Source organism: Sceloporus occidentalis, unplaced genomic scaffold (genome assembly GCF_023333645.1).
Source record: "Sceloporus occidentalis isolate IW3139 unplaced genomic scaffold, rSceOcc1.0.p SCAF_2, whole genome shotgun sequence".
NCBI lineage: Eukaryota > Metazoa > Chordata > Lepidosauria > Squamata > Phrynosomatidae > Sceloporus > Sceloporus occidentalis.
The window spans coordinates 108,637,929-108,782,107 of NW_028316982.1; the positions used below are offsets into that span (position 1 = coordinate 108,637,929).

At 39.6% G+C, this 144,179-nt stretch overlaps 1 protein-coding gene across 4 annotated transcripts; it reads left to right on the forward strand.

Moving 5' to 3' along the window:
- Nucleotides 1-22,370: 22,370 nt before the first annotated feature.
- On the forward strand, nucleotides 22,371-85,992 carry CCSER2 (coiled-coil serine rich protein 2). Of its 4 annotated transcripts, XM_089510576.1 has the most exons (14): nucleotides 23,651-23,805; nucleotides 28,647-28,712; nucleotides 38,172-39,638; nucleotides 42,905-43,104; nucleotides 49,841-49,931; nucleotides 51,528-51,687; nucleotides 54,517-54,706; nucleotides 56,161-56,244; nucleotides 57,764-57,850; nucleotides 60,187-60,285; nucleotides 66,064-66,148; nucleotides 71,493-71,532; nucleotides 71,923-71,944; nucleotides 80,413-85,992. In XM_089510576.1, exons 3-14 carry the CDS (start codon nucleotides 38,219-38,221, stop codon nucleotides 81,226-81,228), a joined length of 3,294 nt encoding a protein of 1,097 aa, XP_089366702.1. In that variant the 5' UTR covers nucleotides 23,651-23,805; nucleotides 28,647-28,712; nucleotides 38,172-38,218; the 3' UTR covers nucleotides 81,229-85,992. The 4 variants fall into 4 exon arrangements, with proteins under 4 accessions (XP_089366700.1, XP_089366701.1, XP_089366702.1 ...); XM_089510575.1 differs by lacking the exons at nucleotides 71,493-71,532; nucleotides 71,923-71,944 and having other exon boundaries at nucleotides 23,650-23,805; nucleotides 80,413-80,589; XM_089510574.1 differs by lacking the exons at nucleotides 23,651-23,805; nucleotides 66,064-66,148; nucleotides 71,493-71,532; nucleotides 71,923-71,944 and adding an exon at nucleotides 22,371-22,564.
- Nucleotides 85,993-144,179: the final 58,187 nt, after the last annotated feature.

Genomic DNA, 144,179 nt, shown 5'->3' on the forward strand with positions numbered 1-144,179 from the left:
CACACCTACCAGTCCTTCAGTTATCTCATAATATATGGTTCTATTGTATTTGGCTGACACTGTAATAACCAAGTATACACAGGTGCCACACAAGTACTAAAGACAGGGTTGGATCAATGGTTGAAATCCCCACAGAGGGCACTTAACAGGCACAGGGCATAGCTATGTGTATGCTGTAATTTTATGGAAGCACTGGAAAGTGCAAAATATAATCCTGAGCACCGAATTCAGCTTCTTGAAAACCTTCATTTTCATTTACTAGAACAGACAGAACACATTTCTAGCTCTAATGTCTGTAAAGTGCTCTGCGATGCCAGCTGAACTCCCAGTGGGAGTAAGAAAGTCTTCCAGTGATTAGATAAAAGAGTTCATCCCTTGCCATAAATCTGAGGAATCCTCCCCCCCCCCAACATGATCAGTAACAACAAAAATAAATTCTGCCAAAGTAAACATGCAGATATGAAGCATACTGATGACAAAATGTGGTTTACTTTAGAGACAATTTTCAAAACTGTTAACATGTAGAAGACATGCCAAGCGCGCTGACTATGAGTATGTCAAGTCTAATCATACTAATTGTTCAGTCAGTTCCTATATTGTGGCCAATGTGACCTTGGATTGTGCAAACCCTTGAAATAGAGCTTTGTAAATTTTTAGGACCAGGTGTGTCCAGATGATGCCTTTTGTTTTAATAAAGGATACTTTTCAAACGTTGTATGCCATACAGTAGCTAATACCATACATTCCTCCCTTCCTTCCTCTCTGAATTAGCTATTAATCAGGCGACAGCATGCCAGAATGCAAGAACAAAGGGGTGAGGGGTAGGAGCATAAGGTGAGATATACTCTTGGTCAGGACTGCTTCATGAAACAATGACTTATACAAGGTAACCGCAAGATTGGCTGTATAAATTAGGTTGGAAAATGTAATTGGCAAATTAATAAAGGAAGCTCCACTTGATAGATTAATGGGGTTTTCACTTAAAGTCTTTATATTTTAAAGCTCTTTTAGTCCCATAAAACTGGGATGAGCCACCTTTCTGGCCATGATACCATCCAGGGGCTATGTGGACTACCCAAAATTGCCCCAACCCTAAAGTGGCTAGCAGTTCTCTTAAAGTTCCTGTCTGGTTTGGAAAAATTGGTGATTTTTTAAAAAAAAAGTTAAACAAAGTTGTCCTCCCCCCACAATTTATTTAGAAGCTGGAGGCTTCCAGAAGAGGCAAATCCCCCCCCCCCCAGAATCTGGAGGAGATGGGGGTGGCAGAAATGGGCTTCAGATACTGCACATGGCCTCGGGGCCACACTTTGCAACCACAACTTTACACAGAATGGGGGGAAAAGAAAGAAAATACTTCATTTTCCAACAATGACTGGCCATTCTTGTATATACAGGTTGAGTCTCTCTTATCCAAAAGGCTTGGGACCAGAAGAGTCTTGGATTTTGGATTTTTTGGATTTTGGAATACTTGTATTTGCATATACATACATAATGGTATATCTTGGAGTCAGAACCTAAGTCTAAACACTAAATGCATTTATGTTTCATATATACATTGTACACATAGCCTGAAGGTAAAAGTATAAAACATTTTAAATATTTTTTGCATGAAACAAAGTCTGTGTACATTGAACCATCTCATACACACACACAAAAAAAGTGTTGTTATTTCTGCCACCCATGAAAGAAGGTTTGGTTTTTGGAGTATTTTGGATTTCAGAATTCCAGATAAGGCCAACTCAAGATGTACTAAATTGTAAATGTTATACTTCTGCATTTATTATCACAAAAGCATTTATTAAATATATTAGGCTTTCTAACAATGAGTGGTCATTCTTGTTTATTAAATTGTATTTCCCCCCTCTGTCAGTGTCTCAGAATTAGATAATGACATCTATGGTGGCCCACCACAAATATAGAGCTAATATGGTAATGTTCAAATTTGAATGGGATTAGTTACTTGTTTTGGTCATGGTACAATTCTATGCATAACTACTCAGTCATAAGTTCCACTTAGCTTAATGAAGCTTCCTCCTAGGCCAGATTGTATTGCAGCCATGGATCTAAATGCAATTGCTATTCTCTGGTAGAGTGGCTCAGCAAATCAATTGCTGCATGGTGAATCAACACTTATGTAAATATTATTGATTCAGTCAATCTACTCTAGTTGAGATCAGCAATTGAATTTAGGTCATGTTTAGTAAAGAGTAATCAGCCTCCTCCTCCCAATCAATTTGTGGTTCCAGGATGCAGCTTTTCTATGCATGGTAAACATTCTGCATTCTGGGTTAATTTCATCATGTGAGATAATTTCTTAGTCAAGTATAATGCAAAAAAAGATATGCTACTGGTTTTGTTTCCCTATCGTGTACTTTCCTGTAACATCTATTCTTGTTACTTCATTAACAGTTTTTAAAAATATCTATGGGGATCTTATTTGTGACTTGTAAAGTCCTATGTAGAGCCTGAATAGACAGGCCAAAATAAAGCTGCTTTGGGTCACACTGGAAAGATGCTGTTTAAATGACACATGCATCTTAATAGGCCAGAAGCTACGCCAAAGCTGCACCCCAGTCCTTAGGACTGGAGCATGGCTTTGGTGTGGCTTCCGGCCTCTTAGGACACATGCAGCATTTAAACACCATACCTCCAAAGTGACCCGAAGCAGCTTTATTTTGGCCTGTCTGTTCAGGACCATAGTTAAACACTGGCCCCATTTGCAGATAATACATATTTCTGATAGTGCCTGCTGCCTATCTCTGGACCTTTTACAGATCTTACCTATTCCTTATGGGTTGAGAAGAAAAGGAACTTGTTCTGTTGTTTTGATAGGAACTTGCCAGTTCATTGAAATATTTTACAGATGATCTGAGTCATGGGTGTGTGTGTGTGTGCTTTCACTTACATTTTTATTAGAAAGATGAAGAGAAAATGTATGGCTGCCAATTTTTTTAAATACAGGAGCAGTGAACTTTTAGCCTTTGAAATGTTTTGTATGAGTCCCACAGTTTGTTACCATGGTCCATGCTGACAGGGGGCTGATAAGCATAAAGGAGGAAAGCATCTGGAGGGTTGTAGACTCCATCACCTGCTTCAGTTAATCCATCCATGTCAACAGTTTTGTAACATGGGTCAGAAATTCTTGCACTTGTGTCCCTTCAAATCATTTCCAATTTATGGTGACTTTAAAATGACCCTGTCATGGGGTTTTCTTGGCAAGATTTGTTCAGAGGAAGTCTACCATTGCCTTCCCCTGAAGCTGAGAGCATGTGACCTGCCCAAGGTCATCCAGTAGGTTTCATGTCTGAGCGGGAATTGAACCTTGGTCAGTAATAGCATTCATATATTATAGAAGGAAGACAGAGGCTGCATCTGCACAGCAGAAATAATGCAGTTTATGCTATTTTAACTGCCATGGCTCAATGTTATGGAATCCTGTGGTTTGTAGTTCGTTGTGATACCAGAGCTCTCTGACAGAGAACATAAATATCTTACAAAACTATAAATCATAGGATTCCATAGCACTGAGCCATGGACGTTAAAGCAGTGTCAAACTGCATTATTTCTGCAGTGGAGATGCAGCCTGAAAATGAGAGTTACTTTCCTGCCTTGCGTCCTCAGTGAGTATAAGACTTATGGTAGTACAGCGGTTCCTGTAAGCCATTAGCTCTCTCTTATAAAGCCATCCCTGTATTATGGAACATTACACTTGTGGATGGCAGTTGTTTGCAAGTAATTTGAGCTTTGAAAATATAATGAAGGAAAGGCCTTTCAAAGAACATCAAAGCTTGGCTGTGCTGTCTGTCTCTTCTTCTTATCTGAGAATTGCAAAGTAATCCCATTAACCCAAAACAAAGCAAAAGCTCTATTCTGATCCCTCTGTGTGAATGCAAGAGAAAGGATCATATTTTGGCCTTGTGTTCCTTGCTTGTTTATCTAAAATAATAATAATAATAAAAATAAAAGACTAACTATCTCTTCCAATCTGAGCAAAATATTTTGCATTTAATACAAAATTGGTTCACAGGCCCAGCTCTACTTCTGTTCTCCAGAACTGCAGAATGACATATTGTGGGACTGGGAAATATATAGTGGCAACTCAGTGTGGATTAAACATTTGCTACTTACGTTGTGTTTTGCTGTAATGAGTAAGGTATTTTAGACCAGGCACTTCCACAGGATGCAGCGATGGCTGCCAATTTGGAAGGTTATATATATATATGCTTAGTTAAATTAATAGAGGGCAAGGTTATTTATACCTACTAGTAATTGTGGCTATAATTATCTTCAGTACTGAAGGTACTAACAGTATCCTCAGACAACCAGTTGCTCAGGAACATAAAGCAGAGGGTGTTACTGCCCTCATGTTTGTAGGCTTCCCAAAGGTATCTGGTTGGCCATATGGATGCTGGGCTTCAGCAGCACTAGGTCTGATTCTGTAAGGTTCTTCCTATGTTCTTAGATTCATTAAAAATTGGGTTACTTTGGGAGTGAGATTTTCTCTAAAATAAGAAAGAGTTTATTGTAGACTGATCAGGTAGAAAACAAATATGAAAATACTGAAGCAAACAATACAGGCCCCATGGGAATATCCATCCAGATACTGTTGTGGGCACCCCCTAGCCATCTACTCCAGTAACTGTACCAATTCCTCTTTCTCCTGTCCACACCAATAATGTTCATTCGGCTCCCATCCAGGGAGAAGTAGTATCTTAGAATAGCCACTGACCATTAAAGTCCACTGGCAATTAGCTCCACAATGAAGCATTAAACCATTCAGACAACTAGGAGAGGCATCATTTTACTCGAGCAGCCAAATATGATTTTCCATATTGCCGCATTTTGCTACTTTAAACAAACAAAGAAGCAAACTCAAAATTGGCAAAGAGCCAGACTCATTGTGCACACTAACAAGCATGGATATAATCTCTCCAAATGGAATCTTTTGCCTTGTTGTATTCAATATTTTGGCTTTGGAAACATGCATTCACTCTGTATGCCACTTAGCTATGCCTCGCTGCAAATAAATGCTGTAATTTCAAAGACAGTTCCAGGTGAATGCTTTTCCTCTGGCCTGTTGTTTGTCATATTGCATCTGCATCAGCTAGAGGTCAAAACGAAGAAGCTGCTAGTGCCATTAGAGCAGGCGGATGTAAAAACAAGCTCAACACACAATTGTATGGGAAACTTGACTTCTTTATCAAACTGTTCTGTTGGCAGCTGGGTGCTGGGCCACTTGCATTGATTTACTGGTAGCATATCATCCCCCCCGCCTTTATTCTTCTTTTACCTGCTAGCCTATACTTCTACATTATATAAATATAGTCAGCCCACTGTGTCCATGGATTCTTTATCAATGGGTTCAACCATCCACAGCATGAAAATATTCTATGTATCTATTCCAAAAACAAACCTTGATTTTGCTATTTTATATAAGAGGCACCACTTTCCAATCCTATTGTATTTGATAGGATTTGAGCATCTGTTGATTTGGTATCCATGGGGCTTCCTGGCACCAAATCCCAGTGGATACCAAGGGCCCACTGTATTTATTGTCTGTTATTCTTTCCTTAAGCAAGTGTAGTGTAGTGGTTTGAGCACTGGTCTAGGATTCTAGGAGACCAGGGCTTGAATCTTTGCTCAGACATGGAAACTCACTGGGTGACTTTGGACAAGTCACAGCCTTTGTGGCTCAGAAGGCAATAGTAAAGCCCCTCTGAACAAATCTTGTGAAGAAAATCCTCACCTTAAGGCCAACATGAGTCAGAATGACTTGAAGGTATAGAACACAACCTCCTCTCCCCTGTCTTCCATTCCTTTCCAGTTCTAGAGCTTACTGTCCTATATTGGGAAAGAATTTTGCCTCTGGAATCTTTGAGGACCTTACTGTTTTCTTGTGACTTCCCAAGAGGCTAACTTGTTTCTGGTTGCACTCTGAGTCCATACCATAGCTTTATACCTTCCAACGTCCCCCATACACATGTGGCCCAGCAACATCAAAATGTAGTCAAAAGGGGGTGGCCAGGAAACAAGAAGGCAAAAAGTATCAATGAAGAAAAACATAGAAAACACATATTTGAAGCAAAGTAACCATGGAATTTATGCAAAGTACAGGAAAGCCTTAAAAAAGGAAAACATTGAAATCAATAAATGCAATATTGCCTGTGTGTATTCATGCACTGCATGTTTAACAATAAATAGATCAGTATAAATTTAGGGGCAGTACAGATGGTTGGCTGGAAGCCCCAGGTTGGTGCCGCAGCAGCTACATGCAGGGCACCGACCCGTTCCCTAAAAGAAGCTGCTGTGAACAGCTTCCTGGAAGGGGTGTCACAGGGGCGCTCGCGCACCATGATGACACCATTTCCAGCCAGTGCTGTTTGGGCACTGTGCACCATGGATGTCATCATGGTGCACGCTGTGTGGATGGCAGGTCGGCATGGTAAGAGTTTCCAGTGTGTGAACACTGAACCCTACTCCGCGCCCAGGCCGACATAAAGTGCCAGTCTGTACAGCCACTTAGTTATTATAAAATCAAAATATTTTTTCAGATCTGATCAAAATCACAATTCTTGTCATATCTATGATAATTCTATGAACTCTGGGTTCACATTCACCCATTCTGTCCATTCTGCACATTAGAAATCAGGTAAAATTCCAACTTCCCCAGAATGTTACACTCATGTGGTCACCATGGTAGTGTCTGCACGGTCCAAAAAATTCTGGGAACAACCTAAAATATCCTGGCCCCAGAAGTTCCCCAATGTTACATGGGGCCTGGGTTTGGTGCTGAATGGGCCTAACATAATCTAGATTATTTGCATCAGACTCGGGGGTTGGGCCCTGTATTGTCTGGACTCCCTAGTGAGAGGACATGGAGGGAAGGAAGAGAATCTGGCTTATTTGGCCTGTGCAGACAGGGCCCATGAGTCAACTACAGCTTCTCAGCTGAATTTACTTCACAGTGTTGTAGGTTAAAAATTAGTTGGGTTGGTGGATGGGGATAGAGAAAAACTGTGTACTATCCTTTTAATGCTAAGTAATAAATGGAATGAAGTGAGATGAAATATATAGTTCAAAACCATGATTGCCATGGAGAAATACATGTACTCCAAAGCCTTTGAGAATGTCTCAGGGTACAATCCTGCACACATTTACCTAAGAGCATGTTCCATTGAATTTATTGGGATTTACTTCTAAGTAAATAGCAAAAGGACAGTGGGAGCTGGAGATTAATCTTTAGCTTCAATATAAATCAATAGTTAAAATACATGGATAATTCTAATAGCCATTTAATATATGGCTAAATTTAACATTCATCCTACCTAACTCATTAAATGAACGAGACCTTTTAGTTACAATTAATATGATTTTTAATGGAACTTAAATCAATTGTAACAAAAAGCTCTCATTCATTTAATGATTTTTAACATACATGGTAAAAACTAATTTTATCATATCAGTGTTATGCTAAAAAGTTCAGCTGCAGCACTGCTCAAAAACAGCATTCATTTTAATGTTTCATTTGTATCATCCCTCTGATTTCCATCATGATACATCACTTCTCAGAATTAGGGCTGCTTCGGAAATAATAAATTTAGTCTAATGGCCTTTTCTGGACTAATACTCATTTCCTAACAAAGGGCCTTCATGTGCCAAGATCTTCATACTGTTTTTCAAGAGATATATATGTGTGTGTGTATATACAAACACACACATATACAGCCTGCATAAATGAATTTCTTCAGGCTAGGGATCTTGTAGCACCTTTGAGGCAGAGAGAATGAAGTAGTAACATAAACTTTCATAGACATCTACTTCTTGGCAATCATCTGTATCTAAGTTGCTCAGCTTTTTAAGCAAATGTTCTGCATTGCTGTTGCCAGTTTACTTCATGAACGAATCAGCCAGTGATATGTAATTTAGAATATGACAAATGACACATTTGGGAGTATCAAAGGATTTGTTTGCTTTTATAGAGTACACACCTGCCCTTAAATGTTTTGGAATTTATTGTCAAATTAGAAGTGTACCTTCATAAGTTGGCACATATTATAATCACAATTAGTTTCACGTATTGCATACTGTAGAGATACAAAACCTGTAGCACATCAATTTTTCTGGGTTCCTCAGGTGTGGTAGAGGTAAAACAAGGTGGAAGCAATTTTCCTCATTATGTGCAGGAACATAATAATAATTGGAAGCTATTTAATTTCACGTATTGACCAAGTGAAGTGAGGTCTTTGGTTTAGCTTGCCTATTTAATTTTCAGTCAGTGAGGGTTGGGTTGTGGGGCACCCAAGAACTGAGGCAATAGCAAGGAGCTCTGAGTTCATCCATAGAGTCAGAGGTAGACAGCCAAGAGGAATCACTCAGAAAGAACTGGTCTGAGGCCACAGGACTGGAACCATAAGAATCACGAGATCAAATGAGTATCATTCACGAGAATAGGCATCAAAAACCTGCTGCCTGAAGCAACTGTCTCATTCTAATGGTAGGGCTGGCCTGCCTTGTATTCAAGCAATTCTGCCAATGTGAATCTGCTTATTTAAGGGACAGAATAAATTATTTCGCTCACTAACTTATAGTCATAACCAAGGAAGCAATTGGATGATGGGCATTATGAAGTAATGTTAAGGACGCTGATGGAGACAGCAAAAATATCTTCTCAGAAAGCTTTTAGCCAGGTTGTTTCCATTTTAAAAAAGTGGGGTTGGCATATACATAGCAAGGACCTCTCAGTCCTTTTGCTAGATGAAAATAATGGGATGACTGTCAGAAATCCTCAAGTTAGTAGTTAGATCATTATAAATTCATTTTCCAAAGTGGAAATTTCCCCAGAAAGGCATCTAATATCTTTGTCCATTTCCTTTTCCATGCATCAGAATAATAAAATATGGTATTTTAGACTAGCCAGAGTACTGGCTTCCCTGGAGGATTTCACTTTAATAAGACATGTTATATTTTAGATACGTCTACAAGTCTAAGTTGTAAAACAAAAGCATAAAATATACAGTTTATTTAAATATAATTCATTTATTCTATTTTTAAGATGCCCTGTAAATTTATTCTCCGAGACATACAAAAATTGATACAAACTATGTAACTAAAATTCTATATACGTATAATTCTGTTAGAATTGTTGCATGCAAATAACTATTACAGAAAAAGTAATAGCTATATTCAGACTTCCATGAAAAAGGTATACCAAGAGAAAGAGTTAGCAATGTTGAATTTAAGAATGGTTGTTTCTAAAGGAAATACGTTGGATTAATCATTGATCAGAATGGGGACTGCAGTCAAGAAATCTGAAAAAGACTAGGATTGGGAAGGGCAGCTATGGAAAAACTAGACAAGATCTTAAAATGCAAAGACATCAAGTTGAATGCCAAAGTTAGGATCATCCAAGCCATTGTTTCCCATCACCATGTATGGATGTGATAGTGAAGAAAGCTGGGGAATAGTGCTGGGGATACTGTGGGCATCCAAGAAGACAAATAAATGGGTTCTAGAACAGATCAAGCCCAAACTCTCCCTGGAAGCCAAGATACTAAATTGAGGTTGTCATACATAAACAACATCATGAGAAAAAAATGAATAACTAGAAAAGTCAATAATGCTAAGAAAGGCAGAGGGCACTAGAAAGAGAGGAAGATCACATAGCAGATGGATACAGCAAAGAAGCCATGGCCCTCAGACTATAGGACCTGACCTCATTCACAGGGTGGTCATATGCCAAGGCCAACTTCAGGGCAATTAACATCAACAACAGTTAGAATTAATTTAAGATGGATTAGGGCCCATATGGAGTCTGTACTAAACCATGTTTTAACAATATGAAGGTTGTGGCTTACATTACACCAGCATTCGTGTAATGTTCAAATCAGGAAATCTTGGCTCTTACCTGGGTCCCTGATTTGGATGTAATGAATAGTTAATGCAAGCTAAGGAAATGTTTATGCCAAAACCAATGTGTAATGAGAAGAAAGGCAAAAGAGAATCATATGGTTATAGCAACTGTTCATATTCACAATATGAGTATTAAGGCCGGAGCAACTGTACAGGTAGGTTCAAAAGGAAGCACTGGGAATATGCTAGCAGAATCTTACTAGACAGCAAATGATTCCAGAGAGTGTTCCATAGTCAGCGACAAGAAAGCAATCTGGGACTGAAACTAGCCCAGATCTCAAGGCATCCTGAAATAAAGCATGTCAGATGAGAGCTATCCAGCAGCAGAATCAAACCTGTTATCAGCTTCGGTTGATACGCCAGCTGCGACCCTACCTGGGCCGGGGGGACCTTGAAACAGTGGTACATGCTCTGGTGACCTCTCGGTTGGATTTCTGTAATGCGCTCTACATGGGGCAACCCTTGTACCGAACTCAAAAGCTTCAATTGGTTCAGAACATGGCAGCTAGACTGGTCACTGGATCTTCCAGGACCAGCCATATAACACCTGTCTTGAAAGATCTACACTGGCTGCCTATTCACTTCCGGGCGCAATACAAGGTGTTGGTTATTACCTATAAAGCCCTAAATGGCTTGGGCCCAGGGTACTTGGAGGACCGCCTCTCCCCATACAATCCGCCCCACGCTCTCAGGTCAGCCGGGAAGCAACTGTTGAGAGTTCCAGACACAAAATATACTGTAACAGCTCAGAGGGCCTATTCCATCTCGGCCCCACAGCTCTGGAACTCTCTTCCCGGCGAGCTCCGCTCAGCCACCTCCCTTGACCAATTTAGGAAGGGGTTAAAAACCTTCCTTTTCAAACAAGCCTTCCCCCAGACAGTGTAATTATCTGTACTCCCCCCTAACACACTGCACATGTAAGCTGAATCAGCTAGTTTGTACGTTTTTATCCTGTATTTTAACGTTGTGTATAATTGTTTTAAATTCTGCTTTTAACTGTTTTTTATTGATGCTGTTGTTGCAATTGTATATTGCACTCTGCTTGTCACCCGCTTTGATCTATTGGAAAAGCGGGTTAGAAATAAATAAATAATTATTATTATTATTATAAACCAGTTCAAATCCAGGCACCAAGAGGGACATGAATATAGGAATGTCCAAAATTGTTGGAGCCAAATACTGACATTGCTTTTAGAAGTTCTTTTGGTCTGGAAATGAGCCTTTTGTAGGTGGACTATCTGGTTACCACGTAGGACAGTGATGGTGAACCTTTTAGAGGCTGAGTGCCCAAATTGCAACCCAAAACCCACTCATTTATTGCAAAGTGCTGTGTCCCTCTGGCTTTCTAGTAGCAAACTCTGGCAAACTCGGTGCTGGGATGACGGCACATGTACCCGCAGAGAGGGCTCTGAGTGCCACCTCTGGCACATGTGCCATAGGTTCGCCATTACTGACCTAGGATGTATCTCTAGGCACATCAATGTAAGATCTCCTCAGGAGAAGGGTCCTCATCTTGAACAGAGCCACCACTCCCAGACAGGGCCCTACTCTCCGGGAGATTCTCTCTACAGATGGGTGCTTCATTGGGTCACCTCCAGCCCCATACTTGCTTTCACCTTGCACTACTTTCGTTATGCATTGGGTGGAGGCATTATCTTATTCTTTCATTCAAGAATGTGGTTCTCCTCCACCGGATATGTCACCTTACTATGTTCTTTTAAGAAGAAGGATTGAAGCTGGAAGACTCAGTCTTCAGTGAGCCGGAGGAGGAGATTATAACCATTTGTAAATGTAGCTTACAACTTCATTCTCTTGTTAGAAATTAAGGCCCATGAGTGAGGTTGGCTCGCAGTGCCACAAAATAGAAATTCAGTCAAGCAGAGTGCCCATGCTTTGCTCTTGTCTATGTTCAGATAGTAGGATTTTGTACAAACCTTAATTTGGTTGGAGTACAGCTATAAAATTGTACACAGGCTATTCTGAAACATTGGACAGTGTTTGCCACCAAACTCTATGAATGTCCTCAGTAGGTGAAAGCCCGTATTTTTGAGACTAAACACCAGATACAGACATAACACAACTATGATGTGTCCTGCTGCTACACAGTAAACACATTGAAAAGGTAGCTTTTGTTTCCTATAGGTGATAATAGATGCTATTTGTGTAATTTCATTTTAACCTTTTTTTTTTAGTTTGGACTACTTACAGGACTTTAAAACAGTGGAGAAAAAGAATTCAGTCTTTTAACAAATGATGGGACAAACTGACCAGTTTAATATTTATTTAAATAATTCAATTAGTAGAGGGGGCAATTTAGAAGAGGCTGGGGGCCATCCTTCTGCACCACACCACACCACAAACTAGTGCAACTGAAAATGTCACCACGGCATTTCCAGCTTTGAGATTTTGATGAGATATCACTCATTTGGTCTTGTAGGGGGTAACTGGGGTTATGTTGATAGTGGGGGCAAACCACTGTGTGTGTTTTTGTGGTGGATTGGGTCTTTTGTGTTTGTTTTTTGTGTGTGGCTGAAAACAACAAGGGGAAAGTCTAGAAACTTAGAGGCTACCCTGTTAGGGTTCAGGGCAGCAAAATGTGGTATCAGGGACCACACTTTCCTTACCCAGAGGTATCACTGGGAAGGGGAACCACAGTGAGTGACTCTCCAGAGGCGGGTGGCACCCAGTGGGGTGGTACACCCGGTGGGATTGGCAGGACTCCTGGGTGAATGAGAAAGGGTGCCAATGGAATAGAGGCATATTTAATTTTGAAAACAGGTGCTATCGCATTCCACCATGTCCGGGCAAATGCAATCCGTATACTGCCTGGATGCCACCTAGGCTTATCCTACAGCTTTTTAAAAACAGGATTTTCCAATTTTTGAAAAGCTACAGGATAAGCCCAGGTGGCATCTGGGCTATATATGGGTTGCATTTGCCTGGACATGGTTGAATGCGATAACACCAGTTTTGAAAATTAAACATGCCTCTATCCAATTGGGGATAAGGCACTTTAAAGCCAATGCACTAATCTTCATACTTTTGTGGTCAAGGTACATAACATGCAGGAAATCAGTATCTGGATCTGCAGAATATATTTCTGATTTTAAATCATTGAAGCTGTGAGGTAATAGACATAAATCACACTTTTTTCCTGGTTATGCAATTAAGAAATAGTGGCGAAGACAAAGGTTAATCAGGTATTAATTTCTTGATCTAGATACCCTTTCCTCAGAAGCTGCTGTTGTTCCAAGGATACAAATATACATACAGCCGTATTTATCTTGCTGGGGTAGCAGCAACCTGGAGAGAACATTCAAATGAGCACTGAATAACAGGTGAAATCTGTTCTAGTTCTATTAAAATAATATAGTTAAATGAAGATTATTACTCATTTTGCCCCACATTATTTTTTTTATAGTTCCAATAACCAATTTTCAACATTTGTTTTATGCTGCTTTTGTTTTTAGGCATCTGATTTAAATTATCCTTTCTAATATAGTTTTGTCACACTGTACCAGGTTTAGGCTGGTGGCACTGTAGCTGGGGAAGAAGCATCTATTGTAATAAGAAGTAAATGTTTTCATTTCTGAAAATGGCTCTGTCTTGTTAATATTCAAGACGCAGAGCTTCATTTGGGTTTTCGCAGCTGCACTAGCTGCTAAGTGGCTACAAAAGAGCTGTCAAATCATCTCTCCTTGTGGGCTATTAATGCAAAATGATCTCAACCAGAAAAGCCTAGCAAATCACCTACTACATTCTCCTAGCAACTTCCTACCCTTTACCGCTTGTTGCTAAGCTATATCTCTATCAGTTCAAGCTAATGATTCCTTTGAGTTCCAGCAAATTAGATAGGATAGTAATGACAGAACACATTTTTCTATCTAGAGGGGGAACTGGAAGGGATCTCAGCAAGCATTCAGTCCTAAACTATTGAGAATTGGGGCAACATGGATCTCTCCTCTCAAGAGGGACTAGGATGCGTGACAGGAATGGATTTTTAATCCTGGAAAAGGGTAGGGAAAGTTGTGTTGACTAAAATGTGTTTTCCATTTTAAAACTGCTTTCTTCTGCTGAAAGCCCTACATCAATTATATTCATCACAATTCTATTTTGCACCATAGATCTGGGAGTGGAGCCCTAAAGCAAAATCTACTTGGAGTAGTTTGATGATGTGGCCAGAACTTAGAAAGTTACTTTTTAAAAAGTAATTTAGTCTTCTTACTTGTTATAGAATATAAAAATATCATTTGTTGCCTTTATTTGCTACCACATTTTAAAAATAATTTGTTTTGTTTCTCAATGCAATGCTTATTACTTTTTTGGCCAATTTTCCTTATTTTTTTTAAAGGAATGATAAGAGAATGACATGGATTTTTTAAAATATATATATATCAGTATAGAATTAAATTATTTAAGCATGCCCTCAAAAACTAACTTTAGAAACTAGAACAAAATTACTTGTTACGATGACAAAGTGACTTTGTTCCCATTGTTACTTTTGAAATGTAATTTCATTACACTTTCGTTTAAAAAAGGAAACCCATTACAGGTAACTATATACCTTGTACCTCATTGCTTTCATGCTGTGAATATGACATACCCCAAGAAAAGCTCTAGCAGGAATGCAACCACACAGTCTGCTTTCTGTGTCTTTGGCCCAGTTAAAAGTCCAGGGATTTTTTCTTTAGATTTAGTGTTGTCCCACATCCTTTCTATTAATTATGACAACATTATGAGTAGTGGCTTCTTTGTAAATTGGTTCCTCACCTTTGCAAATGTCTTTGAGCTGAAGGAAAAGAGGCACCCTGTTAAAAACCTATTTCTTTACCCAAGCTTTTGTTGATGTTAATACCTAGCCGAGAGCCTCTGCTCACTAGTCATTATTTTATTTGTGTTTTAACCCAATTACTGTTTTAGCAAATTCTTTAAAGTTTGTTAATAAAAGGCAGTATATTGATACAAAATCCTAAAGTGTAAAGATACAACTCTGAACCCTAAAGTGGGGCTCATCCAAGCTATCGCCATGTATAGATGTGAGAGCTGGATAGTGAAGAGAGCTGGCAGAAAGAAAATCAATTTGAGACATGGTGCTGGAGAAGAGTGCTAAGGATACCGTGGATGACCAAGGAGACAAAAAAATGGATTGTAGAACAGATCAAGCCTGATTTTTCCCTGGAAGCCAGGATGACTAAATTGAGGCTCTTGTGAGTCTTTCAATGCAGCTTTGTACCCTAGATATGGAGCCCTCTGTTTACTGTCAAATAAATGCAAAACATTCTCCTTGTTGCACTGGTGGCCACAGAAATTATTTTTGTGATGCCTCCAAGCTTAAATATTTCTAAACTCTGTTGATTCTACTGAGAGAGAGAAGTATAAACTTAAATCTTTCTTGTTGTAATCAATGGAATTTAAAAGTGTCACCATGTGTGATAGTAGTCACAGATATTTCACTGACAAAAACATTTCATGGCATATATCTTTTAAAGCCTTTTTTTTGTAAAAAAGACACAAGCAGATGTTTCAAAGCATTTATTTTTCGTTTATCAAAATCTCTATCTTTTGCACTTGAGGTGATTTACACTGCAATCTGATATATGTGTACTCAAAATGAAGCTTCATTAAATTAATTAAATTGAAGGACGGTCTTGCTGTACATATTGAAGTCCTCCAAAACTACTGTCTTCCGATACCACCTTGGCCAGTTGAGACAGGCAGACTGCTGGGGTGGTACATCAGCAGCATATCTTTTCTGTCTCTTTGGTACAGAGTATAAAAAACTGGTGCCAAGACAGGTAAATATCTTTGTGACGGGCACAGAATCCTTTTTCTTCCTAGCCCTCCAGTCTCAGTTGGTGTTTCATTGAAAACCTAGGTGAACAAAGCTAGGACATGTCCAGTTAACCTGAAGCATCCACTCTCATTAATACAATCCAGGCCAGTCCTTCTTCTTGTTGTTGTTAGCTGCCTTTGAATTGACTTTGACTCATAGTGATCCTGTTCTCTACAGCTTTGCTCATTTCCTGAAGACTCGTGCCTATGTCCTCCTTAATAGAAGGCCTGAACAGACAGGTTAGAATAAAGCTGCTTTGGGTCACTTTAGAGGTATGCTGTTTAAATGACACATACATCTTAAGAGGCCAGAAGCTGCACCAAAGCTGTGCTCCAGTTCTTAGGACTGGAGTGTGGCTTTGGCACAGCTTCCGGCCTCTTAGAACACATGCATCATTTAAACACCATACCTCCAAAGTGACCCAAAGCAGCTTTATTTTGGTCTGTCAGGACCCAAACAGACAGATCATAATGTTCGGGCCTTGAGTCTAGCCATCTGGTGTGTGGTCTATCCCTCCTTCTTCTACCAACATTTCATAGCATTATTATTTTTTATCCAATGAGTCATGCTTTCTCATGATGTGGCCAAAGTATGACAGCCTCAATTTAAACATCTTGGGCTCCAGGGGTCTATCTGGCCTGATCCACTCAAGGACCCATCTGTTCGTCTTTCTGACTGCCTGTAGTATCTTGAGCATTCTTCTCCAACGTCATATCTCAATGAGTTTATTTTGTTTTTATCTGCTTTTTTTCACAGTCCAGCTGTCACATTTATACATAGTGACTGGGAATACTACGGCTTGGACCATTCTAACTTTGGTGCAGTCCCTCATTCACTGTCAAATTGTAGTAGTAGCATTCAACAGCAATACAAACAAACAAGAGGTTGTGTTGGCAGGGCAACCAGGATCTTGGAGAATGGAAGAAAGATTGAAACAGACTAGGTTTCAGGTATCTATCCTATATTTCCTGCCACCTGTTTTTTGCAAGCACTCATGCATCCAGCACTTGGAAATGTCTCCTTTTCTTCTCTTCAGTGTGGGTAAATACCATTGAACAAATATGTCCCTACTTTCCCTTGTATCATTAAGTAAATACTACAAATGATATTTTTAAAGTGGAAATAGGAAAAACATTTGCTGTTCAAGACCTAATACATCCAGCCTTCTGTATTGGTGGGCTTTGGATCCATGAATTGGAGCATCTGTGGATGACCCTGACCCATTAGTGTCAAGGGTGGCATGTGCACATGGCTGCACCATTGATCTCCACTGACGCTAATGGGATTTGAGTTCCTGCATTATTTAGTATCTGTGGGGAGGGGATCCAGAACTGAACTGCTGCAGATATGTAAGGTTCTTATGAGCAAGGCCTCAGAACTCTCCTTGCTCCTTCCCATCACTGCAAATATATTTGAGAAGAAAAAAAGGAAGAAGAAGAGGTTTAATTTGTCCCTTTCCTGTCCATACAATTATATCACACCAAATTGAAAGGAGGACATAATTATTGTCTTATACACACATAGGCTAACATTCAATGTATCTGCTAGCAATCCACCTGTGGCAGCAACTAGGAAAGGCAGAAATAGGACAGACAAATGTCCAGGCCATTTCTCCCATAGTATTTTGCCTTTCTGGATTGTCCTGGAACCCAACTGATAATAGATGGCTAGGAGATGGCATCCATTTCCTTTTGTCCCTATTACTGTCTTGTCTCTGCACAACCATTCAGAAAGTATCAGCACTTGCATAAGAAGCTGTAGTGCTGTAATCCTGGCTCTAATACTATGCCCCAGAATTTCTGGGCCAAAAAGGTGGAAAGCCAGTTACTATTCCAGTAAAACAGCAAAAGTCATGAACACAAAGAGCTAATATTGTAGAAGAACCCTAGCTGTCCTGATAAAACATAGTTTATTAGATAGCAATAATTATGACAGAATTAGTTGTAGGTCTGTTGTCTCCTATCCCACATGCCAAACAAAAGCATGATTATCATTCCTCTGCAAAACAGTATACTCTCTTTCACTTGTACACATAGATGGGCTATTGATGTGGCTCCCTTGTCTAAAAATACAATTAAGATTAAATGCAGTTATGGCATCCTTTGTATTATCATGAGTAAACGTCATATTACTGGCAAATACTGAGAACTATTAAAAATGTAATGCCTCCATGGGTGATAGTTTTAAAAATGGCTTTGATATTGCCTTCAACAAAATAATTGGAAATGCAGACATGCATTTTCGTCCCTCGCTAACCCTCCTTGCCAGTTCTTGTGTGGCACATATGTATCATAGTCAGCCAAAGCAGCTGGCCATACATAATTAAGCAGTGTTCACTTGAGACACTCAACTTCTTGTTCATCTCAGCACTTACGCTGTGTATCCACTGAAGTCCATCATCCTGGAAAAAAAGAAGGATGCTAGAGGCTATAAAAAATACAGGGCAGAACCGAACACAACTTGCAGTTACAGTCTGTGGTTCGAAATACATCTGCACAGATAACAGAAAGCAATTTAGAAATGGAAGAAGGCCAAACACGCAATCAAGAACACTCTATTGTTTTCAATGTAAGTGCTTTTTTTTACATTACATGCAATATATCTGCAATAGAAGCTTCCCCTGCTGCTTTTGATTTCAATTTTCAAGCTTTAGTTACTCAGCCTAAAATTCATTCTTTTTCATTTCCTTGATATATGATGCCATCTGAATTAGATTTTTTCCCTCATGTCTCCCATGTCTTAGTTTTGCTTATCTTTATCTTATATAATCATTTCTACAATTGTTTTCAGTCAGTAACCCATTAAAGGATGATTGGAATTCGTACCTTCGCAAAAGGTTACAAGAGGATTCAAATCTATTTTTATTCCTCATGATCTGTGCTTGTAAATATTCAGGAAACATTGGAAATGCCTTGCCCTCTAGGTGTAGAAAATCGTGATAAACTGACTGTGATCCAATGACTAAACATCGGTCCAGGGGATCATTTGCATTGTGTAGGGGGATACAGACCTCACTAGGTGACACCCAAAGGGGGGGGGCACTGCTCCCCAAACTTCTGCCTTTTGGCAAAGGGGCAGTGTTGTTCATCTGTATCCCTTTAAAAAGCTTGAGAGATGATATGGGGTGGAGCTAAATGGGAGGAGAAAGGATAGGCCCCGAGTTTTTGTTTTTGGGAAAAAAAAGTTTATATTTAACATTTTAAATATTTAAATTATTTTAAAAAAATTCTTTAACAGCATCACACCTTACCAAATGTTCACTTTAACCATATGAAACTATGTACATGTAAATACATTTAGGCTATGTGCATGATATCGCAATCTGAACGTATAATGTTAATTTTGCTGGTTGTTTATGTCACAGCTACTGCCATTACAATCGGTGACATATGATAATTACGATTTATGAGTAATGTTAGTACAAAACAACATTACTAAGGATTCTATGTGGGTGTGGAAGGCAAATGAAAGGGTGACACTATGAGGTATCACACCAAGTTACACCAACCCTAGTGACACCATTGCTAGAGTCACAGCTTGAAAAGTTACGTTAGCTCCTAGGATCCCCCAGCAAACATAGGATTGGGAACTGTAGTCCAAAAAAGTAATGTCTAGAAGTTATAAAAGAGTAGTAAGAACTTTTTCAAGATCATTTCCTTTTACAGGAAATAGTTGAATGTGTTTGTGGTTATAGTTCACTCTATCAGCTATCTACCTAAACCTAACATGCTTTTTAAAAAAGCATTTTAAGGGAGAAGACAAGATAAAAGAGAATTTTAAAAAACCCTTACATTGATATCAAACATAACTTTTAATCACACTTAAATTCCAGTGAAATCAATGGTCACATTAGTCATGACAATTTAAGTTAGCCTAGATTCCAGAATTTTGATGTGAATACTGTGAAAAGAAAGGAAATCATTATGAACACAGTAAAAACTCCACCTTCTGCATATGTTGTCATACATACGTATAAGAATTTTTTGTTATTCTGAATCTTGAAAGTTATTTCTTTGAAAGTATTTAATTATTTAATATGGGAAGCATAATAAAAATAAATGCTTATTTTGATTTATTGCTTCAGCTTTTTCCAGGACAGATTTTAAAAAAGAGATTAAGGTCAGCTATGGTCTCATTTACAAGTGAAAAATGAAACAAGATTTAAATGCTCTTTATTGCTGTCTAGCATCATCCTGAAAAACGCCTTCATCTAACACCTGTACAGCAGTCAGTTTTCAAATGTTTTCCATTAGCACCAACTGAGTCCTTTTAAAAGTCGTCCCTCTGTTTGTGCAGACTTTGAATCTGCGTCCCTCGCTTACTTGCGAGGGGCAGAGGGACTTAAAATGGGGCAATAAAGCTACCTTTTAAAATATTGTAGGTTTGAGCAAATCTCAAAAACAGACAAATATCAGAACTTGAGGCAGGAGCAAAAAATCAATGGTCTGTTTTGAGGAAATAAAGTGTGTGGTATGTGTTAATCCTTAAATCTGAGAGAAAGACTGAGAGAGGACCTGGTGCAAATTTCCAGCCATGTTGTAATTTAAAGGGAATCTGTTCAATGAAAGTCCCTCTTAACTGGCAGGATTCTCCCTACCCCTTACTTTTTACATTTAAATCTTGTTTCAGATAGCCAGTGCGCAAGATCATCAATATATAAACAGCTGAAAGCAACCATGCTGCCTGCGGGGTGCTTCATTGGCAAATGGGTTGTGCACTAAGCTGTTGTCTTATAAACAATTTGATCCAAATATGAATTTGATCAAAAACAAATCTAGCCAACTGATGACTCAGTTTTTATTGCCCATTTATACATGACAAAAACTACCGCGGTTTGTCAACTGCTTGGAGAAAAGGCAACTTTACATTCTGACAAGAGTCCTTCGAAATAGTACTATGTGGAAGTGCAGAATTAAAGTATATTAAAACATGTTTCACTTGGATGAGCCAACATGTTACACCCACTTTCTTTTATTACCATTTGTTCCCTCTTGCCTCTTTGTGTTTAACATTAAAACAGTGTTTACCCTGGGGAAAATATGGAGCAGATGATGCTGTAAGAGAAATGCAGCACAGAATAGATAAAGAATACCTGGCTACTCTAAATTAATTCAGGCCTCCAGGGCCAGATGAACTATGTGTAAGGGCATTAAAAGAACTGCCAGAAGTAATCTCAGAGTCAATAATTAATCTCAGTGTCAATAATCTTGACATTGAGAAGTAATCTCAATGTCAATAATCTTTGGGAATTGTTGGAGAACAGGAGAGGTCCCAATAGAGTGGAGGATGACAAATGTTGTCCCTCTCTTAAAAAAAAAAAAAGGGGGGGGGAAGACCCAAACAATTACCACCCATAGTTTTTTGTGGGTTTTTAAAATATCTAAATATTTGTTTAAATATTTAAATATTTGTTTAAATATTTAAAGGGATGCAATATTGAGGATGGAGCAAGCTTGTTTTCTGCTTCTCCGGAGACTAGGGCTCAGAGCAATGGATGCAAACTACAGGAAAAGAGATTCCACCTAAACGTTAGGAAGAACTTCCTGACAGTAAGGGCTGTTCGACAGTGGAACACACTCCTTTGGAGGGTGAAGGAGTATCCTTCTTTGGAGGTTTTTAAACAGAGGCTGGGTGGCCATCTGTCACAGGGAGTGCCTTGATCCTGTGTTTCTGAACGGCAGAAAGGGGTTGGACTGTATGACCCTTGTGGCTACGTCCAGCTTTCTGATTCTAACATACATTTAAGAAAGGAAAACGATAGTGACACTGACATGGATAACGGTGGTGAACTAAGCCGGTGAAGACTGGCTGATAGGCCAGAAGTTCAGTTCCAGGGAGAAAAATTGATAAGACAGTAACATTCCCTGCTGAAAGTAGAGAAGAATAGGGAAGTCTTATAGGTAAAAGGCTTTAGTCAGGCAGGAAAAGGGGGCAAAAAGCCGTTCTCCTTTGGCTCTGGGAATCTGGGATAGTTCCCACTTATGGTAGTCAGGGGGTAAAAACACAAACATGGGGAAAGTGTTTATACTCCACCTACGACCTGGAGTTCTGAAGATGGTTTATAATATAAACACTGAAACTGAAGAGTGGCTGGACAGGGGTTGTACACTTTTGTACAGTGTATTAGTTATATGACGTACAGTATGTTAGGTTTGTTTTTTGCATATCTCAGGTGTTTATCTGCTACTCTTGTTTCTGAATCTCTGGGCAGAGGTACATTGCAAAGGACATAGCAGACATGTTGGTCTTTCACAAGACTGGACTTCTTCATCTGCTACTGCTGATGTTGCTTGCTGTTTTGGTTCAAGGTGGCAGGACAAGGGGTTCATGGGTACCCTGTCGTCCCAAGATATTCTCCTCCAAGAACTAGTGTGGTGTAGTGGTTTGAGTGCTGGACTACAACTCTGGAGACCTGGATTTGAATCCCTTGCTCAGCCATGGAAACCCACTGGGTGACCTTGGGCAAGTCACACATTCTCAGCCTCACAGGAAGGCAAAGGCAAACCCCCTCTGAACAAATCTTGCTGAGGTTTGCCTTAGGATCACCATACGTCAGAAATAACAACAACAAGCTTCTTCAGAAATGTATGCATCTGATGGCCAGTGCTGTCTGTAAGCAAAAGTGCCCTCCTGTGTAGAACAACCAAAATGGTGATCACAAGCAATTTCCACACAATGCAGTGAACACTGAAGCAGTGCTAGCATCATTTTAACAATCTTCCTCCTTTGCATTATCATAATTAAGCTGATGGTGTGCCTCTTTTTAGATCTGGATGTGCTGAGTCAAGAACTCCTCTTGCTTCCAGCAATATGATGTAACAGGTAGTAAATTATTTCCACACTTCTATACAGTAATACAAAGTATAAGAGCCCCAGGGCTGGCATGGCTGTACAAGTTTCTCATACAAACCCACAAAATTCAAAAGATGTGTTCCATATATGAGGTTTCATACTACCCAGAAACCTGGCTCAAGCATGCTGTAAGAAAAGATTCATTTATGATGGGGCAGGGACATGGGAAAGCCTTGTCTGGCCATTTGCTTTGTCAAAAGTAGGCACAAGTTTGCCTTGTGTATTATATTGTATTGTAAGCTTTTCCTGTAAGCTGTTTTGAACATTGGGGGGGGAGGGAGAAAGTGGGATAAAAATCATGTTAATATGGAGAATTTAGTTTCTTCTGTGTAAACTGAGAGTATATCTTTACTGTAACACTGCTGTCCTGAATTTTACACGTTTTGCTTGCTATAATGTCTTCACAAAGCTCCTTTATTGACTCCTGATCATTACATTTCCATCACATCCATCCTCAGAACCTTTTCTTGCTTATGGATTTTCATACTGTGTAATATGTATTTATTTGCCTAAACTAACAATAAAAAAACCTAGTCCTTTTTAAAGTTGAAGTCGTAAAAAAAGCAGACTTGAATGAAGGCACACAACAAAACAATGACTATTAGACCAGTGCAGGGCAGCTGGTTTGAAATTTGAGCGGGAAAAAAAAGACGTTGGGAGAGAGAGAGAGACAAGGACCGTTTGGAACGTTGGGACTGGGCTGTGCGCGCGCGCGCTGCGGGCAGGAGAGAGACACAGAGGCAGAGCGAGCGAGGGGAGGGGGAGAGAGGGCTGCGGGCACGCGCTTCCCGTCGCCGCCCAGTAAACGCGAAGCGCGCGTGCGCAATGCCGCTCTACGTCCGCGTTGGAGGAGTCTGAGGGGGCAAGGAAAGAAGAGAGCGCAAGGAAGAGAGAGGCCAAGGGGGGGGGGGGGAGGAGGAGGGCGGTAATGATGATGATGTAGTTGACGCCTGCGCAGTGCAAAGTGGCATTACGTCATCGTCAGCTGCCAGCCGTCAACCCCGCGCCGCCCGCTAGTTGGCGCTGTTGCTATTGCTGCTCAGGAGGAGGCAGGAGGCCGGCAGCCAGTTCCGGGGCGTGTGTTTATGAGAAGGGAGGGCGGGTCCTAAGAGGATATTGTGGCCGGCTTTCAGAGAGAGAGAGAGAGAGAACCCTGCTCCATCGTTTATCTCAGCCAGAGAGAGAGAGAGAGTCCATCTTCTGCCTTTGCGGTGAGTGCCCTCCCTTTGCTTATTGGAAAAGCCCCTTTGGAAAGCAGGGAGGAACAAACAGAACAGAATGGCCCTGGAAGTGATGGAGGAGGAGGAGGAGGTCCCCAGGAAGGCAGCTCAGCCAGGTGTGTGTCCTCACCTCCAGGGAGGAGGAGGAGGAGGAGCAGGCACCACAAAATGGAGGCTATATATATATACACACACACACATATATATATGTATATATATCTATATATATATGTATATGTATATATGTATATGGAGGACATATGGCCCAATAAAAGCCTACAACAATATAGGCATAAATGGAGGCTATATATATATATATATATATATGGAGGACATATGGCTTAATAAAAGCCTACAACAACATAGCCACAAATGGAGACTATATATATGTATATGTGGAGGACCTATGGCCCAATGAAAGCCCACAACAACCTAGCCATAAATGGAGGCCAGTATATGTCTATGGAGGACACGTGGCCCAATAAAAGCCTACAACAACATAGCCATAGGTATACAAACCCAGGGTCAAAATGGAGGACAGCTTGGAAATTCTTCCTGGAGAGAAGAAGATGGGAATGGAGGACGCATCCTGGAAGAAAAGGAGGAGAGGGCCTCTGGTCACCCTGCACCCCCCAAATAAGAACAATATACAGATTGACATGGAGATAACTCCCCAGGGTCACACACACACACACACAATATATATATATATATATATATATATATATATAAATAATTTATTATTAATTACACTATTCATACCCCGCCCTTCAGCCCTAAAGGTTCTCAGAGCATCTCACAATTATTATTTTTAATTAGACGATTCCCTGCCCTCAGGCTTACAATCTAAATAGATACACACACACACACACACCACTCTCTTCCATGGCAGCATTCTCTGAAGATGCCAGCCACAGATGCTGGCGAAACGTCAGGAATAAACTCTTCTAGAACACGGCCACATAGCCCAAAACCCCCATAAAAATACTAGGAATGTGGGCCATGAAAGCCTTTGACTTCCAAATAAGTACTGTATTGGGTATAAGTATCCCAGCCCAAATAAGTAGTGTGTTGTGTATTCCTCCCCCCCCCCCATTTCTCCTCTTCTCCCTCCCCACCTTTCTCCAAATATGATGGTGTCTGGGTGGGTGTGATTGGCTGCTCTCTGCAGGCCGCGAGGAGGATGCTCTTCTTGGCTCTGATGCTGCTGCTGATGATGATGATGCAGATGCATCACCCTGCTCCTCCCTCCTCCTCCTCTCTCATGAGCAGACAGACAGCCTCATCCCAGGCCAGGGAAAAAGGGCCTGTGTCATGATTTGGAGAAAGAAAGAAGGAGGTGGAGGTGACTTCATTTCCTTGAAATGTGTGCCTTGTTTGTTTGGGTTTTTTACTATCTACTAAGGCAAACCTTATCTCCAAAGAGGGGTTTGCCATGGCCAGCCTTTGGGGTTGAGAGAGTGTGACTTGCCCAGTGACTTTCAGTGGCCCAAGCAGGGTTTCAAACACTCTCATGGGGTTTTCTTGGCAAGTTTCTTCAGAGCAAGGTTTGCCATGGCCAGCCTCTGGGGTGAGAGTGTGTGACTTGCCCAAGGTCACCCTGCTGGTTTCATGGGAATCATAGTCCAAGGCTCCAGCTCCAACCACTGCACAGCGCTGGCTTTCAACGTGTGTGTGTGTGTTTGGTGCCTTCAAGTTATTTCCAACTTATGGCAACCCAAAGTCGGACCTGTTGTGGGGTTTTCTTCCACAAGAATCGAACCCTGGTCTCCAGAGTCATGAGCCAGTGTGGTGTAGTGGTTTATAACAGACCAACTAGAGCATGTAGCTACCATGTCTTGAGCAAATGTTATCTGCCAATTTCAGTTATTCATCGTACTTTGGGTAGTGTAACTCTACCTTTTGGGTAGTGTAACTTTACCCTTTGGGTAGTGTAACTCTTGACAATGTTCTTATTTCGGTGGCTTTGGCCAGACAGAGACATTCTTCTATGAACATTAACAGGTAGTCCTCGCAGTGGTTGGTGCACTGGAGTGTGACTATGCATTGGCAAACCTCTGAACAAATCTTGCCAAGAATACCCTGTTATAGATTTGCCATAAGTCAGAAACAACTTGAAGGCACACAAAACGCACACACCTCCAGAGTCGTAGTCCAACACACAAGCCACTACTCCACACCAGCTCTCTGCTACATTTACATCAGAGATGGGGCTGCCCCACATGGAGCTATCCTCCTAGTCAGCAATTAATATCTAGAAATATAGGCGTTGGCTCCAGCCATCTCACTGTCTGAAAAATGCTTCTCATTGACCTGAAAGACTCTTGCACACTGAGTTTTGAGGAATCGGGGTATTAATGAGTTTGGGATACTTGTTTTATTTTTCTGGATTTAACTCTTGCACTGAAACATTATGTCAGGGTAAGTCCATACAAGGGGTGCATCTACCTTGTAGAAATAATGCAGTTTGACACCCCTTTAATTGCCTTGGCTCCATCCTACAGAATCCTGCAATTTGTAGTTTGGTGAGTCACCAGAACTTTTTGGCAGAGAAAGCAAAAATACTTGCAAAATGACAATTCCCAGGATGCCATAAGAGTTACAACACTTAAAGGTAGTGTCAATGTTCATCATTTCTACAGTGTAGATGTACCCTAGTTTTTTAACTCGGGGTACAATACTGGGAATGCTTAGTGGGAAGTAAATTCCACTAAAAAAAGTGGGACTTATAAGGAGACAACTGCAGTCCTTTCCTTTCCTCTCCTTCCTCCCTCCCTTTGTCTGATTATTGGCTTGTAGCAGGAGGTGGCCTTGTGTTGTTTGTGGGAGTGTCTCTGTGTCAGACACTTTCCTCTGTCTGGGTATTATGTGTGAGGTGCCCTGTGTGAGTTAACCCATTCTTTTGAGCGCAGATGGCATATTGTTTTGACCTTGAACTGACTAAAATTATGCAGAAGCTGTTCCTTCTGAATATGGGACAAGGAATAAAGTAGTGCTATTATGTGTGGGTGTATGTATAGTGGTTCATTGCAAACTTGTCTTCCTGGGAAAGGAAATACTGAGGTTTCTTTCCCCAAACTTCACAGTTCTGTGACTATAGGAAAGTTATAATTTCTGAACCCAGTTTCTCAAATAGCAAACTGCAAATGCAATAGAATTAATAATTAACGATATTGAAACGTTGTCCTCATAATTTGGAGAAAGGTTTATCATTCAGCCCATTCTGAGAACATTTATGCTTGCTATATCCACCTTCCTGATGTTCCTTTTCTTCTTTGTGGTTAACCTTTTTTTTTTAACCCATCTCGCTGATCCTTTCAGCTTCCTGCCAGCTGGTGTAGAGAGAAGAAGGGGTTGGGTTCAAACAATTTAATCCATATGTAAGAAACATGCTGCAGTCATATGAGAAGGCAAACTGATTTTTTAAAATATTGATTCACAATCTGTGCTTTGTGAGAGACAGTCGGACCATGGTTTTAAGGTGGTTTCCAAAGCAGATATTTCACAAACTGTGCTTTGCCATTAAGTATAAATTGAGAAATCACTGGCATACTGCATTTGTAGCTGTTACACAGCCTCAAGAGGTTGCTGTACATGGAGATAAGGATACATTTATGAAGCTGAGTGCTGAAGAAATGAAAATGATAATAGACCGCAGCTCTACATCACCATTATCTGTTTTAAAGTTCACATTATGATGTTGACTCTTTAAGTACAACTTATGTGTTAAATCGCTACTGGGATGCAGAGGACAATTTGATCTTCATGCTCAGTTGCCTTTGGTGGAGGGAAGGGAATTTCCCTGGGGTAATCAAATGGGGGCTCTCTTTCAGGCTTCTCATATCTGATAGGCATTTAGTGGGAGGGCTGAGTGCACATAGCAACTGTGCAACAACTTTTTGTGCACTCTTGCAGTTAGAGTTTGACTTAAACTTAATAAGACAAAGGCAAACTTTGTTCATACATTGTTTTAAATTGGGTAGATAATGTCTTGGTTGCAGAAGTGCACATTTTAAAAAACAAACAATACTTTAAAATAGTTTGCTTTAATTCTAAATTGAGAACATAAGAAATATTTTATAACGGTTAAAATAAGGAATGCTTTTGTTAAAAATATGTCAGATGTGAATAATAGGTCTGTCTTGAAATTCATGTTCCTATTTAGATTTTTAAAAAGAAATAATTTTAGTCATCTGCCAAAGGACAAGATGCTGTAGATTTTATTTTAGTTAGTAAGGAAATCAATTTTGTTAAGACTCGTGATAAATTCTCAGGGACATATTTTTAAAATTTCGTCTGCTGTGAGGATACTTGCATTCTTTTCTTTTAAGTTGACAGCTAGTAGTTCTGCAAGACTTAACAGCTTACTTGTCTACAGAATAAGGTACACCAAACCCTTAGCAAATTTAGGTGTGCTTGACTACGCAGATGAGGCTGTAATGACGCCTGGCTTCTGAGATCTCAGAGCCTGGTGTGCCTGGGTGTGGTTTATACTGCCAGACTGGTACTTTTAGCCCTACATCAGAAATGCATTAGTAGTACCTACAGAAGCCATTGCTGTGTTGATTATACTTGCTAAAAAGCAATTACAAAGCCTAGAATATTTTTTTTAAAAATATAGCAAAAGGAAAGCTGATGCTACTGCTTACAAAATAGCAGCTTATTTCAGTTACAATAATTGTTGTCCAAGTTACTTCAGCTAGAATAATAGTTTGTCCAAGAAGTGAGTATATTTTCTCACTGTGATTGTAGCTTGTGAAACATCAATGCTTGTAGAATGTGAGGGATGAACTTGGATTTTTTTAAAAATCTGTATTTTTTAATATTTATAGGAGAGTGAAGACATGTTCCTGAAATGCTGAAATTTCTTCAGAGGACTTTCTGACTTCAATCCTACTGTAAGTTAACTTAATGAAATCCACAAAAGTTTCTCATTGCCTCTGGAAGTCCAGTGGATCATTTTGATCAGGGTGCTGTGGGGTATAGCAACTGCGGGGGCGGGGTGGGAAATTGCCCAGAATCAAATTAGACTGAAGTTAACAAAGGGGTGAAGCAGATAGGGCTAAAGGAGCAGCCAGAGGCCGCAACAACCAGACACCATGGTTTGAAGGGCGCAAACTACCACAGTCCTCAAAGGGACTGTCCTGCTTCTCCTGTATTGTTGGATAAGTTTTAGTTTGTTAAGCCTGAGGATGTGGATGAAGACACAGATGTGTGACCCTAAGCCCAAACTGTGAGTTGCAGAACAAAAAAGTCTAGGGGAAAAAAGGAGCAATGATCATAAAATAGCAATAGTTTTATTGGAAGCAAACGAGAAGAGTTGGATAAAAAATGGGAGGGATAGGTAAAATAAAGTCAATCCTGCAGATAGACAAAAATGCTGTGGTCTGTGTGCAGAGCCCAAAGATAAAATCAAAAGCTTATGAGACAAATGAGTAAAAGAGCTGGTGTAACCAATATGTACTAGGCTAAGGAACTATAAATCCCAACCAATAAATCGAGTATATGGAGATGTCATACATGTCAAATACAAATACAAATGAAGTTTTCAACATCTCCAAGGAAACAGATGGGAGGGATAACATAGCAAGCCCATTACAAGTGATGAATTGATCAAATAAGACCAAATGCGTTTCGACAGAAAGTCTTCGTCAGTGGTCAGGATTGGCTAGAAAGACAAAAAATAATGTCAGTGATTTATCAAAAAAGCCTGAGGATGTGGACAGGATCCTTGGAGAAGTGAGGGCCACGACGTGCATACTGTATCCTTGCCCTTCCTGGCTTCTGAAAGCAGCCAGACTGGACTAGTGGGTAAGGGAGTGAATTGCCTCACTGCTGCAAGTCAGATTTCCATTCTGTCTAAAGGAGGCTATGGTAAGGCCGTTACTGAAAAAGACCTCCCTGGATCCCATCATAACTGTTGGCCAGTCTCTGATATTCCATTCTTGGGCAAGGCTCTGGAGCAAGTGGTGACCTCTCAGCTTCAGGGGTTTCTGGATGAAACAGGTTATCTAGATCCATTTCAATCTGGCTTCTGACCTGGTTATGAGACGGAGACAGATTTATTATTATTATTATTATTAAGATTTATTTATAAAGTGCTGTAGGTTTACACAGTGGATGACCTCCACAGGGAACTGGACAGGGGGAGTGTATCCTTGTTGGTCCTGCTGGATCTCTTGGCAGAGAGGTGTTCCTGGTGAGTTGTAAGGCAGATCAGGGATGAAGTTACACTCCCCATGAAATCCCAGGCTCTGAGCTTCGATGCCCAGGTTTCAGCAGTGGCCAGGAATGCATTTGTACAGCTAAAACTTGTGCACCAGCTGTGACCATTCCTTGAGACATCAGATCTGGCTACAGTGACACATGTCTTGATTACATCCTGTTTGGACTACTGTAACACACTTTATGTGGTGCTCCCTTTGGAAACTGTCTGGAAACTTCAGTGGGTCCAAAATTCCGCAGCCAGAATGCTGACCAGGGCCAGTTACAGAAACCATGTAATTCCCTTGTTAAAACAGTTTCACTGGTTACCAGTTCATTCTGGGCTCAATTCAAAGTGCTGGTCATGACCTATAAAGCTCAACAACAACAATAACAATAGATTTTATTTATATCTTGCCTTTCCAGAAGGATCAATGTGAGTTATAATCGAATACATACATAAATTAAAATTACATATCCCCTTATCTCTTACTTTAAAACTAAAATACCAACACTATAAATACTAATTAAAATCAGTTTAAAATAGGCAAGATTGGGGAGAGATATTTGGGCAAACGAAGGGCAGTCTACATCAGTGTAATGGGAAGGTCAGTCCAGAAAGACTTGCCAGAAGAGATCCGTTTTGATAGCTTTTTTAAAGCCTCAAGAGTGGTAATATGACGGATCTCCTCCGACAGGCCATTCCATACAAGGATTAGGTCCAGAATATTTCAGAGACTGTGGCCCCGAATCGACAGGCCAAAAGAGAAGAACCACTGGACCTCATCCCCTTCCCCCCCACCATTACCTTCTCCTTTTGTGTCGTGTCTTCTTAGATTGTAAGCCAGAGGGCAGGGAACCGTCTAATTAAAAGATTGTATGTACAGCACTGTGTAAATTTACAGCGCTATATAAATAAAGCTTAATAATAAAGCTGCTTTGGGCCACTTTGGAAGTGTACTGCTTAAATGATGCATACATCCAAAGAGGCCAGTCCTAAGGACTGGAGTGCAGCTTTGGCACAGCTTCTGGCCTTTGAATATGTGTGTGTCATTTAAACAGCATACCTCCAAAGTGACCCAAAGCAACTTTATTTTGGCCTGTCTGTTTAGGCCCTGTATCTCCCCATATGAACCTGCTACAGCCTTAAGATCCTCAGGAGAAGGCTTTTCCTTGGTTCCACCACCATCATAGGCTCACCTGGTAAGGACTCGAGAGAGAACCTTCTTGATGGTCCCCCCCCCCCCCCGTTGCCCCCGAGGAACCCCCTTCTGCGGGAAGCTAGACTAGCCCCCTCTGTGCTGGCCTTTCGCTGGCAAGTAAAAATGTTTTTATGCAGGCAGGCATTTGGTATATAATGCATAGCAGGGTGTTTTTTATGGAACAGGTGGGTTTTTAGTTTGTTTTTAACTTTTGTATATTTTTGTGTGGTTTTATATTGGTTGTAGATCTTTTTAATTGTTTTGAATTTTATTGAGTTTTTAAATGTTTTATTTGTGAGCCGCCTTGGATCCCTCCAAGGAGAAAGGTAGCATATTAAATAAATAAGTAAATACATAAAATAAGAAACCACTCTTTGTGTGACTGGTTTTGGGCTGCATTTGGCGGCCCTGGCATCTTCTCCACTCAGCCTCAGAGTAATCCGTGTGTGTGTGTCATGGTTGGCCTGATGACAGCCCTTTTGAGCCAACTGTTTGAGGCCATAGTTAACTAGCATCTAGCTAAAATAAGGAAGTTTCGAAAACGTAAGTTTCCTACTCTTTCAGCTGCCTCACAGGTCCCATCACATATTGTCCAATAGAACAGAAGATAGCCCTGATCTTGTAGCACCTTTGAGACTCACTGAAAGAAAAATTTGGCAGCATGAGCTTTCGTAGACTTCAGTCTACTTCCTCAGATAGCCCTGGTGTGTGTAGGCTTAGGATTTACTTCCTACAAATGAACTAATTGATTCTCTACTAGACTAGTTACCGATGTAATTCTTTGGTTAATACTTGTTTTGCTACAATACATAATAATTTGGATCCCCCCAAAACCTAAGGATGTCTGGGGAAACAATAAGGAAAAATTTGCAACTCCTCCTTTCATTTACATCCGTCAGTGACCCCCCCCCCCCCTTCTTCTTCTTTGGAGGATTGTATTGCAGTTAAAAAAAACAAGCAAACATAATTTCAAATTATAAATGTTATATTCTTTGCTCTTTGGATTGTACTTTCACAGTTTATAACTTTAAATCACACAGTCTTATTAATCCACCACATTTTGGGGTATAAGTATTTCTCTCTCATGATAAAGCTTGACTTCAACTACCATGTTGCAGATGCTGCTGTGGTTTATCAGTAGGGTTGATCTGCAGGATGATATGATATCTGTAGGAGCAAGCAAAAGTCTGCCTGCAGTTCTTCCTGCCCCTCTCTTTGAAAATATTAGTATCTTTGGATTCTGGAAGACAATGTAATTTGGAAACACCATTTTGTGATCTGTGTTAGTATTGAAATACTTTTGCCTTTTCTTGATTTGGTATGATGAAGGCGAAGTAAATGTCCCACTTCATAGGAATGCTCAGTGAAGTAATACTGTCCAGCGTTAAGTGAATTTAGCTGATGAGATTAGATACTAGATGGGAGAATGTTCAAATAGTGTCATGCAATCCTTTTTAACTAAGTGCTCTGAAGTAAACTATACTGCATTAATTTGGCTGGCGTGAATTTTCTTAGGATCACTAAAAGTACACACATAGTATATTAAATTGTCCATTAATATTTAAGGCACAATGTAATTTATAACAATGAAGGCTGCAGTTAGCAGACTTAAAGTAAATATATTTCACTGGATTTTGGTGGAATTTATATCCAATAAAGGTGCACAGGATTGTATTGTAAGGCTGCAAGCCCATATATACACTTAGCAGAGTAAATGCCCTTGAGCATAATGAGGCTTCCTTTTGAGAAACATGTGTGACATAACATTGTAAGGGCCTGGTCATATGATTTTCTGCAATAGCAGACCTGCTTAAGAATAGGGAATAAGTGATTACTCCAGTTCAGTGGCCTGTAGCATACTATTACTCCATGTATTAAAGTGCAATATTTATCTGCACTGAGATTGTCTGCTGGAGATAATAGCATCATTAGTAACTCTATTGCTTTGTAACATAGTGTTAATTACAGCAACCAAGGATGCCAGAATCTTCCCTTTCAACTTGCTTTTACTTCCAGTTTTGCAGTTACTTCTCCTGTGCCAATAGGTCAGCTGGTAATGACTTGAACTTGGTTCAGTAATTAGAAATGAGAAGAATCTGCAGGCATCAGGAATCTGGTGAACAGAGAGGGAAAAAATGAAGTAAATATGGTCCTTTCTGAGGACAAATCATAACATCCACAGAATTTCCCTCTGGCTACTCCTTATATTATATGAAGGGAAGTGGGCGGCACCAATAGTTATCCCTTGTGATCCAGAGTTAGCACTTGTTGATGCTGTGTACATATTTTTTATGGTATGTGGGGGGGGGGGGGGGCATGAGATAATTTCCAATTATTTTAATTTTATTTTTCTGGAGCGTGGTAAGTATTTTAGATAATGGAGATTCTCATCCACAATGGCTTCCCAACCTCATGCCAGTTAATTACAATAGATACCTGCATGGTTGACTTTGGAAATATATAAATGTTCTTCAATATTAATAAGTTGATATTGAAAAGACATTCACTGCAAAATAAGAAACAGTACTGTTCGTTGGATAATAGATAACCTGTTGATAGCAGTTCACCAGTGCTTCAAGGCAGGTTGTTCCGGTGGCATCCTTTATTAGAGTTAAGAGATGGGTGATCCAAAGTAGTCCGAAGCAGAACCAAATAACTCATAGAAGAAAACAGCTTTCTAACAGTTCTCAATTGTGTTAAATGAATGAGAGAAAAACAGGAAATATAATACTGGGAGCAAACATGGTTAACAACATACTTATTAATGTATTAAAATGGATACAATATATAATGGTAAGAATTAACTTATTCAAAGAACTAAGCATTCTGGTGATTGATAGTTGGGCAACTAACTAGAGTAGAGTCTCAGTTATCTGACATTTTCGGTTATCCAACTATCACCCGGCCCATTTATGTCAGATAATCGAAACTCTACTGTAGTTGTTTTTAAACTTACAGTGGAATTAACTTGTTCAGTTATTCAGGGTTAAATGTTCATTTTGATGCAAAACAAATAGCAATTTATTGGATTATGGGTTACTGTTATAGATATAAACCTTCATATATTCTGTTACATTTTATCTGGTGTTTCCTAAATTTGAAATGTTAATAGATATTTGGTTTGCTTATAGACTGCTAAAAATCAATTTCTGCTGCTTCTCTTGAGCAAATGATTATAGAATAGTTAGTGAAGACTTGTTTGTAAACAGTTTCATCACCACATTTCCATTCATAGCACAGGAAGGCCTGTAATATACTGTCCCATTGCCTGGAAGTATCTCATTGCCTAGAAATGTCTTCCTGTTATAAGTTTTACAATTGTCTGAAGTAGAACAGACCTGAGGCAGTGATGAAGAACTAAATGTAATGTTGAAGGGAAGCAATGAGAGTTTAATTGATGTCCTGAATATCTAATTACTGTGGAAGTGCTATCTACTGACTTCAGTAGAATTTACATTCAAGTAATGGGATGCATTGGCTCAAGTGGTTAAGACGCTGACTGTTGATTCCAAGATCGACAGGTTGGCAGTTTGAGGCCTAGGTGCTGCATGATGGGGTGAGCTCCGGTCACTAGTCCTAGCTTCTGAAAACCTAGCAGTTCGAAAGCATGCAAATGCAAGTAGATAAATAGGTACTACTTCTCAGTGGGACGATAAGAGTGCTTGGTGGAGTCATGCTGGCCACATGACCACCAGAGCAGTTCCCAGACAACATTGGCTCTTTGGCTTAGAATAAGCACCACCCCCTACAATCGGTTATGATAGACATTACCTTTATCTTTACAAGTATGTAGGACTAAAGCCTACAAAAGAGAAGTGTGGTCCATACCGAGATGAAATGGTTATTGCACATCACTGATTGCACTTCAAGTATAAGTAATTTAGTTTGATCACAGTGCCGTCTCAGACTTTTAATTTTGATTTTGTAAACATTTCTTCTTTTGACTAGCTTAAATAAATGATCCAATAGTTTAATAACCATTGTTGTCAGTATTTTAGTAATTCAAGCACTGATATTCAAATACGCATAATAGATTATAAATTCTTGAGGAACAGAAGTCAAAGTCAACCTTGATTTGAGGATTGTTTGGCTTTTTTGTTAAAACACACCTAAATATCAGGAATACTATAACTTTATGAGAACTGACTTCATAGGCTGTTAGAAAAGAGATATTTTAATTTTATGGTTAGTGTGATGGTTAACAAGCCAGCACCCTAAAGGCACCAATCCTGTCTGATCTTGGAAACTAAACAGGATTAGCTCTGGTTAGCACTTGGCTGGGAGGCTGTTAATGAGTACCAGGTGCAGAAGCCACTATTTCAGAGGAAGGAACTGGCAAAACCGTCTCTCAGTATTCCTTGTCTAAGAAATTGCTATGAAATTCATGAAGTCACTGTATGTTGACAGGCTACTTGAAAGCACTACACACAACTAGCTTGTTCGAGGTGGGTAAAAACTGTGATCAGTTTCTATTCCTTTAGGCATAGTGATGCAGACACACCCCAGTTCTGTCTGGTGTGGATTCTGGGTGTTGCCTTTGCTGCCATACAGTTCCTCTGCATAATTCTACAATGGATAAGGTAACTAGTAGAAATAAAAGAAGGAAATGCAGGTTGAAAATAGCTGAATACTGAATAACTATTCGCAAAGCTTCATCAAATTAAATGACTTTTTTCATGTGACCTATATTTTACAGGCACAGATGTAGGTCATAACCAGCTGGAAACTACAGCAAATATATTGGTTGGAGATTGATTTGACTGTTGCCATTTGTCTGTAAACTGAAAAGCTTGATCTAATTTAGTAGTTATATTTTTAATCCTTAGCATAGATAAGATATATATTAATGTAACAAGAAATTTGGTACCTTATTACCATCTCTCTTTATGAATTTGTTTCTAAAGTATGAATGTATTTTTGCAGCTGATTCTTGTATATTTGCTGTAAAAGATTATGGTGAGGATTTGTAGAGTTTCCAATGACCCATGATCAGAATATGCTTATTAATCTTAGTGACAAGAAGCAAATGATAACAATTCATTGCAATACAGAATTATTTCTAATTATTATGTAGAATAATTCTATTTTTAAAAAAGTGTCTTTATGGGTAAAAAATTTACCTTCTAGCCATAGAGCAACACAAACTAATAGCTGTATTAGTTTTATTGTAGTAGGCATGTGTATTGTTGTAATAGATACTACATCATCATCTCTTCTCAGTGTCCATTGCAGGCCATAAAAAACATGAATGCATACATTGTACAAACATAAAAATATTTTATAGAAACACAGAATTTGAGACAACAAAATTATGTAAATTATGTAATATCCAATACCAAAATATTTCTATTTTGTTGGTTATTCTCATATTTAGTATGCAATTTTAAACAGTCTTTAAGAAGTCACCAGATATGCTTGCAAAACATCAATTCTGGTTTTCTTACAGCCATGGAAATTAATTCTGCATTTTTATAGAGAGGAACTGTAATGCATAAACTGACAGTCTATCAGTCCATTTTGCCAAAATAATTTTGTTTACTTCTATATGATACAGCTGAGTCTACTTTGTGTACTGAATATCATCAGTTAATGAAACAATATCATTTTACTGGGGTTCTTAATATCTTAGAAATGGGTAGATAAGATATAGCTGTTCTCACAAAGTGCTTGAAAACATTAGAAATTTCTTTGGGAAAATAGCTGCATGTGGATTCACGATCAGAGAAGAGCACCTATTCAGCATGAACACTATAACAAGGTGCTGAGAGAATGGCAGTCAGTTATGAGCTGGAATTTAGAATGCTCAGAGCAACATTTTAATAGATGTCTTAATGTGAAACCAAGGATGTGTATTGTCTGCAGCCCATAGAGTCACTTCTGAAGATTTTAGATGTACAGTACTATTTGTTCTGATGAAACCTACACCCATTCAAGCATTAAGGGGCACAGTTTTCACCCAGATGTGAAATTTAATACCAAATTTGCCACGAAGTTATCATATAGTATATGTTAGATATTATTATCCACTTCTTGTATTACTGTCCCTCTTCCTCCTGAAAATTGTAGTAAAGTTGTTTGTATTTGAGAGTTTTAGTTGGTCTCCAGTTGAAATATTTGTTCCTTTTAAACAAATTCCAACATGAATGCGTAGACGTCTTTCTCTGATCTCTGATATTTTCTGCTAATATTATGGTGTCATCTGCATTTCTTAGATTGTTTATTTTCTTTCTTCCAATTTTCAAACTACCCTCCTCTGAGTTCCCTCCTTCATTTAGTGCGATGTTCTTAGCATACAAATTAAATAGACCGGGGATAGAATATGGCCTTGCCTGACCCCTTTCCAATCGGAAACCATTCTATTTCTCCATATTCTGTCCTGACCGTAACCTCTTGTCCTGAGTATAGAATACTCAAATGTTGTAGCACACCCATTTCTTTAAGAGTGACCCATAGTGTCTTGTGATCTATGCAATAAAATGCTTTGCTATAGTACTGGAGAAGAGTTCTGAGAATACTGATGCTGCTAAAAAGACCAATGGATGTGTCCTAGATGAGATCAGGCCCTAACTCTCGCTGGAAGCAAAGATGACTGAACTGATGTGTCATACTTTCACCACATCAAAAGAAAAAATGACTCACTAGAAAAGACTATAATGCTTGGTAAAGTGAGGGCAGTAGGAAAAGAGGAAGGTCACATTCTTGATAGATAGACTCAATAAAAGATGCCATGACCATGAATCTGCAGGAGCTGAGTAGGGCTGTTGAGGATAGGGTAACTTGGAGGTCTCTCATTCACAGGGTCATCATGGGTTGAAGTCAACTCAAAGGCAGTTAACAATAAGAAGACATTTTTGGGCATGACATTTATTATAAATAATCTACTGTGTGCTTCTATAATATCCACATGTATGCTGCTATTAATCTCTTTCTCTTTCTCTGTTCTCTCTGCAGAGTTAAAGAGTGTTAGAGCACTATATCTCATGGATGGACTATAGCTCATGGAAGATAAAAATCATATCAGAACATCCTTGGTCTCCAGGTTACCAAAGTATGGAACAAAACCTGCTGGGAATATCCTTCAGACAGTTTCAAATGGAACAGCTCTTAATTTATCAGGGAATACTCAGAGCATTGATAAAAAGTTCAGCAAGCACAATGGCACTATTAATATGTCTTCCTTCTCTTTTAACTGGCGAAAATCAAATAAGCACCAACTGGGTGAGCAGATCAGTAGTGAATCTAGCTCCTGCCAGAATTCCAACGAAAGATTGACTGATTCTGAAAAATGCTCTAAGTCTGACAGAGCAGTTGATAAAGAAGTGCTCAGGGTGGGTTCAAATAGTTCCTTTTCCAAAACAGCAAAACAAAATAGCATGCTTGTTTCATCTACAGAAGAATTAAACCAAAAGTGTTTGTCTGGGCTTTCTAGTTCAGCTACATTTACCAAAAGTACATTGTTAGGTAGAACTTCATATTCTGGACTTAATGCTCCAAAATCACACCTAAATGGAATTTGTGGAAGTCAGCCAACTGTAGGATTGCAGAAGGGTAGAGGAAATTGTACTGCCCCCAGGAGCAGCTCAGGGGAGAGTCTATCACAGTCAACAGACAATGTTAAATCTTCTTGTGAAAAAATGGTTAGGTCACAAAGCTTTTCACATTCCATTCAAAGCTCTCTTTTGACCCCTACATCCCTGACCAGGTCACATTCTTTTAATAGAGCTGTGGATCTTACAAGGCCTTATCAAAACCAACACCTAGCTATTAGAACATCTCAGAGATCAAATCTCTTGTCAAGAAGTTTACGGCAGCTGGATGTGCCCAATGGTAATGAACCTTTAAGGTATGGTTTTGTTAGAACATATGCTACTTTATTGCCTCCTGGTTTGAAGAAACAGCCACTCTCAAATGGATCTGGAGAGGCACCTTCTCTCAGATTTAGGACAGGGCGCCCTTCATTATTGAAGCCCAGCAATCCGAATTTGGGTAGAAAGATCCCTGTGGATGGCAGTAGAAGTAAAGATACCGGAAGCTGCACAGTAGAAGACTCAGTTTCAAACAATGCAGCTGGAAGTACTGACGCAAAAGGTTCACAAGATTGTGAAAGAACAAAAGATGGAGAAGCTGTACATAATAATTTTGTAGAAAGTGGCTGTAAAATATGCATGGATGGTGATGTCGATGAAATATCTATATCCTCCTTGTCCTCTTCTGAGAAAAATGATCTGAGTGAAGACTTCAGTGATGACTTCATAGATTTAGAAGATCCCAACAGAACAATAAGAATCCGAGAAGAGGAGGTTCCTGTTCAAGAGCTGGAACATGGGGATGGAGTATCATTAGATAAACATGTGTCTCTTAAAGAAATTGAAAAACCCAGCTGTAATTCTGATGAATGGCTGGATATACACGTGTCTGGTAAATATTGGTGTTTTTTCTTTTTAGATAAGAAAAAAATCTTACTGTATGATAATATATATGATATGTTATATTTATGTGGTGTCCATAAAGACGTTGCTACTATTCTTTTGTCATTTAATAGACTGCAGTCCATATACATAATTTGGTAAAGAGAGTACTGAAAACCATGTGTATATACAGCAGCAAATAGAAAGGAGACAAGCTCCACGTGCTGTTAGATGGTCCAGTGTCAATTTTACAGTTTTTAAGGAAGACAATTAATTTAGTGTTGTCCTATCTTTTTCCAATATCTATAATCTGTTTTGTTCTTAACCCTTGAAAAATGCCTGCTTCTGTATAGGCCAAAACATATAGCGTTTATTAAAAAAAATAAACAGTTGATCATTTAACACCATGTGGAGTTTGTCTCCTTTCTATTTGCTGCTATACATTGTTTGTCATTTCTTGAGCTGCAACTCCTAGATCCAGTTTTCTGAGTGTAAGTATCATTGAACACAGGGGGACTTATTTTTGAGAAGACATATATAGGATTGCACTGTTAAGGACTTGAAAGTTAGATTGTGAATTACAAATTGGTAAATTCTTCATATTCTTTCAAAGGTATATCTGAATTAGAGTACATAAGAGATGGCTCAATCCAGTTTTAGAAGACTTGGTTGTACATCCAAAGTTACACTAGGGGAGCAAAAAACCTGGACTTTAACTGGATTTAACAGTTTTGCAAAGGGCAATGCAAGAGGCAGTGTACAATTTGCACCAGCCATGCGCAGATGCATTTTACGCAGCTTCCAGCTTACGCGGAAGCCGCGTGGGGAGAACAGCAATGACGCACATGCCTGTGGTGCACACGCTGCACCGCCACATACACGCGCCCCATTATTTCCTATGGGGCATGAGCATAGACAGATTTTCCCTTATGTGGGGGGATCTGGAATGGATCCCCTGCCTAAGGAGAGGACCCACTGTACATGCTATTTCTGCTTGAAATAGTTGTACAACCTTTTTTAGACAATCACTGGGTTTCTCCTTGCTGGTTCATTTCTAGCAGTTAAATGGGCCTCATGCTTGTGCAACTGTACCATTGTATTGAGGCCAAAATAAGTTTTTCCTTGGACTCATTTTTCCTTGGACTCCAATTTTTGCCTCGTTTTTGATTTCAACACTCATTAGCAAATTATACCTATAAAGGTTTTACGAAAGTTGGCTCTAAAAAGCTAATTCTAAGAATTGGTGGGATCAATGATAGAGCAGTTTGTACCTCCGTTACCTAAATTGCAGGAAGTCCCAACAGGACCCCACAAATTAAATTCAATGGGTAAATTAATTTAGCTCAATAGGAAGCAATGAGAAGGGTTCAGTAACAGGAAGCCAGGATTTCTGCCTTTATATATAACAGTTCCAAACCCAGAGAACTCCAGAGGCTGTTTCCAAATTAGCTTAATGAAAAAGGAATTCATACTCAAAAGCACACACTCTCACTCTCACTCACAAGAACTAATGATGTAAATCTAGTAGGTAATAGCGAGTTGCAAGGTGACTAAGGAAATACTGTAGTGACGCAAAGTGTAGCTCTGATTGTGGGCTTACCGGAATGCGGATAGCTCAGTAGGCACCAGTGACGTGGGGTAGGCAACTACTGAAGTGACCAGCTGAAATCTAACAGTTATTTCTGGCTTCAAACTAGACCGCTTTGCTATTGTCTGGGCACAAGGCAAGAAGTGTGTCAGGAGTGTTTCAGGAGTTGAAAGGCTTGGCGACTTTCCCAGGGAGAAGAATGGGGTGCAATGTGCAAAACCATCAAGACAATCGGCATGAGTGTACTTAGACAAAAAGAGTTTTATTCCAAGAATGAAACTCCCTATGTCTCCTGTATTCAAACAATATCCAAGTCCAGCTCAGTATCTCGATTTCCTTAGTGAAAGATAATACAGATTCCAATCCTGAGAGATCCCATCATGGATAAGTGCCTTGGGCTTCTCTCATGCTGATCCATCCATGTATCCCAATGTGGGGCCGTGTGGCTGGTTTCCTGCTCTGGGGAGCCCCCTTTTGGATGCTTGCTGACAACTTCCCTGTTTGATATTAATTTGATATCAAGGGTCACAGAGGGGTGACTGGGGGCTAGATCCTTGGTTAACATCCCTCATATCCATGCAATTGTGAAATTGTCTATGCCTCTTTTTGTTATGATTCCTGAAAGCTTAGTATTTGGATTCTTAGCATTGATGTACAACTGGGGAAAAATGCAGCTGTAAATCCATTGTACAAACAGTGAAGGCAGTTTACGCAAAGTTAGGTGTATCTTAAATTGTACTGAATTTTATAACAATTAAGTGTGTGTATTATTTGCACCCAAGGAAATCAACTGGTCTTATTATTCCTTGGCTTGGAGCGGGCAGAGCCCTGAGCCGAGTGAGACAGTGGTAATCACAACGGACTGCGAGCAAGCAGCGTTTTTCCCCCCTGTTCCTTTTGCGGCTGAGTTTGGGCCTCCTTAGGTGGCCTCAGTACAACTTCTGGCTGATCCGTGTGTGTGTGTGTGTGTGTGTGTCATCTGCATACCACACCCTTGGATTGGCCCAAAGCCAGTGCTTTTTGTCTTTGTGTTTTGGGCCCATGTTACTGCTCTGGAAGACAGGATGAATTAATGTACTAGCAGATCCTCTTTAACAAGGCTTCCCCAAGGAAATAGTTTTTGATAGTTTGCCAACAGGATGAAGCTCCTAACATACCCTAATCTGACCAGTTGTGTATTATAAGTCCTTCAGGTAAGGACTTATTCTTTCAGTCCAACTGAAATGCAGGACTTTAAAAAACATTGTGAAAATCCCATGACATTAGTTTTACAGCTATTCAGTTCTTCTATGGATAGGTTAGAAATTCCTCTTTAAAACAACACAGTCAAATGTTTCAATAAAAAAAATAATATATTTGGGAAAGGGGGAAAGAAGAAAGAGCAAGGGAAAGAAAAGATCTAGTCTTCTCAACTACATGAGAGTTGCACAGCAGCAAATAATCAGAATTACAAAGTCCTCTCTCTTTTTAAATTACTGTTTTGTCAGTGTTTTAATTTTCTCATATTTTTGTATGGTTTGCTGTTTTAATTTGCATATCTTAATAAATGCTGAGGAATTTATAATTTTTTATTTTACTGTATTGTACTGTTTGGCATGATGTTTGGCTCCTTGATGAGCACAGAAATACTGGAAAAAAGTATGAGTTTATGTATATTTCTGATTTCTTTGATTTTGTTTAACTAATAGATGATAAGAGTGAAAGTGCAAAGCATCCTGCTGGAAACAATGTGATTTCCTCCGACATGGACTACAGGGCTGGCTCCTCCTTTGAGCTTTCTCCATCTGATAGCTCGGATGGGACATATATGTGGGATGAAGAAGGTTTGGAGCCCATTGGCAGTGTCCATCCATGTGGAAGTTACGACTCTTCAGAAATGAATAGTATAGTAAGTACAGCTTGCTTACTTCAGTTCTTTGTATGGTGTGTGATATAAACTAAAGGTTTTATAGAGAATTCAGAGTGCAATTAACCTGTAAGGCTTGCAGTGTTAATAAAGAATGTCGAAAGGAAAATGAACAGAGAGAACAAGTAATTAAGATTACAGTATAGTAGGTAATGATAATTTACAATACATGTTCCCTTTGTAAAATTGGAGTATCACTACTCATGGAAAAAAAGCTGTCCCGTTTAAACATTTAATGTAATTTTTATGGTTTGCTTTAAGCAGTGTGTTAAATAAACTATGATTACATTGGCTCTTGTAATCGCTAATTAATGTAGTACAAGGAATTTTAATAGATTACTTTGTTTTCTTGTTGATTAACTGAATAAATGTTTTCATTTGATTTTAATTGTTAAAGAAGAGAAAAATATTACTTAACATTTGTTTTGTAATAACTTTCTATAAAGCCAAAAACCTATAGATGGTCTGATTCTCCTGTCGGCATGTGAGCCTAATGTGAGTCAGTTACTTGGCTCATGAGTGAATTGTAATGCATGCTAGATGAAGAGCTGGAGGAGGATAGAAAAGGTGGAAAGAGATCTCTGGCCTGTTACAGACTGCCAAAATAAAGCTGCTTCGGGTCTCTTTGGAGGTATGCTATTTAAATGATGCATGGGTCCTAAGAGTCCAGAGGTCGCGCCAAAGCCACACTCCATTCCTAAGCACTGGAGTGCAGCTTTGGTGCAGCTTCCGGATTCTTAGGATGCATGCATCATTTAAACAGCATACCTCCAAAGAGACCCGAAGCAGCTTTATTTTGGCAGTCTGTAAGAGGCCTCTATTTCCTATAATGCCCTGTTGCACTGTCTGCACATGAGGCGAGGAAGGGGAGGGAACAGGCTTGTTTTGAGCCCTGTCCTCTACACATGGTTAGTACACTAAAGATTCAAGTTGATTATGTGCTATGTCAAAAAGTTGACCTTTGCAGTATTCTGAATTATACTAGAATTTAAGTCTTCCCATACAAATTTCTATTCAGTAATGTCTGAAGACCTGTTTCAACCGCTGTTTCTACCGTTGTCAAGTCATGAATTGATTGGAAAATATGTGCTGGTTTACAATTTTGATTCAACTACTAATTGATCTAGATACTTTGTAATGCTTCTCCACTCTCTCTTCCTTCAAAATCAGGACCAGTGGAGCTACATCACCAGTGTAGATTTTAAAACATGTCTTAGTTGGATTAAGGTTGTAAGCGTTCAGTGGCTCATTAGTCAAGCCAGTTTTTCAATAATTAGTAAGGGCAAGCTAGTGGAGCTGTAGATGTCACACTTTGTTCAAACATGTGTTTGAGATTAATTTTGTTAGAGCATACAAAGCTACTCTCCAAATCACTTATTTGTCCAAATCCACTAAGAGGTTAAAAATCACTTCTTGTGGACTCTGGCAAGGACTAGTTTCAATTAAGGGTATCACAAATGTTCCCTTGGTTCACTATGTAGTGGACAAAACAATATGTAGTGGACAAGACAGTATCAGTTTGCACAGAAAGCATGATCACAAAGACCCACATAAAAATGATGAGACATGCTGATATCAGAGGTGCTGCTGTTCCTCAGTTGGATGGAAAGTAGTCTTTTTTGTGTTCATTGGATCTGGAACACGGAGGCAGATTGTAGAGCTGGACAGATGTAGTGGAAGTTTTTCAACATGTGACCCAGGATATGTTTCCAGCTTTGTGATGGAAGGAGCAATTTGATTTAATACCTTATTCTGTTAGTGATACCTGTAGTTTTCCAAAATAAAACAGCACCCATTAACTCTCTTGTTCAGTTTATGAAACAATGAATGAAGTTGAAGGGTGTGATAGTGTTTTCCTTATAGCATGTTTCAAGTACAAGACAAAAGAAATTATTTACTGAGTATTTAGTTGCTCAGTAATTTGTAAATTCCTTAATACATTCTCTGAGTTGTATGAAAAGGTCAGGCGTTTTCATGGTCATACTTCATAGTATTAATAAAATAAAATTAGTCCTTACAAGGGAACTTTGAACTTTATTTAAAAAACTGGTTAATTTCTATGGTCTGCTGAACATTTCCCTGTATTTCTTTGGTAAATTCACTAAAAGAGGCTAGAGGGCAGCACCGGGTAATAGTCTCCTGGTTTAAATAATCAAGTCTTGATGGGATGGCTACTTTCACATGTTTTCTGTATTCTTATGTAATGAGATGTGAAAAACATACAGCAGAGTGCAGATATTTTTAGCTATTTATACTTCAGTTTTTAATGGGGGCTACAGAGTTGTTGACTGCTTTTGTAAACTTTCCATAATTAGCATTGTGCTAAATACCTGTTACCTAGCAGTTGCTGAACATTTCTAAGTTACATTCTAGTTGAAAATTTCCTCTAGAAAGCTGTCTCTAGAGACTGTCATCAAATGCAATAGTGGCCCCATTTATGTAGATTAAAACAGCAATCATTATATTTTGTATTACTATACAAAAGACAAGCATGCATATTACTTTTTGAACATGGACATCTATTTAAGTGAAGAACCAGGTATCTTGTGCGTCCTGAAATGGGGACATAAACAACCATAATTCATGTCTGCCAGTATATTTTATGCTTTTAACAGAACGTAGATGTTGATGGACTTGAAAATGCATCTTTCCACTTTTCACTGTTGTATAAATAAATTGGTTCTTTAGCTTTGATTTCATTATCATATTTTATTATATTTACAAAAAAGTCACAAAATATAAATTATGCCCCTCTCATAGCACTTTATAGGAATAATGCGCTGCACTGCTTGCAGGTGCAGAGGTATTTATTTATTTATGTATTTTTACATCCCACCTTTATCTCAACATGGGACCCAAGGTAGCTTACAAAACAAGTATTTGTTCTTGTTTTTTAAAATAATTCAATCTATACATTTACTTTCTATACATTCTCTATAATCTCTTTAGGTAACAAAACATTCTGGCTTTTCTGTTGCCCTGTTTATATCATTTTCAATTTTTTCCCTAATCTTATATAGGTAGATAGCTAATACAATTTCTTTAGTAATATTAAGCAAGAAGCATATTTTAAAAATGGGGTTTAGGTTAAAAGCAATTTTAATTTGGAATTAAAATTTCTCTAAGGTGGACAGAAGTTAATTTTCTTCTCCCTAACCATTTAGTGCTTGCTGTTTGCTGGCATGTTTGCAAGGAATGCTGAGAAGGTAGACCTTGAACTGATTCCATCAGGAAGGAAAGGGGGCTCCTTAAGTGATTTACTTAGGCCTTAACTATTAGAATACAGTTGGAAGCTCTTGCTTTGCAGTTGGTGAACTACAGCCATTCACTTCTGACTTATTTATTTATTTATTTATTTATTTATTTATTAAAATAGAAAACAACTTATTGATATCTTACAGGATATTTACCGAACTATAGCAATAATTTTGTCATATTTAGTCAATAGTCAATTCAGGCAGTAGGGAATTGAATAAAATTGGAAGTCTTCCTATAGATAATCAGGGCCCCCTGAACAATGTGTGTTGTTTAGTAGTGGTAGTGATCTTCTCGATTTTAGATCAGTGATGCTAAGCGAATAGGCTTCAGGTACTTATCCATTAGCAGTGGCATTCAGAGTTTTAGATATCCCCCCACCTTGTACTAAAACCTGCTCTGAAGGGTTTCCCAACTCTCCAAAGTATGTTTTTAAAGGTTTGGGTCATATAGAGGCTACTGGAGTGAGTGAGTATTGTGCCACTATTTGCATCGTGGAACACGCTTCTAGGAGTACAGCGACAGAATTAGAAAATCCTCTCCTTCAAACCTTGAGACTTGAGCATAAACATGATATACTTATAGCAAAGTGAAGTCACTTTCCATCTTTCTGTTGCTCAAGCACTTTATAGCTGTTATATACAGAGTTCCAGTCCTCTTACCCAGGGGGTAAAACACCTGGTACCTAGTCTTTTTATTATTTGCGTTTGGAAAGTTTGATCATATTACTCCAGAGCTCTGAAAGATGCTTGTAGATTCTTATTTATTTCAATAATATTTATATTCTCATTTCAAAAGAGAGACATTGGTTGTAGGAGAGACTTTTGGATTCCTAAAAAGAATAGAAGATGTTTGTTGCTGTGCAACAAACCCAAGCTGCTTAACCAGCAAAACAATTTGTCTGTCTGTACTGTACCTTGCTTCCAAACATATGAAAGTGTCACACACACACTTTTTTCCTCATAGTTTAGAGGCTGCCTTTGGCAGGGCTGTAGATGTCACACCCTGCCACGCTGGACAAATACAACTCTACAAAAATAAGTGTAGTTGAGAACCCCAAAAATGAGTAAGCTAAAGCTGGCAAGGACAGATGTATTTAAATTTTACAAACTAGTGATTAGCAGTGATGCTAAAATAAATAATCCTAGACTACAGTCTCATTGCAGAACTAGTATACAAATATAGAGCTCAGAAAGATAAATGCATAGGACACATTAATTTAGATGTTATTGAATCACAGAATATCTTAAAATTTTCTTCAATCATTCCTAGTAATATGAACAATTTAACAAGGCAGACATCTGTGATCAGTTCAGCATGATGCTCAGAACTCTGGCCTATAGTCCCTGATAAATCAGTTCTGGTTTACTGTGATGTCTGAATGTGGGATCAGAAAGTGAGAAGTTCATCATTGTAGATCTCATTGAAGTTAGAATAAACTACACAAACACACTGCCATGGAATTTTAATTCTGTAGATTCTAGGAACCTAGCGTTATATTCCCACACCTTTAATCTAGATGTGTAGTTGTGTTTTATTAAGTAGAAACGTTACTCATTTTGAGCATGTGTTGTCTTATCATGATGATCAAACTATTGGGGGGGAATAGGCAAAAAGTTTCCTTGACAAAATGGAAGAGCATAGTATAAAATACTGTATAACAGTGAACTTCTAGTGACTCATTTCTGTTTTGTTTAGTAAAGATCATATTTTAATAATTTTGAGCAAACAGTGCTATAACATAACGGCCTCCTCTTTGCTGTATTGGCATAATGAATTGTTACTATGCTTGTTTTCCCCTCTAAATTTGTATAAGAAAGGTAGCTCTATCCTGCATCCCAAATTGCTAACCTGTGCAGAGAAATTTCAGCTAAGAAATGGTTAATTGCTTGTTACATACAAATAGACAATATTTGACCAGTTGAGTACATCTCCAGTCCAGCAAGGACTATCCTCCCCATTTGTGCAGTGCTTTTTTGCTTACCAGGATCTGTCAGAGGATGGTTAAGTGATACTGTATCTTCAAAAGCATGAGGATGACAGTGGCTGCTGCTGCTTCCTGATTGGATGGCAAGTTTATTAGGTTGGAAGAAATCCCTGACTTAACATGGTTGTCACAGTAGCTTCAGTGATGAGCCATGCTCATACTTTACTTCTTCTTCCTGGCCCCCTCACTGTGAAGTTTGTTTCTTTAACAGTTCATCTTTTTTTCTCTTAAAGGTATGTTAATTGTGTGGCTAGTGCCAGGAAACAGTGGCATGAGGAATTGGCAGGTCAAAAGTCAACATCATAGCCTAAATCTCTCTATGGCCCCATACAGACTGGCCAAAATAAAGCTGCTTTGGGACACTTTGGAAGTATGCTGTTTAGATGATGCATGCATCCTAAAAGTCTGGAAGCCGTGCCAAAGCCACAATCCAGTCCTAAGGACTGGAGTGCAGCTTTGGCGCAGCTTTTGGACTCTTAGGACACATGCATCATTTAAACAGCATACCTCCAAAGTGACCCGAAGCAACTTTATTTGGGCCTGTCTGTATGGAGGCCTAATTAAAATTAGTTTATTTATACTCTTGAGACAGTACAACTGTCTCAATTGTCAGCCAAGCATTTCTGCAATTTTGTCACATATTTTAAAGTAACAATTGTAAGGCAGCTGTACACAAAATTTTACTTTGCTTACTTAAGTATATGATTTTGATGGGTAGCAGAGTATGAGGGGTTATATCACTCACATAACACTAATTTATATGTAATTCTACAAGATGATGTCTTGCACTTTACCCTCTTATTTTAATGCCGAAGGCGGTGAGGAATATTTATTAAGACAGAGAAATGCTCAGTTTTTCTTGATAGATATATATGCATTATTTCACATCAGATAACTTTTAAAGTAAATCCTCCATTTATTCTTACTGCAGTGCAGTTGGATTTGTAATGAATAAAATTGTAAGAATTTATTTAAGAGCCATACCTGTAAACTGGAAAATACTTTTTAAAAGTACATAGAGAGGTGCTGTCAGAATTCATATTTTTGTTTCCATATCTGGGACTACGTTTTTGCAAAAGGATCTGCTGAAGCTATTGGAATGATTATTCTGTCCCTCTTCATGGACCACTGTGCAAATGTTCCAGACTAACAGTATAGCATAGGGAGAATTTATTCTTTTTCAGTCCTTTCTCAATATCAAACCCAATTTACTCGATTCCAAACCCACTTTACTTCTGAAATTCAGCTCAACAAATTGGTACTGTAATAAAGGTGAAGAAGGCAAGTTGTTCTGGTACTTCCTTGCGACCTGAACAGAACAGTTTTTTTAAAGAGGCTTGTATCTAATGAATTTCTTTACATTTTGTTGCTGGAGTTTCTGTAACATCCCCCCCCCCCCAAACGAGTGTACATGTTGTTAAACTGAAGAAACAGGCTCACACGTACACATCTTGCAGCATGTTGTTTCCTTTTTAGGACATCTTGAACAACCTTGATTCATGTGATCTTGAAGATGATGATCTTATGCTTGATGTTGACTTACCTGAAGATACACCCTGTGATAATGGTTAGTGGAATAATTCTAGTGGTGTCTGACTTGCAACTCACCTCTGGTACTCTGATCTATTTGCCCTCTTTCCCTTCCCATTCACCACCACCTTCCCACCCTGAGCTTGGGATACTCTTATAGGTATCACCAACAGCACTAGGTCCTACTGCTCAGCTTCATGACAAACTACCACCACTCTAATTATCTGTAGCACCAAGTCAGAACTGGCATTCTTTCAAACTGAATTTTTACTGAAGTTCTATTGTTTTCTGTATGCTCAGTTTTCCATGCCGTCACACTTTTCAGCTTGGTCAGTATTTTAAAGTAGTAGGCAGAATAATAACAGTGCAGTGTCTGAAATGCAAATAGAGATTTTTCATAAGACACTCTTTCTACAAAAACTTCAAACTCCTTGCTCTGCGAGGCAAGTGAATTTTTTTTTCTTTAAATACTTTCAAATGTCCTTAGATTAAAGCTCTGAAAACTGTTAAGTTGGTAAAGATTGCTGTTACCTTATGAAGAATATTTAAATGCACTTTGCAAATCACAGTGATTCCAGTAAACATGAAATGACTCAAACAAGCTTTAGAATGGTTTATAGGCCTATATTTTCTTGTTCCATTCTGACATCTGTGAAGGAACTTGCACTCTATTTATAGTGATTGTCCTAGTGGAACAAGTATGTACTCAGTGAAGGAGGTTGGTAGCTCTAAATCACAGGGTCAAACTGGGCTCATTTCCCAGCAATACGCAAGCAGAGAATGAGCAGGAAGGAAGGCCTGTTTACCACTATCTTATGCAAAACACTGTCTGAGTAGGCAGGAGAATAACAGACTGTTCAGCTATGAAAAGCTTTTAGTCAAGGCCTGACAATGCAAAGAGAAAGTATTTGGGTAAGTGGAAAGCCTGAAGGGTTTTTTGAAAATCTTTCTATCTGGCTGCAGTTTGTATTTTGGCTTTGCTTTTACAAGTTTATAAATAGTTGCCAGATACAGCTTTTAAAACCAGACTGTTGTTGCTCTAAAATCTCAGTTTCATCTTGAATGGTAGAATTAACATTCTAAAACTTTCTGTAACTAAAACTTAACATTCTGTTTAAATAGTTAGTTATATAAATATTGGAACAGAAAGTTTCTTGCAATAAAGTGAAGTGGTGTTTGAGTCACTTCCAGATTCTTATAGCAAAGAAATTATACTATAAAACAAAGAAACAAAGCAGCTAAATGTTCTCATCTAACTTTTGGTTTTATTTTACTGTTTTCCATGACTAAATAATTAAGTGGCTTAACTGAAGTAGCAGTTTTTGTAGGATCAAAGTAGTTTAAGGATGCCTACTGTGATAAATCTGTGACTTGAAGAAATATTAAAATATTTGTCTGTTGTGCTCATGAACTGATTGTCTCAGTTACTAAAATGTCATCACACTTATTTATTCATTAAAAATAAAGAAAACTACCACAGGAATACCTGTAGCTTTCTGCACATCACTTCTGGTACTTATTTAGGTAATAATTGTAAATTAGTAATAGATAAAACCTGAGAGCTTTGTTAGATTTCTGAGTGAGAACCCTTCCGTTTATACACTGATGCTGGACTGTTTTCTCCTATCTGTAGTGGATTGTGAAAATATGAACCGTTATGAGCGACAAGAACGAAATACCAGACAGCAGAAGGAGGGGTTGTGGAAGAGAATGCCACAGCGGTGGAATGCTCAAGACCACTATCATCTTGGGCACACTGATCAGTATGCCCATAGCAAAAGTGATTTCAACAGGTAAAGCACTTGGAGAAGTAATATTTTCAAGGTGTGTGTGTGTGTGTGTGTGTGTGTGTGTGTGTGTGAAAACTAGTTTTTATACTGTCCCGTTGTATTAGCCTTGTATTTTAAAGAAAGGTTGCTGCCCCAATATAAATATAATAAATAAATAATAAAATTTTTATTTATATACCGCCCTTCCTTCGATCAGGGCTGTGAACAACATAATAAAATCATATACAATAATAACAACAGCCAGATAACAGTGTACACATATTAAAAACAAATTAAAAACACAATCAGCCGACCATCTTGCCGACAGGAGAGGAAGGAAGGCTATCTGGAGCTTCATTCATTACCTTAGAATATACATTTGAACACTTGAAGTTTAGAATATAAATTTGAATACTTGAAAGGGAGACAGTGGTAGGAAGTTACAAAGGAAGAGGAAAGTGAAGCTTTGTTTAGTGAAATATTCTTATCACTGATGCTCTTTCTTCTATAAATACTATTTAACTATGAGAGAGAAAAGTCTCTTCTGCTGTCCATTTTAATGGACTTTCATGTGCACATTTACAGACTTATTGGTAACTTAGCAGTGCAAGTGTGAACACATTATCCAGAAGTAAATTCCACATAGGTCGATGGGGCTTGTTCCCAGTGCCTAGAAGTATACTGGCTAAATCAGCACGTTAAATGATGCAATTTATTGTAAGTGTTTTTTTTAGGTGCTGGTTCAGGTGCAAAGGTTTAGTGCCGAAAAGACAATCTTTTGTAAGCTCGTGTGTTTGTACCATTTCTATGGTGTATTTACATAAAGTTGTTGTTGTTATTATTATTATTATTATTATTTTCTTAGGAATAGTCTTGTAATATGAATACAGTTGGCCCTATGTATCCATGGATTCTGTATGCATGGATTCAACCATCCATGGCTTGAAAACAGACTTTGATTTTGCCGTTTTATATAAGAGATACCATTTTACTATGACATTTTATATGGAGCCCTGGTGACACAGTGGTTAAATGCCTGTACTGCAGCTACTCACAAACTGCAAGGTTGCGAGTTCAATACCAGTGAAAGGGCTCAAGCTAGACTCAGGCTTGCATCCTTCTGAGGTCGCTAAAATGAGTACCCAGATTGTTGGGGGCAATTAGCTTACACTTTGTAAACTGCTTAGGGAGTGCTTAAGTGCGCTGATAAGCTGTATAGAAATGTACTTGCTATTGCTATAATGGTACTTGAGCATCCATGGATTTTAGTATCCACATGGGTTCATGGAACACGTGGATACCAAGCGTTTACTCTTACTTGTTTTGTTGTACAGCTTTATGCTAGCTATTTTCCTCTAAGGGCTGGAGTGTTGGGTTATTTAGTTTAAACTGCTGGTAGTTTGTTCTGTGGTATCTAAGTCTGTACTTTGAAGAACAAACTTTGTTATTTACCTCCAGACCATGAAGCATAGCCATGTTGGAGATCAAAAAAGGCTTTCCTGCCACATTTGATAAATGTTTTAAAATATTTGAATGTACAGTCCTCCCTCCGTTCTCACAATTTTGGAGACCACATCCCTCGCTTATGCACAAGGGATGAATGGAGGGGGAAATAATGGGGTGCGTGCCTGAGGCACATGTGCGCATGCTCCCATAGCCGCGTGCCTACATTCAAGCCAATGGGGCTTGAATATATGCAAAACCCTGTTTTCGTGGGGGGTGGGAGTGTCCAGAACGGATCCCTTGTGAAAACAAGAGGGTTGACTGTAGTATCTATGGGGCTATACAGATGGGTGGCCCCTTTTTACTCTGGATTGGGGCTGTGGCAACCGCACTCCACGGCTTCTGCAGGGAGCAAAAAGAATTCCTGGAAGGGGTGTCATAGCTGCAACAGGGTGGCATGATGATGCCCCTTATGAACTGCATGTAAATGGGCGCATGGCATCAAGACGTGATGGGGTGGAGTCATGGTGTCGAGTGTGCGGATGCTATGACGTGTCTCTGCCCACAGGCCAGCACAGAGTGCTGATTTGTATTCCCCCTAAGGCTTTATCCTGTAACTGATCAGTCATTTAGTATTTAAATGATTCTCCCAAAATGTTTGATGAACAAATTTTTTTAAAAAAGTTTTTGAAATAGGCTAAAAACATTCCCAAGTGAGCAATATATTTTTAAAACTATTTTTCTTGAAAAATGTTTTTAATGCCTGCTACCTGAGATTTTTTTCTATATTAGCAAAGACATTCCTCCTTCATTTGCACAGAAGAAGAAATGACTACACTAAGGTGACATGTTCTGTGGCCAATATATGTGCTATTGAAAAATAAAGAATGCCCTTTTATTTAAATGCTCTTTACATTTAAATACATGAGTGGCTGATCAATAGAGGATTGGGTGACAACTTTAATAAACAATTTTTTTCAGTCCATCTTCATCTGAAGATAATAGAGTGAACAAGGCATGAATAACATGATACACAATAGAAATATTCGTAAAAAGAACAGAATGGACTAACAGTATATACCGACTTTAAAATATTGGGGCAAATAGGTTTCTGCCTGGTACTGTAGTGCTAGCGGCCTTGACACTAATGTATTGTTGAAGGAAGACATTATCAAAGTCAAGGGCACTACCACAAAAAAGGTTCTATCCCTTGTCAGTACAATAACCTTTGTTAGGCAAGGGTGCACTATAGTACCCAAAAGACTAACAAGAATTTGACATAAACTTTTGTAGACTGGTTGAAGTTATGAAAGCTTATTGCTCATTCTTTAAGCAGCGACGAGACCCCTTTTTTCCCTTTGCCATATTCACATGGCTTCCTCTTGGTTACTTTCCATTAACATATATCAGGAGCTGCAACTATTTAGACTCCCCTCCTGTTGGTCATCTTGAAGGCTATGGAGGACCAAGCTTGTACCCACCTCTAAGAAGTTTGCTGCCAAACACTGTGATGCTGGATGAAATGACCCTTCGACATATGGTTCAAGAATGTACGGCTGTGAAAACTCAATTATTAAAAATGAAAAGGATACTTCACCAGGTCAGTAAGTTACACATACACTGTGAAGCTGGATGAGGACAATTAATAATGTCTGTGTTATGACAGTAAAGTCTTTAAACTTTTTATTTTTTTCTCCTGAATTGTGACTTGGAACTAGGGCAAAACAGACTGGCAGCTTCAGCTGGCTTCGGGGTGGTGTGGGGGCATAGCTTTCAGATGACGCATGCCCCATTGACACCCCCCAGCTGGCATCATGCTGCACACCTGACAAGATGGTGGGCAGTGTTATGGTGCTTTGGCAGTGCGGCGTTTTAAAAGTATGTCCCACAGTGTGTGTAGTAAAAGACCACAATTAAGTTCCAGTTATAAAAGCTCAACAGCTTCTAGGTTTCTTCCTGAGTTTCTCTTCCTGTTAAATGTAGCTGTGTTAAAAGGAAGCACTAGGTGTTGAGGGCATGTGTCTTATCTATTCCTGAGGCCACAAGTGAATTAAAACATCACATCAATAGAGTTGGATTATATTCCTTCAGGTATAATTTGTGCTGCTGGCACCCATTATACTTTATTAGTGGCAAAGCTTAGAGTAACTTAAAATGATATTTTCTTTTATCATAAACCACTTCAGGCTATGTAGAGGAATGCTGCCTGTTATAAATATTTTGTGATGTCACTGATGATGTCCACTGTAATAACAAAGCTCAGGATTCTACTTGTAGCCTTCAGACAAGGAGATTATGTTTCTTTCATCAACCTTGAACAATATACGAAGAATTCAATATAGGCCATATAGACGAAAAGTAAAATCGGTAAAAAAGGGTTTATGGTACTGAGGATGTCTCTAAAGAGACTCTTTGGAAATGTGGTTCTGCTTTAATGTAGCCCTTGACTAAGCTCTCATCTTCCACCACTTTACTCAGAGAAGTGGATGGCTCCTTTTTGATAAGAGTCAATGTACAGTCCTTACATTGACCCATGTGTTTTTGAGTCAGGTTTTTTTTTGGCTGAAATCTCTAGGCTTATACTTGAATATATACAGTACAGGCGGCCTGCCTCATACTCAGGTGGACTTGAGGTCCCGCGGATGGCAAGCCCGGGAGGACAAAAAGGAAGCGCATACCCATTGATTTTAATAGGACTTGAGCATAGGCAGTTTTTCTCATACGTTGGGGGGGGGGGGGGATCCGGAACGGATCTGTGTATTCAAAGGGTCTACTGTATATCTTAACTGGTATATAACATTAGACATTTTGGCATATTTATGAAACATACTTGAAAGACAACTTTCTAGGTAAGGTCAAATAAGATGGTAGTGTCAATATTGTAACACAACTAGCTTAAAGTTCCTATTTAACTCGTAAATATCAGAACCTCAAGGACTGTATAAAATGACAACACTAGTAGAATACTTAGTAATATTTCTAAGTATAGGTCAAAAACAACATAATGACTTAGAGACAGAAAATAAGTGGGGAAGATTTTCTTTTTTTTTACAGAATGATGAAAATGTGTCACTCCACAACATCACTCTCTCATTGCCTTCAAGCCCAGAACTGCAAGAGCCTGAACCAATATATAAGGTAAAACAGCTATGCTTGTTTTAGAACAGAGCCTTTCAGATTGTAGTGCCCAGCAAAAAGCCTGAAGTGAATGTTTCTTTAAAACTGATCATTTAGAGATCATGTTTACCTGAGTAAATCACAATGGCCTCACTTTACATTTGCAAAAATTTAAATTCTGATATAATTTCAAAATAGTTAAGTTTTAATATACCTTGTCTCCAACAATTTCTCTGTTACATTGTTATTACGTCCCCTGCTGAGTTTATGTGTTTAAATCTTAACTATACTAATAGGTCAACCTCCTGATCCATAGTCAATCTGGGAAAGTAGGAGTGACAAACCAATTTGCTATTCATCAGTAGCACCCACTAGGCAACAGGATGGTATGGCAAATATTGAATATCTAGTTGAAGGGGGAATCCATTAGAATACACTATCCTGGCACTTACTTTTTCCTCTGTGTAACCACATGTATTGCTCCCTGCCCTCTTAGTTGAACACATATCCCTTCCCCGGCACATAACTAAATCTCTGCTAAAACAATTAAGTGTTTTATAAACAGCTGTGTCAATACCATTGTGTCTACTTGCATGTGAAAAATAACGCCATATTTCTGGACAAGATCTATGCACTGAATTTTTGATAGTAAAGTTTTGATAGTAATAGGAAGTAATCAGATTTTAAAAGTCAGAAAAAAATTAGAGATTTAAATCTTACAAATATTTTTATTCTGGATCTGGAGGAGAAGGGAGGCAATTTGTACAGCAACCACTAGCACAGAATGTTGGATTTAGTCTCCAGATGGATCAGATCAATTTTATTTGAGGTTTAATGGCACCTAACACATGGTGAAAAGCTACATTTTTTCATCTTTCTATATAAAATCATTAGTCTTAATCTTTAGAAAACTGTATTTCTCTCTCTCTCTCTCTCACACACACACACACACACACACACATATTGTGGCTTAATGAAATCCAGTTGTATTTTGTGTTGGTGCTTTTTCAGAATAACTGGAATTTTAAAGCCGTGGAATTTTAAAGTGGTTTGCAGGGGTTAAATGCCTGTACTGCAGCCACTTAGTCACAAACCATAAGGTTGCAAGTTCAGTACCACCTAGGGGCACAAGCTTGACTGAAGCTTGCATCCTTCCAAGGTCGCTAAAGCAAGTACCCAGAATGTTGGGGACACTTAGCTTACACTTTCTAAACCGCTTAGGGAGTGCATAAGTGCATTGATCAACAATATAGAAATGTACCTGCTATTGCTATACATTTAATGTATACAAAATATGGGATATAACAAAAGTGGAGCAATATTGCCATGTTGTAAAAATCTCACAATACCTGCAGTTTATATTACCTCAATACTGGATAATGAAAAACTGGAAACTAATTTTTTTTTCTTAAAAAGATTTCCCAGCCAACAGGTGTTTAATTTTTTGTGAGAACCTTAAAACTGCTCCCCCCAAATAATTACATTTATTTTTATATTTCTTTTACTAATACGTGAATGGCTCTTTTTTGTTTTTTATAAGACTGAAGATTTGCTGAATGAGATCACACAACTTAAGGAAAATTTAAAGAAAAAAGATGAAACAATCAAACAGCTAGAGCATCGACTTGTAAGTATGTTATACCCTGTACAAAAGTATTTCCCAATTTTAACTCTTTCTAATGTTTTGGATTATAGCAATTATAGTGGATGACAAAGGACTGACATATTGACTAGCATTTGTGGATACTGTAAAGAATGTGATCTCCTCAAGAGGATAGAAATAGTTATACTGTTGCCCCTTGGAACTCGTGGAGGATCCATTCCAGACCTCTCCCCCATGAGTTCCAAAACTTGTGCATATTCAAACCCCATATGCTTGAATGGGGCGCGTGCCCCATTGAGGTTAATGGCGGTCACCCCTCTGTGGATTTTTGAGTGCATGGATCTCACGTCCACAGACTTGGGGGAGTGACTATAGGATTTTGATTTGCAATGATGAGCCCCTTTTTGGCATGTGTCAGAGCCACACATTATCTGTGGTCCTTCAGTCTGAGCACATGCAAATAGATAATAATTCTCAGCAGTACTGTCAGCATGTATAACTGTGCAAAGTGCTAAAGAATAGCTCAGTCTCCAAGTTCTATATTCAGAACTTTACAACAGAGTATTTACAGCACTATGTACAAACCAACAACTATCCAAACAAACATCTGCTAACAACAGCAACCCAAACACAACATAGCCCACACCCCTATTTATACACTTTATCCATGACATGATCATCTCACACAGGTGTCTGCAATAGTCCTCTTCCATCAATCACTTGTGTCATGTCTGCTGTGTCATCCTGGGCATATCCTATGTGGTGTGATGGATGACACTCTGTATCAATCACCATGCTACAACCTTTCACTTGTGCTCCATCATCCAACATCAGTATTCTATACAGTGAAATTCAATTCCAATTTTACATACACTGACAGTACGCCACTAGGAAGCAATACTGATATTCAGCTCAGTTGAAAACATTACAGGAGCCTTCATCAATGTGCTAAGGCAGATACTGCTGAACTGTAGCTTGCAGCTTTCCTAAGCATTCACTGTGCTGGCTAGTGCTGCTTGAAATTGCAGCCTAATATCTGAGTGTTTTTCTAGAGATGTAATAGTCAATGGAAAATTATTCTTTAGAACTGAGGATGTGACTCAGCAATCTGGGAACTGCTGGTTCAAAGCTCTGTGTATTTTTTGGTGGGGCTGATGTTATGTTTACATGTTCTGAATGTGTAAGTGCAATGTATGTTAATTTTTTAATCACACACTTCTCAAATTAAGAAGTTGAAATAAGATTTTAATATACTGTAGTGCCGAGTCACTTTATGCTTGTTAACAGAATGTAGTTTAAAAACAGTTACAGCAACTGTATACTTATAACAAGAGGTAAAGTCTGAATTGAATAACACTAACTGTAAAAAAATAAATAAATGAGTAGACATTATTATCCCAGAGGAGGCTAGGCTTGGTCCTGCTGCAATCCTTCCACAAGCAGGAGAGGGGAATACATTTTTATTTAGACAATGTTTGACTATTAACTGATGTTGCAGAAGCATCTTTTAATGGTGTGAGTATGGTGTTGTAATTTGTATCAACATTATTATATTTCAATTTCTTATTAAACTGTTATCCTTTAGTGATTGTTTTAATAGAATAATTTATATTCCCTTTTCCCCGTAACTGAACTTTCTTTTTGGAGAATTGTGGGATATAAATAAAACTCAAAATAGATAATAACTTGTGATTATGTAAAATCTAAAATTGAATCTTAAAGCATACAAGAGAGCTAATTTGACAGAGAATCATAGAGTTGGAAGAGGGATGACACTCCATATCAATCACCATGCTACAGCCTTTCATAAGGGCCATGCAGATGAGAGAATTAAAATTCATTGAACTATTTGTGAACCTTTGGAAATCCTTGATCTTATTCACTAAGAATAATATAGGTATTGATCAGTGATTTGGGTAGCTTTTACTCTGGAAGAGTACTACAGAGTAAGTACTATGGAGTACTTACTACAGCGATAATGACACCTTTGCTTTCTGATGGTTCAGTGTACACAAACTTTGTTTCATGCACAAAAATATTTAAGATATTGTACAAAATTACCTTTAGGCTATGCATATAATTTGTATATGAAACAGGAATGGATTTGGTATTTAAATCTAGATCCCATCTTCAAGATGGGATCATTATATACATATACACAAATGCATGAATTCTAGAATCCAACAAAATCCCAATCACCTCTGTTTTGAGACATTTTGGATAAGAGAGTATCAACCTGTATAGTTCAGATTTAATAAAGTACTTCTAATGTGTCCTGTGTAAGCCAACCTTTGGACCTCCATATTGGATATACATGTCATTTATTGTCACTGAATATCTGTCTTTTTATATGTATAAAGTCTACCAGGTGTAATTGCAACAACGGCACCAAGCAGTCTGAAGGGGCTATGGGTATATTTGCTGACAAATACACACAAACCTCCTGGAGGAAATGTTCTGTGAGTAGTTGATCCCATTTTATGTTACTTATCTAACATAGCTGTTTGTACAAAACCATTTGTATATTCATCTTGTCATATTACTTCTGTCTTTCAAAAACATTTCTTTTCTATTCTGTATACATTTAAAGTGGCACTTCACCACTTCAGAGTATGCACTTTATAATGGTGGAGAAATCTAGTCTTTTGTGTGTGTTCTCTTTTCTTTGCTGAGACCCATGAGGAGAAATGTGTGGTCCTCTTAATGTTGTTGGATTGCAATTTTTATGATTCCTCATCATTAATTATGCTGGCTTGGGTTGATGGGAGTCCAGCATTTAGAAGCCTACATTTTCTCCAACTGTTACTTAGACCTTTACAAAAATAATTTCAGCAGGGCTTATTCCATTCTTTTCTATTTCCTAAGTAGCCTACTGAAGAATGCCATCAAAATCTGGTATTGATAATGCTGGTTTGGTTCATATAGAAAATGATATAACTGCAGGCATGATAGAATCCCAAAATTATTGAAACTGATCATTGGATTCATTTTAGATGCATCCCGCTATAAGTGTGTAATTATTTCAAATTGACACATTTTTCATCAATTTCAGAAGAATAATGTGCAAATACCCATTTCTCTTACAAGATAACTTTTATGTTTTGGCTGTTTTAAAAATGCCAATATCTTGTCTGGAAATTACTTTTGTTTCCAGTTCTGGAATTCAAGTATTGGCATATTATTCTTTGCAAAGGTGATGAATATTGATGAGAACATTATCGTTCATCAGTACTTGTAGAGTTAGAACCTTTATATAACAGAATAGAGCATACTAAAATGGCAGAGGGAGGGTGTTCTCCATTTAGACAATTTGAGCTGTGTCATAAAGATTAGGAAAGAAGTTATTCCTTTATTTTTTACAACTTATTGTGCTTGTGCTGTTAGCAGTTGCGTAGCTTCTTTATGGCAAACAACATTTATATGAAGACTATTTAGAATAGTTGGTAGCCATTTCAACAGAGTCCTATGTTCTGTGCTTCATTAGTTTATTTTAATGGTACTAAATGGCAAATGTACAGCATTTACTTATGTGCTGTACAGCCATACCTTCGTATCTGTGGGGGGATCTGTTCCAGAACCCACCCCATCCCCCCACGTGGATAAGAAAAAAAATGAGACCTCAAGTCCCATTGTTCCCTATGGTGGTGTGACATATGCTTGGCCGCTAGTGTGGCTGTTTGCACACTCCTCCATTAACAACAACTGGGCTTACTGTCTGCAGAAGCTCAGATCCATGGATGGCAAGCCCGCGGATAAGAAGAGCCTGCTGTATAAGTACATACTGTTGTTTAAGACTAGCTAAATACCACAAGTGGTACAGGAATTATTAGCATTGGTTGTGTTTGGGGGCAGGTGGATCAACAAGTGGAGTCTTGGCATAGTTACATTTGTAGACCTATTGATATACAGTATACTATACTGCTGCCTGCTTAATTGCTCAGTAAGTAGAGGCAAAAGCCCATTGAAACATTTGCCCTAAAGTAGTACATGTTACCCTATGAACTGTAATACAATATGGGGCTAATGTTCTGAGAAAACACACAGACTTTGAAGATCACCTCCATCCATTTTGAGAGCTGCTAGTGCCTTGTGGATTAGAAACCTTATTTGATGCAGGGAATTCTTTGCTAGAATATACCTTTTGCAATTGTGTATGTGGTTTGGGTGGATAGTTTGCAAAGAAATACCATTTTTTTCTGGTTCATTATTTCAAAATATTTTAAACTGGTTTTTAATACAGCAGAAACAAGCTGATAATTGGCCCTGAGCCACCAACAAGTCTTCATTGTTGTCCTCCTCTCCTTCCCCTGATGACCACGGACATTTATCTGTAACTATAGCCCTTTACAAAATACAGTTCACTCATGTGACAGACGAGACAATCATAGAACATATATATGCCCAGAGAAATGACTATCCAATAAAAAACATAATACATTCAGAATTTTTTTTATAATTGTTCTTTAGACTCTCAGCTTCTTATTTTGTTCTTGTTTACTTTTATATCTTTGTTCGAAAATAGATGGCACAATGCATATGACTGTGCTATAATCTACTATTTGAAAACAAATTATATGATTAAAGGAAATGTATAAACTCCTGAATTTGGAATTTCTACTGTTCTTGATATTTTGACTTTGATTTGAATATTGTTTGGAAGGAAATCTAAATGTGCCTAACTAATTTAAGCAATGAATTTTGTACAACACTATATTTTCTTTCAGTTTTAATATCCTTTAGAGCAGCGAGCTGCTGTACATACAGATCCATTTAAAGATTTATTTAGTTGACCTTTTTAGAGCTTTATAAAAAAAGACATCTATTAGAAACCTTTCCTCTTTTCCTTCTCTCTTTGTATTATGTGCAGTGGGTCTGGCACATTTTGTTTTGTGTTTGGTTTTTATTGTCTTGCATTAGAACGTTTACAAAGAACAAGCCAGTTGATCAAACATTAGAAATTGACACACAAATAATTTATAGTAATGAAAAACATTTTAAAGTCCTTCTTAATGCATGTGTATATTGTTTTGGGTAAAATAAATTAAATTGTAGATGGCCCATAAAACCAAGTAATACTAGACTATATATGAGGTTCATAAAATCTGCTGCAGGCCTTCATTTGCAGGGCAAACGTAATCACCCTGGATATTCATTATATTTGCACTCTCTCACCCTGAAGTGTGCTGTGTTTCCTCTGGATCTAGCTTCTGTTATATTTTTTAAAACATGCACATCACAAAAAGGTTAAGAGGGTACCTTCATAGTTTAGGAAATGCAAAAATGTTCACCTTTTTAAACAGCCTCTACAATAAGATTGCATTGTGGCTTTAGAAAATTCCAATTTTAATCCTGAATTTATTATGTATTAAATATGTTTATATCCCATATTTTGAGCTGAAACCCTGCACAAATTGGCTTACAAGTAATAAAACTCTAAAAACAATATTTAATACATAAATGATTTTTATTTCACCAATACTAATTGTGCTGATTTTTTAAACGTTGAAGACCAACGGTCAAGGTTTTCATAGCTTCAGTGGTACTCATGGGACTATTTCAACTACTATCTGTCATGCCCATGACCTGTTTTTAACTGCTTAGGATCAGAATGAGCTATGGGGTAGGGCAGGATTGAAAGACATCTTCTAGATCACTATGTAACAATGTTTATATTTGCTGGGGCTCCCAAAGTCCACTCTCAGAGACTAATTTGGATCCAGAAAGACTCCTGAATGCTTCAGGGGATTTTCCACTTGTTAGAACTGGTGATCCAGTAGATACCTTGGTTGACCTGTGGAAAGGAGATGTGACCCAGGCAGTTGACTTCATTTGCAATGATGAGCCCTTTAGTTGAATGCAGTGCATGGGCTTTTTGGTTTTATGAAAACCTTATGGCAGTGAAATGTTGAAGGACTATAGAGTAACACTGGAGAAAAACCAGGGGAGGTATATTCAGACATGACTGAAGGCCCATGTCAAGATCTTTTCCACAGTGGCATTTTTTGCTGCAGAATTGTATCAGCTGAATCTCATCCAGCAGAGCATTTGTGAGCTGTCAAGGGTTATTATATTCTAGATCAGTGGTCCTCAAACTGCACCCTTTAAGAGATTTTGGAGTTCTGCTCCCAGAAGCCTCAGCCATGTTGGCCAATAATCTGGTATTCTGGGAGCTAAAGTCCAAAATCTCTTAAAGAGCACAGTTTGAGGGCCACTGTTCTAGATGCAAGTGGGAATTGTGATCTTCCCAGTGTTGTTGGGCTTCAATTCCCGGGAATTCTGCACAGCATAGCTAATGGTGTGGAATACTGGGAATCACAGTCCATGTTCATGAGGGCTTTATGATTCCTGTCCCATTCAAGTCCTTAGCATAATGATGAGGAGCTCTCAGAAGTGAAACCAGCTGCTTTTGTGAGGCTTATATACATCCTTTACATCAGAGGTGCCAGTAGAAGAAATAGGCTGGTGGAGGTTGTGAATTATTTCTTGAAAGTGAGTTGTGTTCCGGTTCTCTAAAAGAAGCAGTTTTGAGTCTTTAGTTGAAAAAGCCTTTGCTGGACACCACTACTCTAGATTAACAGTAATCCAATTTTTAATCTTCCATTTTAAAAATAGGGTGTTGAGATTGTGGCCTCACAACTCCAGGCTTTCTTGAATGAAAATGGATTGCCGGATTTTTGCACCCCAACTCAATTGATGGGTGTTGGTGCTGACTTTAAGATCCTAAGGGACTAGAATCTTAAACATTATACTGCCTACTCCCATGTTCCTGGATGCCAGATCTTCTGATATTCTTATTCTGATCTCTCCATGGTTATATAGAAGTCAAGTTAGCTACAGTTAGCATTATTAAAAAGCCTTAATGTCTTGCAATTCTCCCCATCCCAGCATTTAAAATTGGCTGGCTTTAAATGATTTTCCTTTTCCTTAATGATTTTCATTTTCAAATAGAGGAAACTATTTGGAATTAATTTGAAAGAGTAATTTTTAAAAATCAAAATGCTGTGTGGAAATAGAACATCTCCTCCCCACATTAGAATTTTTAGTTGTTAGGCTGATTAGTCGCTACTCCAACAGTAGTAGTGTGTTCCTGGCTGACAAATGTTCGGTGAGTGAATGCGAAAACAATTTTAAAATGAAATATTCTGTTCATATATTGGAGCACTCATAAGGTTGTATTCTTGTCAAAGAGTCTAAAAAGGAAACTCGCTAAAATAATTAACATTTTTGGACAATAGAGATATTGTTTGGCTCATAAATTGAGGGACTACGTAGTTCCTGTTATAAGTATTATTAGATCATTTGCTGCTGTTATATGTCTGAAAGACATACATTTATGAAGAAGCTTTTCCTGTTTAAAAATATGGGTGCTTTTCAGGCCCCGAGGGCGGCGCCACCACACGCCCTGCAACACTAGCACGTCACGGCGGTGTGATAATGACATCATGGCCGCGCCGCAGCCAAACAACGCGGTGCAGGCGTGATGTCCCTACAATGCTGCAGAGGGCGCCCTTTCAGCGTCGTAGGCAGGAGCTCCGAAACAGAGCTCCTTTCTGCCGCACGCATTGCTGGCTCAGCCATTAAATGGCCGCGCCAGCGATGCAGAAGAGAAAGGGGCCAAGTGGCCCCTTTCTCCCCTTACCCACAGCTGTCGGGGTGTCCTTGGGGCCTGAAGCCCCAAGGACACCCCTTTTCAGGCCGCGGGGAAGTGGCGTTTTACTGCTTCCCAAAGGCCTGGAGAAGCGGCGGATTGGAGCCTCTGGGGCTGCCGCTGTGGATGCCCAGGCCCCAATCTGGAGGGGAAAGGGGCGGGTGCAGGCCACCTCAAAGGGGTGGTCTGTATCCTGCCTTGGCTAACTCTTTTAATGCACAGTAAGATAAATTCTGATAAATGAGCCACTTACTTTCACAAGGTACTCTGACACATTTTTAAAATATGGATTGAATGGCTCCTCCTTGTTGGCTTAGTACTGCATTTGGGAAATTCATTTTGAATGCATACAACCAGTTTTTCCTTCTAACATTTTCTAGGGCATGTTTTTCACAAAATTGATTTACATTTTATGAAATGTTTCTGTCCAGCTTTTTGATGATTTTGTTGATCTTCAGAAAAATTTGAAGTGACCTGATTCAAAAGAGTTCCTTGTTAATAAAGCAACAATGTAGCTTTTTGGTGCTGTTTTTTCCTCCCCATTCTCTTTTTTTATTATTATTTTTCTCCCCCATCTTTCTCTGCACAGGGTGGGTATTCTGCTCCTTCCTTCTCTCCCTGGCAGGGCTCATTCCAGGGCATCCCTCGGACTCTTCCTCCGCAACGCAGACAGAGTGAGTCTGTACTTCTCACTCATATCCCTCACTGTGCTCCAGTAGCGGTTTCCCCTTTGCACGCACTGTCCATTGTGTAGCATCCCGCTCTTCCAAGCAAAAACATAAGACACATGCTAGTCTGTGGCCTAACGCCCGTCCCTCTTTCACTTACCAGATAACTACAACTTACAGCTTTACAAATAAAGAGTTTCATAACAGATCTTAAAATCAAACTGAAAGCTTTATTTCATCTATCTTGCAACACATACCTTGCTTGTTTTTTGTTTTGTTTTCCCTCCTCTCCCTTGGCTTTTCAGAGTGTGTGTTTGTTATGTTCATTCATGTTGTTGGCATGTGCTTTCATCCAAATATATTTGCATAATATTTGTGGTGATGTTTTTCAGTCAAGTCATACTTTGGTGACTATGACACATTGCTTTCTCTGTAAAATTTAGTTTTTTATTTCAGCTGTATGGTTTTTCTAAGCGGTTTCTTCCTCAGCAATGTGTCCACAAATACGTCTAACAAATTAAGGAAGAAGTGGCTTTTCCAGCAAAGCATGATGTATTATTGTTACTTAATTAGCAGCTTGAACTAAAACGAGATGTTTTTGTATTGCTGTTAACACAACAGAATTTTGTGTGTGTGTGATTTGTAATGTACTGAGATAATAGAAATTAAATACAGTATGTCTTTCTATATATTGTGGGTTAATTACTTAAATAATTTAAGGAAATTGATAAAAGTAAAAACTGTATTTGTAAAAGCATTTTGATATGTTAATTGCTGATAAAGCTTTAACGTATTAGTGTTCCTCAAAGCTGATTTATAAAGCACAGTTTAAAAAAGAGAACTTTTAGTTTTTGGCTGTGTAAGAATTGACATTCTTCACTTCAGTGTTTCACGTGCTGCTAAAGGAATTCAGTATGAACAAAGTTTCCTATCTTCAACAAACTACTGAAAATGTATTTAGCAAAGTATGGTACCAGTGACCTATTCTGTACCCTTCTATTTGTTTCCCATAATTAGGAGCATAGGGAGTTGTCCTGATGTTAGGGACAAATCAGTCTTACTATTAACTTGCAGTGTTTCTAGGAATATAAAAATTTTGTTAACTAAACAGTAAGACAGGTTTTGAGATGCAATTTGCTGTCAACTAGGAGGTAAACAAAGACCAAATACATAAGGAACAATAGTCTGCAGATGGAAGACAAACCTGATAATTTGTTCTCAGACAGGATTCATATCATTTTTTGCTGTGATTTGAGCAGAACAAGAGCCTGCAAAGACTACTGTGTTTTAGGGAGCATGGGAAGGGGACATGCCATCAGTCTTTTTTTCTGTCATTTCAGAGTCCACAGAACAAGCTCATAGCTCCTGCCCTCAGAGGAGCCATTTGCTTGGACTTGTAGCAAGACAATTTTAGAAGCCAGGTGGAGCCCTTCATACATATCAGACTAGTTTCAACAACTGTCAAGAGGCAAACTTTAGTTCTCTCTGTATGTGTGGTGGGAGGTAAACAATTTGTAGTCAGGCTCTAATTCTCTAGAAGGGAAAATCAGTTTCCTCCTTGCTACTTGAAGTAATACTGTTAAGGCTGTTAAAAAATTGTCTACATTGTGTAGACAATGTACTAGTGTACTAGTACAGTGTACTAGTAGACAATGAAGAAATAGAAGTAGTAAAAGAGTTTTTCTCATACCTGGGATCAAACATTCATAGAAATGGGGAATGCAGTCAGGAAATCAGAAGAAGATTAAGAATGGGGAGAGTGGCAATGAAAGAACTAGAAAATATTCTAAAATACAAAGATATACGACTGAGTACAAAAGTTAGAATAGTACAAGCCATTCTTTTCCCTTTTACCATGTATGGATGTGAGAGCTGGACAGTTTAAAAAGAATATAGGAAGAAAATCAATTCATTTGACATGTGGTGGTGGTGAAGAGTACTGAGGATCCCATGGACTGCCAAAAAGACAAAGAAATGGGTCCCAGAGAAGAGCAAGCCAGAGATCTCCCTGGAAGCCAAGATGACAAACTGGAGGCTGTTGTACTCAGACACATAATAAGAAGGCATGGCTCACTGGGGAAACCCCCCCCCCCCCCAATAATGCTAGAAAAAGTGAAGGGAGGTTAAAAGAGTGGAATGCTGGATGCTAGGAGGATAGCCTCTATTAAGCAGATCACGGCCATAAGTTTGCAGGAACTAAGCAGAGCAGTAGAGGGCAGGCAGTCTTGGAGATGCCTCACCCCATCATCATGAGTCAAAATCAACTCGAAGGCAGTTAACAACAACAACTAGTAGACAGAAGACTTTTATTTAGTTAAGTTCAGTAATATCCAAAATCTACAAAGCAATGATACTTTTATTCAGCCAACCAAAATGCACAAAATACGTGATGCAGTCTTTTGAAGCTCTGTTGACTTCTTCATCAAGGAAAGGTGTTAAAAATCATACAGGAGTGAAAAATTGTAAAATGACAATGTTAGGTACAGAACTGCATTTTGTTAAGGTGTTGTTGTTATGTTGTTCTGTAGAGGGATATCTAAGCAAGCAGGCGGTGACCTCACAAAGGATGGAGATACCTTGGATCTCAAAAGCAGTTCCTTTTTGTATTGCTAATGGAAAATTCAATTTTTATCTAAATTTTACTAGGAATAATCTCTTTATTTAAAGTTCTCTAACAGCTGATCTAGATTCTAAACTGATGGTAATAGGTCTTTGCAATTAACTCTGATGATTGGCTTTCATGGGAACACTGATAATCCTCTGTTAGAGAGAATTACCCAGAACGCCAATGGTTCATTGTTCTGAAGATCACAGTAGCCTTGAAACTAGTGTAGTGTAAGAATAGGAATACATGTTGCATCATCTATGCAGAATCCCATTTTGCCCTCTTTATCCCTCTTCTAGATTTAGGAAATACCCCAGCATCAGTAGAAAAAAACCTCCCACATGAGTTCTTAATTGAACTCGTAAAAAAATATGATAAGTGGTCAGCATTTTTCATGAGTGAGATTCATGGTGCAATCCATTACACATTTATTCAGATCCCCCATTGATTTCACTGGACTTATTTCTGGGTAAGTGAGAGCCTGTACAGACCGGCGGCTGGGGGTGGCGTGGGGGCATGGCATACATACGCTGGCCATCCTACAGCAGCATCATATTGCATGCTCAACTGCATGGTGAGGGGGCATCACAGCACTCCATTGGCGCAGCATTTAAATACGCTGCACCAAAGGAGCACCGAGAAGCTACCGCTGCCATGGCTAGAGCACCCTTTCCTCAGTGCGAAAAGGAGCTACTTTTTGTGGCTTCTTTTTGCACCGCAGAAACGCCAGATTGGGGCCGCAATCTGGTCTCTGTGGCCCCGATCTGGCAAGGAAAGGGGCATCACGGAGCTGCCCCTTAGGGACGATGTGTTGAGCCCCTGAGTGTAGGTTCATAGCCGCAATGTATCTGGATACGTACCATTAAATTCAGTAGCACTTCTGAGTAAACATTCATAGTACTGGACTACATTTCTAGGATTTTAAAGAAAGAAGTATGTCTCTGCTTCAGAGTTTAAAATAATTAATGTTACTGATGGCAACTTAGAGAACATATTAAGCTTAATGTTGTTGCACATTACACTATACGTATGTTTAGAGTCCATTGAGTGTCTGTTAAATGCTCAGAGTCCATTAAGTTCATTAACTTGATTATTCAGGAAAATTACATATGGGAGAGTCACAGCATTGATTGCATCACATCTGGACTAGGCAGAACAACACTGAAGTGCATAATGTTGTTTCGGCCTCTGTATTTTTGACTACTAAAAGTTCTGAATTTCATATTTGTATTATTAGTGCCTAGTGAGCAACTCCTTTGGCTGCTCCAGTCACATAGTTTCATCTGCTTGTAGCAGTGAAGTAGATCACAGGTGAGCAACACGTGTCCTATAAGACCTTAGATGTCCCTAGCTGTTTTTGTGACTCACCTCCAAGACAGTGAAAAGTAATAAAGTTAAAATGAAAAGAAAATATGGTTAAAATATGAAGACAAGTTAAACACTGCTGAAATATACCTTTTTTGATAGTGTGACCTGAATGAGTATGTGGCAATAGGCCTTGTTGAATAAGATAAATATACTACCAGTTTCAGCAGTTTTCATGGTACATTTTGGCAGCTACAAACCTACTGCAGACTGAATTGATGAAAAATCGAGCTCTGTGTGTGTTTTTTAAAATACAATTAATGTATCAATAATAATCTGCATACTGCAGGGATTGTCTTAGATCTTGTTCAAAGATGGGCAAGCATTCTACAGAGTTCTGCCAACTGCTTTCATGTTATAGTAGATCACACAAAAGCAAACTATTCATTGGGACCACGGTAGTCTGAATATCACCTGTGTTGCTTTTGGTTACCCGGGAAGCCAACAAGATTTGTTGCGCTGCTGCAGCTAATGAAACAGCAAAGTCAGGGAGAAGGGGGAGAATTCTGCAGATATGTGGATGTTTTGGCCATGTTTTTTCTGCATCGGGTATTATCTTGTCCTGGCTATTTATTATATATTTAAACCAGGGCAAGGACTCATGTGGCCCTCCAGATATCATTGGGCTGCAGATCTACCAAATGGTGAGGAATCCTGGGAGTTGTAGCTAATCATCGTGAGATCCACATGGTTCCCACCTGTGGTGTGGAGCATGATCTGGAGTTTAGCCATTCTGACCCATTTGCCTGAAAGCTTTGCCCTTGATATGAAAAATCATATGTGTGTAAAAATCATATGTGTGTATTTTCAGTCTCTCTAAGACTGTGGCTGTGATGTGCAGAGACAAGATGATGCAAGCAAGAAAAGGAAAATTTTATATAATTCTATTATAAAAATGGGAAGAGAATTGGAAATTAGGCAGAATAGATGTGGTTTTACAAGATCATGAATATGGAAATACTCTGTCTCACGTAAAGGGGAAAACCTCCCCAAAGGAATGTAGATTATAAAAACTTTGAGGAGGCTTTATGATAGACTGTGGACAAAAATGGTGAGATAACAAGTTAAATCAAATATCTGTGTGCTGATGGAAACCTTCTAATGATCATATTAATTTAAATACTGAGAACCTGATAAAGGTGAGTAGAAATTAGATGTCTGATTAGTTGCTTTTACATTTATCCTTCTGAAATTCAGGAGTACACATGCACATCGGAACTGAAGCTATACTCAGAGTGGATAGATACATGTACCTCATCATATACATAAAAGAGAGGGTACACTTTTGTCACGGCAATTGCTCATTGTTGTGTCTTAGTCCTCTGACATCATTGTCCTTGTCTTTTTCTTGTCTCTGCTTTCCATTTTGCTATTGGCAAGGAGTTGAGGAGTTAGTCCATTACTTCTATGATAAAGCGTGGTACAGTACAACTTCAGATTTCTTCTCATCTCCTCCTTCCACTTCTTCACTATTGTGTCTGCTTCCTGCATGGTGCATGTATGTCAAAAGTTGTGCATGCAGCTGCCTTTTTTGCTCCATGCCTCACATTTATTAATAGGGAAAGGCTACTCTGTAGTAATTGAAATCAAGGTCATGGTTTCATTTTACCTGTGATAAGTAAGCTAATTGTCACATTTTCATGCCTGTAATTTTTTTTCTCTACATCTTGGCATCAAGCTGTATGTGAAACTGCAAGGCATTTAGAAAAAAATTCTGGTTTTCTATGTGTGTCTTAAGTAGTGATTCTCTTCATTTAATTTTTTGCTATTGAGCACCCCGCAACAACTCATGTAGAACGAGTCTTCACCAGATGCTGCTATATTGTGGCAGGGTATGTTGGGTCTTTTCTAATTAGTATGTCTAGAGAAACCTGGTAACATATTCTAGAAGCTGCAATTGCTGTTTAATTGTCTCTGTTTGCAATGTTGTGGTGCAAAATATAACTAAAGCTCAAGTGACATTTTGTATTTTGTGTCAACTGACCTTGGTTACACAGTGGAAGCTATTCTAGGTGCTCAAAGCATTTTACATATGTCACTCTTTACAACATCCTTGTAAAGAAGGCTGGTATTTGTATCAATAGTAGTAATGGGAAGGAGTTAAGACTGAAGGAACAGGCAATAAATGCATGCAATAAATGATATTTCAGCTGTGACGTATTTGCTTACAGCTCATTCTTTTAATGACCAAGCAAGATTGGCCTCACAAGCACTTTATTGAGGAAAAGCCCGATCAAACAGTTTAATGAGTAGCTATATAATTTCATGCAAGTCACTCTAGACATATTTGTTGGTGAATATCTTCAAGGGGAAAGTAATGCATTGAGATAAAACCAATTAAAACTCACTTCATTTTAACTTTTGGTGTTTTTCAGTTATGGTTTCTCCTCTTTCCTGCTTTGCTTCTTTCAGTGATTCCAGCAAGATGGGTTACACATAGCAAATAAATGGCAACAAGTCTTCAAATACTAAATAAGTAAACATAGGTCTCTTAGTTACACACATAGTAACTTGCTTGTATCATAGTGAAGTATATATTAATATAATCTTGATCACCACAGATCAAAGAGGTATTCAGGAACACTTTCTCTTGATATTCATAGGAATGAGTTGGAATTTCAGTGGCTAGTTTGGAATACTTATTAAGCTGGAACAGAGACAGGTCTTTTGCTCCCTGCTCAGATCCCTTATGCTCCTTCCTTTGTGCTCTGATGAGTGTAGAAGAGAATAAAATAAAAATCCTACAAGTCAAAAGTATATAGATATAGTTGTGCAAATGGAGCCATTCCCTTAGAATGAAGTTGTTTTTATTGTACATTTCTCTTTGATATGCTCCTTTTATCTATTGTTGTAAGTGTTGCTCCATGGATCTAAACTGGTGGTGTTTATTTAATGCAGTGGTCTCCAGACTTTTTCAGGCTACTGCCCCCTTTCCTTCTGGGTGGCACACACAGACCCAGCACATATTTTTTGATATTAGGCCTTCTGTTCTCCCTGTAGTTGTGCTGACCGTATAACCACAGAATTGTCTCTGATAATACTGGCTTCCTCGGTTTATCAATGGAGATGAGCACTGCCTCCTACAATCGGACACAAGTAGACAGTCTTGTCAGGGGAAAACCTTTACCTTTTCTACTTCAAAACAACCACACTTGGTTGCTGCTCTCTTTGAACCCTGTCACTTTGGGAGCAGAAACCAAGCAGTTGGCTGAGCAGCGACCAAAAAGCTGCTTGCTTGTATCAGCCTTTCAGCTGAGGTCAGTGCAGGAGAGGGGCTTCTTGGTGGCTGTTTGACTGGCTGCTCAGTCACTGCTCCCTTTGTGCCCTGTCATCCTGAGAGCAGCAACTGAGCAGCTGGCTGAGCAGTGATGGAGAAGCCTCTCGTTGGTGCCAGCCTTGCAGTAAAGGCCAGTGTGGGTAAGAGGCTTTTTGGTTGCTGCTCAGGGAGCTGCTCAGATGCTGCTCCCAGGGTGTCCAGGCGCAAGTGAGAAGCTTCTCACTAGAGAGGAGGGACTCTCAATCCTTCATCAGGGCAGAGAAAGGTGCAGCCAATGTGTGTGTAGGAGGTTTACAGAGGCCACATGCTCTGGACTGGAGACTGGTGTGGGTTGGAAAGGCAAGGATTTTAACTACAGGAGCTGCTCCAAGACAAAGGACTCTTTCCAAGAATCAAGCACTGATGTTCCTTCCTCAGAGACATGTCTTCCCCACACAGCTTCAAATGTCCACTCTCCCACAAAAAAATTTGTTTCTTATGCTACCTCTTCTCAGCCTGTCTGATGAAAGAAAGCAGGAACAGCAGTGCAACTTCATCCTGCTAGCCAGGTCCCAGCAAAGTTCACAAAGCTCAGGCAGGGTTCCAAATTTGAAAGCTCCTTTTTGCCACCACTTCTCCCCCATCACCATGTATTCTAACTCCAGTCTAATCCAAAATGGTGCCCCTCTGAGCCACAGAAGTAATGCCATGTGCCAAAGCCTTGCACAGCTTTCCCAATTGCCACTACTAATGAACGATACTGGTAGGGGATGGGCAGGCAAAGAGCAGGAGACACGACCACGCAAAATGATCAGCGAGGCTGTGTGGTGGATTTCTGGGGACCTTGAAAAGAAGTTTAATGCAATCCTCATCCCCACTATGGTGCTAAAGACTTCTGGTTCTCCTTGTCTTTCCTGCACACCAATACTTTGACTGAAGCCCCGCCCCCACTGTCCCCTTTCCCCCCTCACTGTCGCCCCTACTGCCTCCGTTCTACTTCACCACCCCCCTGGATCCTGCCACTGCCCCCAGGGGAGGCATATTGCCCACTTTGGGAATCACTGATTTAATGCATAAATGGAGGATAATTTTAGGAATTTGTGAAAGGGAAGAAAGGCTCTTCAGTAGAAGTGATGAATTGTACTTCTACCCTAATTATCCAGTAAGTCTCTACCCTAATGATGCACTCACAATTGTTTGGTGTTTGGAAAGTTTTTTTTAAAAAAAAATACATATCGGGTGGGCTGGGCCGGGTCGGGTCAATATTCCTTAATATTTATTTATTTATTTATTTATTTATTTATTTATTTATTTGGAGTATTTATACCCTGCTCTTCAGCCAAAACGGCTCTCAGAGTGGCTTACGAATTGTTACTTGGACAGGCCCCTGCCCTCAGGCTTACAATCTTAAATGAAAGAAAGAAAAAAAAGACAAGACACAAAAGGCGAAAGAAATGGCAGTGGGGAAAGGGATAAGGTCCAGTCTTCTTCCCTTCTGAGGCTTGGACCATGGCAGATGAACTGGAGGGAGGGCCCTTTTTGTTAAGAAAGCCTGGTCCCAGTAATAGCAAACTACGTGTTTGTTGAAAGGAAACTCTTGGGAGAAACATTCGATAATAAAAATGTTATTATTATTAAACATAAAAAGGACTGGAACCTATTGATAAACTTCTTTCTTTTATATTTTCTCCTGTGTATCAGAGGGCATTGAAATCTCAGGGGCTTCCTGTGGTATTTTCATGGGTCTGTATCCTTGTCTCTCTCCAGCAAAAAGACATGCCTTTGCTCTCTATACCCAGTGCATGAATAAAGTGCAAGTGTAAAGAGTAGTGCCTGCTGAAGCAAGGGTTCAGTCCTGCAAAGAGCTAGACCACTGAGGGAAGATAATAAAAAGTGTGTGAAGTTTTAGGTGACACTTGGCACAATGGCCCGAAACAGACAGACCAAATAGATTGGCATGAGGTCACGCTGGCAGCGTTTGCGCCAGGACCTTGGAAAACACATGCACCCAGTCCTGATCTGGGCCCAAACCAACCTCCCTGAAGGAGTGAATAGAATTTTGACCTGGTTTTTTCTGGATGACTCAGGCTCTGTATGGCTTCTGGCTATGTTGGGGGAATGTGTTATCTGAATGATATGCCCCAAACATAGCCAGAATCCGTGTCATTTGGGCTGTGTGTTTTGGCCAGTGCTGCATGTACATTGGTGTACTTTGGAATTATCTGCAGATATTTAAGTAACAAACACATATCAGGAATGTAGGAGCTTTTATGAGTTCTTACAGAGGTAAATACATGAATGTCTGCCCATTTCCTGTTAGGAAACACATTGTGTACCTGAAGTACGAGTTACACTAGAGTGTATATGTCGGGTAGTGTATTTGTTACACATGTTGCTGAGGTTTAGAAACAATGGATTATATTGTAGAATGAATTTGTTTTTTGTCTTGCTTGAGAAAATATAGATGGGAAGTAGAGACAGCATTGAGATTTTGAATCACTCTTTAAGAGGTGGATGCAGGAAGTCAGAAAGGTTATGTATGGCAGGGTATCAAAGAGACTATAGAAGAATTCTAGCTATAAAGTAGGATTTAGAGCTGCAGAACAGTGTTTCATAGCACTAAATTAGATATATGTCTAAAAATGTAACATTTCTATAAATTTTGGAGCATTTTTTTTGGGGGGGGGCTAAATAGATTTTGGCAAAAATTTAAATAATATGTACTTTTCTGAGTTTTTTCCTGTAATAATATAGAAAACATTATTTATAATTTAGTGTACGGAAATGCAATTTGGCAAATTTATGAAATGTAGATTGTACCCACTTACTTGGAAGTTAGCCTGATTTAGCACAAAGAAGATTATTTCTGAGTAGACAGAAATGTTATGGAGTAGCCCTGTGTCTGTTCAGTCAGAAGTGAGACTCACACTCTTTAGTAGGGATATGCTGTGTTAAATTATTCTTTGCCGCAAGGGAGGAAAGATCACTTCCTGCTGCCAAGCATCTTCAAAAAAAACCTTTTGAAAATGCTGCCAAATGTTTTCAAAAAGGTCATGCAGAAGGGAGAAAGCCCCTGGCAGCAGGACAGGAGTGAGATCTCCATGGTCTGCTTCTGCACAACAGTGAGACTGTGAGGTGGGGAAGCCAAAAAAGGGACAAGAGGTTATAGCCTTCTAGGATCCTCTCCTGTTTCCCACATGCACTCACCTACTTGCAATGCTTCCCACTCACCCACTGGCAATGTGGGGAGAATCAGGGAGGCTACTGTGTCACCACCTGTGTTCTATTAGCTGATTCACAATGATGCAGACTCATTGTGTGCTTACTATGATACAGCTGGAAGAGACCACAAGGACCATTTAGTCGAAATGATGATCCTCACTGATGGGCTGCACCCTACTTACCTGGCTTTTGGGGGCAGGACTATGTGAGTCCAGTGTGGGGGTGAGTGAGAGTAGTCCTCTACCCTGTTTGATGACTGGAGGAAGGAGCAAGGAAGGTGCTTGAGAATAATTTCCCTCATTAGGGTTTTCAGCCACTCAGAAGTCCCCTTTCTTGTTTTTCTTCCTCCCAAGAATTTGAATATCTTTTCCATCCCTGCTCTGCAGATCACTACACACAAGATTACTTTATTCATTTTGTTTAAAAAATAACAATTTTATCCAGCAAGGCAGGACAAGATGTCTCCCAATCTGCAGCAGAGTGTCTTGCCTCAGCTGATTGATGGTAGTGATGAACTGGTTGATTTCAAAGGGCAGCAGAGCCAAAATCCTTGTTATGGTACCTCAATATGAGACTGAAGGTGATCAGAAAAATGGAAGGAAACTTCATAAGCACAAAGGCTTTATATATTACTTGCATGAAGATGGCAGCATCTTCTAGGTGGTGAAAAGCAGGTCTTGGGTAGGAGTTTGTATATGTACACAGGCATTACCATGCTGTAATGCTGTACATTGTCCCACATTAAAATATTTGCAGACTACATTTTGAATAGAGCTTGTATTTAAAAAGCATCCCACTCATTCCAAAAAAGAAAATATGAGGTTCCCAACAGTGTTTCCCCTCCCAAATTTTACCCTTTATCTTTATATTTTTTAGAAAGCCCATGGAGGCAGGGGGCTATTCCAGATATTTTTCAGCTTCACCACCCTGCAGTTTTCACATCTCTTTGTATGACTTTATCTGTATGGTAGTTTTGGTATGGTTTGTATTTTCACAAGTTACCAATGTTATTATTAGGGCAAATGTTGCATTCTGCTTTTCTGTAAATTATTCCATGACTTTCTAGATTATCAGTGAGGAAAGGAGTTAGGAAGGCAGCAGCTTATTTTTCAATTCCTTCTATGCTGTATGTCAGATACTGAGTTTGTGCAAGGGAAGACATCCCTTGAAAATTTAGGTGGCAGATCTGGGAGCACCTTTCTTCCTGATATAGTTACTGCTCACCTGTGGAAATAGAAGTGTGTCGCCTAAACTGGCCCTTTCTTCTCCCTGCTTGACAAACAGTTCAACATACCTGCTAGGTTCCATTTTTTCTCCCCTTTTCACTGTTTGGTTGTCCTCCTGCTTTAAAATCTTGCATAAGCATTTACCTATGCATGTGCTTTATTGTGTACCCATATTCCTCTTTCCTACTGCCAGCGATCTTACTAATTTATGGTTGTTTTGTGGGTGTGTGTTTAAAAAAAGCAAAGTTTCTGGAAAACAGTATGTTTTCTCTCTGATAATCTTTGTAGCCTATCCCCACCCCCCAACTGTGTTCCAACCATTTTGTGTTCCAACGTCCATTTTTTGTTCCACCAATCTACAACTGTGGTAAGTCCCCTAGCATCACATATACCCAGGTGGATTAAACATATTGATAGTAGTACATTTGTTCTTTTATGTTGATAGGTTCTAAATATATACATTGGTAAATCTGCCAATTTAATGCCATAATTACACTTATGATTACATGCCACATTAACTACTTTTTGATACATTCCAGATACTAAATTTCTAGAAAATCTAGAGCTAGGGGATAACGGTATGCTAGTTTGCATTGAATGATGCAGTCTACAACCCAAAATCAAAATTAATTTCAAAGACAGGTTCATATTTCTTAAATCACTAAACTTAAATCTTTTAGGACTGGAGTAGATGGGCATAAAAGAGTGGCTTGAGTCCACTCTGGCCAGAAGGGAGTCAGAACCCTGCTGACCACATGTCTCTCTCCCAAGGCAGGCCATGCACACAGGGGCTGACTGGCACCACCAGGATTTGTTTTATCGTGGCTCCTTTTGGCTGCAGTCTTAAGGACCAGACCGCGGTTTCAGTGCAGCTTCCAGCCACTTTGGAGCTGTGTGTTGTTTAATTTTGACTGTCTGTTTCACCCCATAGTGGATAAATAAAAAAGACAATGAGTGCCAGTAATTCCATTGGTAAAAATGAGAAAAACCTTTATATAAAACAAAATTAACATAACGCTTTATCTAGCCCACTACTACCAGCTCCAGGTGCCCACCAAATGTGTTAGACTTTGCTCCTATCAGCCCCAAATGGCATGGCCAAGAAGCAGGAGTAATGGGAGCTGTAGTCCCAAACATTTGGAGGTTATCAGTTTGGGAAAGGCTGGTCCAATCTCATTAGCAGTTCTTCAGGGTTTCAAGAAGAGATCTTACCCAAGTCTGCTATCTCTGAGACATTTGGCAAGTATGGGTCATTATATCCCACTCTTCAACTATGAGTAGTTCTTCCCTGTACCTATCATGCTTTTGGGGAGATGGTGACTGTAGTATAAAATCTCTAATTTCAGAATACATATTTTATTATTAAAAATCTATTTCAACTTGCTAACCTAATTAGGATAACCATATAATCAAGCTTTCACTCCATCTCAACTTCTGAAGAAAAGTAAGTCTTTGAAATGCACTGTGAAGGATCATCTCAAACTCAAATTTGGAAAATATTTTTTGTCCTCAAATGCTCAGAATGACATTAATAGCTTTAGCATATGAATATTAATCAGAATCTTAAAAGTAATTTTTCATTCACATTTGTGCACTGTCAAATTGTCTTGTCTGTAAAATTATTCCTTCTCAGGTGTTAAAAAAAAGTTTATTGTATCTATTGTCTATTGTGGCAAAATTGCTTGATCAAGCTACCACATATACTCGACTATAGGTCAAGAAGTTTATGCCCAAAAAATTGATTCTAAAATCATGGGTTGACATATTTGGGTCCATAACTAGTACTATTTAGAAAGGTACAAGCAAACCAGACGCCCCCACTCTTGGTGCCTCGAGGCATGTGTTTCTTTCTCTCTCTCTCTCTCTCTCTCTCTCTGTGTGTGTGTGTGTGTGTGTGAAAGAAGTTCCCAGTCCAATTTACAAGCCTTTTCTTCCCATGTAAGAAACTCCTCATTTAAGGCCACTTGCTTCCCTCTCCAGTCTGATTTGCAAGCCTCCTTTTCCCATGGAAAAACCAACTCATTTAACACCATTTGCTTTCCTCCCCAGTCTGATTTGCAAGACTCCTCTTCCCATGGAAAAAAACACCTCATTTAACACCACTTGCTTCCCTTCTCAATCTGATGTTAAAATTTCTCCTCTAGCACCTGGGAATTAATGTTAAATGGTTGGGAGAGGTCCAGAGAAGGAGAAGGAAGGATGAAAGTGGTATTTCCCCCTTTCCATCCTTTGTTATAGCCACCTAAGTTTTACCATCAACTTATCCACGGGTCATATCAAAATCCATGAATTTTACCCTGAAACCTTCTTTCAGTTTGTAGATGAGGTCGACTTGTACAAGAGTATATATGGTACTTACTAGTTTTTGCTACAGTTATCAATAAATGTTTCTCTCTGTTTCATGATTCATTTGGGATTGCTGGATATTATTCCTTTGCTCTTGCACCTGTTTGGAATGTATTTTCACCTGTCTTTGGTATGCAGACCTTAATGCAGAAGCTGGGTTTCTAAGCACTATTACTGAGCAATGTGCCTTATATTCATTTTGACTGATTTTTTAACCTTATCTATTGTTATGTAACTTTATCTCCTGTAGCCTCAAATACTACAGCCTTCCAGTCTCCTTCCCCGTTTCACAGACCTCGTCCAGGGAAAACTAACAAAAACACCACACATCGTGGCCCACAGTGAACATCCCAGTGAAGACGAACAGAAACATGGCCATGAATTTCAACATGCTGCAAATGGCTCCTACACCAATAGCCAAGATGAACTGAGCACTTTAAACACACAAATTAATGAAAAGCCAGAGGAAAGTGCACATTCTATCAAGAATGTTAAAGTGAGAGAAAAACCTAAAGATCTGACTGGCAGAAAAATGAATACACTACATTCTTATCCCTTTTCTTCCCAATCATTTACTCAAGTGAATGCTCGAGGAGTGCAAACCAAACTAGTTCTAAAAAGCAGTTGCTCACAGATTAACCAGGCTTCCCTGCCAAAGACTTCAAGAGCTACCAAACTCCAAAAGCAGAATGCTTTAGTGCCTCCTCCCATACCTTTTGCAGAAGCAGCATCTTCAAATAGCTCCTCTGCTTCAAAAGATCCTGAGTTGCTGCCACCAAGCAGTCCAGCACAACTGCAGTCAGCATCCAGGCAGCGTGAGCTAAGTAGTAAGAGCCAGAGAATCTCTAAACTTCGTCCTCCATCCATTTCCTTTAAGCCTAAGCAAGTGACAAACCCAAAAGTCATGATACCTCCTGTGCATCAGAACATCTCATCACAGACAAACCACTCCAGGCAAATAACGGAAGCAAAGGAAAATATGCAACTTCAAGATTCAAGTGTCCAGTCCAGTGACCGTGTGAGTTCTAATCGGCATTCCCGCCTCCCTAAACCAAAGACATATTGAAATATGATTTGCATATGCATATTTCAATGCCCTGCATTGTGAAGCTGCCTACCATCATCCTTTCTTCTCTTAGTCATGACCCTTGGTCAAAAGCACATAAGCACTGAACGCTGCATTTCCTCTGGTACATACTTATACCTGTTCTAATCTCTCTTAATTTTGTGTCATCTAGAAATGTGTATAATTTCTTCAAAACATGGTCTATAAATGCCTTCTCCCACTCATTGCATTGAAAGATATCTTGGCTTAATAGTAAAGTTTGCAGTGATAACTGGTTACCAAACAATTTCTCTGAGTGGGACAGACTGCTTGCTGGTAAATTTATTCACATTAGTTTGGAACACTGAATAATAATAATTGGCTAAGGCTACATTTGGGGGGCTGGCTTATTTAATTATAAATTATGGACAAATTAGTCAGAGCTGGCCTTTTTTATCTTAATCCTCAGCCATAATTTTGACTCTGACTCTCTCAGAAGCCTATGCAAAATGCTCTATTTATAACAGCACCCAACCCTAGACTTCCTAAAGGAGGTCTGCTTAGTGTTTAGTTGAGTCTTTTTCCTTTCCTTTTTATTTTTGGCCAGGGTGATCTCCAGATTGCTCTTTGCTTCTTTGATCTATATTCACTATTCACAAGTGGCAAACAAAATTTCACAGGGTGAAATGGATTTTAATTTTATTTAAGTATCAGCTATTCATGTCTTGTAGATAACCTGTGAAATGCAATTGTATTCTACAGGTATTGTGGTATAAATGAAAACTAGTTTTTAGGATACATGTCCTAAATCCTTTTTTCATATAGACTGTTGTAAAATAGTATGTGATGTGACTCTGGGAATAATGGCTCCATGTTCATAACATTTGTTCCTTTTAGAGATTAACTTAATTGTGACATTATTTATTGATCTCTGTTGCTCTTGCAAGTCTCAAGAAGCCAACTTGAAATATTTGCACAAACGTTTGCCATACATGTAGGGATTTGAAACTATTTTTTGTAATAAAATTTAAAACATGCACACATTCTCTCTCTCTGTCTCTCTCTCTCTGAGAATCTTTAAGAGTCTTAAGAGTAGAACAGAAATTTTATATTTCAGGAATTAGTATTACTGCTTTTCTGATTAACTAAAATAGAAAGTGAAATGTGACTGATAAACAAGAAAATCTTTTAAAGACACACCGTGTGAAGAGCTTTGTAGTCAGATATTTATGTCACAAAGTATACAGAACCACAACTTAAATATGCAGTGAAATTTTCAAAGAAACAAAATCAGACACCACAAAATGAAACACAAATACCTGTTAAACATGCGTCCAAGTCTTTCTTTGATACCAGCTGGAGAATGGTTAGAAATGGCACTCTCAAATGCTGCCCTTTGTAATATTAAGTGAAGCAAATGTGAGTGCTCCATAGTGGTAGGTTTGAACCAGTGATAAAAGAATGTAAGGTAAAGCATTTGTTGCTTTGTGTCTTCTTAAGACAAGCATAGCTACCTCCCTCAAAAGGGATATTGAAGATTCATCTATACAGTGGACCCTTCCCATCTGCAGGGATTCGTTTCAGCTCCTCCCCCATATTATTCAGTACTTAGTGACACGTGCTTCCACATCAGCACATCCATGAGCACATGCCACCATTGAAGAATATGGGGCATGGCAGGCCGCAGATGCTTCAGTCCACAAATAGCTAGCCCACTGATGCGGTGAACCCACTGTTTACCAAACTTAGTCCATTAAGTCATAGGACTGAACAAAAGCTTTTTCTACAGGTAATTTGTGAGGACATGCAGTAAAACATTCTTGGTTGCTACTCTCAACTGTGGAATACAGATTCATGAAGAATCAACTTCATCAAAGTGGCATATGACTTGCAGAGTTCAGTTGCCTCAAAGTGGCTGTTAATAGGGAAAATATGAGGGCTAAGTTTAAAAATGTACAACAGTTTTCTGTTGTGGCATTACTCCCACAAATCTTGGATGTAAATCAGGTATCAACTGAGTTACTGATTCATGCAGTGTAACTAGTGCTGACTAAACTTAACTCTTTTTATATTGAGTCTGTCTGTACAGTTGTGATACAATAATTGTTTAGAACATGTAGTTCCTCCACAGATGTTCTAGCAGCTGTTGTAGCATTTTAAATGAAATAGCATTTTTTTTTTATTCTGGTTGAAGTCAAAATACGGGTAAGGCCTACTCCTTGAACAACAAATATAACAGGATCCGATAGTATAATGCATTTGGTTCTTAATCATTATCCAATATTTAAACCTCTTTTTTTAAAAAAAGAGGTTCTTTCTTCATCATCTCCTCCCTTAGATTCATTCTTTTAAAGAGAAAACTGTGTTTTGTAAAGATTCAGGATTGATTTTGTTAAATTCTGTTTCACATTTAGCACTGTTAGGTCACTTTCCATCACACCTTATAGAGAATTACAGAAAGAGAGAGAGAGAGAGAGATCACAAAAATGTATTTGGATGTCACCAGGCAAGGTAAACTGACAAGCTTTTCTCTTGTAAAGGAGCTGTCACCTGCCCAAGGCAAATAGCAGCAGTAAAACAACTTCTAAAATAAAGAACTTGGCATTAGTTTTAAAGAATACACTTGTTCTGATTTTTAGGCTATATATTCAAAAGGGAACCATTTAATGTTTCTAGATTTCATGTTATAAAATTATGACTACACTTTAATACAAATAACACTTAATGAGAAGTATGCACTGGAGAATCATTTTTTTTCTTTTCCTTATATTAACTTCAGTAAGTATAGTACTTTATGAAAATAAACTGATTTTCCAAACAATTTTAGAATTGCAAACCCTATTTTTCTTTAACTGTCAGACTGGCAGTTCTGCAAGCTGAGGAAAGTCTAGTAGGCAAATCACATAGCTTGAGCAAGTTGTCAGGAATCACTGCCTCTCTACCTCAAGCAGTTATCTGACAGGAAGCCAAGCTGGGAGATGATTTCTTTTGCCATCATTTATTGGTCTGTCTTTTTAAACAGGATGCAAAAACTTTACCTGAAAATGCCTGTATTAAAGAATCTAATGTATGTTTAGAAAGTTCAGAGTAAGAAACGAAAGCTTTTGTTTAGCTAATGAGAGATTTGACACAGGTTTCATTATAGTTTATAAGAAGTGTTTTGTGGAATGCCAGGCTTTCAGTGAGACTCCAATAGGTGTAAGTACATATTTCAAATAATATGAATACTTAAAGTGAAGAAATATGATTTAGTACTAGTAGAGACAATTTTTTTAAATGCCTGTGTTAAACAGTTGGGACTTGGTTTATATTTAGGTTTTTAAAACTTTTGCATTTTATCCTCTTTGGATTCTCCTATATTATGCAATAATTCCTAAAGTATTAAACTAGTCCTTAAAGGTGTGTAATTAAAATACTGATCTTTTAATAGATGCGAAAGCAGAGCAGAACTAATTTGCACTTTAAACTATGAGCTCCATTGTTTGGAGTTGTGCCTAAGTTTAATCTAAGTACCTGTGGTTGAGTTAGTGAAACAGTATTCACTAAGTATTGATGTTAGGATTTGGAAGGGTTTTTTTTAAGGAAGCTAACCACAGATGATGCAGTTCATGAAATCTTTGTAGCCTCCTCTAGTCCATGCTACAAACTCTTCATTATCTCCCAACATGGTTCATGATAATGCAGCTTCCATGATCCCAAGACTTGGTTTCTCGAAGGTTCGTTATACTAAGCGGCCAGTCACATGACATCCACAATCTCCATAGTGTTGCTGACAATTTGGGAACAATTTGAACTGAAAGAGAAACCTATAAAGATACTGTTGCCAGAATTGAGGCTTATTTTGCAGAGGTTTGTCCTTCACATTTGTATTTAGATATGATTTTTGAAATGTTAATAAGCCAATGTGCAATACTAACCTTCTTCCCTCCCTCCCTCCACCAAAAAAATGGTTGAATGAATCATTTGTGTACTCGGTGAATATCAAATCTTTCAAGTAGTTCACATATAAACATGCAGTACCAACTCCAAATCCAGCTACTGTGACTCTCAAATAGACCATATAAGTAGATTCATCATCTCAAATATTGGTTTTTGTTCTAATGCAGCTTACATATTTTGAATGGTGTTTGTGGTTTATTTCATCCCTTGCATGTCACTCCATGTGTATTCATGAAGCCTTTCAAATACTGGTAGATGAGCATGCTTTGGGGGGAATGGAATTACTTTTTTGTCTTAACACCTGTTTTTGGTAAAGACACATTCTCATACCCTTTAAAATGGATACAGGTTCTGGAATGGGGTTTCCATTTTGTCTGTCTTTCATTTGTTTTGCAGTGGTTCTCTGAACACTGGACAAAATCCAGCGGAAGTTAAGCACTGTTGGGAGCCATTCATTTTTAACAGGAGAATTTGTACTTGGCTATCCCACAATGAATATCAGTGGGATTTAAGTGCTTGACATTGGTGGGATCATGCCCTGTTGACACACAATCATGGTTGTAGATCCTGGTTTTAGATTTCTCTACAACCATGCTCTATGAAAATTTGAAAATACCTTGATCACTGCTGTGGTAAAGCTGCTCACTGCCTATGTAAAGGTCAAAGCACCACAAAAACTATTAAGTGCAGTATTAGTATTTGTCTTAAATTCAGTACTAGCTGCAAAATACCCTTATTATATAGTATTTCATTTAAAAAGATAAGTAAATACTGTATATCAGAACTTGCTTGTAAAGATGATTTAAAACCTGTATTGTAAAGACTCCTTAATGTTGCTTTAGTGAATAAAATTCATAATTATGAATGCCTCTTGTGTTTTAACTGTCTTTGTCTCTGTGTATGTTTAGGAAAATTCTAGGAGATAAGAAGGATTGTTCTGGATTTTAATTTAAAAATTATTGAATTACTTTCTAGTCTTGCGAATGGAAATGTGAACTACCAAATCAATCTTGAATGTTGCATTAGGTGATAAGTAATCCAGTATAATGTCGGGTGAACAGAATGATAATGGAAAGAATGGATCACTAACAGCTAGGCTTCACTGATACATAATGATTCAAATGTAAGCCTGATTGTAGTTTCCTCAGCTACTACCCTGAGCACTTCTCAGAAAAGTTCTTTACACATCTCTTCCCCCTTCGAACTATAGTAGAGAGAACTGTTATGCCTGCTTTTCAAATGTATGTAGGCTTGAGTTCCTTTCTGATAGGGGCAGCATCTGACTGATCTTTTTCATTTCCTCATCTATCCACAAGCCAACTACCAGTTCCCTTATAGTCTCCTGTTTCTTCCAGGCATCGTTTTAGCCTCTCACTATCCTGGGAGGCTCATACCCAAGATAGGATTAAAGTAATATTCTGAGGCCCAGAGGCCAAAATAAAGCTGCTTTGGGCCATTTTGGAAGTGTACTGTTTAAATGATGCATGTGTCCTTAGTGGCCAAGCCAGCTTTGGCGGGGCTTCTGGCCTCTTAAGATGCATGTGTCATTTAAACAGCATACCTCCAAAGTGACCCGAAGCAACTTTATTTTGGCCTGTCTGTTCAGGCCCTAACTCCCAAACTCAAACCACAGCACTAGAGCTAAGGAGCATGTGGTTCTTCAGATACAGTTGGCCTAAAACTCTCACCGCTGGCTATGCATGAGGGAAGCTATGGTCCAACAAATTTGGAAGGTGGCACATTCTGCACCCTGCACAACACCAGAGAGAATTGGAATGGGCATCACCTTAAAATATGTAACATGAAGAAAAAACATCAACAGGAAGACCTGTGCAATAAAAAGAAGTACAGCACATGCTCTCTTTTTTCAGAGTAGTATTAAAAAGTCTTAAACATCCAACTGCTTGGACAATTATGGAGCCCAGCCATTCTTGGGACATGCTAGCTATTCAGTCCTTTTGGACAAGCGCACAGCTTGGAAAAGAATCGGGACTACAACTTACAGAGCTCCAACCCCAGCCAACAGGGCCACTGGCAAGTCCTAAACAAGCTGCGTAGCCTAGTTCAGTGCAGTGTCAACTTCCAAAAAGATTTGTAGAGGGTGGTCGCTTTTCAGGTATGCCTCAAACCAAGATGCATATTCTTTTCATTGAGCATGAGGAAGGGAGTGTGAGGTAGAAGAAAATGGTGGCTCATTTCATTTTGGAGTAGACCATACTTTCTCATCTGTTGTGAAAATATATAGTCACTTTTGTACTACACTGTAGTGGCTATAGGCTGGTGGGATCCCTTTCTCCCCTCCTCCTTATATACGTATATCCCAACAACTCAGAGCCTAGCGTAAAAGAGGTAGACTTAGAATGAAAAAAATTCTAAGCCAAGAAATGAGTTTTGAGTATCAGAATTTAGTCTTACTCTTCTGGTTATCTCAAGCAGTATAATTTGGGAAGTCTGTATGCGTACAATTGAGATTGACAAACCTTTGCCCATTTACTGAAAATCACCCAGAGATTTGCCAGTAGATTTGGATCTACCTTCTGTCACTCCTCCAGTACATCACTCTGGAAAATCCTGACATTAGGGTTCCTGAATAGCCTACATTTTTGAAGGGTTTGCCTTCTGAGCTGATACAGGGGAAATAATGTGTGTGGAGTTTTAACCTGAAAAGTTAATAGCAAAAACATTTCCACAAGCAATGGTTTTACAAAGACATGGGCCTGTTACAGACAGCCAAAATAAAGCTGCTTCGGGTCTCTTTGGAGATATGCTATTTAAATGATGCATGGGTCCTAAGAGTCCGGAGGTCGCGCCAAAGCCACACTCTATTCCTAAGCACTGGAGTGCAGCTTTGGCGCAGCTTCTGGATTCTTAGGATGCATGCAGCATTTAAACAGCATACCTCCAAAGAGACCCGAAGCAGCTTTATTTTGGCAGTCTGTAACAGGCCATAGATATATATATGCCTACACCTGACATAGGATTTTCAACATTTCACATGTATGTATGGGTTCTTTTATACTCACAGGCGCTTTACAGAGTGTCCAAAAAGAGTGCTTTGCCAGCGCCTGTGTTTGCTGCGCCAATTTGCTGTGCCAGTTGCCCCCAACAAACTGGGTACTCATTGGCCTATGAAAGGATGGAAAACTGAGTCAACCTTGGAGCCCCCTGGGATCGAACTTACAACCTTGTGGCTTTAGTACCAACATTTTAACCACTGGATTAGTTGAGAATAAAGCTTTGGAGCATGGAAGAAGAGACATAAAGGAGGAAGCAAAGGAAAATGCTGCCCAAGAACTTACAAAATTGTGGCAGGCATACTTGTTTGTGCTCATCCTAAAAGCTGAATGGATGAGGAGAGAACTACAGTAAATTATGGCTGAGGGATGTGTGAGGGAGGTGACCAGACACAGGCAGAGCTAAAAAATTATGCACATGTCAAAAAGGATGCAAAGGCAAAACAATGAAAATCGTGACTACCTAAGCAGTAATTATAGTCATTAATGTGATAACTTTGCCTGATCTTAACCCAGAAACGCTGACAAACATACATAAGTGTTTTATCCAAATCCTTCAAAGCCCAATTCCTCTTGTCATTCCTTTGAGGGAAAGTGCCAAGGAGATGCCACCACAGCCATGTTCTCATCCAGGCATTCGAAAAGACCAGAGGCTACAAAGAAGGGAGTAGAAGGAATCAGTGCTTCTTTTAGGTGCTCCTGAGATGGACTAAGCTCTTGCCTTTTGCCACTCTACTCAGAAAAGATAATGGTTCCTTTTTTTATATATAAGAATGGATCCATGAGCCATGGATACATTGTCCCAAGTTTTTTCAGTGAATTTTTTAAACTAAAATTTCTAGATGTAAACATCAATATATACAGTAACTGTGTTTCATTCTGCCTAGTTCTGAAATTGAGGGATTCAGAGGGCAGACATATTCCTGCAGATTGCTGCTTTTTGATTGTTTGTTATTAACTTTTTTATTTTAAAGGATTTTTTAAATTACAAACTCCCTTGAACCCACTTCCACTACCTTCCTAACTTCATAATTTGCAGTTCCATGTTTTTACTCTTCATAAATGGCTTGTTACAAATGATTTTTTTTAAAAAAAAGGGGGGGGCAGATATGTACAGTTCAAACATAACACAGCAGCAAAATTTGGCTCAGAGACACTGAGGCTGCATCCGTACCACAGAAGAAAAGAAAAACGGAGCTCTGGTGCCACAACTAACTACCGTTCCCAGAATTCTATAACCTTGAGCCATGGCAGTTAAAGCGGTGTCAAACTGGGTTATTTCTGCAGTGCAGATGCAGTCTAAGTGAAACAAGCATGATATACTTTGACAAGCATAAGCAGAGTCTACCTTTTACATCACTAACATATCCATAGACTGAAGCACACAAGAATCCTTAAAGTAGAAGTAATTAAAGAATTAAAATGAGGGTAGACTGCAAAGGATCAAATCATCCACGTTGTTCATTAAACTAAGATTGATACAACAACGAGGACAACAACCCACCAATCATGTGCAGGGTATACTGGATATCCATTCATTCCCACCAATTTAAGCATGACCTTAGAGGACAGGTGCTGGAGATGGAGTAATAAGGAGATCAAATACATGAGAACTGTAATGTAAAATTTATTATGGCTGAAGACTAGTGTATCAAATGAAGAAGCATGTCTGCTGTTGTGCAGCAGAGGGCACTGTAATGCAAGGTAATGGGAAACTTGAGTCTGAAAAAGTGGCTGAAACCCCTGCCTGTGTCAGAAACAGCTTCCTTGCGTAATGCTCGTCCCCTGACAAATGCAATTGCGATGTTCTGCTTCTCACACCTGTCCTGTTCTCAGTGATGGGTGGTACACAAATTAAACATTTAAACTCACTCCTGATGCCCCTCTCTCAATACATTTGACAACGAGCAGCAGCAAATTAACTCAGCTAATAATGTTCATTTGAAACGGATTGTCATTATTCTGGGAGGAGAAGGAGAAGGAGATGGATAACCTGGATGGAAAGTGTATGTGTGTAATTAGAAACAGAATGTTTATTAGCTTTTCATCATTTGCAAGGCTCTTCTGGTTCCAGGTGGTTGCATTTATAATTCATAGCTATGAGAAGAGAAATAGGAAGGGGGATAAATCCTGTGTGGGATTGGAGGGTTGCTCATTTTGAATAGATTCACAGTGTTCAGCCAATCCAGTGTTGAAACAATACATTTAAAAGCACATATGTACACAGCAACAGCTGCCCTGGAATCATGTTCCTACAGTAGAGTTCCCACTAAGATCAGAGCTTGGTAATGCAATTTCCAGGATCTCCATGCTGGATTCTGGAGGTTATAGTCCAACATGACTTTTCTTGGCTGGGCAATCCGGGGAGCTTCATCCAAAAATAACTTTTGCAAACTCTGTACATCAAGAGTGAACACCGAGGCAGACAAATGCAGCAGCCCTTCAGATGTTCTTGGAGTGTACCTCCCATCAGCCCTAACAGTATGGACAATAATGAAGGGTGATGGGAACTGACATATAGTAAGAACTGGAGGGCTGTGAATTTCCCATTCCTGGTCCATAGGACTACATCTTAAATTAGCTTCCCAGGCAGCATGCAGTAGTCTTGGGAGCCACAATCCAACACTTACACTATGAGGTTCATCTCTTAATCAGAATAAGCCCTCAGTAGACTTATAATCCTACTTTGTAAATTTCATTCTCTCATACAAGAATGAATAATTTTACAATTTTTCATCTTGTTGTGAGAACATTGACTGAATTAAACAGGATTAAATTTATTTCCAGTTCAGGACGTAGTCATAGTTTGGCACTTATTCTATGAAAAAAATGCACATTTTTTTGTGTGGGTGAGTGTGCAGAAAACAAGTTTCCTGCACAGAAAACAGCATTTTCTTTGCAGAAATGAGTCCTTTCTGTGTAGTAAATACTGTTTTCTGCACACACTCACACAAAAATTGAGATTAATTTTTAATGCAGAACACGTCCTCTGCTGCAAAGAGTAGGATTTTGCTCATCAGGGTTTCCTAACACACATTTTTCATCCAATCTCAGATGATTTCAAATACCTTCCCCAACCCTAGCCTTAAGAGATAAGACAGAATGAGAGTAAGAAAAATAAGCCAGGAAAATCTATTAGTTTGGCATTGTCCTAAATTCATGTGTGTGTGTGTGTGTGTGTGTGTCCTAAATATGAAGACATTTGCAAACATTTGCTAAATTTGTGAAAAGTAAATGGAGAAGGCCACACCTGTACCAGCCAAATTTAGTAGGTACAGTTATTTCAAGCATGGAATGGATCATGTTGTATGTGACTTCTAAATGGGTATGAAAGATAAGGAGACTTTTGGAAAAGAGAGGTGGCAACCCTAATTTACACCTAACATGGCTGAATATGAAAATTAAAAGATGGACTTCTAAGACCTGAGTTCCTCAAACCCAGCCCCCATTTGAATGAAACAACCAGTTTTCATTTCTCCCCACTTTGATTTTATTTTATATGTCAAGATCTATCCTGATTCTTGCAAGTTCTCCTGATGCTCTCATTCTACTGTTGTTTGCTATTTCCCATCACATGTCAGTTCCGCAGGTCTCTCTGCCCTAAGAGGTGGCGCTGGTGGTGAGAGCAAGGAAACCTATAGCAAAGGTTACAGCCCCCTAAACCACCATGACTATGTTAGCTGGAAGGTTATAGAAGGCCTGCTTCAAAATGTACCTTTTCAGAATACTCTTTTCTTCAGAAGGTCTTTTCAGAATGCAGTTTTCTTGCAGCTATTTCATACAAAAATCGCATCCTGTTTACCAAGAAACATTTGTTTATTTTGACGATTCCACACAGATATATGCATGCATTGTTTTGTTGTTGGTATTGCTATGAAGTTTAGAATCAGAAATCTTTGCTGATCTATTGCACCCAAAGATCTACTGGTAGATCTCAACCTACCTTCTATCTACCTCTTCTGTAAATCACCAGCTATTTTATGACCTGCCTTTCACACACAACACTCATTTTCAACTGTTTGTAAGTGCACTTACATGTCAGTTATAGGTTGTGAGATTCCTGGATCAAACTTTGTAGACTCACTAAAGTCAAACAAACAAACAAACCTGTTATTAAAATATCCTTCTGCAAATCATTGTCTTTCACTCTTCCATCCATCTACTATGACCAAGCTAGTCTGAGGAGAAGAAGAAGAGGAGATGGTGAGATAGCAATCAAAGCAATATAATCTGCACAGGATCCCAACTGGGAGATTACATGGGACTATATATATACATATAATGTATATGTATATGTAATGTAATGGACAATCCTGCCATTATAGTGACATGGCTGCCTCACGAAACAGATCTAGGGAATGTGGAAGAGACACTAGTATGAGATTCCTGGCCATTCCCTTATGCTGGAGGACAGACCTATGGGTTCTAAGCAATCTGTCAACTGTCATGCACTGCTATCCTCTGGTGCAGCAGGGGATGCTACCCCATCACCAAAGTAAGATTCAACTGATAGTAGATGGAATGTAGATGGAATGAATGGAGATGACATTTTGTGCTCTTGGGTCTGCCTCAAGTATCAGGAGGAAAGCCATTTCTAATGACTAAGGAAGTACTGTAATTCATTGAAGAGATACTTTATTGTTGGAATTCTGAGGTACCATGAATGATTAAGTGCAACGTTATGCTCCCGGTCCCTCAGTATGCTGATTCTGCTCTTTCGGAGGCAATTAAATTGAAGACAATTCCTTGCCTTGCCTTTACAAAGCAAGTACTATCTTACATTAGGAAATCTGATCAACCCAAAGTTTCAGATCTAGAGGCATCTTAAGAATTCTGTCACCAGTAGCATTGCCAGATCAGGACAATGTAAGCCATGAGATTTTCAGCAGCAAAAACTGACCTAGGGTTGGCCCCTGGTGATGTTACAGGGGTGATGTTACAAGGGGCAACCTCAAAATTGATATTAAACATCAACCACATTCAAATGAAAAAACAAAACCCAAATATAACAAATAAAGGAAATATATAACATACATATTTTTCAAGGCAGTACTTTCCATCTTAGATTCCTTTCCCTCCCATGAGGACCGAAGAAGGAGGCCCAAGCCTTGAGATCTGCGAATGTAAATTACTAGTTGAAAGCACAAAATTTTACTCTTGGGGTCATGGTAGTATTACTTTATCACCAGCCTTTTGAAATTTAAAAGATCCAGGCCTTTTATATTCACATTTCACACAGAACAAAACTCAGTCAATAATTTCGTCTTGCATAATACATTTGGATAAATACCAGTTTAAACATTTCCATTTGAAACTGCCCAGTTTTGACCTTCTTTAGAAAAATGCTGACAGCCTTGAAAAAAAAATCCTTTTTATTCCATATTCCAAATAGCTTTTCTCTTCCCAAACTAGGACACCATTCTTAATATATGTGGCATTTTTCTGATATATGCAAGTCTGAATGTGGCCAAAGGTTTGTTTCTGCCTCAGGCACTTGCTGTGACAACTTCAGCAGCAATGCTGCCTCCTCTTCCTCCTCCTCTTACTATGAATCATGAGGATTTCAACAAGAACTCATTGAGTTCATTTACAGAAGAAATGCAACTGCTCCAGAAAATACAAAGAAAGAGATTCAAAGCCCTAGGCCAATCAATTTTGTTACTTGGACAGTGGGCCTTCCACATTCACTGGGGTTGGAACACAGAACCGCTGTGAAAGTTGGGGGAAAAACCCACTCAAATAAAAAGTCATTTTTTAAAACCTGAGAGAATACCTCTCTGAGAATCTCTAGGTCCTCCAGCACACCTTTGTGACCAACTTCTGGCAGAAGCTGGCCATAGAATTGCACTGGAGGACCTACAAATGCCTAGAGAAGGGTTATGGTCAACTTCTGGCAGAGTCACGCTGGAGCATCTAGACTTTCCTAAGGAGAACATATTAATCAAATCTGTGAATAATCAAACCTGCAAAAGTCAAAGCCACAAATGTGGAAGGCCAACTGCATACCTTTATGTTACCTGTGTTATTTTTGTTATTCATCTGCACTGCGGACTTATGTGCAACTCAACAAGACTGCCTTCTTATACAGGATACAGGATTTAGTCCCATCACCAGAGTTGAAATAAGATTCAACTGCCAGTGAAGATATCTTCTGCAGGTAGAACTATTAAGGAGATGCCATCCTGTCCTTCACTTTGGGCAACAAAATGCCCACAGCTGGCCCTGACCTACCCTAAGATAGATTTTCAGTATCTTGGAGATATTGTCAATTTAATTTTTTTATTATACTTTTCAAGCATCCCAGTTTGGCAGGGACAGTCATTATTAATCTTCTGTCATTCCATGTATTCAACTGCTTTTAAAATAGTGTGGTTTCTCTCTCCTCCTCCCACTTGTCCTCAGCTTACATCTAGTGTTACAAACTAGGTTCAAGTTGCAAAATTTGTTTGCTCTCAATTAACTCAGTGACAAGAGAAGAGATAAGGGTCTGTGTGGAATCTTGTCCTTCCCAATATGCTCAGGCAAAAGGAAAGTGCTGCAGCTTTTCCTAGCTTATGTGTTCTTCCTTGTTAATGAGATTTGCCATATGTACCACTCCCTGAGGTTGCTTGGCCACACGTCACTGAGAAATGTTTTTATCTGAGAAATATTGGAGGGTATCAGCTATATTCATGAGTTGTATACAGAGCAGTTGCACTGTTGTACTGTTTTGTGTTGCTATATTCATAAATGAAAAAGATATTTTGCTATACCATTGGAGCATCATCTACATTACATCCTATGCCTTGCACTTTAGTCAACAGAACTGAACCCTTAACATTTTGACAGAGTATGCTGTGGACCACACCAGCAACCAATTGTTATTATAGTGCATAGAGCCCTAACTGTGTGTGGAGCTTGGGAAAGGAACATGGGAAAGGAACTCTGAATCTCCCAACTGGCATGGCCAGTAGCTGGCCTTGGGATTTACAGATCACATGTATAACTTTTCTGGTCTCTGATACAGTGTTCTATAGTGGCTGACAATTAACTACCTCTGTATTAAGGCCTATTGGAACAGTGCATTTTATGGAAGAAAACAATTTAAAGTTATGGCTGTGCTCAATATTCTCTAATTTCAAATATTTGGAGTCCCGGTGGCACAGTGGTTAAATGCTGGTACTGCAGCCACAACATTGTGAGTTCAATCCCAGGGCTCCAAGGTTGATTCAGCTTTCCATCCTTTTGTAGGTCGGTAAAATGAGTATCCAGCTTGTTGGGGGCAATTAGTTTACAGATTATAAACTGTTTAGAGAGTGCTGAGTTCACTATTAAGCAATATAAAAATGTAAATGCTAAACGCTATTGCAATAGTTTTTTGTGGGTTTTTCGGGCTAAGTGGCCATGTTCTAGAAGAGTTTATTTCTGACGTTTTGCTGGCATCTTCAGAGACTGAATTCTCTGAAGATGCCAGCCACAGATGCCAGCGAAACGTCAGGAATAAACTCTTCTAGAACATGGCCACATAGCCCCCCAAAAAACACAAAAAATTATGGATGCCAGCCATGAAAGCCTTCAACTTCGCTATTGCTATATTTGGATATGTTTAAAGTATAATTTTCATTTACAGAGAAGGTAGAAATAGTCTTCTTATTCTTGTGAGTCTTCTCCACCAGTGTTAACCTGCCACCAGTGGCTAGGCCTGCACCCACAGGGATCACTGGCAGTATGCTGTATGCCTGACTCATGTACAGAAGGGTTCAGGAGTAATAACTTGCACACTTTGGATGTAGACCCATGCCTAAAACCAGTGCTTAGTTCAAACAACACTGAGCTAGATGCTGAATCAGTGCAACCAATCAGGTGGCTGATTCTGAGGGTGATCGTTGAAGCTTCCTAGCCATTCCTCTTGTGCTTACCAGCTATCCTGTTGGAGGGAGAGATGTCATTCAGCCAGTTCTTGGCCCCTTACACTGGGCTGATATCTCAAGGTTTGGTGGAGGCAACTATTCTGCTAATAGTGTTGCCATAAAATTCAACTGCCAGTCCAATCACTTTCAGAATGTGGGAAGAGGAGAGGGCACCATCTTGTCTTTCACCCCAGGCAGCAAAGTATCATGGGTCAATTTACCTTGGTATATCAACTTCTTATGTTTCTATGTTTATGTTTCTATGGTTTTGGAATGTCAGCATCCTATGTTCTATGTTCTTTCTTGTGTTCTACTTAGCATGTTCCTAATAGACAAGATTCATGCGTATTATACCCATCACAATGACAGCCATTTTGCTAGCAATAACAGCCACTGCTCAATTATGATACTTTTTGAAAAAAGCAAATACTCAATTTTCCTTTCTAAAACCCTATCTTGAGATCAATTATGTACCCCAGCTTCTTTTCCCATTGGTTCCCACTTATTCAGTGCTATTGTCTCTTCCCTCAGGCTCACATTTCAGTCTGATTATATTTTTTGTGACTTGTTGGTTGCCTCTAAATTACCCCTTTACATGGTGACCCTGGGGTATTGTAAGTATAGCTGAGCTTTTTATCATCATAACTCTGGCTGACACCAGCCTTTCATCAGCATTAGGTAAATTGACATTGAATTAACCTCTTACCAGCGAAACCACAGAAATCTCTTTTCAGCCGTGTTCCTGCAGCTTGGAGGTGTTTGCCTGCTGTCTGAAGCCCACAGCATCCATCTTCTTTCCATCAAAGGTATGGTAATAATTAATTTTTCTGTACTTTGGGGGTTTGGGTTATTTCTTAGACAAACAGAACAAACATTGTCAGAATTTATTTTCAGTTACTTTTCTCATCTCCGCAGCTCTGCAGTTTCATAAAAGGATCTTGTCTCCATGGGTTGCCTTTAATCTACTTCAATAAAAATGTGAATAATCTCATCATCACCTTTGGAGACTCCTCTCCACCCAGCTGGAACAAAGCAGTTATCTATTGCAGTTGTCTGGCAGTGCTGCAAAGGATGCTTGTTCTTTAAATTATGTGGGCAGGAGGGTATTTCTATGGATAACATAAGCAGCAAAATAGTTAAAGGCCCAGATTAGGTTCTAGGGTCACTAGACTTATAAGCTTGTGCACACTCTTAACACCAGAATTCAAACTGCATCAAATGGAATTGTCCAGAAATCAAAACAGAATTGCTAATTTTTTGCACTTTAGGATAGGCCAACAAATTCATTCCTCCTCCTATTCCTCCTCCTATTCCTTTTATATACCAACTTTCTCCCAACAATGGCTTACAAATTATTAACACCATTACAGATTTGAAATATATAAAAGCATCAGTAGTGTGTCTGACTGTCTGTCTGTATAAAAAGGTATTTTCAAAACAATAAAACAATCTATAGACTTGAAACCATTTTAAATTCATGAAAAGGCAGAATCTATAAGTCAACAAAACAGCACACTGTTAAAAGTCCCTCATGGTCAGTACATAAAAGGCTGATGGCATAGGAAAGTCTTCAGCTGATGGTAGAAAAATAGCAAGTATCTATCCTAGGGGCTCAACAGACCTCACCTTTTAGCTGGATCAGGGCCGTGGAGCAAAAAGGAGCTGCAAAATGTGGCTCCGTTTTGTGCTGTGGAAAGATCACTGTAGCCACCAGCACCATGGCTTTTCACTGCTCCTTTGACACTGCATCATCTGGACTCTGTGCCAGAGGAGCACCATGATGCTGTCCACAATTTTGGGGCATGGGGGCAGAGTTCGGGCATGCGTCGTACAGATGCCATGCCCCCACTCCGCCCCCAGGCCAGCCTTTATCACCTGTTTGTACACCTTGCTAGTCTCCCTAGGGAGGAAGTTCCAAAGTATGGTAGCAGTCACCGAAAACGCTGACCTGCTTCTTCCCACCAAATCAGCCTAGAAGGTTGGTAGGACAGAGAAAAGACCTCTACCAAATATGTTAGAATTTGAACAGGCTGATATAGGAAGATGTAGTATTTCTGATGGAATGGATCCAAGTGTTTTACAAAATATAAAATATGAGATCACCTTGCTAGGCTAGATGAATGAATCCCTGAAATAGCAGGGATAAGGGAATGCATAGCCCTCTAAATGTTGTGGGTCTTGAGGCCACACTTGCTCCATTTTCCACTTCCTGCATATCTTGGGGTCACACCCGCCCCTCTTTGCAAAACTAGAAGCAACCAAAAGATGACATTTGGTTTTGAAAAGAGGTTGTTTAGGGCCCCCAAGAAGTATGTACACCTAAATAGCACTGAAATATCTATGGAGCAAAAATTTTGTAATTTCATTGTGTTTATAGCCAGCATAGCATACTGGTTTGAGTGTTGGACTATGACACTGGAGACCAGGGTTTCATTTCTGGCTCAACCATGAAATTCACTGGGTGACTTTGGCAAGTAACATGCTCTCAGCCTCAGGAGAAAGCAATGTCAAGCCTCCTCTGAACAAATCTTGCCATGAAACCCCCATGATAGATTCACCTTAGGGGATCTATAAGCCAGAAATGTCTTGAAGGCATCCAACAACAACAACATATGAAATAGTACTTTTGTCTATCTCGATGTTGATTTCATGATCCCAAGTTCTGTCATCTTAGATAAGAATCCACAGGCAAAAGAAGAAACAAGCCTCCATATGCTTACTAATGGTTGTATTTTATTCTTTAAATTTTTTCATGATTATCTTGTTTTGTTAAAAGGCCAGAATAATAATAAAAAAACATAATAATTATAAAACCTTTAAAAAAAATAAAATGTAACCATCAATAAGCATATGAAGACATGGGTTTTTTTTTTTGCCTGTGGAACCTAATATGCGCTTTCCAGCACTTGTTTGTGGTCATATCAGATAAGAAGGAGGAAGAATCTCCCCTCTATGTTTTCCACATCATCCATTATTCTATAAAAGTCCAAGGGCTGTAGCCTTTCTTCACAAGGAAATATACTTCAGCCTTTTGATCATTAATGTTAGTTTTCAGAACTGTTTCTGCTTTGTGAAGGCAGAGCTCCTTTTTGAAATGGATGACCAAAACTATAAACAGAATCCAAAATCTGGTGTATGTAGACCTGTATACTAATATGCATCCGTTTTCTTCAAAACTTTTTAGTACTTCCTAACATGGAATTTATTTGATTGATTGATTGATTTAATTTATATTCTACCATTGTCCAAATTTATCCAAATTTGCCCTAATTAGAAAAAAAAGATGGTTCTTGCCCCTCAAAGGAAAGTTTTCCTGAAGTTCTACAAACTAAGTTTCAGCATTCAAATGAGGCATAGGGAGGGGAAGAGAGAAATAGTACTTTTTGCTGAATATTCTGCTAGGAATGGAGAAATTGTCCAATAACTTTTTGGGATGCTCTCCATTAGTAGTAGCAGCAGCATACTTTCTTCCTTCTTTTTCCTCCCTCAGGAGGACATCCCATCCAGTGCCGTATATTGTCATGGTGGTAAATGGGGAGGGAATGGTAGCCAGGGCCAGCACACAGAAAATATTTTGGAAAATTGTTTTTTCCTTCAGGAAAGGGCCAGGGTTATCTGTTAGTGTTGCATATCGATGGGAACAATCCTATGGACTCCACTCAGGACTGCTTTTTATGTATAACATGATTACTCAAACCACTCCTGTATGTCTGACCATTACATAGAATGAGGATGCTGCTGCAAGCAACAGATTTTGGATCTCATGAAAGGGCAGCAAACCTATTTGTTGTTATTGTACTGCAAGTGATGGAGAGGGGTGCTTGTGAGATTTTCTCAAGACCTAAAATAACTTGGATTTGGGTACAGTGCACCTTGATATAGAGGGAGGAACGTTGCTACTTGTTGATCCATCTCAGGCAGCAAAATGGCTTGGTCTGGCCCTTTTATGGAGTTAGAATGCATCTTATGCTATATTTACAATGAATATCAGCTTATTGGATAGCCAATTTTCTCTGCAGAGAAATAAAAGTAAGTGCATCCATCACATTAAAAAAACAAAAACAAAACCCTATAACAGCTAAAGGCAGGAGTAGTTGGTGTTTGGTCACATAGTTCTTCCTTCCCAAAAACCTGGGCCAGCTGTACATTTTTCTAATCTGTTACATCCTACCAGGACAACTACATTGTTAAAGCCATTCCTTTTATTCAGCAAAGTAAGACAGCTGCCTCAGGCAGCAGATGCTGGCAGTTAACAGTGGTGGCGGTCCCCAAGCTGTTCCTCACAACTATATCTTTCTCCATTCTTGGAGAATGGAGCCGCATGTTCCACACAGCCTTTCCAATACTCCCTGAACTAGCCTGCTGCCCTCAAATGTGGTAAAATTCATAGGCAATGAGGAAAGGTTTACAGTACCAGTTTGGCTTTTGCCTCAAACAGCAACATCTCTTGGGCTCCTCTTGGTGTAAAGTCTCTCACACTAACATAGCTTGGTCATCTATATATGTCAGTAAAGTGAAAAACAAGATTATTACACCTTTTAGGTGCAGATCTATCATGTAATAAAAGTGTGGTAAATCTGACTCACGACTATGTGTGGACTCAAGAGTACTGTATAAAGCACAATAATACAACTCAATCTGCTTGTGTCTGACAATCAGTGTTGAAAAGGCCATTCTATGCAATCTCATATATGTGTGGCATTATAAATCTCTCTGTGAAAGGTTAAGAGGTGATAAAATTACTTGACAGGAAAGTGAAAGGAGGGAGGTTGCTCTCTCAGCTGGAGCCTGGGGACTATACAAGACTTGTCTCCAATACCTGTCAGTAATAACTGATTTTAAACTTAATGAAGGAATCAGGTCACCAGTTGCTAGCAAAAGGCCTATGTCATTACCCAGACTCCCTTCATCTACTGTGCCTATAATATTTTAACTGCTCCATTAAAGAAAGATTTCATTTTCCCTTTATTGTAATGGCCTGGGCTGCAAATGAATTAATCTACTATTTCGTTAGTATTCAAGAGAACTCCACAGTTATTTCTATACTGCCCGCTTCATCATTGGTTAAGCAGGAGTTAATAGGCACTTAGAATTAAGTGACCTATTTGGAGTACAATAATTTCTGTTGGCCTCAGTTTGCAAGGATTTTGTACAGAGGAAATGCTTGACACTGGTCAAGTAAATTTAACGTCCTCCTACCGAAGTAGCTTTCCAAGCTGTACATTAGCCTTGGCGTCAGGCGCAACTAATTCCTCTCTGCCTCGCACTCTATACTTTCAAGAGGCACTAATGGTCTGCACAGAGCAAGGTATAAGCTTGCAGATGGAAGCTGATTCCTTCTTGCTAATGGTTTTCCCAGTTCTTTCTTAAGCAATGAATTCTCAATGGGGAGGCAAATTATTGTTTGGAACATAAACATCAGGGATAGCTTACCTCTGAGTAACAAATGCTAAGGCATACAATTGGAGATGGAATCAATGACCATCCATCATCATCATCATCATCATCATCATCATCATCATCATCATTTTATTTAGGATCATATTATAAAATATAAATATATATATCAATAATACACAGAAATGACTACAATTCATAAAGCAATTAGAGTTAATAAAACATACACTAAATATGAAATACACTAAATTTATGTTGAACGCTCAAGAATTAAAAGCTAAGATTAATAAAATTTCATAAATAGTACATACACTTAAAACATTCCAAGAGTATCTAAAATTCTTATATTATGTTCACCGTCATAATAAGTAGTAATGACAGAGGCATAAAATATAGCTGTCTTCTCTATAATTTGTATAAACCTTCATATTCTTGTAAGTTTTCAAAGGCATTTAGCTGGTTGCTGTTGAGTAAAGAAGAATAGATTAAATCAGTCCATGGGTCTACATGCAGCCCTGAATGTGTTTTTGCGCTCCAAAAAGTATGCTACCAAATTTGGCAGCAAAATGGGAAAACGTAGAGAAAAGTGAGATCATCCATAAAGAGGACATTCTTGCATATCTAATGGTTTTACAGTTAGTCCTAGAACAAGAGTAGGGAATGTGTGGCTCTCCAGATGCTACTGCACAGGAGAAAGTGCACCGGTCCTTGCTAATGTGTCCAGTTGTGAGGGTGCATGGATCACAGCATGGATAAACTATGCAGCATTTTCTTACAAATGCCACTTGTACATTTTGGCATGTAAATATAAATTTATGCATACATATGAGTTTAGGCTTATCTCATTCCACATTATAGAATAGCAAGGCTAACTGGGCCTGGGTGCTGAAGAAAAGATTATGGGAAAACAAGATCAAGCAGAGTAATGAAGATAGCTAGAGTGGGAAGCTCATTCATCTAAGGAGCCCTGGTGGCACAGCAGTGGTTAAATGCCTGTACTGCAGCCACTCACTCACAAACCATAAGGTTGTGGGTTCAATACCAGCGAAAGGGCTCAAGCTCAATTGAGGCTTGCATCCTTCCAAGGAGGTTGCTAAAATGAGTACCCAGATTGTTGGGGCACTTAGCTTACATTATGTAAACCGCTTAGACACTGCTAGTTTGGTATGAAGTGGTATATAAATGAAGCTGTTTGTTGTTAAAGGAGTGACATGTTGAAAGGATACCCTATTTGTACAGAGGAAATGCTTGTCCGAGTTAAAACAAATATACTAGAACACATTTGCAAACAGCTGTATGCTACAAGGACAGTCCCACTGAGTCATGATAGCCATGGTCAGCTGTTCTGGAAGAAAGACAAATAAGCTATAAAATGGAAAGATAAGAGACTGGTAGTAGCCAAGCATAAAAGAAAGGTGCAAAGTTTCTGGAGAATCTCTGGTTCATCAGAGACCATCCTATCTATTTGGACTAAACACCCATCAATTGCATGCTGTTTCTCCCCAAACACATAGCCATACCTGGCCAGTTAACTAATGATCTAGTAAGTATCTCTGTGTGTGAGAAAATGGGAGTGTGTGCATGGAGAACTGCTTGTACCAGAACTAGAGTAAAACTTTAAACATGGATTACTGAATCCCATAGTGCTTCTTCAGTTGTGGGAATCCCTGAAAAACCTCAGGCTGCATAACATTATATTCCTCACTAAAGATATACTATGCATGAATATATATCAAGGCCATCTAGTTCAATCCATTTATGAGGGCTTCACTGTTAGATTACTCTTGCAAACATTTGTCAAGGTGAGTATTCTTGAAGTGCATTTAAGAGAACCTAAATTGATTCAAATGAAATGGGAAGATCATAGAGTTATTAGAAATACATTTTCTGAAATGGCATCTTACCGGGTCAGATAACCACTTCTCTTCAGTTCTTTCATGTCAAAGGGAATGAGGAAATAAAATACCTTACCAACAACTCCTTCCCCCTATTTATTTTTTTATTGGACTGAGCACTATCAGATGATATTTTTTTTATGAGCAACCTCTACAAGGAAGAAAGTTCTTTGCAAAAGTCACCATTTTGGCTAGGACAAGTTGAGAGAAGCGAGTGATATTTCCCAGGATCATCCAAGCTGTTATTTTAATTATGTCCCTAATTAGTTTCAAAGGTTGCATAAATAGTCAGGAGAGCTAGCTAAGATCTCTTAGGTCTGATCATTGCCTCTCAAGTTCAACATTCCAGAGATTTGCCTGGTAGACTTTGCACAATGTCTTCTATTATTATTTCCTTCGGTGTCCAGCCCAAAGTCAATCTCTCCATGTGAAAGATTTAAGAGATACCAGCTCAAAATTGGTTACCTAGAGTGGCCATGAGACTGGTGTTACAAAGGACATACTCTGTTGGAAGGCTGCCATAGGATAGACATAACCATCCTCTGTTTGAAAAGCTGTCTATTTATTCCAAGTCAGTTTTAAAGATCAAGAAGAAGAGCAGCAAAGGGCTAGAAGATTGCTAATACCCCACCAGTTATTTCTTAGCCTTCAGACTCAGCTGACACACAGGTCACATAATCAATCTCTGCCTGACTGTGGCGGTGTGCTGAATTTTTACTTAAGACCCAATATTGATTTCTAAATTTGCATCTATAAGTAACAAGGGAAAAATTTCATATCAGCCAGTGACATAATTCTGCTTTTACCATCCTGTGTAAGTGGGCAGAATAGTGCGATGTGGGTAAAAGACTGCACATGGGCTGCTTTTTGGCCTCATGCCACCCCCCTTTTTTTTCAAATTATGCCCCCAATTGACACATAGTAGTTGCGGGTGATCCACCATGTTCCCCTCACTGACTATTTTAGGTTCAAGAGAGGCCCTTTTTTTAAAAAAGAGGAAATGACCCAGTTGACTTCCAGACAGATGAAGCAAGTTTGTTTTCTGCAGCTCCAGAGAATAGGACCCAGAGCAATGGATTCAAACTACAGGAAAAGAGATTCTACCTCAACATTAGGAAGAACTTCTGAACAGTAAGAGGTGTCCAACAGTAGAACACACTGCCTCCGAGAGTGGTGGAGTCTCCTTCTTTGGAGGTTTCTAAGCAGAGGCTGGATGGTAATCTGTTGGGGGTATTTTGATTGTGTATTCCTGCATGTCAGAGGTTGCACTTGATGGCCCTTGAGGTCTCTTCCAACTCTATGATTCTATGGAACTGGATTATTTTTGCAGTGCGAATGCAGCCATAGTCTGACACAGTGGTCTCCAATTTTTTCAGGCTACCATCTCCTTTCATCTTAGCTGAAGTGCGAGCACCCCCCAACAGCTATTTGTTGCTATTAGGTCTACTGTTTGTGCAACAGCCACCCAGCCAGAGGCATCTATCTCAGCTGTGCCCAGCTCACCATCGTCTCCTCTTCTATCCCAGCCTCTCATGTGGGAATAGCACAGCAGTGACAGTGGCAGTGGCAACAGCTCAAATTTGCTTGTCTGTCTTGTCTGTACCACACTTACAGCAAAAGGAAGGCTGGCTATTCTGTTGCTGCTGCCAAGTGACTGGGTGCAAGAGAAGCAGTGACCAAACAATTATATGATTCTTTAAACTTCCTGTTGGAAAAAGGCCTCCGCTGGGCCTCAAATGGCCCAGAGTGGAAGAGAGAGAGAGAGAGAGAGAGAGAGAGAGAGAGAGAGAGGCAGAATTCCCCCCCTCTTTTTTTCCTTTGAGGGCATCTGGGGACCAAAAAAAACCAATTAAATTGAGAGATGGAGCAGGAGATGTGGCCCATCATGGACCAATAGAGAGTCAGAATTACTCAGTCAGTGCAGTTTTTGCCATTACCCAAGCCAGATCCAATATCAGCCCTTACTGTCAGGAAGTTCCTCCTAATGTTGAGGTGGAATTTCTTTTCCTGGAGCTTGCATCCATTGCTCTGGGTCCTGTTCTCTGGAGCAGCAGAAAACAAGCTAGCTCCCTCCTCAATATGACATCCCTTCAAGTATTTAAACAGGGCAATCATATCACCTCTTAACCTTCTCTTCTCCAGGCTAAACATCCCCAGTTCCCTACGTCGTTCCTCATAGGGCATCATCTTCCTTCAGTTACCAGGAAAGACTTTGGTAGTCCTCTGGAAGGAAGGAGTTCAGAGCTGTGGCCCACCTCACTGAACAGACCTCCTATCTTCCATATGTAGTACACAGAAGAAATTATCAAGTAGCTGCTTCTACATCTAATATGGATGAAGAGATGGTTCAGTGAAAGGAGATTTCAGTCAGGTGTAAAGTGTCATTTCAAATCTTGAGAACTGATATGATGAAATATTTCTGGTGAAACTATATATAGAGAGTGCATAGCCAGTGAAACAATGCCTCAATTAACCAAGAATAATTTGTTTTATGGCACAGTTAGAGGGTTGGACTACGACTCTGGAGATTGGGGTCAATTCCCTGCTTAGCTATGAAACCCACTGGGTGACCTTGATCAAGTCACATGCTCTCAGCCTCAGGGGAAGGCAAGGGCAAACCCCCTCTGAACAAATCTTGCCAAGAAAACCCCATGATATGGTCATGTTAGGACTGCCATAAGTCAAAATGACTTGAAGGCACAGAACAACAACATGTCTAAGAGATAGCATGTAAAGTTTATTGTGTACTTCTGGAAATACGAGCTTTTCTTTGAGAAACAGTGCAGTCTGAGTGCAGTATTATCAGGTTCACAGTATGACCAAAACACCTGCAGCAGATAGACATACATGAATTATTTTAGGCCTGTGGTGGCAAACCTATGGCACGTGTGCCAGAGATGGCATGCAAAGCCATTTTTCATGGCACACAGGGTGGGGAAGCGGAGGAACAGACGCCTGTTCCTCTTCTTCTCCGTCATCTCCAGAGAGGCAGCTGAAGGCTCAGGAGGGTATGAGAAAAAAGTCCCACCCTGGAAGTCCCACCCCAAGATGTCCCTCTCCCAGAGGTTAGAAATCCCATCCCTGGAAGACAGAAGTCCTGCCCCAGAAGTCCCAACCCCGGCACCAGGTAACACTCAGTGGTGGAAGGCCTTTTAGTTTGGGCACTCGGTCTCTAAAAGGTTCGCTATCACTGTCCTATGTTATATTCTCAGAGTGACACGAATTCAAACTCTGCCCTATGGAGATCTGTAGGTTTATGGCTTGCATAGAAGTGTATGTGTGTGTGCCAGTGTAGATGGTTATTTCAAGTTTATCATCCACTGTCACATCTGCAACTAGTGTAAACATGTCAGAGTAAGCCTCTTGTAATTGCTAGGAACTCGAGTCAGTCATTTCAGGCCCTGCCACTTCATTATGCCATGTCTCTGCAGAAGAATTGAATGGCAAGGAGATAATAATGTCTCTGCCTAGGTGCCAAATTTATCTTTTGAGCTGCACACTTTCCCTCTCACTATCCAGTAGTTTGCAAGGCTGAAAGTGAAGCCATTATAATTGGATATTATAGGAAGGGACATAGTGGTGGCTGCAGTCAAATCTGTCCTTGCTGAGTCAAGCTGCTTAATGAGAAGAGCCAGGGAGTGCAAGGTCACCTCAGGGGTTGACTTTCAAGCCTGCCTCTTACTTTTGCTTTGATGGAAGTTCTACAGAAAAGCATGTGCCCATATGCTTGCACATGCATGCATACACACACACACACACACACACACACACCTATGAAGAGCCTCCCCGTTACCTTGTATGTATAAGGAGTCAGGCAGGATGAGCTGCAACATATAATTTAGGAGAGTGTGTATGCATCTTTAAGTCACCTGTTGATTTCTTAGGCAAGAAATTTTCAGAGGTGGTTTGCCAGTTCCTTCCTCTGCGATATAGCCTACAGTACCTAGTTTTCATTGATGGTCTCCCATATAAGTACTAACCAGCATCAAAGATCAACCAGGACTTGATGCCTTTAGGTTATTTAAGTCCCTAACAAATTAGGAAAGCAAAGTATGTATTTCAGAGTAAACAAGGATCTTCTCCACTGAAGAGATCATACATCCCTACACATCTGGGGTTTAAGCAGCATGGATTTTGGGTTGAGTCTGGCAACACTTTAGTTTGGAACCAACCACCCATTGTAATGATTCAAAGTATTTATTGCTTGGGCATTTCACTAATGACAGAGCTGAAGGCAAACTTCAGATCAGACTCTGCTTGCTTCTACACTGGTCATTTATTTTTATCTGGGAATTCATTTGTTTAATGATTATTCTCTGCTTTTCTTTATCAGTAATAATTCAAAGTGCCTTATGAAGTTTTTTTAAAAGTACTTTGAAATCAAAACACTCTATAGGCACAAGAAAAAATGACGGATAATCACTAAACTTTTTAAAAACAAACAAAATACTATTATTCTTTCAAGGATTTGTTATTGTTTGTTTAGTCATTTTTTTTTCCAGAATTGAGAATCTCAATCATATGCCTGACAAATAATTTACTGTTGGATTTTTGCTGCAGCTGAAGGGCGTTCGTTGCAAGGCTACTTCACTTCAGGGTTTTCTGTGCTGTAGAAGGAGTGCTACATGTACAGAAAAAGAAAAGAAAATGAGAGGGAGATTCAGTCATCCAAACACCTTCCCTTGTAGGAACAAAAACTGAACGTCAAGGAAGATATTGAAGGAAATGAATAGTTCTTTTGAGTCACCTGTTTTCCCACACAAAGCAAGATTACTTCAGAGATAGCTTACTTCAGCAGTCAATTTTGGAATCTGAGCTCATTATCTACTTTCCAATGACCAATCACAGTACAAAACATGATAAATAGAAGATACCTAGGTAAAGGAAAACATGTGCTGTAACAAGCAGATATCTTTTACCATTTGAGAGGAAATGATATTTATAAAAATATGGTGTTTTCTTGTTATGGCCCCTCAATAAGAGAAATTAAGAGATAATACCACATCAGAAATTAAAGACAATGTGAGAAACAGATTCACACTATTAAGCCTAACTGACTGGGAACCAGAAGAATTATGGATGGATGTCAGCGCCACAGTAATTAATGTTTAATAGTGAGATGGATCTAAAGTCCATTGGTTCCAAGTTATTTTTACTTTTGGAATCAAAGTAATATTTGCTTCTCTCCAAGAGTTTGGAATACTTTTTTCTAATGTGTTTTCTATTGTTAATTGAACTGGAAGAGCTATATAAAGTTATGAAAAGGTGAATGATGTATAGGAAGAGGAAACTTATGAAGATTGAACCCCAAATTTTGGAAAGTGAAGTGAAAGCTGCACTCAAAGCAATTGGAATGAATGATAATCGCTAAGAACAGATAACATACCAACAGAACTACTACAACCCACAGAGACAGAGTCAAGCTAAGTTTTAACTAAAATCTGTCAACAAATATGGAAAACAAAGCAATGGCCTACAGACTGGAAATGATCCCTATACATTCCAATCGGCAAAGGGGTCAGGCAAATCTGCATACTGTACTATCACCCTTTTTATTCACTCGATATTCAGAAAATATCATATAAATGTGGACTTGGACTCAGAGGTAGGAGGAATGAAGATAGGTGGAAGGAACATTAACAGCCAAAGATATGCAGATGACACAATACTACTAGCAGAAAGAAACAAAGACCTGGAGCAAATACTAAAGAAAGTATCTTTATAAAGAAGGAAAGTGCCCAAGGTTGGATTAATCTTGAACATCCAAGAAACAAAAATAATGACTATGGAAGATCTACAAGAATTCATCTTAGACAACAAGAAAATTGAAATAGTCAAAGAGTTCCCATACCTTGGTTCAAGTATTAACTGGAATCAGGGATGTAGCCAGGATTTTAGGAAGGGGGGGGGGTCCAGACTAAGTGCCACCATTATAATGGGGCTTGGGCGCGGCGGCGCAGCAGCACACACCATTCATTTTTCTAATGGAAGGGGGGGTCCAGACCCCAAGACCCCCCCCCCCCCTTGGCTACGTCCCTGCTGGAATGGTGCTGCACTCAAGCAATCAGAAGAAGACTAGGATTGGGAAGGGCTGCTATGAAAGAACTGGACAAGATCATAAAATGTAAAGACTTAACTCTGAGCATTAAAGTGAGGATCATTCAAGCCATTTTGTGTCCCATCACCATGTATGGGTGTGAGAGCTGGACAGTAAAAGAAAGAAAGAAAGAAAGAAAGAAAGAAAGAAAGAAAGGCAATTTCATTGATATGTGGTGCTGGACAAAAGTACTAAGAATACCATGGATGGCCAAGATCATGCTTGAACTCTTCCTGCAAGGAAAGATGACTAAATTGTGTCTAGCATACTTTGAACACATCATGAGGAAAAATAATCATTAGAAAAGACAATGGTGCTAGGAAAGATAGAATTATTGCATATAATTTACCAGCGATGCCACTGGACGACTGCAACCCAGCTGCATCTCAGGTCCCAGGCGCATTTCAGAAGCTGCTTTTCAAAGTTGAAAAGCTCCCAGCTTGGAAAAGCAGCCTCTGAAGTGCGTCTGGGACCCAGGATGCAACCAGGTTGCAATTGCCCGGCAGCATCAGTGGCAAATTATGTTCAATAATTCTGGTAGCAACCCCAAAGGCAACTGTATCCCATTGGGGAGAAGTTGGATTTTTTGTCAGTGCGGTAAGGTTCCAGATATTATCACTGTGTATAGAACACATTCCAGAGATGGTTAACTGGGTCAGAAAAACATACAGTTTGACTTGCCAGTTGCCTTAGAACTGCAGAGGAGAAGGTCTCTCTCTCTCTCTCTCTCTCTGTGTGTGTGTGTGGGGGGGGGGGGTTGGAGCATATGTGTAGACATCTATGGCTGCATCTACACTGCAGAATGGAGTTTGGCATCACTTTAACTATGATGGCACAGTGCTATGCTATTTTGGAATTTATAGTTTTGTAAGATATTCTGTCTTCTCAATCACAGGACTTCATAGGATGGAGCCATGACATATTTGTAGACTGACAAGCTGGTGTACGTTCCCTTAACTGAAAAGTAGGATAATGCATCTTCTAAACTAGAGGTGGGCAAAACATGGCCTCCCAGATATTGTTGGACTGAAACTCCCACCTGAACTCACCACTGGTTATGCTACCTAGGGGTGGTAGGTACTCCAGTCCAACAATACCTGCAGGGTATACACAAGACTCTGGAGAAGGCTTCCTGAATCTCACATTTTATAGGTGGTTTCAATTGTAAAAGCCATCATCCCTGATCATTGGCTATCCTTTCTGGACCTGATGGGGTTGTGTTCCAAAACATCCAGAGAATATTGTATTGGGGAAGGCTGCTGAGAAGCCTGTGCATCCACAGTTCCAGGTATCTGACTAGGCTAAGCAGAAGACTTTCCAGCTTCAAACACCAGAGTCATTAACTATTAAAATAATGATTTTAATTTTTTTAAATATTGCTCATTTGTACATGTTTAAAAGTATTCTGTAGATCATACTCTTCAGGGTCTACCTTGCCTTTGTACTGAAATAATACTGGCCAATTCTTAGTATGAGTGGCTGTAAATTTGGTTTCAGTTGGGTTTGGTTAAAAAATTACCAGACTACAAATTTGTTCATATTTGGAATGGAAAGAATTTGCACTTTAAAAATGTGATTGTGCAGAAATCACCCCTGATTGATTTCATCTATCCAGCCCTGAGACACCTTTTTTAAAAGGCTTCTCTTCTTTAAAAGCGTAATAAGCACCTCAGCTATGCTGAATAGAATGGCACCTGTTAAATTAATGATTTGCAAATGGGAGAGAATTATGTTTCAGTGTCCTTATAAAGACATTATGAACAGCCACAAGTTTCTTCATATTGAGATAGAAATAATTTGAGCATTCAAAAAAAATTCCAGTGCACAAGAAAGCAAAACTGTTAGATTTTATTATGGAAAATATTTACAGGCCTATTTTGGGGATTACAGCTTGATAATGTATGTGAAACATTTTGCACTCTCGTAAATGGTCCACAAATGCTAATTGTTTCCATTGGAACAATAATCAGGCACAAGAGCTGGGCCTTGAACTCAGCTCAAAACATCAGTGTGATTTCTGTTTGTCTACTAGCTGAGAGTACAATTCCGAAAGTATCCATTGTCTTTGTCAGGCTGCCTCTCCAGGAAAGTGAGCGTGGAAACACACAATATACTGGGGCGAAAAGTGGAAAGGAATGAATTAATTGGTCACTGAAGGTCAACTTGGTGAGGCAAAAGGCTTTCAGGTGAATCAGGAGCCTCATGCAGTTGAGAAAGGCCTAAGGGCATGTCAGCTCATGGAACAATTGAAACCTCTTAACCAAGCATGAAGATGAGAGCATCCAAATTATCCCACTGTGCACAGGCTGGAGCTGCCTTCTACTCTGGAGAGCCAGGCTTTATTGTTGGCCTCCCCTCCCTCCTTCTTCTCAATATTGACAGACAAGGGCGCAGTTCAGATATAGAAACAGAAACATTGGTTAGTTGCTTCCAAAGCTTCTCAAAAGGACTTTCTAACCACTCGTCTCATGCTGGCTGTAATGGGAGTCTTGCTGCTAAATCCCCAATTTGACAGCCTTAAGATGTCACGGCAGAGAAATAACAGGCATATGTTCTTTTAGGATTATCCAAGGGCACTACAAGAGCCATCTCTGACAGCCTCTTGCTCACAAAAGCCAAATTTGTTCCAAACACATTCTTAAATATCAACCTAGTGATAATATGCAAGGCAAGCAGAATTGAGATGGCATATGGACCAAATCTTGTTGTTTGATCCTAGCTAAAATAAACACATTGAATCAATTGTTTTAAGGCGAGTCAACAATTATGTAAATCCAATTGATTTAGTGGGTCTATGCCAGTTGGGACTACCAGCAGGATTTAGGTTCATAGCAGAGTGCTCTGTCACAAAGTGGTTCCGAGGCTTACATCCAGCTCACAGTGTGTGCTTTGGCCATTCCTACTATAATCCATGGAACCCTCTAGCTGAGTTAAGTCAAGTAATGATTAAGCAGTTAACGTTATTGTCAATTAACAGTTCTAATTCACTTTAAAACAAAGCACAGGAAGACTTCATTTAGGGGACCTAAATGACGTCATAGTATGCATTTAAAGACAAATGAGAAAGCAGACTCATGAATACTTTCAAAGTGGTTGTTGCTGTTGGTGCTGTGTGCCTTCAAGTAATTTCCAACTTATGGCGACCCTAAGGGAAACCTGTCACAGGGTTTTCTTGGTAAGTTTCTTAAAATGGGGTATGTCTTTGCCATCCTCTGAGGCTTAGATAGTGTGACTTGCCCAAGGCCACCCAGTGGGTTTCATGACTCAGTGGGGATTTGAGCCCTGGTCTCCACAGTCATAGTCCAACACTCAAACTAATATGCCACACTAGTTCTCACTTTCAAAGTGTAAAGAGCAAATAATCAGATATTAGGAATGAGTACAGTAAAACAGGAGTCTCCAACAGGACATATGTAGTGGGCAAGGAAGGAAATCTCTTGGCCAAGAGTAGCCTCTCCTGTCTTTCTCTTATTTTTTTTTGCCAGACAAATACTGAACTGCTGCCTATTAGCTCATCCCTCTTGACCTCTGAGACCAGTGATTCTTAGCTGCCCCCCTGTCCACACATTTTGGACTTGAACATCCAGAAATCTCAGCCAACGTGTTAAATGGTCAAGGATTTGGGGGGTTGAAGTCTAAAACATCTGGAAAGCCAAAGTCTGAGAAACACTGTCTTAGGGCCAAAACACATTGGAGAAATAATCCAGTTTGAGACCACTTTAACTGTCCTGGTTCAGTGCTAGGGCATTTTAGTTTATTGTAGTACCAGAACTGTCAGACAAAAGACAGCTAAATGTCTCACAAAACTACAGTTTCCAGAATTCCCTGGTATTGAGCCAGGGCAGTTAAAGCAGTCTCACACTGGATTATTTCTGCAGTGTCTTTTGGACCTTAGACATAATTTTATACCTTTCTCCAACTTTTAGCAAAAACCCAGGACCTGGGCATACAGTAAATGGAGTGATAACTTAAGGAACTCAAGGGAGGGAGGTCAAACCCAGGGAAGTTTCTTCCTTACTTTCTTACAAGAGACTCCAGACTTCAGATGTCAAAATTGTAGTTTGCTTCTTCCACCTTGAGATGCAGTTTAGCTTGCCATTTCCATTCTGAGAAGCTGTTTCTCCCTCCTCCCCCCCTTCCATCTTGATGAGACATTCTGCTTTCATCTCTACAAGTTTGATTTCTGGAAGAAGTTCTATATAATCATGCTGAGGAGCCCTATTTCTGAATAGTTTGTGATGAAAATTTTCCGAAAATCACTGACCTAAGCCTGATACCTTGGCCAGTTCATTTTAAGTTGAAATCAGTATTTTGAGCAAAGAGCCCAGGATTTTAGCCAGAGAAATTCATTAGTCTGTCCTCTCTCCTAGGGCCTTGTCTGCATGAACCAAAACAATGGTGTCATCTGGCGTCATCCTGTTCTGACGATGCATGCCCCAAGCCCTGGTTCAGGTGCAAGCAGTCCACATGATGTCTGGCATATTCTGCACCAGCACCTGGGGATAACAACCTTGCAAACAATTTTAAAATAGAACTGTTACTTCAGATCTTCTGAAGTATCTGGAGCCCTCAGTGCCATGTCATGGTGGCTGTTTGCATGAGGTTCCTTCTGAGCTGCCCAGTGTGTCTGCTACTATGGGTCACTTGCTCTGAGATCAGAAAAAAGCACTCAGAGCAAGCAACTGCCTGCATGGGTATCCTGCTGGGCCACCTGGTGCATCCACCACTGCCATGGGTCATTTGCTTCTGATCAAGGCTGGGCACCTTCTTCTGACATCAGAAGTGAATGGCCCATGGCAGTGGTGGAGCTCAGCAGGATTAGGGTTGCCATAATTGTCCACTTTTACCAGGGACAAAATGTGGAACAAATTCAAGACCAAACTGTAGGACAACTGCAGGACAAAACTCAGCCCAATATGTAGGACATTGAAGAAAAATGGTGGACTTAAATGTCCTACATTTTGAGCTGAGTTTTGTCCTGCAGTTGCCCTACAGTTTGGTCTTGAATTTGTCCTACATTTTGTCCCTGGTAAAAGTGGACAATTATGGCAGCCCTAAGCAGGATACCCATGCAGGCAGTCACATTGAGATGGGAATGGAGAGCCAGCTAACGGGGCAGGTCAGAACAAGTTCTGGGCCAGGATTCTCCAGGTTGTCCCTGAAGTATCCTGGCCCATGCAGATGGGGCCTAAATCTGGTTTACAGAAACTTTGGGCCCATACAGACAGGCCAAAATAAAGCTGCTTCAGGTCACTTTGGAGGTATGCTGTTTAAATGACACACACATCTTAAGTGGGCAGAAGCTGCGCCAAAGCTGCGCTCCAGTCCTTAGGACTGCAGTGTGGCTTTGGCGTGGTTTCCAGCCTCTTAGGACACATGCATCATTTAGGCCTGTTTGTACCAAGCCTTAAACATCATACCTCCAAAGTGACCCGAAGCAGCTTTATTTTGGCCTGTCTGTAGGGCTCTTTGTTAGTCAGTCCCTGGAAACTTTGTCAGATAGCTCCCTTTCTTTCCACTGTTTCAGCAAGAATTCCAAGGGTACATAATTCCTTTTTGGGGAAGTCAAAGAGAACACCAAGAGGAGGTAACCCTGATCTATCTTTGAGAACAACTTTACCTGAACACTGGCAGCTTCCCCTCCTATATCCTCCTCCTCTCTCTTTCTCTGTGCATATTAAGGAAAGGTGTTCAATATTGTTCCTTCTTTTGAGCCTATTTCTTTTCCTTATTTCATCTCGGCAACCTCTAAATCCCACATTTCTTGCTTCTAATGTGTGCTGCCTCCTGAAATCTAAATATATCCCCCATAGCCTGCCTGGGTCTAGCAGTCATGGACTAGGATCTTAGAACTCTTTGTCTGTGTGAATATCCTTTTTTCTCTCCACCCCACCCCCCACCCCTGTTTTTGGAGGCAATTGTATTTCATTGTCTAGCAATTTATTCATTTATGAAGCTCTACAGTAAAATTTGCTGTTCCCCAGTGCAACCATCCTGTATATTTTGATTCTTGTATATTCAATAAAATTTCTCTTTAGAAATATAAAAATGAGAAAGGGAGGAGGAGAATAATAATAATAATAATAATAAAAAGAAATCTAGCAGCACTTTTAAGGCTAACTTATTTTTATTTTAGCATACATTTTCAAGGATATCAATCCATTTCCTCAGATGCAATACTGACGCAATACTTCAGAAGCAATATTAAAGCTTCAAGTTATTAACCATATTTAAAGAGATATGGGAATGGTAAAGAATTTAATGGGATTGAGGAAAATGCAATTTTGACTCTCACCTTAAAGCTACAAAGTGTTGTGCAAAATACTTTAGCATGACATGAGTTCCTAGGACCAGTCTGCCTAGATGCACTACTACCAAACTTCAGAGATCCCTTAACATGTGTGGGTCCCCAAAATGCATATGCTTTCATACATTTGTCTTGATACTACATCTTCTTAATGACTATCAGCAAGGCCTTTAATAAATGAGAAACTGTTGATAGCACTATAGGATGGTTCTGTTAATAATATCAGATTTCTTTTTTAAAATATATTTTTATTGCCATTCAATCCGACATATCTATCCACATATCAACATCAGACAGCGAACGTATACAACATGACAGATTAATAATATCAGATTTCAATGGTCCTTCTATTTGTCTGTCAGCATTCTTTGATACAGTCAATCGTAAGGGATTAACAGCCTTAATTTGCTGTGGTGCAACAATAAAATATATTCAACCAATCTCATCAATGAAGTGCCCAGTTGCACACTGCACCTGAACCTTGAGGTTTACATATGTATCTTGTAAGGATCTCTAATTGTTGAATGTAACATGAATGGATAAGAATTCTTGTTGAACAAACAAGAACAATGAACCCCATTGTTTTCTTCTCTGACAGCAGTTCTAACTATATGAATGTGTAGGTAGAATGGAAGGTTTGTAAAGTCTTGGCACTATAGTTCCCAAGTTTCTAACCATTGACCCTGCTGAGTGGATGTAATGGGAATTATGTTTTTTTGGAGGATCAGAGGACCCCACTCTTGCCATACAGCACTACATAATTTTCATGCGTTCTCCAAATCTGAGGAATTGGCCTACAGTTTTTGATGTGAGGCTTTGAATCTAGAACCTCTGGGGCAAACTCAGAGATCTACTACCAGCTGAGATTATAGGGGTTTTGTTTTGTTTTAAAAATGGGAACATATACATAAATATGACAATAAATTCACACGTAACTTTAATAGCATTTCCCAAAATGATTTTAAGAACATTCAGCATGAAGCAGATAAATAGATCTTACCAGGGTTAACAGTCTTTGAAACTTCAGAGCCGAGGCCTTGAAAATTATGAGAGAATAGTAAAACAGAGAGCTCCTTTAAGTACATGCCAAGTACCACATATATTTTACCAACATGAAAACACATGTGCTGAAATTTTTAGTATAGAGACAGTGTCAGGTAGGCCCACATAAGCCCCAAGGTCATGCCCACATTGGAAACATAGCCACCATCTCTGTATGTTTATCATCCACAAATGAAACCAATAATTATAAAATAAACTATGGGGAATAATTGGTGCCTACATCTTCAGTTCACTTCACTCCATTAAATGCAATTATATGATACATAATTGAATGCTGACAACAAATTTGTTCAGAGGTCTCAAGGCTTTCTAGTGAAGCTTATGATTTGATTTTTCACACTCTAGAGAATTTTTTGTTCATATTAAAAAAAAATTAGGTGAGCCACATACTGCTGATTTCTCACTTTCTGATTTCCACATTTATGGGTGGCTTCCTTCTTCACCACTCTTGCAAAACAGTGCTCATTTTGGCAGAACATAGGAGAGGAACACATAGCGGGGATGCAGCTCCAAAGATCATTTTGGTGTCCCCTGGGCATATCCTCCAGTGGTTTCTACTTTAGTATCCCCTGGTGGTTCCTATTCTGTGGATCAGTGAATCTACTCCAGGTTTTGATCCAGGCCTTTTAGCACTAATCAAAACCTGAATTGGATTTTTTTGTTTTATAGTGCTATTTTAACATTTTTTGTGTGTTTCATATGTATTGTTGCCTAATGGCCTGTTGGCTGAAATAAAGGTATGTTGTTGTTGTTGTTGTTGTTGTTGTTGTTGTTGTTGTTATTGTTGATATTTAATATGTTATTCCATTTTTACTGCCAGAGATTTGTAAGGATTGGATGAGAATTTAAACTGAGTTTGATTTGGATAAGAAATTCAAAGTTTCTTCCTTCTCCAAATGAAAATAACATGAGATTAAATGTATCAAAAATTCAATTTTTCCTTGTTTCTTCAAGATAATAATAATAATAATAAAATTTTTATTTATACCCCGCCCTTCCAAATGATCAGGGCGGCTAACAAAATGCACCAAAGTGCAAACAAGATACAAAATTAAAAACACACATTAACAACAACAACAATCCTTAAAAACAATAAAAAACCCCTAAGCCCAACCTCACGGCCACGAGAGAGGAGGGAGGCCCACAGGATGTTTAGTCGGGGAATGCCTGATTAAATAGGAAGGTTTTTAAGCCCTTCCTAAATTGGGCCAGGGTGGTAGATGAGCGGAGCTCCGTGGGCAACGTATTCCAGAGGGCTGGGGCAGCTGTGGAAAAGGATCTTCTGGCAGTAGCAGCCAACCTAGCCCCAGGCACCTTTAGGAGTTGCTGCCCAGATGTTCTGAGGGTGCGAGGCGGAATGTACGGGGAGAGGCGGTCCTCCAGGAATCCTGGGCCCAAGCCATTTAGGGCTTTATAGGTGATAACCAACGCCTTATATTGCGCTCGGAAGCGAATGGGCAGCCAATGGAGATCTTTAAGCACGGGTGTTATATGGCTGGTCCTGGAAGCACCAGTGACCAGTCGTGCTGCCATGTTCTGCACCAGTTGCAGCTTCCGAGTTTGGTATAAGGGTTGCCCCATGTAGAGTACGTTACAGAAATCCAGTCTCGAAGTTACCAGAGCATGTACAACAGTTTCAAGGTCCCTCTGAGCCAGGTATGGGCGCAGCTGGCGAATCAGCCGAAGCTGATAACAGGTACTCTTGACCGTCGCATTCACCTGAGCAGTCAGGTGAAGGGAAGAGTCAAGAAGCACCCCCAGACTGCGCACGGAGTCCTTCACGGGGAGCGTGACCCCATTCAGGACAGGTGGAACCACCGTCATTCCTGGTCCAGGGGAACCTATCACTAGTACCTCCGTTTTTTCTGGATTAAGCTTGAGTCGGTTTTCCCTCATCCAGCCCATTACTGACTCCAGACAGGCCACGAGAGGAGAGACGCCATCCCTGGTCACTGCATCAGTCGGAGACATAGAGAAAATAATTTGGGTGTCATCAGCGTACTGATAACCCCGCGCCCCATATCTCCGGATGATCTCTCCCAGCGGTTTCATGTAAATGTTAAATAGCATGGGGGACAAAATGGCTCCTTGAGGGACCCCAGTATTAAGGGCCCGCTCGCTGGAGCACACGTCCCCCAGCTGCACCATCTGGGACCTCCCAGAGAGGTAGGAGCGGAACCACTGGAGCGCAGTGCCCCCGACTCCCACCTCAGCCAGGCGCCCCAGAAGGATACCATGGTCTATGGTATCGAAAGCCGCTGAGATGTCCAAGAGCACCAACAGGGACACGCTCCCCCTGTCAATGCTCCAAGATGGAAAAATGCCTTGAAGTTTAAATCAGTACAGGTGAAAATGAACTTGGCAGATTTCTCCATCTCTAATGACTAGAAAAGATGCATGTGGGATTTGCTGCCTCATGTGTAAAAATATATGTTGAGTATTACTGAGGTCTTGAGCAGCTGCTGGCGCTATTATTTACTGCTCCTCTTCAGGCAGCAAAATGTCTTGGACAAACCTCAGGAAAGTCAGAGGAGAAATCTGCCAGACTGTAGCTCAGCTTTTACACTTGCATAAGCCTGCTCATTATGATAAGAGGAGTTTTACTGCATGTCATCATTATTGGGCCTTATATGAGCACTAATGAGATCCTCAGCAGGTGGTGGGAATACACACCGAGCAGCTCTGCTGCTTGTTGCTCCATTTTGAGCACCCAAATTACTCTTCCTAATAGAGACTCAGTGCTCCCCTGCTGAAAGAGATGGAGCTAAATTGGACTGCTGAGAAACAAGAGCATATTATCAGCATGCTCAGGTTGGGGAAATCTTGGGGTTTGGAGGAGAACATAAAATATTTTTAAAAAGACCACCCAAAAGACTGCCCACACCCTCCCAAACACACCACCAGGTTTCAATGGCAAATCATTGAAAGAAAATTAAGAACTAACAGAGAACAAAGCATGCTCAGTATCTTCAGGAAACCATAGAATCTGGCCACAGAATCACAGAAGAATGATTGCAATAGAATGGAGATCCTAATATTTTGAGAGATAGCATGGCTGGATGGCTGATCAGGAATCCTCCCATTAGGCTGTATAAGGATGACTGTCTTTGTGCCCTTTCATAGTATAAATTGTGTCAAGTTGCTAGGCAAGCAAATGTGTTGTAATGCAGCTCTCATTCAGCTGAATCGTGACCCAAAGTTTCTATATTCCAAAACTCCAACTGCAGTTTTTAACTACTCCATGTTATATATTGCTATGGTTGGAAAACTCTCACCTTTACAAAATTCCTCCTTTGTTAAAAATGGTCTGAATGTTTTGATGGCTTCTGCCGGTGTTTTCCTCATTAGGATTGCGTTCTGCACACTGTCATTTATTTCCAAGGTCCTGTCATTAGTACAGAGCAAAAGAACTGTGATTTTATAATCTGCTGGCTCATTATTTACAATTAGTTAATCTGAGGTAGAGGAGGAGTGTTTGCTGCCATATTATCCATTCCTCTCTCAAATTGCCAGTCAAGACAAGTTCAGGAAGATCCTTGGTAGATTTTATGGGTTGCAAATGACCTTCTTAAGACCAGAGATGAGCAGTACTGTCACCTAATTATCTGAGAAAAAGAAAATCTCACCATCATTTTTTATCTTCAGGTGACAGAGGCCACTTTTCTTCCAGTTATGGAATCCTGACCCCGAATGGCCTAACAAGGTATTATCTCAACAAACTAAACTTCTCCTAACCAATCTAAGCGGGGCTAGAGCTAAACTTACTATAGACTAAAACACACACATAGGTTTTCTCACCTTCTAATGTGAAGAAGAATCTAGGATCGGTGAAGAGCAGAGCAAGGAAGCAGATCTCAGAGAGGCAGGGTAACAGCAGGCCTAAGAGACTAGGGGAAGCGGGTGTAAAAGAGACAAACGTTCTTTATTTCTCTGTATTTAACCTCTTTCTAACTTAAGGCTGTCTCCTAAAAGTGAAGGTACACTTCTTATTGAGGCAAATTTAACCTCAATGTTGCTCTAAAAAACAAAACAAAAATGTGCTTGAAAATAGCAGAGGTGAATGTGTACTTCAGGTACTGGTAATGCCTCGTAAGTGGTCTGGGCAATGCTGAACAATGCAGTTGCATTCATGAGATAAAACCAATCAAGTATAGATATCTATCCTCTTTCAAATCCACATAGGTTGCTCAACCTCTCTGAAAGCTGCACGATACTTTACAATGGGGGAGGTATGTACCAGTCTGAGACAGGTCAGCAGGTCTTCATTCTATGGAGATAGACAAGACAGTTATGCACGGATGACTTTCATCCATGGAATCAGTCTCCTAATCAGCAGGATGGGGGGAGGATGGACAACAACATCAAAAATATTTGTAATTTTGAAACTAAGCTTGACTCTGTCCCAAGATGGACAGGGTCCAAGCCAGTAAGGGCAGTTCGACAGTGGAACACACTCCCTTGGAGTATAGTGGAATCTCCTTCCTTGGAGGTTTTTAAACAGAGGCTGGTTGGCAGGGGTTTGGACTGGATGGCCCTTGTGGTTTCTTTCAACTCTATGATTCTATTATTCTATGACACCAGCCGTAGCTGTCCAGTATGCCTCTTAACAATTTTGCAGACAGTGGCAACAGACAGCTGTACTATCTTATGCATCAATATCTGATATTCATATTTATTGAGCATGACTCATAACAATTTGATTATTTCACTAGCTTCAGACAGTAGAAAGATTTAAGACCCTCCTCCCATATAAACAATTCCTTTTTGTTTGGCATATTACCATTCAGTGATGATTTTAACAGTCATGGTTCAACCAACCTGCAAATGAAAATCTATACTTTTATCAATAGCACTGATGTTTACCAGTGGTTGTATATTATTTTGATTTCTCCACCTTTATGGTTTGTTTAAAGCGTGACATTGAGTAAACTTAACAGATCATTTACTAGGCAAACAAAATTCATTGTTCATTTGGAGTTTAGGGTATAAGTGAACTTTCTCTTATTTCTCTAAGAAAACATCAAGTGGTCCCCAGAAATACATGCAGTTTGTTGTCCTCAACTACAGTCATCCCTTCCCTTATGTGGGGGATCCGTTCCAGATCCCCCCACGTAAGGGAAAAAACATGGATGCTCAAGCCCCATTCAAATGAATGGGCTCGTGCCTGCAGCGCGTGGCAGTGGCGCGCGGGGTGCGTGCTCTGGGAGCGCACACCCTTATTTTCTTCCAGCATACAGCTCCCTTCCTTCTGGCAAGGCTTCCAGTGTACTTTTCTTAAATATGTCTGGTATTATTTAAAACCAAAGTGCTTGTAGGGAACAAGGGATGGTTTCATTTGATTAGATAATCTGTCTAATTCTTTTATGATCAATATATTTGGAAAGGTGGTGAAGGAAAAGTTACCATTTTTCCAATTATGGAAAAACAATTTCCAATTATGTTTCTTTGAGAGCAAAAGGTGAGACAGGCAAGTGAATGCTGATCAAATTATATCCAGGTCTGAGAGGTGTTGTCATAATAATGATAGTGTTTTGAGCTTTTAGCTTGAATATAAGACAGAACATATGCTCAACATCATTGAAAGTTTCCACCTTTGTTGCAGAAAAAGTAGGACACTTTATACCTACATGGCCCATGTCTATGGCCTAAATCCAATTCCTAGACCTAACTAGAATCGCAAACTGATTCTGTGGGTTGGCTGTTATTTGGACTAGCAATTGGATATATCAAATTATATTAAGACACAACTAGTATGTGTAAAGAAGCCATCTGATGTTACATCTCTGAAGATAAATGTTGTTAGTTTATTTATTCATGTGGTCATTTATGTGAAATGCAACTGCTTCAGGTGGCAGCATATCCCCTTCTTGTAGAACAAAGGGTGGTCCTTTGTTTAGGGGTGACTTGTCTTGCACCCCTAAACCAACCAGATAATAATAATAATAATAATAATAATAATAATAATAATAATAAATGATTTATTTATAGCCCACCCAATCACAAGGAATCTGGGCGGGTTACAACAATAAAAATACATAGAAAATACAATAAAATTAAAAAATCAGTCCCTTCCCAACCCCCCATTCCAATACTAAAATTACAATTACAATTAAATAATCAGCATTTAAAAAGAATAAAATACAATAGTGTTACAATTAAGGGGAAAATTGGTGGACAGAGTGACATAAATCACAGTTTATGGGGAGAGGAGCTAGGCTGGGATGACCTGCCAGAAGAGATCTGTCTTAAGAGCCTTCTTAAAGGCTGTAAGAGTAGAAATGTGACAAATCTCCTTTGGCAGGTCATTCCATAGCTTTGGAGCAGCAGTGGAAAAGGCCCTCTGGGTGACTGAAGTTAGTTTAGATCTTTTAGACTGAAGTAAAGATTTTGCATTTGGTGGCAAAGTATATCTTAATGCTGTTGTTGTAGCTGATCCAAGCTTAGGTATGGCTTAGGTATATGAAATCTTTGTCTCAGGTAGCAAAATGCCCATCCCTGCCTGTGATCTAAATTGTTCTCCATTACAGATGAAAAGCGGTTGATTGATAATGAATTCTGATTGCAAATAATACAAATGATTATTCTTGAAGAGAGAGGGGGGATAGATTAGATAGATGATAGATAGATATAGATAGATAGATAGATAGATAGATAGATAGATAGATAGATAGCAGGTAGACAGACAGACAACATAAATCAATAATTTAAAACATTGCAGTTTGAAGTTCTGCCAAAATCTAAAGCCAAGACTGCTACTGAACCTGGGGCAGAGGGAAACCATAAGGGTAACAGCAGGCAGAAGTGTTGCCCTAACCAATTGCCATAGGCATACCTTTGGAGTCTGGGCACATTAAACTCCTACAATCTGAGCCTCAATGCCCTTGGCTGAGACTTTCTTTGCCATTTTTAAAATTTCTCTGCATAATGAAATAATCCGTCATTTCCCCAGGATACAATTAGGTTTTATGCTTCCTCCCAAATTAATTCCTCATTTCTTTTGCTTAGAGATTGAGGGCTATTGGATTTTAGTATCTTACACTACTATCACCATTAACACCACCCCTCCCTGAAATCAATACAATAATCTTCATAATGAAAGCTAGTTTTTCTGCTTCAGGTTATTAGACTTTGCTCATAAATCATACTTAGCAGTCTGTTCCGAGTGTGTCCTCTTCCCCTCTCCATCCCTTCTGGACTTCCCATGTTGAACAGTGCTTCCAAAGCGTTGGGGTGTGTGCGTCTCCCCAACTCTTGTGGGAAAGAAACTGTTAATAGGAAAACAGTAATAAAAAGCAAGGTTATAGACTATAAGTCCTTATTCAGCCCTGGAATTCTCTGGGTAAGCTGCCCAATTTACAAAGTTACTTTGCAGATAATGTGAGGAGAAGAACCAGGTGTGCTAGCTTCAGCTCACTGAAGGGAAGTTGGGAGAGAAATGTATTTAATACAAAACAATAAAAATATTCACTGTTAAACAAAGCAAAGTGGTGTGAGTGGGTGGAAGAAAGCTGGATGAAACTAAAGTCATGAAAATAACATTAAACTGGATTATATGTTTAGTGCGTTTTTAGAAAAGTTGTTAACAAGTGGTTTGAGAAGTCTGTAATAGCATGAGATTTTATTCACCTTATCTTTCATTTAGCATGCTTTGTGCATTCAAAAGCAAATGAGGCTTTATTTGCCTGTCTGATTCCTAAAACACCAACCATTGAGAGGAAATCCCTTGGGGAGAGGGATACTCTTCTTTCACCTACTTTGATCCTCAGTCATATCGTTAAAATGGGAAGCGAAAAATGCAAGAATACCAGATAGATGAGAATCTTCATCGCCTGGGACGTATTCTGAATGAAAAACACAGAGAAAATGGCAGTTTCTGCACATAAAGCAATTCTCCAATCTTCTGCGTACAAAAGAACATTTCAGCCCAGGTAGGGTTGCCATTTCCCGGTTTTGGGTGGGACTTTCCTGGTTTGGGGGCATTTGGGCAGGTCCCATCCTGCTTTTTAAAATTTCCCGGGTTTTGGCCGCCACTGCTGCCACCCATAAGGGACCTGCAAGGAGGGGCCTAGCTAGCTGGCTATGCCCCAAACAAGGAGGCCTTGCTGCAGCTCCCTCACGGGCGGCTGCGGACTGGCGGCGGTAGCAGCCAAAAACCAAGGCCTCCTTCCACGGCTCCACCAACTTTTAGGGAGCTGCGAGATGGAGGCCTTGCCGCAGCCCTGTCACCCGTGATGGAGCTAGGCCCCAGAAAAGGAGGCCTTGCTGTGGCGAGACCTCCTTGCAGGGCTCCTCTACAGAGAGGCTGCTCTGCCAAGGAGTCTTCCAGCATCCTCCTCCAGCAGCAGCATATGCATCTCACAGGTGTATTTTTCATTATATCTGTTGTTGTGTGCCTTCTGTCTAGTGTCAAAATCTCCTTGATTTTTTTTTTGTAAATAATGATTTGTATTAAAAATTTTTAAAAAAATTATTAATGTTTCTGGTTATTAGCTGGTTGTGTCCTCCATTTTTCTTGAATGTCCTACATTTTGGGCAAATCTTGTCCTACATTGTGCCATACATTTTTTCTACGTTTTTTTCATGGTTTGGTGGTAGCAACTTATGCAACCCTAGGCCCAGGAGAAGCTGTTTTCGACTAAAAACAACCCTCACTTTGCCAGTTTTCACAGTAGTTCCACAGAGTTCTCCAAAGCTCTGAGCAAGAGTTAAGTAGGTTTGGAGTAATGAAAAAAAAGGCATGTTTTTCTGTTAGACAGGTGATCTGTTTGCCCATGTTTATATATTCAAAGGAGTCTACTCTATTCTTCACAAGACCTTTTCAGGGATAAATGTCTCTGTTAATTGGATGATAAAACTATCCATGCAGGTAACCTCTCATTTAATCTTGTCGTGGCCTGCAAATTTAACTATAAGAACTTTCTCGAAAAGAAAGCAACTCCTCTGCAAATCAGCAGAATTTGCTGACTGCTATCAGTATCCCTTAAACAGGTTTCAGAGGAAATACCATGTTAATTTGTCACAGCATAAAAAAAGGACTAAAGGGGAGAATCTAGCAACACCTGTAAGACTGATCTATTTTAGCATGAGCTAAATGTCTCTGTCAGGGGATATCCACAAATGCTGTGCTAAAATAGATCAGTCAGTCCTAAACATGCTGCTGGATTCTCCCTCAACCCCCCCCCCCCCCCCGTTTTTTATTTTTCACCCGTTAAACATCACCAACACTTTTGATGGGAAGAGGCTAGATGTGTATTCAAAATGAACTCTTTCAATTTACTTATTATATGTCTTTAATTACTTTATAGGTCACCTTCTCTCAGCCTCAGAGGATGGCAACGGCAAACACCCTCTGAAGAAACTTGCCAAGAAACTCCCTTGATAGATTTGCACTTGGGTAGCCATAATTTGGAAACAACTTGTATGCACACAACAACAACAACAACAAGAATTAGTTTATATCCTGACTGTTATCCAATATGGGACCCAAGGTGACTCTTTCAAAGTGTTTTGGAGACCTACAATTTGAGAATCACTACTAGGGTCAGCCTCACTGAATGAAGGTTTAGAGTAGCAACAAGTCCCATTCCTCCTGTGGCTCTGTCACTTGAATCTCTTCCTGTTTTTATTCAGCAGTGCATGCATCTGGCATTTCCCTAGACAATGCTTTGCAAAGTTTGTTCCTCCAGATCTTTTGGAGGACAATTCAACCTGTGCAATGATCAAGGGATTCTAACTGTTGAAGCCTCAAACAGTAGGAAAACCAAAGCTTGAAAAACATGGCCCTAGGGCACATGGCTTTGTGAAGATAGAGACAAAGGCAGACTGACTGAACATCCAAAAGTAAATGAGGAAAAACAGAGACTAAACCCACTGCACTGAAAGGAGTATTTTATGACAGGAGCCTTCTTAGTGTTTTTGCCTCCAATTGCTCTGAGAATGCATGGACATAGCTCCATATGCTGGATCCCCTGAATGGAAAACCCTTATGGGAAAGGAATAAAGCAGGATTGGCCCAACACATGGCCCATTGGCTGTAGATAACCCACAAACTTTTTGTTGTTGTTGCTTTCCCACTTTTCCACCAGCCTCCATTACTGTTGAAAAAAGCGCACTACTGAAAAATCAGTGGCAGCAAAAGGGAGATTCTTGGATTCAGATAGTTACCTTGGGAAACGGAAGGAGATGTTTTGCCCTTCAAACTGACAAGGCTATATGGAATGGAAATATGCTCTAGTACCCTCTTTTACCACAGAAAGCAACTACAGTTGCTTCTGAATTTTGGTAGTAACTCAAGTCGTGGTGGGAACTTCAACTAACAATTTTTTGTGCTGACATCAAGCTCATGTCCAAGATGCCTCTCTGGCCCTACAGAATTACCCACTCTAGCTCAAAGTAGAGAACTACCTAGATTTCTCCATACAGTTAGGAACTTTGTGCTTCCCATTCTAACTGCATGGAGAAGCACATGTGTTTATATGAAAACACATGTCCCTTCAGGACTGAGGAGCCAGGGAGCATTCATTCAAACTTATTCCAGATGCTCAGTTTCAGAAATTTCTACAGTGAACTACATAGAAGTACTAGGCCCAGAACTGGATACTGATTGTCTATAAATTTATTTCACTTTAAAAATGATTTTTGAGGAATCGGGTGTGGGTGTGTGTTTGACAAAAGTGGATCCAATTGTAAATCTTGTCCTGAGCCCAGGACCAGCACTCAGTAGCCATGGTTCCTTTTGGACCTATACTAGAAATGCAGAGGCCACGACTCTGAATATTCACATCAGGAACAGAAGCAGCATGCGGCCATGTTACTTCGTCCATGTATATATTAAATGTACCATAGCTCATATCTAGAAAGAGTGAGGGAATGACTGCCACTCAATTACTGAAAAACTACTGAAACCTTTGCTATGTGACCAAATGTGATTTCGGATGGGATTGTCTTGTGGTAACGTTGTTATGGTATCAATATATGGATAGTATGAACTTCAGTTATACCTCAGGCAAAGAAGTAGAAAAATTGGTACTATAAGTAGAAGTAATCTGAAAAGAATAGGGATAGGTTTGTACACCACCATAACAAAACAAAACAAAAAAAAAAAAAAAGAAAAAGAAAGAAAGAAAGAAAAAAGAAAAGAAAACAAAAAGAGGCAGTTCAACATGTTTTAGCAAACTTTAAACCAAAACTGACAATATGCACATGTGCGATGAAACAACCAGGTCAGATACGACTTGCCTAAAACAGTTTGAAATTTATAGAGACTACTAAAAGGCTTCTAAAATGTATCCAGGGAATCCCCCCCACTTTTCACCAGCTTCCATTTTTCTTATGACTTCCATTTTGGTGGCTAAACATATAGATTGTAACATACTGGGGAGAGCTTATCCGGTCTCCTCTTTTCTCTGTTTTCCTGTTCCCACACGCTCAATATGTGATCCTGGAGCTAGTTGCTGTTTACGTTACCTGTTGTAGGCAGCCACACACAGCTAAAGTAGGGTCAGCTGGAACAGAAACCCACTCTTTTCCTCCTAAAGCTTTACTGTATTGTTTATTGCAGACCTGCTGTTGTAACCTAACACCAAAAGTCTGCATTTCTCCAGCTCTGATTCACCTTCTTCCCAATGTCAATGCTGCTAAAAACAAAACAACACACCCCTTTTAACTAAACAAAAGACAAGGACAAAGAAAGAGAGGACTGAGGGGGCATCAAAAGACTTTGTAAAAACTAGTTCCACTATCGATGGTTTTGTTAAGTGAAGTATGTCTGTATTGACTTACTCAGGGGCTCGACAGACAGCCCCAATCATTCTTGAATTTTTTAATGGCAATTTAAAAGCTGCTGCTTTTTGCGGCTCCTTTTTTTTTGCCCTTGAAAGGCCAAATCGGGGCTGCAGTGTGAAGTTGCCATGGCCCTGATTTGGCATCCCACTGCCTCTTTCGTAGCCAAATCAGGGCCATGGCAACCTCATACCGCAGCCCCAATCTGGCCTTTTGAGGGCACAAAAAGGAGCCGCAAAAAGTGGCAGATTTTAAGCTGCCATAAAAATTTGAGCCAGTGAGCCAGTGTAGCTTAGTGTTTTAAGTGTTGGACTATGACTCTGGAGAGCAGGGTTGGAATCCCCACTCAGGCATGGAAACACACTGTGTGATCTTGGACAAGCCCTCGAGGTTGGCAATGGCAAACTTCCTCTGAACAAACTTTCTGAGAAATCCCTATAATAGGTTTACCTTATGATCACCATAAGTCAGAAATGACTTGAAGGAAAACAACATACACAAAAGTTTGATACCTATTGCATGACGTTGCCTCCCTCTTGCCACCATCTTGTCTTCCAATCATGGGAGCTTATCGCATGGGGCTTTTAGAATGGGATTGAAGTGGAATGAAAGGGGGCAGGAAGGAAACCAAACAGGGAAAATACACATATTCCTGCATTTGAGAATGCTGCTGATGCCACCGGATGTCCCCAATCCATTCAGAATCGTTCTTGAAAATCGGCTGCTGTGGGACGGATGGGGAATGGATTGGGGACATCCGGCGGCATCGGCAGCATTTTCCCATGCAGTAATATGTGTACTTTCCCCGTTCCCTTCCCGTCTGCTTTCAGCCCACCCTGGTCCTATTCTAAAAGCCCCATGTGATAAACTTAACTGTTAGCCCACACCTTGCCATTGATGGGAAAAACCCATCAATTTGCTAATATAGCACAGGTGTGGTAAGTTACTGCTGTGGTAGTTCCAGGATTGTGGTAAAGCATGTGTAGTAAGGAGTGCCTCCAAATTGGTATGTATACACTCCTTGTCATTAGTGCAATAGCAGCAAGAATGGAGACTGTGTGATAAAGTCCTGAGTTAAAACAAAATTTAATTAACTAAAGCAATATACAAAACAAAAGTTTAAAAAGTTTAAAACCTAAATTAAAAAAATTAAATAAACAATCCAATTAAAACATCTAAAAGAGTTAAAACATTCTGGATACAGATTTTTCCATCTTCAGATGCATTTTTAATTAAAGAAGAACCTTCCCAAGCATGTCTCTCAAGAGCTAATTAGCACATAAATAAAATGATGATAAAAGTCAAAGAGAGGGAGGAACATAAGGAAAAGATAGGGAACCTGGTTTGACTCAGTTGTTGAAATTAGCTAATGAGCCAGACTTGAACAACAATCAAACTCTGCAGTTTAGAAGCAGTTTTTCCTCCTTGGAATAAGAATAAATATGAAATTAGATTTGGGCATAAACTAACATAATGCGTATAAACTCTTACTAAGTCATCCAGAGAAAGGTCCATTTCTTCCACTTGTGTGGCAGGACTTCATGGAGTGCATCTACACTGTAGAAATAATGCAGTTTGACACCACTTTAAGTGCTGTAGCTCCATCCTATGGGATCCTGAGATTTTGAGTTTTACAAGGTCTTTAGCCTACTCTACCAAAGGGTGCTGGTGCCTCAAAAAATTATAAATCCCAGGAATCTATAGGGTGAAGTCATGGCTGTTAAAAGTGTTGTCAAACTGAGGTGGGATACAGACCGCCCCAAAAGGGTGGTCTCCCGCCAACCTGGTTTGCTGTGTGAGGGAGCCACAGCGGACAAACCATGTGGCTCCCTTGTTTAGCAAAAAGAACCTGTAAAAAGCAGGTTCTTTCTGCGGCGTGGTTGTGACGCCGCAAGGCGCCAATGCCGCACTTGCAGTGTCACAAAGGTGCCGGGACATGAGGACGCTAGACGTCCACCACGTCAAAATAGCGGCGCCCATATGTCCAGGGTGCTGCCATTTTGACGCCCTCGTCACGTGTGAGGGGCGAGTCGCGTCTGGAAGCGCCACCCCTCGCACGTAACGACGGCGCCCCATAGGGCCCATCTGTACAGCACCTGCATTATTTCTGCAGTTTAGATGCACCCATGGTGAATTATATTCCATTAGCAATTAGAGAGCCATGAGTTGAGATCAACCCGAAAGCAGCTAACAACACCCGCCCCCCCCCAATACCTCCACAATAATAAATCAGGCAACAAAATATATATTCAACAGTGGAATATGCTGCCTCAGGTGCAGTGGAGTCTCCTTCTTTGAAGATTTTAAACAGAAGCTGGATGGGTATTTGTTGGGGGTACTTTGTGTATTCTTGCGTATCAGGAGGTTTGGACTTGATGGTCCTTGAGGACCCTTCCAACTCTATGATTCTGTGATTCCCTATTGGTTTCATTAGTTTCTGTGGTGTATGGGTAGCAATTAAGTACATGAATGGTTATCCAGGATATCCCTAGCTTAGTATCATTCCTCAACAACAAAATCACTAGATTTCTTAAAATAAATCACCTTTTTAAAAACCTCAGTACCAGATCCTGTCACAAATTCTATTTCTCTGGGGTGTACAAATGCTGTATAATATTATATGAAGTATAAGGATGTTATTTTATTTCACATTAGGATGTTACTTTATCTCATCATATTATTCTCTCTCCCTTACGATCATGTATTATTTTACTAGAGGCAGGCCTATGGTAATGTGGCAATCTGTACAACTCCTATTCTTCATTGGCACTGAGGAAATAATCTAGTTTGACACCACTTTCAGTGCCATGGCTGCAGCCTACGGAGTCCCGGGAATAGTAGTTTTGTGAGGCATGTAACCTTCTCTGCCAGAAAGCTCTGGTGCTACAGCAAACTACAATTCCCAGAATTCCAAAGCAATGTGCAACCTGGATTGTTTCTGCAGTGCAGATGCAGCCTGAGACAGGTTTCTAGTTAAGCTCTTTGCCAAATGCCCATATCTCACAACACCTCTGCTACCTTCTGCTGTTTGCGTATGTTAGTGAAGTACAGAGAATGTTTAATTAAGTTTAATTGTGTGACAGCTTAAAAGTGGGGATGTAATTACTCATTTAATTATTTTTGCCGCTTGCTGATTAAAGTGTGTATATAATTGCTCTTTCTATAAAGACACTCAACTCAGTGAACTTGCATGAAATTATACAGAGTGGTTTCCCAACATGTGAAGGAAATCTATACCAGCAGTTTCTTGAAAGGCACAAATAAGCTTTTGTTCACACCTAATTTTTTTTATTGTTCTGTATCTTGGCGGAGATATATCATCCTGAGACAAACTTCCACCTTTCCTCCCTTGTTAATTAGGACTTGTACAGCATTGGAGACCTTCATGGTGAGTCTACAAGTGTGAATTCCATTTCCCCAAGCTTGTGTTAATGACTTCCACAAAGCCATCTTGGCAAGCAACTATCGGAAAGGTCAAGAAAAGATAAACTTTCTCTTGGTTTGTAACCCGCCATAGACTCCATATTTCTGTTTTGTTGAACAGACCAATCTGGATTATAGTTCACCTGCTGCCCCTGGCATACATCTAAGTCCAAGGTACTAATCACACAATGGGATACTAGATTGTATCCCTAGTGTACAAATTTTGCAGCTCCTAAAGATATGGCCCTTAAAAACTGTGATTCCCTGGCATTTTGGAGCTTGAGTGAACATGACAAGCCCTTAACAGAATATGTCAAAACTAAATCAATACACGAATAAACAGTTTTGAAGCTTTCAAACCAGGGTAGGGTGATAAATTTATTGGACAATTAAACATGTAAGGGAAATGTTTGAGAACCATTTTGATTATACATAAAACAAATGGCATTTTTGAGACTTCATCCCCTCTTGCAATATATCAGGGCTGGGCCTCCCATTAGGTTGGATGAAGAAGCACTTCATATAGTAGATGCTTGGATGCAGGTAGTAGTTGTGTGTGCCATACCTTTAACCCTAAAACTTGACTGTTGTACTTGGGGAAGTGGAGAACATATTGTCCACTGCAAGTGTTGAAGTAAGATTAAATTGCTTGTCCAGTCCAGTCCAGTCCATGAAATGGTGGAGGAGCATCTTGTCCTCTGATTTTGGCTATAAAATATTTGCTGCTCCTGTTAAATCTTCCCACTCCGTATGGAAAACTTGTTCAATAAAGAGAAGGTCATGCTAAAATTATCATCCCTGAGTTTTCATATGCTCTGCATTTTGGGCATATTGAAGTATTCAGTCCTGTGATCTACTGTTTACAATCTGAAATTCTTCAGGACTCAGGTTACTGCCATACTGCAGAATTAATGCAGTGTGTGTGACACCATTTTAAATGTCATGACTCCATGCTACAGACTCCTGGGATTTGTAGTTTGTTATGGCACCAGAACTCATTGACCGAGAAGGTAGAATATCTCACAAAACTACAAATCCCATCCCATTGTATAACATTGAGCCGTGTCAGGTAAAGCAGTGTCAAACTCCATTATTTCTGCAGTGTAAATGCAGCCTCAGTCACATGGGTTTCCATGTGGTTGAAGGAACTCTTTAATTCTGGTATGCTAACCATGAAGCAATCAGATTCTTGAAAGTGTGTGAGTGTGAGAGAACTTATCATATTGTGAAGGAAAATAGTTATTTGCACCCACAAGTGGATCTGCAGCAGTACCAGAGTGAGAAACAATGCTGCAGCTAAAGCAAAATGGACTGTGTTCATTAACAGAGCTTGTGCTCCTTCCCTGGGGTGAAAGTCCCTCATTTCAAGATTACACAGCGACATCATTAGATATCCTTAGAATATTTCTCTAGAGCTGCTGTAAACTTCCTGTAATATTTTGCTCTATTTTATGTGGTTACAGACTTTTGTACTAAGGAGATGGTAAATATATGTCAGGAGGGATGTCGCTGAGAAATGTGGTGATTTAAATGCATGCCATTGTTCTCAATGGATATGACACCAGGAAGGACAAGGCACAAAAGGGAGAAGAAATTGTCCAGGGGATTAGCTTAGACTCTGATTAGAAGCTGTACCCTTCAGACCATGGCATTCAAAATCCTTGGGGAAAAGAGTTTATTTATTCATTTGTTTGTTACAATATTTATATCATGCCCTCTATCTAAAGATCTCCAGCTAGCATATACTAAAAGAGTTGTATAAATATTAGGCCTAAATCCAATTGCAAATCCAGCAAGAAAAGAAACATTGAATCAATGAGATTTACATAAGTGTTGATTTACCATTCAGCAGTTGATTTATTGGCTCAGCTCTGTCTGAGACTTACAACTGGATTTTGTTTTCAATAGAACAAAGGGATGATAACTAACCTTGCCACAGTCACATTTTATTCCACACAACAATAAATCTAGAAAGTAGGCTTTCTATAAGAAGGGCTAGAATCCTGCTGGTGACTTACACCAGCGGAAATCTCATTTAAATTGGCACAAGTTCTATTTTGACTGAGATGTAGTGGCAGGGGACAGCAACAAAAGCCATCTCTGTTAAGATTTGAGGTGCAGAAGGGAGATGGAAGCTCTCTTCTGGTTCAGAACTGCAGCCAGACGCTGCTCAGGTGCCTTCCATTCTCCCCCAGCCGCTAAGGCCATAGCAACATGCTCCACTGCTTAGAAGCTGTTTCATGGAGGGGAGAATGTAGAACTGTCTTTGTTCTCCAGAAGCACCATGCAGGATCCCACCAAAAGATTCATGGTTAGTGAACAAAGGTGCTCAGGTTCCATTTAGTACAAAAAATGAAGAAGAGATTTGGAATAGGCGTGGAACATCTCCTCCTTACAACTTGAGAACATTTTATTGATACTTTTATGAGTAGAACTATGGGCAACCTGCTACATATATCATCAGTATAATTTTTAAAATATTTTATTTATAGCCTTTATAACATAGCTAATAGTATTATTTGCATGTTAATCATTTCTAGTAATTAGTTATCTTTGTGAGAATGAAAATGTTCTACATTCATAATGGTTAAGAATCAATTTCTTCCTTTTAACTCTTAACTTTGTTGTTTTCTTTTACCTTAAGTAATATTTATATCACACTATTCACAGCAATTTTTACTATTTTAAGGAGTTTTTTGTGACTCAATATTTAGCTAAGAGAATGTGTGCAGATGTCACCATATATAGAATTAATTCCCAATGCTCTTTTTGAGTTGCTTTGTCTAGTACTGATCATCGGTATAATTTTGATGATGCCAATAAGGGCCAAATGAAACTGTTTCAGAGCTGATCTTAATCTGATGCCCACTAGTCGGCTTTTCTTGATATAGTCCTTAGTGCTTAGCTGTGGATCTCATGACCACAACCTTGGGACTCTACTCTTGTTCTGATTTTTGAACTTTTCTTTTCAACTATCATTATAATATTATTTGAGCTTAGTGGCAATGAGTCCCATTGCAAATCTTCAGGGTGTTACATTATGCTAGGCTCTTGAAAAATAGTAAAAAACAAAAAAACTTTTCTCAACTCTCTTCCCTATTTCCTTCTTTCTTGGGTGCACCCTTTTAATTCTGCTTTTTACCAGCCTCCTCCTTCATTGCAACCAGTCACACACTTTGAAGGGTTTAGGAACACTGGCACTTGGAGCAATTTTTTAAAGTAAAGCTATTAAAACTACCCTTTGTATAAAACTACTCTTCTTATGTCTTTCATTAAAACAGATCTACTCAAAAGTGAGTCTTCTGAGCCAGTCTCAGCTTCAGCTGAATGACGGTTACTCCATGGAATTAGGATAGGGTTGTTTCATCCATTTGCAATAGGCCTATTTGTCCATGTGAGCAAACAGAGAAATTCCTAGGTCCTTCCTTTGCACACTTCAGTCAGTCAAGTTTTCATAGCCAAAATGCTTCCATTCAAAATGAATGAGTACAACATATTGGTTTATTTTATCAGCCTCACAATGCAAGGTTAAAAGAAAAAGTATTAAGGTAAAATGAGTACAGAGAATAATAGGGGTGTTAGCAGAGGATTTACTAAGGGGTGTAGGGAGTGCGGACCATACTAAGTGACACCCTAAAGGGGGCACTACTGCTCTCTAGAAATCTGCCTTTGGGCGGAAGTGGGCTGTGGCATTTGTCTGTATCCTCTTATCAACAACAACGAGTTTTATTGATTAGTCAACTGACCATATATCAAGATACATACAAAGATAAAACTGAGTCACTCCTTGAACTCATAAAAATTAACTAGGAAGTTAAGCACCTAAAAATAAAATAAAACATGCATAGAATCAAATAAGATCTAATAAAATAGGATACAGGGTAAAATACATACTGAATACAAAATATAAAATACATACTAAAACAGATTAAAATGGGGGAGATAATCAATGGGAGTATTAGACGAACTCATCACCATGGCACGAAAACCCATTTTGTATGATCTCTCAAATGAGCAGCTTTTATTATAAATTTTGCGGTACAGCATACTAAATGTGGATTCTCTCCTTATGTCACAACTATTACCAGTGCATTCAGTGATATTTCCAATGGAAATATGTTATTTCATTATTATTAACCTTTCATAATCAAGACAACATACCTGAAATATACATGTCGGTGGGGGTGGGAAGAAAAAAGAGATGCAGATGAGTGGCAAACCTGATGGAGGAGGTTGTGAGATGAGATCCCATGTTTTGGGACAATGGCGGGTTACAGACCACCCATTTTGGGCGGGCTGTACCCGCCCCTTTCCCCAGAGTATCGGGGCCTCAGTGGCCAGAACGGCAGCAGCTGAGGCCCCGATCCTCTGCTTTCCGGGCTGCGGGGAAGCAGCAAAAGGCCGCTTCCCCGCAGCCTGAAAAGGGGTGTCCTTGGGGCTTCAAGCCCCAAGGACACCCCGCGGCGGCAGGGAGGAGGAGAAAGGGGCTGCTTGGCCCCTTTCTCCTTTGGTCCGCTGAGCGCAGCTGTCTGAAGGCTGCGCCCAGTGGACCAAACCAGGAAGGAGCTCTGAAACGGAGTTCCTTCCTGCTCTGCGGAAAGGGTGCATTATGCGCCCTGGCGTGGAGCGAGGATGTCACGTCCGCGCTGCCCCGTATAGAGGCGGCGCGGTCGTGATGTCCTCATGGCGGTGGCCGTGTGGAACGGCCGCCACCATTTTGTGCGTGCAGAGCACGCACTAGGGTTAGGGGTGTGTGGAAGCACCGCCCCTTTCTAACCCTAGTGCGCGCTCCGCACGCACAAAATGGCCCGTTTGTAACGGGCCTATCTTTCCCAGCCTGATATTTATCAGGTCTGTTGGAATCCTACCATTCCCAGGTAACAATCTTATTATAAACTTTCATGTGGCATGGAAAAATTCATGTTTGGGACAGGCATTTATGCCTATTTGAAGTCATTTATAAGGAGCCAATGAAAAAACATATTCCTCTAAGTTGAACAGTGACAAATTCTATGCCATTCTCTGTAAATCTCTTGGGGTTTCCCCCATTAACATTAATCAGCAAGTTAATTAATGAAGACTCAACTAATTAAGTAATTACAATCATTAGTGTTTATAGTAGTGATTTAGTTTTCCAATTTTTAATATTTAACATTATCAAATTAATTTGGAGACCTACCTTTCCAAAGCCTGGAAAGCAAGATCTCACCTCTTCCTTGAATCCTTTAGTAATAATTCTTGCTGTTTCTGTTTTTATTGAAAGAGCTGCACTGATCTGTTATCTTTCTAAGAAAGGGGCATTTATTCCTGGCAGGCAGGTGAGTGGATCTGTTGGAGTCTGTGAATAACAAGAGTTAGGAAAAGTTACTTTTTTGGATGATAACTCCCAGAATCCCCCCCAGGTGAATAGTCATGTCAACTGGGGAATTCTAGGGGTTGTATCCAACAAAGTAACTTTACCAAGGTCTGAAATGTCAGGGATTTGAAGGGTTAAAACACAGCACACAGGGAAATGCTTGATGTGTGTGTGTTTGGCCTTGAGCATTCAGCAGAAGGACAAGGCTGATCAGCACAGCTGATGCTCATTGGTTCAAGGACACTTTAGTGTCTAGGTGCACGTAGCCATGGATGATGAAATCATGTGTGTGGATTGCACAGGGAACACATGACATGGTTACACACCTGAACTCAGTGGGTTTGGGAGACCACATGGTCTGGAGTCTATATAAACCCAGGGGTTGCAAGGGATAGCTTGTGGGTTTCTAGTAGGAGTTGGTTTGGTATGGTTTTGAAGATCTGTATTTGTATGATAGCACTGTGAATAAAGAGCACTTCGGGAGATTTGGCTTCTCCGGTGTTTTGTCAGTAGAAGTCTTGCATCGCTTTGCTGAGAGTCCCTGGAGGTTCCAGCATTGCTTCGGTTCCTGGAAGACATCCAGTTGCTGTTGTCTCAACTGCTTTTGGGAGCCACGCTTCTGCTTCTAAAATTGCTAGCTCTGCTCAAAAGGTCTGATTTAACCCCAGGACTCGTTTGAGTTGCTGACAGTGGTTGTTGGACCCCAGCAGTTGCGCTGACAAGAAATACCTCTCAGGGTTGGAAATAAGGGCAGCTGGAGTGTATGTAAAGCAGAAAGGGGGTAGATAAATGTCAGACTCACTTCTAAAGGACTCCATTGGTTTAATAAAACACTACAATTTGTGACAGTTAACACCTGCCTACCCAGCTCTAACAATGGACAACCTGGATTCCATCATTAGTTGTGTGTCAACACATTCCTTATTTCCATGACTCCACAAGAGAAAAGGCCTCTTTCCACAAATGCCCGCCACTGTAACAATAGGTGCACATCATCAATCTCTCCCCTTCTCCTGTTTTTAGTAAATCCAAAGTCAAAGAAACTTTTATTTAGAAAGGGGAGGGGGTGATGTTATGGAAGTACACCCTCGCACTCTCCATTTATCTTCGACTGTCAGATGTTTTACTGCTAATGCCTTTAGTATCCAGGTATTCTTTCCTTTCATAGGTTTTCATAGGAGAAACATCACTTTGCTGTGCTGCCAAAATTCATGAAGCCTTTGGAGCTCCCAGGAAAAGCAAGTCCTATTTGCATGGAGACTGGTGACAAATGAACTACAGCAAATCTTTTATAGTACCGGCATAAACTTTGGCATGCTATGCCCTCTAGAAGTTCAAATCCTGGGTGAGATATGTTAAAGGACCGCAATGATCTAGCTGAGAGCATGCTCGGAGCTGCTTCTAATAACTACAGACATTTTTAAGCTCCTAGTACGAGGGAAACAATAGACCTGGGAAATCAAACCACAAGATGTCAAATTCTGTTTTTGAGGCACTATTTCTGTTCCCTTGGGCCTCAGAGTTTCCAAAAAAATATGTTGAAATCATGTATCTCTTAGGAAACTGTTAGTGTATAAGTACCACTCATACGGGCCTAAATGCCCTAAAGGCACAAGATACTGTCTGATCTTAGATGCTAACCAGGGTCAGCCCTAGTTAATACTTGGATGGGAGACTGCCAACGAATACCAGGTGTTATAGGCTACATTTCAGAGAAAGGAACTGGCAAAAATACCTCTAGGTATTGCTTGCCTAAGAAAACCCTATGAAATTCACAGGGTTGCCATAAATCTACAGGTGACTTGAAGGCACATGCACCCAAGGATCACACAAATGTTTATTTCCTTTGCAGCAGCTAATGGTTGAAGTAGTGCACAGCATATACATTCAGAGGTCAAATTAATACAGTGTTTTTCTAATGATATTCTGTTAAGTTAAAGTCAAAGATACAGTATAGCTGTGTTAGTTTGGAAAATCAGTATGAAAAGGGATCTCGCATGGCTTTTAGGACTAACTGAAAGAAACAAGCTAGTAGCATGAGCTTTCATAGATGAGCCTACATCCTTGGATGCATGAGGTGGATCTCCACTCCAAACATGCATCTGAGGAAGTAGGGTCAAGTCTGCAAAAGCTCATGCTACCAGCTTCTTTCTTTCAGTTAGGCCCTATGCAGACCGGCTCGAAAGGCTGCTTCAGACTGCGCACGGCATCATGACACATCTCCAGCGCTGCGTCCAGATGACACAGCGTTGAAGGGGCACCATACAGCTGTGCCATCATGGCTATGGTGCCCTTTGGAGCGAGCAAAAAGGAGCCACTTTTTGTGGCTCCTTTTTGCACCCTCCAAAGGCAGAATCATGGCCGTGATGTGAGTTTGCTGTGACCCCAATCTAGCCAGGAAAGGGGCAGCCTCCCGCCACCCCTTAGGGGTGGTCTGTATAGCCCCTCCGTCTCACAGGTGCTACAAGATCCAGTTCTCATGCTTTGCAAAATGTCATTCCCTTAAATTAAGGATGGGCAACTTCCAGCGGTTTGGGAGCACATTGGCCTTCTAGAGACTCTCAGGGGGATACACTCCCCTATTGCATCCCTAAATTATTTTAATTCCCCCCTCCCAAAAAAAAAGTAGTGTTGGGGACAATCTCGCCATGTTTTGGGTTCTCTCTGGAGCATTTTAGATTTGAGAGAAACTTTATTCCAATGAGAAGTGTTCAGGAAATAAACATTGTACCCAGTCCTATTGAAAAAAAAATCTTCTGGCCTAAAATGGCTGCGGGATTTGTGTTTTGTTACAGGAAGTGCAGAGTAGGTGTGTTTACATTGCATTATAGATCAAATCACAGCCAGCACCAAATCCTAATAATTCCTGCTAGAGTCTCTGTCCATGCTTCTCTTGTGATGTTAAAATAGAGGGATGGGGTGAGGGAATCGCATTCTCATTCAATTCCTTTTCTTCTCTTGCTTGCTGTAATGACTGGGCCTCCAGTCATTGGAAGACTTCTGTCATGTAATAAGGACAAACTGGAAGGGAGGCACATGCAAATAAGTAATGACATCACAGCTGACGGAAGGCTCACTTGACCAATCAGTGAGCAGGAGCGAGAGTTTCTTCTGGAAGCTTCTAAGAGAAAAAGCCTTGGAGACCAGGTGACAGTTGGAGAGAGAAGCAGAGAAAGAGTCTTCTGCAGTTAGTGGTTTCTACAGTGAGAATTCAAGGTGGGAATGTCTCCCTCGAGTTAGTTTTACAGATTAGGAAAACTGTAGTATTGTGTCTACAGCAAGAAGGCATAATTCAGGCAGATAGTCTATGATAAGCTAAGACCTGTAACTATATTTCAAATCCATCAAGACCGGCATATTACATCAATATATCAGTTAGGTGAGAATGTGTCAGATTAGGATGTTTAGGCCTTATTTATTATTTCTCTGGTTGCTTGCATGAAATGAATACTTTTAGAATTGCAATTATTCTACCTGCAAGGCCCTTAGGATTTTGCATGATTTCTATCTCTTTGTTATGTTTTGTTTAATTATAATAAATACTTCCTTAAGAGTATCTGCTACTCTGACACTCCTTTACAGGTATCCCAGCTCAGTTGATGCTTGAGAAGATCAGCAGGAAGTAGAACCAGAAGTCCTTAACAAGTCCAAGTGTATCTTAAGGGAAATCCCATACAAATTCATTGGTTGGTGACAGCATGATTCGAGGATCTCCAGGGGTCATCTTTAACTCCACAAGGAGTAGGAACATAGACCAGGAGACTCAGGGAGAAGCTAAGGATCTGCTGGGACTAAGAGCCAAGGCAGGCCTGCTGTTTGGCTGCTTGGACCACAGGGAGATCATCACACTTTTTTGGCCACAATATTCTTTGTTATGTTAGTTCAGTTTCCCTATCAAAGTAACATTCATGAAGATGAGTTGATCTATCAGTGATTGAGCAACAGGAAGACAAAGGTATGCAATGTTTTGGGGACTTAGGCCCTGTTCAGACTGGCCATTAAGGCTGGCCTGGGAGAGAAGTTGAGGCGTCACGTCCATATGACGCACACCCCGACTCTTCCCTCCAGGGTGCCATGATGCCTTCAGCACTATGTGCATATGATGCAGTGCTGAAGGAGTGCTGAAGGAGCACTGTATAGCTGTGTCACTGTAGCTATGGTGCTTTTTCCAATGTGCAAAAAGGAGCCGCTTTTTGCAGCTCCTTTTTGTGCCCTGGAAGGGCCAAATTGGGACCATGGTTTACAGTTGCCTCGGCCCCAATCTGGCTGAAGAATGGATGGCTGGAGGCAACCCTTAGTAAGATTTGAATGTACATTTTTCACTGGATAAATATGAGGATGAAAGGGAAAGAGAATTTAGCAATGCTTTAATTATTGTTAATCTATGGAGACTTTTCCATTAGAAATATCATATTGGAATATTCCTTGGTACCAGTTGTAAGCCAAACTCTTTAACATATAATTTTTAAAATATTTACTGTTCCTTGTCCCCCTCACCTCTTCATTACGCATGGATGGATTTTAGATGATTTTTTCTGATAAAACTATCCCTCCACAATTTTGTGAAGTTCCAACCATTTTCCTTTCACTACTGCCTGTCCTATAATTCATTCTTCTCTCTTCCTTACTGAAACTTGTAATGTTTTAGCAATGATAATGGTTTTTGTAGCTTTGTCAGAAGTAGATAAAGATCACATCATAATTGGCCCAAGGAAGTTCCTGAGTTGCTCTCTGCTCTCATGCGGAGTGATAAATCTGATCATCTGGGGCAGTGCTGTGAATTGAGCAATTGTTATTCATGGAGGCTCATTAAAACTCTGATTTCAGAGCAAAAGAATAAGGAATTGGTTGAGGAATTAGGTTTATACAATGGCAGAGTCAGACTCTTCAGGGGCTCATGCCCGTCTTCTAAGTTAATTAGATCAGTTCATTTGTCCTGTGTTGCATTTTAAGACAGGGATGAGCTCACAGGAACACTCCTATTATGCTTGGGAAATAAAACTCTCTCACACAATATATCTCATGGTAGAAGTCAAATCTTCTTGGGATCTTGCATTGGAAGCATTGTTATCTCAATATTCTTTTTACAACTTCTTTGACTTCTGTTTCATTGCTTCCATTTCCCTTCCATCTGGTTTTTCCAGCACAATTCTGACATTGGAACCAGTGGTGTTACTGCTATATTTTGCAGACTTCCATCATGAGACATTCCATCATAGCCACACTCCCCATGGGAGACTAAAAATCTAGGTAGCTATGTAGATGAATACAATAAACAATTCAAGCAGCTTTTGTCTTAGCAAGCCTTTTACAAACTTAATTAGTCTTCATCTGCACTAAAGGCCAAGCACATTCCAATACTCACAACAATATTCAAAGATATAGCCATATTAGTCTGTAGAATGAATATGTAGGATCTTTGAGACTAACTAAAAGAATGAAGTTGGCAGCATGAGCTTTCATAGACTTCAGCCTACTTCCTCAGATGCTTTTGATGGAGTGGAAGCCAGGGAGACATATCTGCCATAGGTATGTGAGAGTGTCAATTCAAATTCAAAATCCTTTGGGTATGGAAATGAAGTAGCAAGTCCAGTTTTAAAGATGGTCGTTACAAGATCTCTCTACATACTCACAACAATATATTAGATTTATTTCCCCTCCAGCTACTAAGGTAAGAAGGAATAGAGAAATCTGAGCAAAGTGGAGTAAGATGATTATCAACACCCCTAGTACAGCATGCCATTCCCATCTCTGGACCTCCCCACAGATCAGAAAAAAATGTGCATGTTCAAGTCATATTATAGTCAATGGGAGGCAATGTGTGTGCAACCACGTTGACATGGCCATGTGCCCTGTCCACCATTGAAAATAATGAGGTAGGATGGTCCGTGGATGCTCGAGTACATGGATGCCTAGTCTGCCAATATGGTGGGATCACTGTGATCAAAAAGTCCTGGCACTCTGACCAGTCCTTGGCTCCACTATACTATTGGTTATTACAGGAAAACTCTCAGCCTTTTCCTCAAATACCTCCATTAAATTGATTGCTCCTCACTGAGTTATTGGAAGTTTCAAGGGCAACTGTGACAATGCCAGTTTTCTTGAGTGACTAATGATTGTTTTCGGCTTTATTTATTCATTTATTAAAATAGCAACACCTTTCTCCTGGTATAGGGACTCAAGGCAGCTAACGAAATTTAAAACAGTACAATGCAAAGCACAAAATATATAAGTACAAAGCTTTCTTTTTAAATTAAACTATTTTAAAAGTTAAAAACATTACACCCTTTTATATCTTTTTCTTCTTTTTCAAATATACAAGCTAAGATTTTGGGAGTGGGCAGGCATCCAGACAGACAAGAATAGTCTTGAAAATGATCAGACTTTCCAAAGCAACAGCCTACATTTGCATCTCACAGTGCAACTTTGTGCCTGCTGGTTCCAGCTCCTCCTTGAGACCATTTCCCTTTGAACTCATCCTATTTGTTTACCCAATTATCTCTAAGTGTTGTTGAGCTGTGTGCTTTCTTTTGGGATTTCAAGGTTTTTGAGGACCCACGTTTAAAAACCTACAACAATTCTTCTAAAGGTAAAGTGGTGTGCCTGCAAATAATTGCAGGCATGGAAAATAATCCCCTCCCTTTTCATTATTCTGTTCATTTTCAGTACTCACTGTTTCTGTCACTAATCATACCAGTGTTTCTCCTGTTATTCACATCAGAGTTAGTGATTTTTTTTCTTTAACTGTACTTTTTAATTTATACCCTGTCTCCCCCCAGGCGTTCAGGATGGCAACCAATACTAAAATACAG

Excerpts from the sequence above, each read along its gene's own strand:
- CCSER2 (XM_089510576.1), top strand. The coding sequence starts at position 38,219 with ATGGAAGATAAAAATCATATCAGAACATCCTTGGTCTCCAGGTTACCA. Across the intron at positions 49,932-51,527 it reads AGATACACCCTGTGATAATG|TGGATTGTGAAAATATGAAC; the intron begins GTTAGTGGAATA and ends TCCTATCTGTAG. Across the intron at positions 71,945-80,412 it reads TGCTGCTATATTGTGGCAGG|CCTCAAATACTACAGCCTTC; the intron begins GTATGTTGGGTC and ends TATCTCCTGTAG.